The 116,099-nt window shown below is 42.4% G+C and overlaps 2 protein-coding genes and 1 long non-coding RNA gene across 6 annotated transcripts; 2 read left to right on the forward strand and 1 right to left on the reverse strand.

The window, feature by feature from the left end:
- Positions 1–1,074: 1,074 nt before the first annotated feature.
- On the forward strand, positions 1,075–44,760 carry SLK (STE20 like kinase). Of its 3 annotated transcripts, XM_036438937.2 has the most exons (19): positions 1,075–1,232; positions 9,589–9,753; positions 11,726–11,774; positions 12,104–12,253; positions 14,860–14,932; positions 15,093–15,287; positions 16,870–16,951; positions 18,433–18,561; positions 18,894–20,255; positions 22,472–22,602; positions 23,042–23,165; positions 24,940–25,119; positions 27,658–27,750; positions 34,438–34,567; positions 35,181–35,305; positions 35,832–36,020; positions 36,571–36,696; positions 37,803–37,916; positions 41,258–44,760. In XM_036438937.2, the coding sequence occupies exons 1-19, from the start codon at positions 1,083–1,085 to the stop codon at positions 41,402–41,404; spliced, it is 3,714 nt and encodes a 1,237-aa protein (XP_036294830.1). In that variant the 5' UTR covers positions 1,075–1,082; the 3' UTR covers positions 41,405–44,760. The 3 variants fall into 3 exon arrangements, with proteins under 3 accessions (XP_036294830.1, XP_036294831.1, XP_045438025.1); XM_036438938.2 differs by lacking the exon at positions 27,658–27,750 and having other exon boundaries at positions 1,083–1,232; XM_045582069.1 differs by lacking the exons at positions 24,940–25,119; positions 27,658–27,750 and having other exon boundaries at positions 1,083–1,232.
- On the reverse strand, positions 38,049–92,971 carry COL17A1 (collagen type XVII alpha 1 chain). 2 transcript variants are annotated; one of them, XM_036438936.2, is made up of 54 exons: positions 92,830–92,971; positions 87,595–87,657; positions 87,053–87,097; positions 85,929–86,033; positions 84,616–84,747; positions 81,558–81,605; positions 80,553–80,588; positions 79,414–79,461; positions 77,881–78,018; positions 76,459–76,617; positions 75,532–75,603; positions 74,225–74,296; positions 73,389–73,457; positions 72,259–72,420; positions 71,833–71,910; positions 70,204–70,242; positions 68,961–69,191; positions 68,011–68,229; positions 67,697–67,726; positions 67,317–67,343; positions 65,934–65,960; positions 65,789–65,851; positions 64,953–65,057; positions 64,181–64,240; positions 63,489–63,524; positions 62,857–62,910; positions 62,572–62,607; positions 62,065–62,100; positions 61,130–61,192; positions 59,772–59,807; positions 59,447–59,518; positions 58,710–58,736; positions 58,059–58,094; positions 57,484–57,519; positions 57,157–57,237; positions 55,962–55,997; positions 55,437–55,514; positions 54,435–54,488; positions 53,675–53,698; positions 53,512–53,577; positions 53,171–53,203; positions 52,545–52,670; positions 51,839–51,976; positions 51,273–51,344; positions 50,818–50,937; positions 50,096–50,185; positions 49,892–50,002; positions 49,263–49,409; positions 48,726–49,025; positions 48,140–48,277; positions 47,846–47,908; positions 47,620–47,700; positions 47,226–47,281; positions 38,049–38,072 (listed from the first exon to the last, which is right to left on the reverse strand). In XM_036438936.2, exons 2-53 carry the CDS (start codon positions 87,644–87,646, stop codon positions 47,229–47,231), a joined length of 4,260 nt encoding a protein of 1,419 aa, XP_036294829.1. In that variant the 5' UTR covers positions 87,647–87,657; positions 92,830–92,971; the 3' UTR covers positions 38,049–38,072; positions 47,226–47,228. The 2 variants fall into 2 exon arrangements, with proteins under 2 accessions (XP_036294829.1, XP_036294828.1); XM_036438935.2 differs by lacking the exon at positions 38,049–38,072 and having other exon boundaries at positions 46,314–47,281.
- A 132-nt stretch (positions 92,972–93,103) lies between these two features.
- On the forward strand, positions 93,104–96,259 carry LOC118719455. Its single transcript, XR_004988147.1, has 2 exons — positions 93,104–93,215; positions 95,940–96,259. It is a non-coding gene; the product is annotated as an uncharacterized LOC118719455 (long non-coding RNA).
- The last annotated feature ends 19,840 nt before the right edge of the window (positions 96,260–116,099 follow it).

Consider the following 116,099-nt stretch of genomic DNA (forward strand, 5'->3'; position numbering starts at 1 on the left):
GGCTCTAAAGCTCCCAGCCATCACACATGCTCCTCTCACTGTACTATTGGCCCCATTTGAAAGCGAGAAAAATCCTTTCGAGTGGGGGGAGCCCATCGGTACAGCTCAGCATTCAGTGTTTACAAAATTTCTCAGCTCCAGCATGGAGGCCACATCCGCTAGCAACATCCACAGGGTCTTGCCCGCGGGGCAACTCTATCAAAATCCTGAGCTTATAGGATTTTAGGGTCTTAGAAGGTCAGTGGGGCACAATGCGTCAGGAGCGAGGGACGCCCAAGTCCACGTCGCACCCCGGGCGGGATGCCTGCAAGCCCCTCCAGGCCGCCGGCAAGTCGCGCTCAACGCGCGTGCGCGGGGCCAGAGGGCACGCCCCCACGCGAGCGCGCGGCGAGCGGGGCGCGCGGCCTGCGGAGCGCGGCGCGCGCTGCGGCAGTGGCGTCGGCGTCGGCGTCGGCGCGCGCTCCAGAGCGAGGCTGTGTGGGCTGGGAAGGGAGCGAGGAGGAGGCGGCGGCGGCGGCGGCAGAGGGGAGCCTAGGGGACGCGCGGGCCTCGCGCCGCGGGAGCGGACAGCTGCGGAGGGGACGCCGGGCTCGCGGCCCGAGGCGGGAGAGCTCGGCCTCGGGGACTTGCCGGCCCCAGAGGTCGCCGGCCGCGTCCCTTGCCCGGTGTGGGCGCCGCCCCTGGAGACTCGCCGTGACACGGGCCTAAGCCGCGGCGACCGACCGACCGCGGGCGTCGGGACCGCTCGGACCCCTCGGGCCGGGCTGGACTGGGACCGAGTCCGGGCAGGTGCCGCCCCCGCGAGGGCCGACAGGGGGCAAAGGCACCCACCGCGCTGCCCGCGGGCCCCGGGCTCGGCCGAGGGACCGCCCGCGCAGCCCCCCCCTCCCCGTGGGTCGGAGTCCGAGTCGCGCCCCGCCTTCCCCGGGACGCCCAGCCGGAGCGGCGGGAGCCCGGAGAGCCCGCGCCCGCCGCCGCCGCCGCCGCCGCCGCCCGCCGGGCTCGCGCGGGAGAAGAGGGAGGAGAAACTTTGCCTTTTATTGTTAAGTCCTTAAGTGCCAGGAACTCTGTTGGGAGGAAACATGTCCTTCTTCAATTTCCGTAAGATCTTCAAGTTGGGGAGCGAGAAGAAGAAGAAGCAGTACGAGCACGTGAAGAGGGACCTGAACCCGGAGGAGTTTTGGGAAATCATAGGAGAATTGGGTGACGGAGCCTTTGGGAAAGTGTACAAGGTAAGAGGGAGAAAAACGGGAAGTTGCGCTTTGTAAGATAAAACAGCCATTGTCCTGGAGTGGCACGAGGATTTCTTTCACACACCCCCCCCCCCCCCCCCCAAGCTCCCCTTGTCCCTTTCCTGTCTCTTGCCCATCTTTTGACTTCGGAAACGGACATCCAGGCTGTCATCCAAGGAGCAATCAGGACAGGAGGGTCTAAGGTTGGACGTTGAAGAGGGATTGCTAAAGGGAGGTGAGGGTCTTACACTGGTTACTCTGTCAAACTTGAAAGGAAGTGGGGAAAGCTCTTTAATTGAAAGCAGGGGTCAGGTGGTGTGGCCTGCAAGTACTTTAAAAACCATACTCACTACAGAAACTCATTACGCTTTTCAGTGGCCTTATGTTTGCAATCATGTGTATGATTGTACTAAACCAACTTCTTTTTTTTAAGAGTCAGGGCATATATTGTACATAGGTAACACATAACCTATGTCTTGGGATGAGAGCCCAGCGATTGCTATTTGCCCACCATTCTTGAATTGGTTGCTTCACAACGTCCTATATAAAATGGAGTGGAATTTCTGATAGAAAATTTCCAGAAGAAAACCTGCGTTTAGTACTAGTTTCCAGAGGAAGCATTGACTAGAAGTCAATACCAGTGCTTAAGAAATTAAAAAAAAACCTCACACACTTTATTTATCTATTTATTTATATTTCAGTAGAAAGAGTCTTGAGGATTCAATCTGAAGGCATTAGTGTTAGCTGTTTATTATCCCATAAGGGCATCTGAATGATGTCATTAGAATATTTTCATCCTGAAGGGTGAGGTTTTTATGAGACACAGGTTTAGGGGAAAGATCCACGTGAAAACAAAGAACTGATGTTTATACAGGCCTAAAGCACTTTCACATAATTTGACCCCATGAGAGTCCTGTGAGGGAGAGAGGTCGGTGGTATCTACATTTCACAGATGACACAGAGTCAGAAATTGTTCAAAGTCACACACAGTTTAGATTTGAACTCAGGTCTTCTGGCCCCATATTTACTGTTGTTTTTCACTCGAATGTCCATTGTAAAAATGATAGAATTCCCCCCCTCCTTTCTAAGCACCAGCACACTTCTGCCTTTGCTCTGCCTCAGGTGCACCTCTCAGCCCCTTGCCTTGCTCATTCTTTACTCAGGCTGAAATATACACTCCGTGTGCTTTCAGAACACATTCTTCACATGTCTGCTATGGCACTGTTACATGTTATAGTTAACATGTTTATGTTTTTATGATAAAACCAGAGGCCAAATGTAAATTCTGATAAACATTTGGGTTCATCAGTTGCCTTAGCACATAGTGTATCTCTCTGTGTTTGTTGAAATGAAAGAATGTATGTTACCTACATGTGAGTGCTATTGAAGTTATGGTATGCTGTGAAAGTTGGCAAAATAAACTTCAGTGCTTGTGTGGAGCATAGAGAATGGGTTCCAAAGGGAGTTTACAGTTTTGATGTATGGTAGGAAGGAAGGGCTTTTAGTACGGTGGGAGGATCACTCTGGGAATTGAGCTGTAGTGTTGGCTGTCACAAACCAGCTCAGGGGTCTTGGACAGGACACTTCTCTGGACCTCCATTTTCTTAGCTGGAGAATCATAGGTTTCTCCAAACGTTTGTTTTGATTTCTTCACCTAGTAGAATTCTGAGTATGCAGTTAATCTGGGAAAGGCAAAAATAAGTTACTCAAGACACCTGCAATCCGGTGGTTAGAAGGTGGTAGGTAATTATAGGCAGTTTTCATGGTATAAGTGTTTTATTGAATAGAACATTGTAGTATTAAAACACTGGCCCTGGAATTGTACTATATCTTGTCTACCTCAATAGTCTGTGAATTGGACAAATTACTTAATTGTTCCATGTCTCACTTTTCCTGATCAGTAAGATTTGTTTTAAATGTGTGAAAATTAAAGGAGATAGTTAATATAAGGCACATAAAAAGGGCTCAGTAATGCCGAGACCGGTTTGGCTCAGTGGATAGAGCGTCGGCTTATGGACTGAAGGGTCCCGGGTTCGATTCCGGTCAAGGGCATGTACCTTGGTTGCGGGCACATCCCCAAGTGGGGGGTGTGCAAGAGGCAGCTGATCGATGATTCTCTCTCATTGATGTTTCTAACTCTCTATCCCTCTCTCTTCCTCTCTGTAAAAAATCAATCAAAAAAAAAAAAAAAAAAGGGGCTCAGTAAGTGGTAGAAATTACTGTTATTATATTTAGAATTCAGAAGCAAACTATAGGATGGGACAGGGATGTGCTCTCCCAGCCTGATATTTCTTTAGAAGAAAGTTTAAACTTACGGTATCTGACTGAAAGTTTCTGTTTTCCAAGATATGCTAGAAATTTTAAATTTCTAAACTTTCTGTGTGTGGGGAAAAGCTACTAAATTTCAGTATTGTATGGTGTAGAAAACTTTCTAAAATTGATTGTAACCATCATTTACCAATGGAAATTAGTAACTTATGAAGATTAAATTATAAACAGGCAATCATCTTAAGTATTTAATTTATTTGAAACATTTTTCCATCATATACTTGTATTCTTTCCATTCAGTTCAGCACTACACAAATCTGTCTTCCCTATTTTTAATCTATTTTCTCTTTTTTAAGTCTCTGACTTATCTTTATTTTTAATTTTCTCTTTAATGTTGTATTATTTGACATATAAAGGAAAACATATATATCTCTCAAACTTTTTATTTATGTATTCATTTTTTATTTATTATGGAGGATATTTTTCCATTGATTTTCTAGAGAGAATGGGAGAGGGAAAGACCGAGAAATATCGATGTGAGAGAAAATACATCAATTGGTTGCCTCCTGCATGAGCCCTGACCAGGGCCCTGGCTGGGGAGAAGCCTTGCAACCTAGGTATGTGCCCTTGACTGGAATTGGACCCAAGACCCTTTGGTCCATAAGCCCACATTCTATCCACTGAGCCAAACTGGCAAAGGCTTATTTTTTATTATTTATTTTTTTTAAATAAAATTTTTATTGTTTATAAGTATTATTAATACATATGTCTCCTTTTCCCCCATTGATCTCTCCCTGGCTATTCCCACACTCCATCACATACCCTCACCCCCCTACTGTCTGTGTCCTTGGGTTATGCTTATATGCATGCATACAAGTCCTTTGGTTGATCTCTTAACCCCCTCCTAACCTCTCTACCCTCTGAGGTTGGACCATCTGTTCAATGCTTCTATGTCTCTGGATCTATTTTTGTTCACCAGTTTATGTTCATTATATTCCACAAATGAGTGAGATTATGGTGATATTTATCTTTTACCAACTGGCTTATTTTGGTTAGCAAAATGCTCTACAGATCCATCCAAGCTGTTGCAAATGGTAAGAGTTCCTTTTTTTTTTTTTTTTTTTTTTTTTTTTTTTTTTTTTTTTTTTTTTTTTTTTTTTTTACAGCAGTGTAGTATTCCATTGTGTAGATGTACCACAGGTTTTTAATCCACTCATTAGCTGATGGGCACTTACGCAGTTTCCAAATCTTAGCTATTGTAAATTGTGCTGCTGTGAACATGGAGGGGGTGGTATATATCCTTTTTGATTGGTGTTTCTGTAATATTGCTGGATTATAGGGTAGTGTATCTTTAATTTTACTAGATGATGCCAAAGTATACCAAGTTACACTCTTACCAGCTAGCATATGAGAATTTCCTTGCTCTGCATCCTTGACAACAATTTTGATATTGTCAAAATTTTTCAGTTTTGACAATCTAATGTTGTTATTTATATATATATATATATATATATATATATATATATATATACACACATATATATATTTGTGGTTTTAATTCATCTTTCTCTGACTACTAATTACTAATAAGTTATTCTTTTGATAGCTTTATTGGTAGATTGAATTTCTTCTTTCGGGTTCAGTTCTCTTGTTCATGTTCCTATTACATGTCTTTCTCTTGTTTATTTGTGTATTATAGATTTTAACCATTTTATAAATCACTTTTCTACTTTGCTAGCTGCTCATTTGTAGTTTTAACAATTATGGAGCACTAGAGGAAGGCTGTAAGGAGATGGATGAAGAAAGGACTTTTACCTTTTTCCTTTTCTGTGGGCTTCCTGTTTGCTTTCCTGTTACTATACCATCATCCTAGTGGAAATTCCTCATCCAGCGGCAGGAGTTAAATCCAGTTTGTAGTTTTTGCAACACTCAGAGCTAGCCTCATCATAACCTTTCATAACACCAGCTCCAGTTGGCTGGCCCCCTCTTCCTCAAAAATTCCATAAGACCCCCTCTTCCAAGTTCAGAGAGGCCAGCAGCAGAGCAGATCTCTCCCCAGGGATCTGAGTTTCAGCTCTGCAGAATCTTTCCTCCAAGCTTCTGAGTTTTAATAATTCCAATCACTTGGCTCCCCTGGTCCTAGGGTACTACTAGTCTTTTCCTGCAGTTGTTACTTCCACCTCCCAGACTCTCTTAATCTTGTTTATTTTTTAATTACCTATTAACAACAGAATCAATAATTATTTATATCAAATTCTCTTTTAAAATGATCAGTATGATTTCTTTCTCCTGGCTGGACCCTGATTGGTTAAATAAGCTAATAAATAAGCTATAGTTGAAACAAGAGTAATGTAAGATGATGTAATTTTTACACTACTTTGTTTAGATTTAGAACATGAAAACAGTACAGGAAACTTAATAATCATTATGTTTCCCTGTTTATGTAAAGTGGCCAAGCTCTATTCATGATTTATAAAAATTAAGGCAGTAAGTTTTATGAAAACATTTTATCAACGTCAAGTACTATCTTGGTGTGTGTTATTCTATTGTTTTTATTAATATTTGTTTAGTTATTTCATTCTTTATGTGAAAATGAGATTGTTTCTTTTGAAACATTTTTAAATAGTCCGTTTTTCTATTATTATTATTATTATTATTATTATTATTATTTAATCCTTGCCTAAGGATATTTTCCATTGATTTTTTTAAAGAGAGTGGAAGAGAGAGGAAAAGACAGTGAGAAATACTGATGTGAGAGAAACACAGATTGGTTGCCTCCTGCACGAGCCCAGACAGGGAGGAGCCTTCAATCAAGGTACGTGCCCCTGACTGGAATCGAACCCGAGGCCTTTCCGTCCACAGGCCATCGCTCTATCTGCTGAGCCAAACCGGCTATGGCGAGCTTGTTTCTTTTTAACACTTATATCCATTATATTTGTTTAAAATGTAGTATTACATGCTTATCAATGTTTATTTCAGTTTTGAGTTTCAGAGTTCTTTAGAACCAAATCTTGATGAATAATTGTTATTTTCAAGCATTAATGTAGGAGGCACTATACTTTCTAATGTAACTTTTATTCATTATATTAAACAAAAAGGTTCCATTGTTGGTTTAATCAGAACTTTAGAGATTATCTAGTGTTACTTTCCTCCTCTTCATACTATTCCATTCAAAAGTAAAAGACATTTTAAAAATCTCTAAGGACATTAGTAGAAGCATGCAGAAGTAGAATGACTTTTAACTTCACTCACAATATCCTTAGTCTATTACCCGAGTTTATATTTTATAGTATGCCTCTTCAAAGACAGTTCCTCTTGTCTCTTTCTTCCCAGAGTATAATATTAAAACTAGAGGCCTGGTGCATGAAATTCATGCATGGGGAGCAGGGGGTGTACTTTAGCCTGGCCTACACCCTCTCAAAATCCAGGACCCCTAGGGGATGTTCAACTGCCAGTTTAGGCTCGATCCCCCTAAACTAGCAGTTAGATATCCCTCTCACAATCCGGAACTGCTGACTCCTAACCACTCTCCTGTCTGCCTCCTGATTGTCCCTAACCACTCTGTCTGCCTGATTGTCCCAGTCACTCTGCCTGTCTGCCTGATTTTCCTAACCCCTCTGCCTGCCTGTCTGATCACCCTTAACTGCCTTTGCCTGTCTGCCTGATTGCCTCTAACCACCTTTGCCTGCTTGTCTGATTGCCCCTAACCACTCGCCTTCCTGCCTGATTGCCCCTAACTGTCTCTGCCTTGGCCCCCACAGTCATGGCTTCATCCAGAATGATGTCCAGAAGGTAGGTCAGTTTTCTGGTCTAATTAGCATATTACGCTATTATTATTAAAGATGATGAGAGAAGGGGTTATGTTTCATTGGCTTATTTCTTTTGACTTAGGCGGACGGTGAGTTCTAATTATTTATTTTAAAAAATATGTATTTTATTGATTTTTTTACAGAGAGGAAGAGAGAGGGATAGATAGTTGGAAACATCGATGATAGAGAAACATCGATGATAGAGAAACATCGATCAGCCGCCTCTTGCACACCCCCCACTGGTGATGTGCCCGCAACCAAGGTACATGCCCTTGACCGGAATCGAACCTGGGACCTTTCAGTCCGCAGGCCGATGCTCTATCCACTGAGCCAAACTGGTTTCGGCGAGTTCTAATTATTATTGGTTCAATAATATCTTTCTTAGAGATACAACATAATGTTGTATTTTCATCAGTTATGACAGATTTCTTAATTTTTAACATCTCTGAAATTGGAATATGTCCTTTATTGATTGATGCTTTAGTATTATTGTTGGCCAGGTAAAGGTCATGTTTTATCTGTCATTGAATTTAGTTGTGTCATACAGTTGCAATCTCTTGCTGTTTAAATTAATAAACTATTTAAGGACCTTTTGAAGAAAAAATCCTGGTTTATCTAACCGCAGGTGCTAAAAACCTTTTAGCACCTGTGGTTAGATAAACAAAGTAGTATCATTATAATTGCAAAATGGGAGACAGTGACTTTAAATAAATTTTGGAAATAGGAGTTAATTTAATGGCCAGAGAATGATATTGTGTGAACATTAGATAACTCAGTGAATAAGTGATTAAAACTTCAATATATGAAGTATTTAATTATATATGAACCAGGGAAGCTGTCACTTATAGTTTGGGTTCCTTGTTCCTTTGCAAAGTTTTTTATTCTAAACCTCAGAGCGAGAGCTCCTGGACTGCCAGAGGGTGCAGGCTGGGCTGAAGACAGCCCCCCTCTGGTGCACAAATTTCATGCACCAGGCCTCTAGGATAAAAAAAAATTGAGACAAGCCACTAATGGGAGAAAATGTTTGCAAAAGATATCTGATAAACTACTATTCAAATATATAAAGAACTCTTAAAACTTAACTATTAGAAAACCAACAATCTGATTAAAAATGGACAAAAGATCTGAGCAGACATCTCACCAAAGATTTATAGATGGTCAGTGAGTACATTAAAAGATGCTCAACACTATATGTCATTAAAACAAGTAGATATCACTATACAACCATTTTAGAATGGTGAAAATCCAAAACATTGACAACACCAAATGCTAACAAGAATGTGTCACAGTAGGAACTCTCATTCATTGCTGGTGGAAGTGAAAAATGGAAGACAGTTTGGCAGTTTCCTACAAAACTAAATATATTCTTACCATATGATCCAGTAATTGTGCTCCTTGGTATTTACCCAAAGGAGTTGAAACTTATGCTTACACAAAAACATGCACATGTATGTTTGTAGCAGCTTTATTTATAATTACTGAAAGTTGGAAACAACCAAGATGCCTTCAGTAGGTGAATGCATAAATAAATTCTCACGTCTATATAATGAACTATTATTTAGTGCTAAAAAAATTTGTCAAACCATGAAAAGACATGGAGAAACCTTAAATGTATATTACTAAGTGAAAGAAGCCAATCTGAAAGGCTATATACTATGTGATTTCTGGAAAAGCAAAACTATGGAGTAAAAGATCAATGGCTGCCAGGGGTTATGAAGGAGGAAGGGATGAATGAGTATGGCATAGAGGATTTTTAGGGCAGTGAAACTATTTTGTATAATATAGTGGTGGACACATTTCCTACATTTGTCAAAATGGATTGACTAGCCGAAACTGGTTTGGCTCAGTGGTAGAGCGTCGGTCTGTGTACTGAAGCATCCCAGGTCAAGGGCATGTACCGGTCAAGGGCATGTACGTTGGTTGCGGACACATCCCCGGTAGGGGGTGTTTAAGAGGCAGCTGGTCAATGTTTCTCTCATCGACGTTTCTAGCTCTCTATCCCTCTCCCTTCCTCTCTGTAAAAAATCAATAAAATATATTTTTAAAAAATGGATTGACGGTACACCAAATACAAACAGTGGTCCGAGAATGATAAAGATGTGTCAAGAGGGCATTGATAGTGCGGGAGGGTATGTGTAGAAGCAGGGGGTATATGGAAACTTTGTACTTTCTGCTCAACTTTTCTGTGAACCTAAAACTATTCTAAAAAATGAAGTTTATTAAAAATAAAATTAAAAAACTAAGTATGCAATGGGATATTTTTTTATCTTAATTTTTAGGCCCAGAATAAAGAGACCAATGTTTTAGCTGCTGCAAAGGTGATTGACACCAAAACTGAAGAAGAACTTGAAGATTACATGGTTGAAATTGATATTTTAGCGTCTTGTGATCACCCAAATATAGTAAAACTTTTAGATGCCTTCTATTATGAGAACAATCTTTGGGTAAGTATTTTCTGTTGACCTATAGGAGTAAAAATGAATTAATTGTCCTAAAGAAGTTTATAAATTTTGAAAGCCTATTTTGTATATAACCTCTTTTGTTTAGTTACTTGTGTTGAGAGTTATCTGCGGTTGAGAGGGTCATTGACAACATAATTACCCTTAGCTTCAACAGATACAGGGGTGGGCAAAAGCAGGTTTACATTTATTCATATGGAAAAAGACATGCAAGTTATGATTATTACAATAGCTTTATTAATTCTGTGTTTTGCTACTCACAACTGTAAATCTGTTTGCCCACCTATATATTCAGATGTGTATTTCAGATTGTACCATATTTCATGATTGTTTGACATTGGACCCAAATGGAGAAACTTGGTTAGAATATTAAATTTCCTAAACTATGATATTAAATAGCCTTTTCTTATTTTTTTAAATCTTAGCATTTACTTGAAAATTTTTAAAAAATTCTTTTGCTTATAATTTTATTCTAATTTTTTCCTAATTAATGTAATAAATTATAAAATGCTTTCTAGAAATGTTATGTATTTATCTTATGTAATCAGGCCTTGCTTTAGTAGATGATATAAGTAGTTCGAGGGCTATATGTATAAATTATGTTCATTTTTAGAAAATACTAGACACAAGTAGATATAAAAATTAATGTTTATTATAGTAATGAGTCTCTTGCCCTGCACCAACACTAATTTAACCAAGAGGGCTTTTTGAAATGCAGTTTTTGTTTTTCTCCTTGAAGGAAGAAGCAAAGTGTTATGACAGAAGAGTAGGTAGAGCAAATAATACCTGACTAGGAATCAAAGGCCTATGTTTTTTGATCCTGGTGGTGCTAGGAGCTTAAATAAATCAATTAACTTTTATGAGTCTGTGTACTCATAGGATGAGCCAATGACCTACCTCCCAAATTATTTTTTAAATGATATAATGCATTTAAAAACAATTTGTAATTGGCAAGCATCTGTGAAAAATAAATTGTTATATAGAGGGAAAACAAAACAGGAAGGTATGTATTTTGTTAATATTTGTAATTTTAAAAAGTTACAGTTATTATTACTGTGATATCTTTTAATGTAACTGATCAGGTCTCTTAAAAAATGTTTCCAGAGATTATGATAAAAATGAACTCCTAGATGATTTTATAAAGAGAGAAGATATTTATTTAAGACTAGTATAACATAAAAAGTTGGACAACTGTGAAGGGACAGGTTAGTGGGAGAGGTAGACATTAATTAACCAAAGCATCATAGTCAAAATTACAATTGTGATAAGGGTTAAGAAGGAAAGGTACATGCTGGTATGTACAGGAAGGTCTGGGAAGGCATTCATCAGGAAGTGATAATTGAGCTAGGATCTAAAGGTTTTTTTTTTTTTAACTCGAACTCTCTATATTTTCCGGATTTATTTCTATTAGTAAAGCTAAAAATACTACATTTGATCACTTAAATCACAATAGTTACCTTAAAAATGAAAGTAATAAAATAATTTAGTAGTGATGAAATGGATATATAGTATTTCCTGGCCCTGGCTGGGTTGCTCAGTTAGAGTGTTGTTCCTACACACTGAGTGTGTTTGATCCCCAGTCAAGGCACACACAAAAGACAACCAATGAATGCATAATCGGTGGAACAGTGGGTCCATGTTTCTTTCTCTCAAATCAATAAATTAAAAAAAAATACTGTCCTGAGGAAAAATTTTATGCCTGGTTATTTTAGAGAAGCAGGCACGCTAAAAATGGTGATTAACAAAAAAAGCACATTCTTCCAGAATGTGTTCTCTTTGTGCTTTCTCAAATGATTGTCATTAAGACTTCTAACACTTTTAACACTTGTATGGTTAGCATAATATTATTTCCTTAGTCCAGTTAAGTTGACAGCTATTTTTTTTATCCTTTTTGCTAAATTGAAGAAAAAATACGCAAGCTCAATGTTAAATGCATGCTTTTTTTATATGCCTGCAGATCCTCATTGAATTTTGTGCAGGTGGAGCAGTGGATGCTGTGATGCTTGGTAAATACCTTTTTTCCTTTATGTTCATATCTTAAATTACATTTAATAAAAATTGATGGATTTCAAACATTTATGCATATATCTTATTGGTAGGTGAAGTTCAATCAGTTAAGAAATCAGCTTAATTATATTTTTATATTCTTAGACAATTGTAATAAAATTCTAAAATTAAATGATGAATATAATATACGAGGAAGTAATCTTATAGATATTCAGTTCTTCTAAAATAAATTCACTATATAAATCATTGACAATGATGGTAAAAGTAAGAGGCTGCTGACATGTTTTCATTGTGTAAAAATCTAGGTTTGTTTACTTTTTCCTTACAGAACTTGAGCGACCATTAACTGAGTCCCAAATACAAGTAGTTTGTAAACAGACCTTAGAGGCATTGAACTACTTACATGATAATAAAATCATCCACAGAGATCTAAAGGCTGGCAACATTCTTTTTACCCTAGATGGAGATATTAAATTAGGTAAGTTTATTTCTTTAAATAAGGCATTTGAATTTGTGCTTTTTATCTTCATTTTTTTATTATGGTGAAATATACTTAACAAAATTTACCATTTAAACATTTTTAAGTGTACAGTTTTGTACCATTAAGTTCATTCACATTGTTGTACAACTATTAGCACTATTCAAAACTTTTCATCTTCTCCAGCTGAAACTCTTTAAACACTGGCTCCTCATTGCTCTGTCTCCCACAACTTCTGGCAACAACTGTTAACTTTCTCTTTCTATGAATTTGACAACTCCAGGTACCTCATATAAATGGAATCAAATAATATTTGTCCTTTTGTGTCTGGCTTATTTTACTTAACATGTCTTCAAGGTTCATCCATTATGTAGCATGTGTCAATTTCCTTCCTTTTAAAAGCTGAGTAGTATTTGCATATATGCCACATTTGGTTTATCCTTTCATCCATTGATGGGCACTTTGGTTGCTTCTACCTTTGGCTCTTGTGAATAATGCTGCTATGGACATGGGTGTACAAATATCTGTTTGAGTCCTTGATTTCAATTCTTTTGGGTATTCCAAAAGTGGAATTGCTGGATCATATGATGATTCTGTGCTAATTTTTTTGAGGAACTACCATATAATTTTCCATAGTAGTTGCACTATTTTACGTTCTTATCAGCAATGCATAAAGATTCCAATTTCTCCTCATCCTTGCTAATATTGTTACAGGTGTGGAGAGGTAATGGGTATGAATTTGTTTATCTGATATTGCATTCCTCTTAATTTAGTCTTTTTTTCTAAATGATTTTTTATTTCTAATTTTCTCAAGTTCTGCCACCTCATTTCTGAGTTTTTGTAATTCTGACTTAATGTTACTCTTTTATGTCTTACCTCACCTAAGGATATATTGTATTGATTTTTTTTTTTTTTAATCGAAAGAGGGGAAGTGAAGGGAAGAGAGAGAGAACCATATAATAAACACAAATAGTTAGATTACAAAGTAGGACTTAATGAGTTTTAAGAGTTCTACCAATGAAATATCCCAAAAGTTAGAATTATAGTTATGGTTAATAATAGTAGCTACCATTTACTGTCCCAGGCCTTGGGACATAAGTACTAAATGCTGGATTTTGGTATTTAATTTTGAGAATTGTGGCATGTCAAACATGAAACCTTGAAAGATAGATGTATGACATGAGGTAATTTAGGCAGCTATAGGAGTTTTGTGTTGCTATTAATGGTTGTCTCTGCTGTAAACTTAAAAGATGGTGTTTAATAACGGCTTTATATTGTTGCTGTTCTCTAAAATTTATTTATTTTTGAGTGGCTTAAAACAACACAGATTTATTCTCTTACAATTCTGAAGGTCAGAAGTCCTAACGTTAAAGTGTTGGCAGGGCTGCATTCCTTTTAGAGACTCCAAGGGATAATCCATTTCTTTAGCAGAAGCTTCTAGAGGCTGCCTGCATTCTTTGGCTCATGGATCCATTCTCCATCGTCAATACTAGCATCTTCTCTGTCTCTGATTCGGAGCCTCCTTTCCTTCTTATAAGGAACCGTGGGATTCCAGTGACACACTTGGATAATTCAGGATAATTGCCCTGTTTGACTTAATCACATCTGCAATGTGAAGTGTTGTGATGTACTTAGTTCAGAGGATTAAGATTTGGACATCTTTGGGGACTATTATTTTGCCTACCACAAGGGAGGGGGCAAGCAATTTGGCAATATCTGACAAAATTACAGATACAGCTCTGGCCGGTGTGGCTCAGTTGGTTATGCGTGTCCTGAAGGGTTGCTGGTTAGAATCCTGGTCAGGGCACATGCCTGGGTTGTTGGCTTGACCCCTGCAGGGAGTGTGTAGTAGGCAGCTGATTGATGTTACACTTTCCTTTCGATGTTTTTCTCTCTCTCTCCCTTCCTCTCTCTCCGTCTCTATGCAGTCTCCACTTTCTGTCCTTGGTTATCAGGATTCTCTCCAGCTAGTTTTTAGTTGCTTATTCAGGTTTTTTTTTTTTTTTTTTTTTTTTTTTTTTGTATTTTAGTTGTAATTCCAGTTTGGTTCTGGGAATGTGTCTGTGTAGTAGTATCCACTTACTCTACCACCATTTTTAATTTCCTTTGTGCTCTATAACTTAAATAAGAAAACATGGTTCCTAATTTTTTTCTTTGTAATGTAATTTTCTGAGGAAGTTAGCAAGCCATATGCTATCATAAGGCTGCTTTGGTATAATTTGTTTTTCCCACTATAGAAAAATGTTTATATCTATTGATTTAATTATAATGTAGCACTAGTTGACATTGTTTTGAAGTGGATAGCCTGGTCTGTTTTAAAATTACAATCTTGTTCTTCAATTCTGGAGAATTTGTGATCTGAAGATGTATAAAGATGGTGGTATTAAGTGTGTTAATGATGGAATCTTTTCTGCATCATTTTTGGTGAGTAGGTGTGATAGAAAGAGGGTGGTCAAAATTAGGATGGTTAGAGAAGTTTATTTTCCTTACCCTTTAATAAGAATGGCCTTATGAAGGACTTGATATGTTTTCCCAAACTTCATTGACTGCAGGGAACTTTGCTTAAACACTATCATTAACACTTTTGTATAATTATTTATTTTAAGCGGATTTTGGAGTATCAGCTAAAAACACAAGGACAATCCAAAGAAGAGATTCCTTTATTGGCACACCATATTGGTATGTATTAATTTTTATGGATTTGCAGGTTAGTTATGTCAGCAGTTATTATACTCATTAATTTTTTCTCATAATTGGTGATACTGTCTATCTTTTATGAAGGTTGCAATAACTAGTCTTAAGTTAAACATCTTAATTTTTCACTTTTCTGTTTTCATAGGATGGCTCCTGAGGTAGTCATGTGTGAAACATCAAAGGACAGACCCTATGACTACAAAGCTGATGTTTGGTCCCTGGGTATCACTTTAATAGAAATGGCTGAGATAGAACCACCACATCATGAATTAAACCCAATGCGAGTGCTGCTAAAAATAGCAAAATCTGAGCCTCCTACATTAGCACAACCATCAAAATGGTAAAATATTCTAAACAAAGCTTTTAAGAAGCAAAACTTGATGCTTTATTCTTACAACTTTCCAAGAATACTTAAATTTATGGTACAAAGACTATATAAAGTAGAAAACTGATTTTGGTATAGTTTCAAGACTTAAGGACCATTTAAACTCTTAAAACTAATTTTTCCTATAATTTTTTCTTTTAAATCCTCACCCAAGGATATTTTTCCATTGATTTTTTTTAGAGAGAGGGAAAGAAAGAAATATCAGTGTCAGAGAAATACATCGAATGGTTGTCTCCTGCACATGTCCTGAACAAGGCTGGGTGGACGGGCGCCTGCAACTGAGGTATGAGTCCTTGACCAGAATTGAACCCGGGACCCTTTGGCTCTATTCACTGAGCCAAACCGGCTAGGGCCTCAATTTTAGAGAGAGAGGGAAGGTGAGAAAGAGGGAGAGAGAAAGAAAGAAACATTGATGTGAGAGAGACACATCGACAGTGGATCAAATCCACAACTTAGGTATGTGCTGTGACCAGGAATCAAATCTAACCTTCAGTTACCAGGACTACTCTCCAACCAGATGAACCACACTGGCCAGGGGTTTTCCTATAAACTTGAAGATACCAGTGACTTGAGTTCTACACACAAAAAAAGCATTTTCTGTTCTATGAGAAAGTGAGGCATATATCTGATCTATATTTGTGGAATTTATTTACTTATTATTATTTTTTTAAAAATATATTTTATTGATTTTTTACTGAGAGAAAGGGAGAGGAAGTTACTGAGAGAAAGGGAGAGAAAGGGAGAGAGAGTTAGAAACATCAATGAGAGAGAGTCATCGATCAGCTGCCTCTTGCACACTCCCTACTGGGGATATGCCCACAACCAAGGTACATGCCCCAGACCGGAATCGAACCCGGGACCAACGCTCTACCACTGAACCAAACCGGTTTTGGCTGGAATTTAATATAGAAGAATTTTTGTGACTTGGCATACTTGTGAATATATGGTTATATCTCATTGGTTAAAACTTTGAACCTACTTACTTATATGTGTAAATTGTATTTATAAATAAACTGGAGGCCCAATGCACAAAATGTGTGCATGGGTGTGTGTGTGTGTTTGTGTGTGTGTCCCTCACCCTGGCTTGCACCCTCTCGAAATCCGGACCACTGTCTCCTAACTGCTTACCTGCTTGCCTGCCTGTCTCATTGCCCCTAACCACTCTGCCTGCCTGCCTGATCTCCCCTAACCCTTTGGTCTGCCTGCTTGATCGTCCCTAACCACCTCTGCCTGCCTGCCTGGTCGCCCCTAAACACTTGCCTTCTTTACTGATTGCCCGTAACTATCTCTGGCTCTGCCTCTGCCGTCATGGCTTTGTCCGGAATGACATCTGGAAAGTCATTCGGCTGTCCGGTCTAATTAACATATTATGCTATTATTATTATAGATAACTAATAAAATCTTAATATTCTCATTAACTAGTTTTTTATGTTGAATAATACTTTTTATACATAATGAATCTTAATTTATTAGTTTTGTTTGATTTTAATAACACGAAAGTAAAATGGGATGTCATTGCTAAAATTTTATTTTGAAGGTCTTCGAATTTTAAGGACTTTCTTAAGAAATGCTTGGAAAAAAATGTGGATTCCAGGTGGACAACATCTCAGCTACTACAGGTAAGATAAGATTCATTCATTGTGCTTTTTGTGGAAACTCAAAATACATTATAATAGTAGTTAATATTTATTTTATCAGCATATAGTAGGTGCTGCCATTGCTAAAAGGTATTTAACTTTTAAGTCATTCCTTCTGTGCTTTTTTGATTGAGTTTGTGTTCTTTTATTTTTTTAGTTATTTCCTCTTTGTTAGTTGCTTCCATTTTGTTTCTCATTTCACTTGAGGATAAACGTTGCTGATTTTAACAAATAGTGTTAAAGTGATTGGATAATTTTGATTTATAGCAGGACCTGTTTATAATATTTGAAATAAAACGTCAGATAGTTAATATTATAGGTGAACAAAAAGAATGACAAATATTGAGGCACTTACTGTTAGGTTGAGTTACTGTATAACTCCTACATTATCGTGTTTTCAAAAACACGATAATGTAGGAGTTATAGGAAAAGTTAGTTGTATGTATTTATATTGGAGGGGGTTGGTGAAAGCAGGAAAAATTGCCTTATTCTGTGCAGTAAGAATTCCCTGGAACACACTTTTATTATTTTACTACCTCCACATCTGAAAGCCTTAGTCTGTGACAGACACTGTTAAGTGCCAAGTACACAGAGATAATAAGTGTCTTCTTACTCTTAAGAATATTAGAGCCATGAGCATAACCAATAGACACAGACAGTAGGGGGGTCAGGGCATATGTTGGGAGGTGGGAGCGGCTGGGGAGAGGTCAATAGGGAAAAAAGGATACTTTTGTAATACTTTAAACAATAAAGAATTTAAATTAAAAAAAAGAAAAAAGAATATTTGAACCATGTTAAAAAAGCAGGTGTTTGTAGACACTTTTAACTTTAAAATTTTTTGTTATTTTATTTAGGCTTTAAACTGGATTTATATGTATTGCTATTTTTTAAAAAATGTATTTTATTGATTTTTCACAGAGAGGAAGAGAGAGGGATAGAGAGTTAGAAACATCGATGAGAGAGAATCATCGATCAGCTGCCTCTTGCACACCCCCCACTGGAGATGTGCCCGCAACCAAGCTACATGCCCTTGCCCGGAATCGAACCCGGGACCTTTCAGTCCACAGGCTGACGCTCTATCCACTGAGCCAAACCGGTTTCGGCTGTATTGCTATTTTTTAAGAACTGGTATTATACAGTTAACTGGAAACATACTTTAAATTTAAATTTCATATTACAAAATTTTCAAACATACACAAAAATGTGTACTTACAGATATAATGTCATTATTTTTGACATATTTCCTTCAGATTCTTTAAAAAGGTACAAGTAAGGGTTATAGGCCTCTGTTCAATCCCCTTTACCTTCTTCCTTTCCTAGATGAAATGTTACTTGATGGTGTTTGTATTTTTCCTACCTATGTATTCATATTTTTACCACATAATAATGTGTTTTATGTTTTGAAACTTTATGAACAAGCATTTCAGGTGTTATTGAGCATGCTCTTTTTAATGATCTGACAGCATCCTTTTGTTACTGTGGATACCAACAAACCAATCCGAGAATTGATTGCAGAGGCAAAGGCTGAAGTAACAGAAGAAGTTGAAGATGGTAAAGAGGAGGAGGAGGATGAAGAAACAGAAAATTCTCTGGTCAGTATAATAGAAAGGAAATTTTATTTAGGTAATGTTTAGAGTTGGGTTTTGAGGTATGATTATACCTGTATTTAAGGATTAGTTGGTGGGTAGCAGTACAAACTAATTTTAGAGATGAAGTTTACTCTTGCTATCCATTTTTATCATATTTATTATGTGATGATCTATCAGTTCTTTAAACTACTTTTATAACTTCATCAGATTTACCAAATAAATATATTAGATCATTATATATGAGGTAGATAACTTTAAAATATAAATAAATAAATAAAGTAAAATGTTGGTCACCATCTTGTTTTAACACTAAAAATATATAAAACCTTTTTCAGCCAATACCTGCAAGTAAGCGTGCCTCCTCTGACCTCAGTATTGCCAGCTCTGAAGAAGATAAACTTTCACAAAATGCTTGTATTTTGGAATCTGTCTCAGAAAAAACAGAACGTAATACTCCTGAAGATAAATTTAACAGCAGAGTTCTTAATGAAAAACCCACTATTGAAGAGCCTGAAAAACGTGTGGAGGGTATTGATGAAACTTTAGGACCTATGGTTGAACTCCACACTAGAACAATAATAATCGAGGAAAATGGGAGAGAAGAGAAGAGACCCAAGCTTGAAAATCTGCTTGACACAGAAGACCAAGAAAGAGTAGACGTGAAGTCAATCAACGAAGGAAGAGAGAATAATATAACTGAAGAAACAAATATTGAACAGAGTCTGAAACCTAAGGAAGGAAAGGATCAGGAAAAGCAACAAATATTTGAAAATAAGGTTATAAAATCTGAAGAAGAAATTAAAGATACTACTATAGAAACAATTGATTTAGTTTCTCAAGAGACTGGAGAAAAAGAGATAGATATTCAAACAACTGACAATGAAGTTGAGCTTACAAAGGAAGATACCCAAAAGAATTTGGAAAAAGATGAGAAAATGAAAAAAGATGTAATCAGTGATACAACTAATGCAGTAGGAACAAGTGAGGCCATAGATGTTGCTCAGAAGGCAGTTGAAAACAATGCTAAGGACGCTCGGAGTAATGATGGGAAAGAAATGGTTGAAGCAGGTCAGGAATTACCAAGTAAACCCAAGGAGGGTCCTGAGGTTGGTGGTACTGAGGATGTTTCTCTTAGAGAAATAGTTGAAACTAATGAGATAGATCAAAAATCTATAGAAGGTAAAGGTGAGAGACAGTTGATCAGCAGTTCCGAGAATATAGTGGAGACCACTGAGGAACCCAGGACAAACGAAGTTGGAATTAATGAGTCAAGTAGCACTGAAGAAATAGAGGTCAGAAGTGCAGTGATTCAGACTGACGAAGAGGCTTCAGAAAGTGAAACACGGGATGCTCACGAAGCCACTACTCAGACAGATACAGAGCAAAAAGAGATTCCATGCGAAGTGCCAATTAAAACAGAACCTGACGTTACTGTTACTGCCACTTCACAGCCCAGTGACCCTCAGCCTGTTCCAATACCTAGTATCAATATCAACTCTGATGGTGCAGAAAATAAAGGGGAAATAGGTGCTTTATCAAAAATTGAAACCATGTTGCTACCAGAATCTGAGACTCAAAAGGAAAATGATACTGATTCAGGCACTGGTTCTACTACTGATAATAGCAGCATTGACTTGAATTTATCCATCTCTAGCTTCCTAAGCAAAACTAAAGACAGTGGATCAATATCTTTACAAGTAAGTGTACTTGAGTTCTTATTCGGGTTTTCCTTTGTCATTTTGGAAATTTAGAGTTTATGTGAAACTAATGTCTTGAAAATGGGGCAGCACTAAATCAGTGTAGTATTTGCTACCCCTATAAAATTCTTAAGGCCTACAAAGGCAATCAATGAACAGAACCAAGGAGAGAGGTTGTGGATGTGACCTTTAAACTTTTTGGTAGTACCTGCTTATTTTTGCCAACTTGGTATAACCAGTATATATTATTGCTTAGTGTGATTTGAGTTCTCTTTATTATGTATAGGTGATACTATTTTAGCAAGAATCAATAGTATATGAGAGAATCTTGAAAGAATGATCTTCTATAAAACACGTTTAGGGTATAAACAGTCCTTGATTTACCACTGGCCCACACAGATCACCACTGTTGCTTCTTCCTCAGTCGTAGCCATTACTACTGCCATGAGAACCATTGTGGGAAAACAAACAAAACTAAAACCCAGAACACTTGCACTTCCTAAATATTAGTGTGTTTAAGACTTAGCAGGGGGGAGCTACACAGGAATATGGAGTGGGGCCCAAGAATCAGTATTTGTAACAAAAGATCCCATGGAATTTGGATTCAGGTGAACCATGGACAGAGAGTTTGGGTTGACAGGTAGCAGAAGATAAGACTGTGAAAAGCAGAAACAACTTAGGAAAACAGACCTTGGGGATAAGACTAGGGCATGACTAATCAGCCTGCCTATCTGCCTCAGATTATTATGTCTTGCCTAGATTGTCTTCATTTTATTTTTGTTTCACTGACTGAAATTCTATTAATCTGAAGTCCATTCACTGACTTATTGAGTAATGCAACTATGTATGGTAACTTTTAAGCTACACTATAAAAATATACTAATTTTTTAAAAATGTAAATACTATGAGAATTAAGGTCATGTTAATTATGGATATTTTAGTAGGAACTGAAGAAATGGAAAGTTTGGAGGTTATGGGGATGTAGATCTATTTTGGGGGCAAGCCCACTTTAGATTTTAGAGGAAGCCTGGTTAGGGTGCTTAAGGGGAGGAGAGGAAACTGGAAGCCTGGAGAATAGAACAATGAGGTTGCAAAAAGGTAACTGGAAAGTGACAGTTTAAAATTCTAATGCATTTTGAGTTTAGTATTTTCATATTCTACTTTTGCTCCCTCTGCTTTCTAAGCTTTCCTCCACATCAAAACCTAGTAATTATCTGTTCTCAATACTTTTATTTTTACCATATTTATGTATTTGCAGGAGTGTTATATTTTTATTATTTGTTTACATTTAAAAAATACTTGGATATCAGTTGAGGAATCAAGAGTTTGGTCTTAATAAAGAGTGATAGGCAGCTCTCCCTCTCGGGTTTCTCTCCAGGTGTGTTACCTTTCTCTTTCCCTCTCCTAAGCTCCAAGGGCCCTTTTTCTGCATCTGTAACTTGTTTTCCTGAGTTTAGCAGCCCAACTGGCTCACTTCTATCTTTGTAACTTTCTAAATAAAATTTCTCTTTTAGTTTGGAAAAAAAAGAAGAAAAAAAGAATAGCAGACAGTAGCTAGCGGGCAAATATGGTTCTTTTGAGGTGCAGTAGAAGTGCTATCTTGCTAATAACTCTAAAATCACACATTCATCTCCAGCCCTGAAATGGAGAGCAGAGCTGTTGATATTGTTCTGATGAAATAGCTTTTGACTCCTAATCCTGGCATTGTTTAAAAATTACCTGGGAGCCTTTTCAAAATATAAATTCCCAACTACCTTTAACCCTATTAATTCAGAGTCTTTAAGGGCTGAACCCCAGGAATTCAATTTTGTTTTGTCAGTGGTCCTAAACTGAAAGCAGAGGTATCTGAGAACCTACAAGGTGAAAAGAGGAGGAAAAACTAATGGTTAACATGTAAAAGTTATAATTAGTCACTTACGTGAATTGATCCTTACCACTGTAAGGGTCCTTATCTGATTATGATAGAATATCATAAAAATTATACAGGCACATCATGAAAAGTCATACTTTGACTTGAAAAATTTAGATTTCATCTGTAAAGTCATGTGAAAGTCAAGTAAGATGACATAACTTGTTCTACATGTGAGTTTTACTGCTTTATAGTCTTTATATGTGTAGACTTAATGGTGGTTCAATTTTTTTTTTTTAAAGAAGAAAATGCTTTCTATCTTTAGTATTGCTCATATAAAGCCTAACTAAAATAAAATCTCACTCAGGAAACAAGAAGACAAAAGAAAACATTGAAGAAAACACGCAAATTTATTGTTGATGGTGTAGAAGTGAGTGTAACAACGTCAAAGATAGTTACGGATAGTGATTCCAAAACTGAAGAATTGAGGTTTCTTAGGTGAGTAGAGAACAACATAATTACAACTGGTGCCCTAGCAGGTTTGGCTCAGTGGATAAAGCATCCGCCTGCGGACTGAAGGGTCCCAGGTTCGATTCTGGCCAAGGGCCCATGCCTGGATTGCTGCTCGATTCTCAGTGGGTGGTGTGCAGGAGGCAGCCAATCAATGATTCTCTCTCATCATTGAAGTTCCTCTCCCTCCCTCTCTCTTCCTCTCTGAAATCAACAAAACAAAACTGGTTTTGTGACTTCTTTTTAGATTCTGCAAAGTCAGAAGACTAGAGAAAGGAATAAAGACTTGGCTAATTTTGGACCATTCTTTTATTACTTTTACGTTTGCAAAAAATTATTTTTAAAGTTTTTTTTTTTTTTAAGCATTATACTTCGAAGGTATAACTTTTGTTTTCTGCCTCTGTCATGTCTATTACATTTTATCTAGACGCCAGGAACTTCGGGAATTAAGATTTCTTCAAAAAGAAGAGCAAAGAGCCCAACAGCAGCTCAATAGCAAATTGCAGCAGCAGCGAGAGCAAATCTTCCGGCGCTTTGAGCAAGAAATGATGGTAAAATCTTAAATACTTGTACCATTTTGTTAATTATGAAATTTGATGCTTTAAGAAAAAACCCACTAGTGGTTTTAGATCTTGTTCTCTGATGACTAGATTTTTCTGGCTTTATGATGTGTTTTTGCCCAAAAGGGGGTCCATCCTCATCTTCCTATCACAGACTTATAGTGTGATCAGTGTCATCATTTTTCTTTGAATAAAATTCATCATGAAAACCTGGAATCATGAAGATGTTTACAAAGTTCTTTGGTGTGCTTATTGTTGGATCATTTTTCAATGTCACAGTTTGACCTCTCAGATTTGGAATCCAAGATTTTAAGCCAGTCTAGAACAATTATCTTTAAACCTTGCTGAGTATTAGAACTTCTTGGGGGCTTTTTTAAGACAATTCACAGATGCTAGATAAATTAGTGCTGATTAGTCAAGGGTAATTGTAACTGAGTCTTTTGGTTTTTACCTAGTACCCAAAGTTAAAGGTATTAGTAATGTGGTAAAACATTTTGATAACTTATGTTGAACATCTAGCTTAAGTAGGTTAGAAAAAGATAATTTGAAATGTTACAGTATATTTATACTTTAAATATAGTTCTTTTGCTGTTCTTGTAAGTGCTAAGAATTGTTTTGTGTGAAGTACGGTATTATTGATTACATTTGTTGGATTATAACTGAGAATTCCTAAAAAAATAATGGACTTTTTTTCTTACTGAGTATTTTTATAATACATATATTCTATTTTCTAGAACCTTATAAAAGCTGGGTTTCTTCCTGTCCCTCTCCCCCGGATATTTTTTTAGAATGTTTTGCTTTTTAATTTGTTAAAGAAAACGACCTTTACAAATATTTAGCTCTCTCTTATCCAAAATTGCAATGTTACTCGAGTTTTATATGAGCAGCAATCTTTTGTTGAAAAGTGTAGATTTATAATTCCAAAAGATTTATTTCAATGATATAAGATGTTTATTTTAAGAAATTAATGAAGAAGGATAAATCTTAAAATGACAATGGTACATAATTAAAATAGACTTCAGATAAGACCTTTGATTTATCAAACATGTTGTATAAATGTAGAGGTTTTTTTGCTTTAATATTTCATAGCAATTGGATATTCTCCTAGATTCTTTAAAAATTTGCAACGTTCTACCGCTTGTATAATGGGAAAATGTACAGTTGACACTTGAACAGTGCAGGATTTTAGGGGCATGAACCTGTAGCCCTGCCCCTTCCCTTGTGCAATAGAAAATCCACGCTTAACTTGTAACTCCTTAAAGACCTAACTACAGTTGTCCCTGGGTATCGCGGAGGATTGGTTTCAGGACCCTCCACAAACACCAGAATCTGCAGATGTAGAACAATGCATACAATAGGCCCTCTGCATCCCCAGATTCCCAACCATGGGTCGAAAATACTGTTTTCAATTTGTGATTGGTTGAATGTGCAGATGTGAAATCCAGAGATACAGAGGACCAACTGTATATTTATTGAAAAAAAAATCTGTATATTAGTGGACCTATACAATTCAAACCTGTTCAGGGGTCAACTGTATGTATTTTCCATGTTAGAAGAAAAGAAATGCATGACTTTTAAAAAAATTATATGTTTTATTTCATTTATATATAACCTTTGTAGTACTTGTTCAGTACTACAAAGGTTATATATATTCATTACATCTAAATTAAAATGCTAGTTATGTCCTCTTAGTAAACATCTTCATTATAATAGTTAATATGAGTGATAGAAAAATAAAATGATCTTGAGCTACATTGTTTTACAGAGCAAAAAGCGACAATATGACCAAGAAATTGAGAATCTAGAAAAACAGCAGAAACAGACTATTGAACGTCTAGAACAAGAACACACAAATCGCTTGCGAGATGAAGCTAAACGCATTAAAGGAGAACAAGAGAGAGAATTGTCCAAATTTCAGAATATATTGAAGAACCGAAAAAAGGAGGTAAGTGTAACTACTGTTTTTAATTATTAAAGCTACCTTTACTAGTTAAATAGGACTCTCTCTATATTTTTTGTTACCTTCCCAACAGTCATGTAGGTTAGTAGTAAGGTCAGATGTTAACCCATTTTACTGCTCAGGGGCTGGAGTAGAAGAGGTTTTAATGGCCTGTTCAAGTTCACAATCTGTCAGTAAATATCCAACTACACGTTGAGCCAAATCTTCATTTTTCTTCCATATTATCATTTCTTTTTTTTATTAATACAGCATTTAAGGCATACTACAGATGTATTTTTTCAAGAAAACAGTGTTTGTAGGAGGCAATAATATATTTAATTCATACTTAAAATTCTCTTTTTATTAACTTGATTGCCTATCTTTGACATTGTACCAAAACAAAAGCTAAATAATCTGAAATTCAAAATTGTATCTATAAATTCATCAAATTGTAAGATACTTTGAAGAATCAAAGATAGAAAACACCTGTAAAGTGATTTGAATAGGATGAATTTTTTCATTTTTTCTGAAACTGTTCCATATTGTGGTAGAATTTTGTTTGTGGTATGAAAGATTATCATTGATTGAGAAAGAAGATTTATATATTGGATTAGTATGTCTTTTTTTCCCAAACTGAGAGAACTTAATATATTAGCAGCTTTCAGAGATAATTTTATCATTTATTTTGTACCTTTAGTGTAGGAGGAGGAGATACATTTTCATGATTCTAAAGGACCCAGGAACAATAATTATATTATTTGTATTAGATTGGAACCAAAACAACTCAACTAAACTAGTGAATGCATTTTCACTTTGTATGTTTCAAATACCCAGCTCCATTGACTTTAACATTTAAATTATGCAGAAAATTGAACTTCATATTGCTGAACTTGAGGATCTACTTTAAAAAGGATAGAATCAAACATTAATAAATATAGTGTGTTCAATGATTTCTTTAGGTAAAGATGAATGAAATGGTATATAATTTGAAGTGGCTATCATTTCTTAAAATTACTGTTTTGTCATATTTTACATAAAATGGCTTTGTATATCATGGTGTATGACTTTTACTGAGGCTACATGTTAATTCTCTTAAAACCATGGGTAGTTTTCATTGAGAAGTTATTTAAAAAAAAATATATATATATTTTCATTTCAGAGAGGAAGGGAGAGGGAGAGAGAGATAGAATCATCAGTAATGAGTGAGAATCATTGATCAGCTGCCTCCTGCCTACTGGGGATCAAGCCCACAACCTGGGCATGTATCCTGGCCAGGAATTGAACTGTGACCTCCTGGTTCATAGGTAGATGCTCAACCTCTGAGCCATACCAGCTAGGTGAGAGGTTATTTTTAATATCAAATTAAATAAATAAAATTTTACAGATAAATATGTGATTTAATCCTAGATACATAAGAGCCTCTAGTTATTATTACTGTTTTGGGTAAGGGAATTTTAGCCAGTGAATATGTTTGAGATCATGATAATGCATATTTTAAATAATTATATTATGTATTTTTTTCCTTATCACTGAACTTCTTGCATTTGGGGAGTCTCTTCTTTTTCATGGTGATTTGGTTTCATGAGGAATTACTGATGGGAAATTTTAAGTACACTGTTAAATCAAAATCATTCTTTTTCACAAACCATCAATAGCATGTGGTGATTTGGAATCTGGTTGCTTTTGGTGCTTCTACTTGTGTGAATACATGATCATTTTTCATAGTTGGATTACAGGTCTGTTTTTAGGTGGAATACATATCCAGAATTTTGAAATGATTTAAAAGAAAGAACTCTAAAATATATTTTATTTTATGTTATGTTTTATTGGTTATAATAAGTCAAAGCAAATTAAACTTATTTTATGAGTGCTCATATTACTGATTTTTAAACTTGACAATTAAGTTTGGCTTAAATTATCAGCAAAGGAGAATGTCATTTTAATTTAACTCAAAAGTGTCAGATATATTCATTTTTATCACACCGTGTATAAAATGGTGTGTTTTCTGAAAAAAGAAAATGTATATCCATTTATTTCTCCTTTGTGTGTTCTAAGGCTTACTTACCCCATTGTTCTTTTGATCTCATTGAGTGGATTTTACTTAAAATTATCAAGCTAATTATGAAATGTTTCCCTTCTATAAGGGGCATTAGCTTTCCTTATGCCCAATATTTCAAACAGTGTCAAGAGATATGCTTATAATTTTATGATCTTTCAAGAAGGTCAGTTGAATTTATTATCTTAGTTCAGCATCAGTACTATAAGTAATCCTTTATTGATTATCTTTGGGTCTTTAGAGGGAATGATATATAGGGATAATTAAGCAACTACTAAGCAACTTCTACATAGCATAATGTCCCTTTTCTGCACTGAGATTAAGCATGTTCTGTCCTTTCATTCTTTTCCATCAAACTAACACCTATGCTAATGCATGCTCAACTTTTTAACAGCTTCAGTATTTGGCTTGTAGCTTGTCTGCTCACACAAATACTTGCCGTGGAGAAAGTATCGTTTCCCCACCTCCTGCATGCTTATACACTGTAGGTTATAAATGAAGTGGAGAGTGCACCCAAAGAGCTGAGAAAAGAGCTCATGAAACGCAGGAAAGAGGAGCTTGCACAAACCCAGCATGCTCAGGTAACAGCAGCAGCTTGATGCTACTAAAAACAGAAAGCAGCATTATCCTAACAGCTCAATAAATCATGGTTGGAAGGGTAATTTCTAAGTGTATGTGTTATTAACTTTGTATGTCATACAAAGGTTCCCAGGGCATTCTTAAGGCAGTTTCTAAAGGCACTCTAATGGTGACATTTTAGTTGCTAATATGCTCCATGCTGGAGATCAAGCCCTCAACCCCGGGGGGCATGTGCCCTGACTGGGAATTGAATCGCGACCTACCTGGTTCATGACCTACCTATGCTCAACTACTGAGCCACACTGGCTGAGCCCAATTTTAAATATAAGTCTATTGTTTTTTCTTTTTGACTCAGAATCTAGCAGTTAAAAAAATAGACTATTTTACCCTTATAAATTTGATTCTAGGTTATAAGGCTGAGCCAATTAATATGAGTGAATTCTTTATTAAATTAGATGAATTAGTATTTACAATATATATATATATTTTAAATATATATTTTATTGATTTTTTACAGAGAGGAAGGGAGAGGGATAGAGAGTTACAAACATCGATGAGAGAGAAACATCGGTCAGCTGCCTCCATGTGCCGCAACCAAGGTACATGCCCTTGACCGAAATCGAACCTGGGGCCCTTGAGTCCCCTGACTGGCGCTCTATCCACTGAGCAAAACCATCCAGGGCTTCAATATATACTTATATAAATTATTTCATGTGACTCTACAAGGTTTTTCATATTAGGAATCATCTTTCTTTTAATTAAGTTTTCACTCAACTTGGAGGCAAAGAAAAGTGAGTTCAATTTATGGTTACATATGTCAATGAAAGGAAGAACATACATGAATTATATATTATTAATAATTGTTGCTTATATTATCTTTTTAATACGGTTTTATATAATTTCAGAAGTGGTTCCCAGACTTTTAAACTTTATAGACCCTTGAAAAGAAACATATGATATAACCAAGAAAACATTGGGGGCCATGACAAATGGATTGCCATTACAATTTTTTAAAATTTTTTGCCAAGTAAGGATATTTTAAAACTGCCATTTCCTTGTCACCATCATTTCAAAGGAGAGACTATTTTAATACCATAAAGAAGAATAAACATCTCAGAATTAAAAAATTTAATAGTGAAAAGTTTTCTCTTGACTGATATGGAGATCACTAAATAGCAAACATAGCATTTACTATGTATCAAGCACTGTTCTAAATGCTTTATCTGTACAAACTCATTTAACCTCACAACATATGAGGTAGTTTCCCTAATTATCTCCATTCTACAGCAAGGAAATTAAAAGCTCAGGAAAGTTGAGTGACTTTTCTAAGATCACACATCTGGTTAATGGTAAAACCAGAGTACTTGTCTAGCCAAGTTTGGTTCCACATTGAACCACGATAACATACTGTCTCTCATATTCAAACTACCCTTTCTGTGCCCAATCTAAACTCTTACCAGCTTAGCTTAGTGATTGTTAGCCATTTATTGTTATTAGATAAAAGGGAAGTCCTTGCTGGTTAAATGTATGTTTTTGGGTAATTTGATTTTAAATCAGATAATAATAAAATTTTTGCCTTGTAAAGGAATGTAGACTTTTTAAATTCCAAAGGGTAATATATCAGACTATAGAGCTGAAATTGAGAATTTAGCATTGAATGAATTAGGTCATCCTATACTTTAATAAAATTTTGTTGGTGATTATTCATATAATTTTGGGTGTTAGCCTATATTTTCCAGTGAAAGCTGAAGGTAATAATTGTTTTTGTAAACTTAATGAAGAATTTAGTATAACAAACTTCAAGTATTTCTCTTTAGCTACTGCTTTTAATGAAGGTGCTAAAACTTAATTACAGAATCTATTTTAAACTTTTTTTTGAGTATTTATAAATAATAGCCATATATTCATGGAGCTAGAATGTATTTGATCATCTGGTCCAGTGGTTTTCAAATTGTGCTTCCAGTAGCTCTTGAGTTTAGAAAGAAGTACCTTGAGAATCTTTCAGAAAGTAAGATCTTGGCCCCTGCTTCCACTTCAACTCAAGCAGTACCACTGTTTATCTATTTTATAAATTTTATGTATTTTTGGTGAGTTTTTTAAAAGAGGGTTTGACTGATTTTAAAAAAATGCCAGCAAACTTAGAGTTTGGAAACCATTGATCTAGTTCAAATCCTTCATTTTACAGAGGAGAAAGAGGCCCTTCTGTTCCATGCCTCAAGAAATTCAACATTTAAATAATTATTTTTTTCCATTTATAAAAAGTCATTCAGCTGTATTCTCACCTGGGAGGTGCATTGTATTCTGATCCACAGGGTCTTGCTCAGGTCATGATTCAGTCTTTTCAATTGTCATCTTGTGCAGTCTTCAACGCCCAAATACAGGATGTAAGTCCCATGTGCCTGTAGGAGGATGCCTTCTCCTGTTTTACCTGCTTTTTCTTTGGCTCACATGTGCCTTTCATTATTAGCTTTATTTGTTACAATCTTAGAAGATTGATAGATGATAATGTCAATAATGACAATAACAGTAATAATTTGACATGACCTTTCTAGTACAGTATTCTTCAGAGTTTTCACATTTGATTCCACTGCCACTACCCTAATGTAGGGATGGAGTGTATTCATTTTACAGATGAAGAAATCAAGGCATAGAAGTCTAAGTGATCTGCCTAAAGTCTCAAAGAGATTAGAACTAGAACACTTCTAATACAGTGTTCTTTTTCTATCTTCACCACCACAATTTTTAATTTGAGATTTTTATATTTTTTAAGAATTATCTTCCCAAAAGTATTTTATGAACTTTGCACATGTGAGAAATTGAATGCTGTGGTTAGATTTTTATCTTGGTGTGAAGTGACATTTTGATTGCATATATGTTTATGTAGCTGTTTTAATTATGGATATGGTCAGAAAAGCCATATTAAAAGTGGTGATTTTAGTTACATTTAACTGTAATTTTCACTATTCAAATTGTCCATAATGAATAGTGAGTTGCTATTCTTCTTGTAGTTTTAAATTAAGTCTGGAATTCCAGGCTGTATTCTTTCTCACAATTTCTATAGGAAGTGACTAGTTCATTTAACACTATAATTTTGTTTGACATATACAACTGGAATAGATAGAATACAGCTTGATTTCAACCCCCTATTTCCCCTCTCCTGAAATTAGATTAATTTTTTTATTGGTAGCTGTTGGACTCTATAGTCTTCTAAAAGAGTAAGCAAAACATTAATTTTTTTAACGAGAGGGAGAAATTATGAATTACGATCACTTTTCTGATCATTACCATTTTTTAGATTTTCTTTTGAGTTAAAATTATCAAATTCTGTACAAATAGCCCAATATATTATAACCCTTTCTTACAGTTTTCTAAAACACAAAGTTGTATTTTTCATGCTCATAGATATCTGATTAATATGATAAAATTACTTATCAAAATTCAAACTTGTACATTTAATGGGCACTTATATTACAATTTATGTGTCCTTTTAAAAAATACTTTTTACTTCCAGTGATGAGATTCATCTCTTAATTTTTTTTATTGGATAAATGTAATTTGTACAGTCTTTTTGGAATGTAACATCACTTTTCATTTAGAGCCTAAGAGTAATTTCTAATTAAAAAATTTAATTGTGAATGTATTGTACTTGGCTTGTGGAGTTAGGAAATTTAATGAATGCTCAATAATATTAAAATTTCATTTCTTTTGAGGTATTAAAATATATTAATTAGTATGTAAAAGTCCTTTCAGGTAATTTTTAGCTTTAATATAAACAGTTATCTATGCATTATCCTTGACTGTGTAATCATTCAGACTCTGCTTAATTATTCAAGTCCATAGCTCTGTGAAGCAGCTTGTGTTTTTGCTAACTAGTTGTTAGGAAGCTCTGCCATGTATTGCTACCTTGACTCTTTCCTGTTGACTCATGTTTTAACTTCTGGACCAGAGCAATGCTAGTTCTGCCTGCTTCCATAGGCAGTTTTAGCTCTTCTTTTTCCTCCTTTACTATTAGCTGCTGCATAGCATGCTTCTGTAGCTCCTCCTTCAGCCATTCATTGTGTATCATGATTTCTGGTGGTGATGTTTTTGTTGTTGTTAATCCTCACCCGAGGATATTTTTCCATTGATTTTTAGCATGAAAGGGAGGGGAGAGACACACAGAGAAACATTGATGTGAGAGAGACACATCAATTGGTTGCTACCTGCATGATTCCTGATTGGGGCCAGGGATCAAGCCTGCAACCCAGGTACATGCCCTTAATTGGAATCGAACCTGAGACCCTTCAGTTTGAGGGCCGACACTCTATCCACTGAGACAAACTGACTAGGGCTACTGTTGAACTTTTGAAAGTGTAATACTAAGAGAAGGGGTCCACTGCATACTTAAAGGTTTTCTTTTTATGGAATTCTTATATTGTTTATCTAGACATATTAATACAGTAATATTACAGAATGTGACCAAAATTGGCATTGACAAGAAATTGCATTTGAGTGGCACCAATTTGCATATATCTTTTTAATTTTCAATATAAATATGTACAAATAAATTTGCCCCATCTTCTATTTTTGCACTTTATTTTTTTTTTGAGTCTAAATGTAATATTTATATTTTTGCTGGTTAATTTGGATCCAGTGTTTCTGCATAAATATTATTATTATTATTTATTTTTAATATATTTTATTGAGTTTTTACAGAGAGGAAGAGAGAGGGACAGAGAGTTAGAAACATCGATGAGAGAGAATCATAGATCAAATGCCTCTTGCACACCCCATACTGGGGATGTGCCCGCAACCAAGGTACATGGCCTTGACCGGAATTGAACCTAGAACCTTTCAGTCCGCAGGCCGACGCTCTATCCACTAAGCCAAACCAGTTTCGGCACAAATATATGTATTTTTTATTCTCACCTGAAGATATATCTTTTTGTTGATTTTTTAGAGAGGAAGGAAGAGAGAGCGCGCGAAGGAAGGAAGGAAGGGAGGAAGGGAGGGAGGGAGGTTGGTTGCCCCTGGTATAGGACATTGCTCCAACCAACCGAGCACCTGGCCAGGACCACACACATTTTTTTAGGTTATTTGCCAACCAGTGACAAAAAATATTGAACAATAGAAAACCATTTGATATGTCTGCCAGCTAATGTAAGTTTATTTAATAAGTTTGCATATAGAAATTTTATAATGAAATTAGAGAAACAATTTAATTTTTATTACAATTGATATTTGCTGTAGGACAAAGAGAAGCTTGAACAACTTTCTTTGTTGTAACTGCATAAAAGACAGGCATGACAATTTTGCATTTCTTTAAACAAAACTCAAAAGACCTTATTCTATGTAGTTGAATTTAAATATTTATTTGGTTTTACTTTATTTTTTGCTGTGATAAAGTTATATAGGTATCCGTAGTTAAGTTGACAATTTTATTTTATAGAGGCAATTCTTTAGTCTTTTGCTACTGTGTATTTGTGCTAAAATACAAATTATGCTGCAGATGAAGCAGCAGCTATTGTGACTCTGAATTACAGGATGTCCTGAATGGTAAGACTCGATCTTCACCTCCAGGGACAGTAGTAATGCAGGGACTTGAGGAACACTGCTAGACTTGTTCTTTGTTTATTGAAGGCCAGGCTGGTTGTGATTTAGATCTATGAGACTCTGTTTGAGGCCCAAAAATTAGTTCCAAAAGGATGTTAGGGTTTTATCTTCTCTAGGATGTGCAAGAGGAGGAATTATAGGAGAAATGGTGCTTCAACACTAAATTTTTAAATCTATACACAAATTGATAATGAATATCCCTTGAGCTGATCACAAACTGCTCTGCCAAGAGGGATAGAGATCCAAACATTTCCTTGGCAAAATTTACATGTCTTCAATTTCGATATTGTTCCTTTTCTTCTGTAAATCTTCTAGCATAAAGATCATAAGTCACTTTATCCTTTCTTACAAAGTAACCAAAGGATATTTTTAAAGCATAACTTTGGTATTTAGGTATATGGTATGTACTCAGTGAGTGAATGAGTGAGTGAATCCCAAACATTTTAGAAGAGTTCTCTGATTATAAGGAATTTTGTTTATAGATTTGTAAATGTAGCTCACTTTCCTATTCCTAGTTCACATTTCTCTAGCAATGTACTATTTCTTATTAAGTCCTCACACTATTGTTCTTTCTAAGCACAGGCTGTTGATACAGAAACTATCTTTCTCTATTAGCATAGGCATGGTATTTCTTTCTAACTCTTTTATTTGTCAGAAAAATAGCGTTTAAAATTCTGACATCTGTTTTACTTATTTGCTGTTTATTGCCTTTCTTCCTAAAAGTCATTTCTTGTTCTTGTTTTATCCACACCATACTGAACTAGTTAGCTTTAGAAGATGTAAATTTATTTTCCCAAAGATGTCAGTATAACAGGGCATTTTAATTATGAGTTGATGATAGACTTTTGTATGTGTAGTCTTATTGATGAATTTAGAATAATATGTATTTTATTATTCTAATACTTTTTTTCTAGGCTTGAATTGGGTGATTGATAAAATTATATATATACTATATAATCTTGTATTTAAAAAAATTTCACTTACTTTAAAAACTTGGTTTAGAAATCTTGATAACCTTTAATGTATACAATCATACAGATAAATGGATGTTTTTCTCAGTAAATATTTATTAACTGATAGTTAACTATGTCTAATAGGAACAAGAGTTTGTTCAGAAGCAACAACAAGAATTAGATGGCTCTCTGAAAAAGATCATCCAGCAGCAGAAGGCAGAGTTAGCCAATATTGAGAGAGAGTGCCTGAATAACAAGCAGCAACTCATGAGAGGTATATGAAATTTTGCAGCATATGTGTACATACAAAGTGATATCTCAGAAACATTGCGGAACTGTACCTTAAAAGTTATTTTAATGCTTTCCTTTGCTAGATTGGTAGAGAGAAAGATAAAGTTGAGGTAAATAATAGGAAAAATGATAAAATACTGTGAGTTATAGTATTCCTTTATGACAGTAGAAGTGAAAATATATTCCTTAAAACATCTTTTTGTCCAGATGATGCTAGAAATATACCTGAATAATTTTACATCTCATTATAATTGTTGGTATACTTAATGGCTACATGATAGAATGGGATTTTAACCACTTATTTCCCCTAAAATAAATAGCTTAGATTTTTTTTTTTTAAATTTCTCATGAAGATGATTAAATAGAATTTTGGGATAAGGGGTATGGCATTCTCTGTTATAGGACATTAGAACAGAACTGAAGGTAGTAATAGATGTTATCTTTACATTGGTAATATTTTATTTATAGCTCATAATGTCAGCTTGTATGTAAGTGTATATAGATCTCTTTTATGTAAATTTGTGTAAAAAAAATGAAATCCAAAGTACATTAGTAAAAAGATCAAAGTGACATTTTTGAAAATTACTTTCTTCTAGCTCGAGAAGCTGCAATTTGGGAGCTTGAAGAACGACACTTACAAGAAAAACACCAGCTGCTCAAACAGCAACTTAAAGATCAGTATTTCATGCAAAGACATCAGTTACTGAAGCGCCATGAGAAGGTTAATGAAAGGAAAATTTATTTACTTTTTTGTTCATTTTAAAGTTTGCAGAGTGAGGATTTCAGTTTTGAAACTTATACTTCTTAGAGAATGCATTTCAGATTTCTTTATTTTATCCTTAAAATGTCTTTGATGAAGTTTGGAGTAATTAATTGTATGTTGATCCTGATTGCAAACTTCTTTTCTATATATTCCATGGAAGGTAACTAATTATAATGCCTAATGGCCTTGATAATCTTCATCTTGGTCTCTCAAAAGTAACTATTATGGCACCACTTATGGTTCATGTATCTTAAAAATGTGGACTCCCTATACTTAGTAGAAGAGAGTGTCAACATAAGACTCTTATTACAAATAGCTCATCTTTCCTAGAAGTTATTTTTTGGCTAATGTTTTGCTGATTTTTATGCAGTAAGGGAGAGAGTAATTTTGGGAAACGACAACAACAAAATGGCTTGTTTGAACATATGCAGGGGTACTGAGTGTTATATCTACATCAACTGGATTCTGTTTAAAACTTTCTTAGGAAACAGAACAAATGCAGCGTTACAATCAACGGCTTATTGAGGAATTGAAAAATAGACAGACTCAAGAAAGAGCAAGACTGCCTAAGATTCAGCGTAGTGAAGCCAAGACTCGAATGGCCATGTTTAAGAAAAGTTTGAGAATTAACTCAACGGCCACACCAGATCAGGACCGTGAAAAAATTAAACAGGTAAATAAGCAAATTACTGTATTTTGGTTAAGAATATTTGAGTGACTTTTAGAAGGGTCACATGATAGTGTTGTAAACATTTAGAGGCAGCTTACACTTATTGATGTTCACTTATGGCTCTGTGGGTTGGGGCTAGATATGTGGTATGTACCAATTTAGTCTTTCTTCCTAGGGTGATGGCCACAGAGGGCAGAGCCCTCCCTCCCATGCCCCACACCGGGTCCTGGGTTCTACTGGTCCTAAAACTAGCCCTGGGAATGAGAGGTCTTGGACAGCTTTTAAAGTAAAAACATATGACCTCACTATATTTCAGAAGTCCCACACACAAATTAACTGAGGTCAGTCCCTAAGCTGATAGGAGGAACAAGGTTGTAATCAGAAGTCCTCCCCTCCCATAAAATAGACTCCAGCTTGAGTCACAATATATTATTACATGCAGCTTTAATTTATTGTATTATAAGCTTTGGTAAATTTCTTAATTATACCTTTGGAAGATACAGTAGTTACATAGCTTGTTAACCATATTTGCTTTTATTTTTCTTATTTATAGTTTGCTGCTCAAGAAGAAAAGAGGCAGAAAAATGAGAGGATGGCTCAGCATCAAAAGCATGAAAATCAAATGCGGGATCTTCAGTTGCAGTGTGAAGCCAATGTCCGAGAGCTGCATCAGCTGCAGGTTAGATGTGAAAGCTCTAAGACAAAGCTGGTCATAGATGGGCAGCACCGGGTGTGGGAAAATAATAGCTAACCAAAGTAAGCTTCACTTTACTCATGAAAATACTGAAATCTGTTTTCTGTTACAGTCAGAAAATAAGACCACTTTAGCATCATAGGAACTTGTTTGGATTTTTATATAACTGTAGTATAGCCTGAAACAAAATTATAACCTAAGAATTTGAGTCTTTTAAAAGTAGTATTGAGTATTTTTAGTATATTTTGCAAAGAAGATAAAGTTTTCAAAATGATGTAAGCAGTTTTGTTACCAGATTCTGAATTTGAAATTTCATTTAGGGAGAAATGAGCTTATTTTCTTCTAGGTTTATAAAAAAGGTGATAAACTAAATATATGAGAATTTTTCCCTAAGAAATTTAAAGATTACTTTAGAGAGGACTGTTTTTGAACCTTACCTAGAATATACAACCCATCTAGTAGGTAGCCTAATTTTATAGTGGCCAGCAAACCGTGGCTCGCCAGCCACATGCAGCTCTTTGGCCCCTTGAGTGTGGCTCTTCCATAAAACACCATGGCTTGGGCGAGTCTATTTTGAAGAAGTGGCATTAGAAGAAGTTTAAGTTTAAAAAATTTGTCTCTCAAAAGAAATTTCAATTGTTGTACTTGGCTCTGTTGACTAATGAGTTTGCTGACCACTGGCCTAAAATGTCTAGAATTTCAGAGTAGTATATGCATTTTGGATACTCTACATATTTGCTTACTTTACCAGAAGATTTCTGAAACCCATATTCTGGTACCAATGGGTAAAATGCATACAAGCTGCCTTCTGGAGTGTCAGTATTATGAGTCAACCTTAGAAAGGAAAAGCAGGATCAAACCAATGCTACCTATTTAAGTTCTTTTCATGTGGTGATAGACCTGGCTTCTCAACTTGCAAAGATGAAGCTGTGACCCATTTCCTAATTCTTGGCCTTTGGTTTTTAGAGGAGAATTTGAATCTCAGTAATAGCCTAGTGTTTGATGAATAATTTATAATTTTGGAAGATAATGTATTTGTGAAAAGTTACTTTGTTGATCTGAAGTTTTTTTAACCCAAACTTTATTTTCAGAATGAAAAATGCCATCTATTGGTTGAGCATGAGACTCAGAAACTAAAAGAGTTAGATGAGGAGCACAGCCAGGAATTAAAGGAATGGAGAGAGAAATTGAGACCTAGGAAAAAGGTAATTTTAAAAACTTTAATTAAAATGTTTGCATCTGTCCATCCACCCACCCACCCACCCACCCAGCCATCCACCCAGCTATTGGCTCTTTACCTAATGAGTATCAGATGCAGGAGATACAGGGGAGAGGAGACAAAATCTCTGTTCCCCAAAGGTTCAAAATCTGGTGACAAGCAATTACAGGTCCCTAGCATCATTAATCTACCGAAGGAGTTAAGTTCACGATACAGGGGAGAGGAGCACAGTGTGCAAGCCAAGGAGGAGGAGTGCTTAGGTCTTTAGGAGTGGGGGACTCAGGGAAGCTTCTGAGAGGAGATGCTTTGTAAGCCAAGAGGGGCTTGAAGGATGAGTAAGAGCTTCCTGAGTGGACAGACAGATTGGGGTGGGACAAGGCAATTGAGTCACAGAGAAGAAAATGACTGAAGGTAATGTGTACAGAAATTGTAAGTAGCTCCCTATAGGGGGAGTGTGTTCCTATGTGTAGGCATTAGAAAGGGGGAGAAGGAAGGAAGTAATGACAGCTTGGTCTAGACAGGTTAACGGAGCCAGAATGCAAGGCCATTGGGTGCTATGTAAATTGTCAATCTAATAAAATAGGAATGGCTTCCCTGTCTTTATCTACCCAGCTACCCATTTTCCTTATTTGCACTTGACTGTTTGATAGCCTGGTGCAGTTGGTCAACCATTCAGTTCTTATTATCACTATATGATCCTTTCCCTTTGTTAACTCTCAAACTTAAAGCTGTATTTCCTCTCAGGCTTCTTGCCTGCTATACATTTCAACCATTCCTTTCTTCTATTCATCCAATCAGTGAATTACAGAAATATGAATTTAGCACCTATTATTTGTTAACTTTTCTAGAGGAAGTGAAATGACCAAGTCAGTTGATAGTGTGGCTTTTAATTTAAATTTTATTTTTAAATTCTTGAATAGGTAATTTACATGGTTCAGAATTCAAAAGGCATGGAAGGGTAAACAGTGAGAAGAAGTCTCTTTCTCTAGTTTCTTTTAACTCTTTGCAGTCTAGCTTTCATTTCAGACTCCCAAATTGAACTTTAACAGGTCACAAAGTGAGTTGGTAATAACCAGGTCCTATGACATTATCTAATGGTTCTGACTATAAATCTTGTTTCTTAAAATTCTCTTCTCGCCTGACTTTTGTGATACACTCTTTTCTTTGTGCTCTTTATCACCTTTTGTCATCCAGGTACCTGAAGTGTAGACATTTTTCAGTTTTACATCCTTAGTTCTGTCCTTTATCTTGATGTTCTTATAGCTAGTCATGACTTAAACTGTTGCATATTTAAGGATAATCCCCAAACTTGTATAGTAGGAGTTGTATAGAGCACAAATTCTGAAGTCATACAGATCTGGATTCAAGTATCAGTGTTGACACTGATTAATTTTGTTATTTAACATTTCTAAGTCTAGTTCTCCTTATTTGAAAAATTTATCTTAGTGGGGTTAAGACAGTTAAAAGAAGTGCTGTGTGCACAGCAGTAGTCCCAGTACTTGAGCGTGGTCAGGGTTCAATGAATGGTTATTATTGCTACTATTGTTTATTGTTTTATTATTAACATTCTCAGAGCTCCAATTTTCCACCTTGACGTTCCATTCCTCATTTCATTCAGGCTTCTGTTCCAATATCATTTCATCAAAGGTTCTTTTTTGGATCGCTATATAGAAAATAGACTCCATGCCCACCTCAAACACACTCTATCCCCTCACCTTTCTTTGTTTTTCCTCATAGCATTCATCACCACCAGATACATTTGTTTATTGTTTGTTTTCTCTCACAAGAATGTAGGCTCCTTGAAAGCAAGGATATTATTGCTTTGGTCACTGGTACATCCCTAACTTTTAGAATAGTTCCTGCACATTATAATGATCATTACATACCTGTTGAATGTTGACTAAAGATTGTAAACTCTGTGGAGATAAAACAAAACTTAACATCCTTTTTTCTTCATCTATGCGTCACCCTTTTCCTCTCTCTCTATTCCCTTCACCAACAGATGTTCTTTCCGCATTCCTGTTCTCTTGCCATCTAGGCTAAAAATCTGAATTATTTTTCATTTCCATGATACCCTACATTCAATCATAATATTTCTCTTTTCATATTATCATGTTACTACTTGCTTAACATTGTTCAATAATATACTGATGGGCCTTCTGGTCTTTAGCTCCTTTTCTTTTTTCCTACTTGCCTACCATCACCAGAATATTTACCCTTAAGAACATTTCTGATACTTGCTATGACATGCACTTGCTATGACATGCACTGACCACCAGGGTGCAGACGTTCTGACCGATAGGTTAGCTTGCTGCTGGAGTCAGGTCAATCAGGATTGAGTGAAACAGGCTGGACATGCCCTGGAGCCCACCTGCAGTCCCTCTCTGGCTAGCTAACCTCTTGCTTCTCTCCCTAGCTCTGATTGTGCACTGGTGGGGGTCCCTCGGCCTGGCCTGTGCCCTCTCACAATCTAGTACCCCTTGGGGGATTGTGGTTGGAGAGCTGGTTTCGGCCTGGCCCCCACTGGTGTAACGAATTCATGCACCAGGCCTCTGATAGGGTATAATTACTATTACTCAAATCATTTTTGCAGTTTCCTGCCTCTGTCTTGTTTCATCTCCCTTTGTCTGGCATGCCTTCCCCATCTGTCTATTAATTTCTTATCTTGACTTCAAGACTAAATTCATGTTTCATTTTTTCTGAGAAACCTTGTGTCCTTCCATCTTCTTCTATACTTTGATCGTACCTCTGTAGCAATCATTGAATCACTTTTCTGCAAAGTCAATGATATCTCAGATATTTGTCAAGCACTTATATTTGCTATGTATTATGGAGATATAATGTTGAATCTGATTTAGGTTTTAACTTTAAACATTTTATAGTCCAGTGTTGTAGAAAAAACATGCACATCAATAATCAAAATAAAAAATAGAAAATGGTAAGTCCACATGGAGTCACAGATAATAGTAGGTGCCATCTATTGAGTACCAAGTATGTGTTAAGTACATCATCATCACATTTAATCCTCACACAGCAACCCAGTGAGGTGTAGGTGGTGTTTTCCCTATTTATAGCAGAAGAATGAAATGATTCTGTAAGATGGAGAAGATAAGTAATTGACCCAAGTTGGCCATTAGTATGGCTGAGCCAAGACTTGATTTGAACCTAGGGCTGTGCACAGCCTTTGACCCTAACTATTGAGCATCCTGTCCTTCCATAGGATAATATACAGAGAATGTGTTTGGGGCAAATAGTTTTATCTTGGCCACCAGAGTAAATTCTGTTTGAAATACCAGTACATAATTTCCTTTTCCTTTCCTTTTTAAGACACTGGAAGAAGAATTTGCCAGGAAATTGCAGGAACAGGAAGTGTTCTTTAAAATGACTGGGGAGTCTGAATGCCTTAACCCATCAACACAGAGCCGAATTTCCAAGTTCTATCCTATCCCTAGCTTGCATTCCACTGGATCATAACAATGAGAAGTATTCTGTGGTTTAGTTTGGCTTTTGAAATATGTCATTTTTTCTCTTCATCTTCTGCCACAGTCTACATAGAGAGTGCACGAAGACAATCACCTGCCTCACCTTCTACAAGTTTTTTGTTTGTTTGTTTATCTTGTTTATTTAGCAAAGATGAAGGGAAAGGAACTAAGACAGATGTTGGGCCATGTTGGCATAGAAGCATTTTGCAGTAATTCCCTAAGGTGATTTTTTATACTAGTATTAATCTTAAACATTGTGTTCTTTAGATGCTGTTACCTAAAAAACTTTTAGAGGTATAATGTTTAAAATTATTTTAAAAAACTTGTTATGTCACTGAGTATTAGTAAATATCTTTGGAACTCTGCTGTAGAGAGTTGGAGTAATTTTCTCTGGGTGAATCAGCTCTCATGAAAAAGCTATGAGTTGCTCAAAATATAATACTGATTCATTAAATCAATTTTATCTTTAAATATCAATACACTCTTTTAAAAGAGAAAAATTATTTCAGTAATCTAATATAATTATCTGTTTAGGCCTGAGCTAGTATTCAAGGGTGCTGGTTTTATTAAAATAGTGCCTAAAACACTAAATTTCAATTGAGTCTAAAATAGGATTTTCTTTTTTTATTCCACAGGGACAAAACATCCTTAGCATTAAGCGTTATTGTTTTTTAAATCTTGGTTCTGTTACCATTTGATAAAAATGTTCATCCTAAATGTGTTGTTCAAGGTTAGAAACAGGAAAGAAAAAAACAAAACAAAAAACTTTTAGATGTCCAAATTGGATATGTATTACTCACTAAATTAAAAAAAATATATAGATTTAGCTCTCCCAGCTTATTTTTAAAAATAATACATGAGCTAAATGATTTCTCTCATCTCAGTAAATTCTGTTCATTGAAAACTGTCAGAGGCCTTGTGGCTCCGAGTTACATATTTTCTGAAATTGATTTTAAAAGGCATTTAATCAGAATAGTTTAAAAAAAATAAAATATTTAGGCAAATGTTGGAAATGACTTAGTTGTTTTGAAATAGTCATTTATATTTTGGTTTTATTTTGTTCCATGCTTAAATTATTTTATTTGAGTGGGAAAAGCCTGAAACCTATATCCATGTGGTTACTGATATGTATAATTATTAATGAAATGCTCACTCTTAGTCCCTCTTGAGGCTTAGAATTTTAAGCACGTGTCAGGTCAAACAGTATTGTGAACTGTACTGTGCTGTGTGACACAGTAAGTGATGCTGCCTGCCATTTGCAACCTTTTTTCTTTTAAGAGCACCAGGTACCAAATTGTACAAGTTTCAGTTTTTGTTACATTACATTTGATGCTGATGAAAATTTAAATGTAACTGTGGGAACACTTATTAAGGAAATGTAAATATCTGTAGCACTTTCTTGCAGTTAATTTGAAAACTTTGAATGCTGAACCTTATTTTGTCAGTGGTTTAGATGATTTAAATGCATGTATGATTTTCATTTTATAATTGTTTTGACAAGCATAATTTACTTGGACAACTTTGTGGGTAGCCTTAAGTTCTGGCCAAGTTTGTTTTTTATATATAAATATATAAATATATATACACATATATATTATGTATGGTTGTAAATTCATACATTTATCATATGAATGTGTTACTGTATACAAAACTCCTTTAATGCTTTATTCTCAAATGCTGGGTTCAAAAATGTTTTGAAAGCCTTTTAAAATATATATCTTTATAAAGTAATATTCAGGATGATGGAAATTGTTTATATTATGATAAAAATTACAGTATAAAGTTACTCAGTGTATTTAATGATTTATTTTAAGAGGGAAAGAGGAGGAAGGCTCTCTTTGGAATTTTCAGTGGACATTTTTTTGGTATCATGTAAATTATATTCTGTATGCTAAATAGTTTATGGCACATAATTCATTTGGTCTGAATATTTGATTCTTTTTATTCCTTTTAACTCGATATTGAGAAAAGGAAAGAGGCTCAGAGTAGAACGGTTGACACTCTGGTAAGTTTATTTGCAACTGTTTGTATCTCCCTTAAAACTGCCCTTTGGATTCAGTATTAATGCTTGTCTTCTTTCAAATATGACCATATCATGTGTCCGAAGGCCTACAGAGTGATACATATATAGAGGTGAAACGTTGATTTTAATATTTAAGTGTTTTGTTATAGAATATGCTGTTTGTACCCATCCTTGCCCATTTCTTCTTAGGCCCTGTATTCAAATAGATAATAGTGATCTTTCTTTCTTGCATGTAGTGTAGATGGGCAGTGGGGGAGGGGCACAGACTTCTTTGAAATCGAAGAATGCAGTCAAATCCGCTCCTGATTTGGATGTTGTTGTGGCAGAATGTGCTGTGAAATGCATAAAAGAAATTCTTCATCTGTGTACCCTAATTGCTCATCCTCCCCTCTTCTCCCTGTGTGCTGCGGACACACCAGACCGCCACCTTTCTGCAGGTCTAGCTCTTAGAGCTCGTTGCACCAGGCTGCCTTTCCTAGTCCTGTCAACCCATTGTTAGTGTGAATCGCTGAATTAGCTGCTATATTATGTGGAGTCACAATTAAGCTTTTTCTTACTCTTTTCTATGGGGAAGCTATAGGGTGGGTCAGGAGGAAATTGAATGCTTATACTTTGCTGAAAATATTAGAACTTTCCTCTAACAGGATACAGCAAATTGTAGTTAAATATAAACCAGAACCAGAGCTACCTCTAAGTAGTGTTTCCTCAAGCACAAAGCTCTCAGGCATATGAGACCCACTTTAATGGAGGGTCTCTAATTTCTCAAGCATTAGCGAGTTTCAGAAGCAACTGTCTTTTGTATTCTTCCAAGTTCCCTTGTAACTACACACTTTTTCCCATTCCTCACTGTGCTTAAATGACAGTCTCTTCTGAGAAGCCAAATTCTGTCAAATGATTAGCTAGAGATAGTGTTGATTAAAGGAAACCTAGAACTGAGGTGAAAGGGGAGAGTTAGTTCTAGTGCTAATAGTCCTCTGATTAAATAAACCAATTCTTTTCTGGGAAATGTTCTTTTATGGGAAATGGGATATTTTAAATGCTAAGTTTAAGGCGCAACAGTTAATGCCTCTGTTGTTACCTTTCTGTGGCTGACATGGTTTTGCTATAGCTTTACGCTTTCTGCTACTAAGCTTCGGGTAGAATGTTATACCAGTTTTAAATGTTGGCTGCAGCTTTTTGTGATCCTTCTTTGATTTGCAGTGTAATAACTTCACAAACTAAGTTTTCAGAATTTTGTTTCGGATTATGCCTCTTGTCTACTTGGGAGCAATTTGTCTTTTCAATCATGAGATTAACAAATGAAAAATAAAGTTGTTTCTTAATCTGTGTTGAGAAAGCAGCTTTTATTGAGAACCATTGAAACAGGATTGTCATACATGAGAACAGCATGCAGCTTTTTTGGGGTCTACATTTTTAACACTTGCAGTCCTCTAGGTCTTCTGGCCTTTCAGACTTATTAGAGGTGCTTAAAATATTTCCATCACCATATGTATATGTACATATTTTTTTCTTTCCCCTTTTCCCCTTGAGATGGATTCTTTTTCTCACCAAACATTTCACAAGCCATATGACCTCACTTTTGCTAAAAATAACCTCTTTTTGTCATTGATATGTTCATGCAAGATTCAGTAGACACCAAGCAGTATCATTTGGAAAGAGTTCAGCTTGGCTGGAGGGAGGCAAAGCATGTCATTTTCTAATCCAGGAGCATCATACATTACTGAGCTCATTCTTAACTTTTGTGTGTTTTTAAAATAGAAACCAAAGAGGCTCAGAGTCATTGCCTTCCCCTGAGGACATATCTGTCTGTTTTTTTCTGGGTCCTAATCAGAGAAGGTAAGCAGGTTTGGACTTTCACTTAATTCACATGGTCTTAGGACTCTGAGCTCAGCCTGAGGATAGAGTGTCAGCCTGTGGACTGAAGGGTCCCAGATTCGATTCTGGCCAACGGCACATGCCTGGGGTTTCCGGGCTCGATCCCCAGTAGGTGGTGGGCAGGCAGCAGCCAATCAATGATTCTCTCCTGTCATTGATGTTTCTATCTCTCCTTCTTCCTTCCTCTCTGAAATCAATAAAGAAATGTATTTAAATAAAAAACACTAAATGGACTCAGACTTTAGGTAAGACTTTAGATAAAACTAAAATATTAAAAAGGTAAAATGTAGTCATTTATTTTTTTTAAATTTTTTTATTTTTAAAATATATTTTATTGATTTTTTACAGAGAGGAAGGGAGAGGGATAGAGAGCTAGAAACATTGATGAGAGAGAAACATTGACCAGCTGCCTCTTGCACACCCCCTACTGGGGATGTGCCCACAACCAATGTACATGCCCCTGACCAGAATCGAACCCGGGACCTTTCAGTCTGCAGACCAACGCTCTACCACTGAGCCAAACCGGTTTCGGCCAATGTAGTCATTTATTATACAATAAGTTTTCATTAGGAAGTAAAAAGCTTGAAATTCTGGAGGCCTTATGAACTCATTAAAAAAACAAACAAAAAAAAAAACCACGCAGACCAGTGGTAGCCTTGTCTGAATTTGCATTTCTGTGGGGCATTTGATGTTTGTTTTTCCTTAATAGGCAGTTTGATATTCCATATTACTTGTTTTGCCATTACAATTCCTTTGTCCCAGGATAAATCACTACATTAGCTGAAACTAATCTTGTTACTCTTCTGTTGCATATATGTTTAGTTCAAGTAATTTATGCTTAGGGAAACTCTTCAAATACTAGTTTCTAATTGCCCAAGTTGAATTATTAATTCCAGATGAAGGTCTGCCTTTAATGATCTCAAAGATTAAACAAAATACCAGAAACTGTGTCCCAGAATATTTTTTCGTAATAGTGTTAGAATCAAACCCAAAATATTTTTCCCTTAATGTTGGATGGATCACATTACACATATTAAAAAAGGAAAAAATCCTTTAATCGGAAATTTTACTTTTGAAATGACTTTTCATCTAATAGACCACATTAACATTTTTAGACACTGAAAAGCGCTTAAAACCAACTGCACCCAGTACCCAATGCCATTTGCTTAAGTGCAGAACAGGTGACACCTGGCCCAGCAGTGGCTATTCTATTTTCCCTCTCTCTCTTCTTGCCCCTTGCCCTTCTATTTGCTGATCTATAAACTCTAGCACAGACCTATGGATATAGATTACAGCTACCATCAAACTTTCTAAGTAAGTGGGACTATATGTAGTGAGAAATAACAGTTAGAAACCCCGTAGCCACCTTCATGAGAAATGAATTTCTTAACTTTTTCAGTTGCAAGAGTGGCTCCTTAGCCAGCTGTTTTCTGTGACTAGAGAATGCGGAGTGAACGGGAGGAAGGAGCTGACAGCTTTACAGCATTAATCAGAATGCACTCCCATTAAGTGTAACCCACAGGAAGGCAGCCCCCACCATCCCCTTCTTCCATTTTCTGGGCTTATTTACAGGCAAAACTCAAGGACAGCTGAGCCAACTCGTAGGGAACTGGCTTTCCTAGGTTAGGGCTTGGACTAACGTTAGAGGCCAAGGAGCTCACATCTAGTTAGCAGAGAAGTGTGTCTGCTGCCACACACTGCAGCTACTCAAGTCTACCCAACGAAGCTGTTGCAGATGGCGTGTCTTTGAATTATTTGTATATGCGTATATTGTGTCAGACTAAAATAAGTGTGTAGTTGACTGTTTGACTGTTTGGCATTGAGACTCCAGCTTTCATCCTTTGGAGAGATTTTGACCTAAGCACCATAAGCCATTGCAAGAACTGGTCTGGGGGATGTGATACCAAGGGTAGGCAGCTCATGGCTTAGTGGCGATGCTTCTCCTCCTCCGCCCAGCATAGATTTGGTCACCTGAAAGTTAGAAGATGAGTAGTACGTTAAAAAATACCTTGTGGCCTGTGGGGGCTTTAACGTGGGCAATTATGGCAACTGTGACTACTTGCAAAACTGGCTTGAAAGATGCACTCTTTCGTAAGACTATCAACTTATTTAGACTGTTTACCCTCTTTCAGTACCAGATTGGTTCTCCTTTTCCTCCCTGCACTGGCACTCTCTTTCCTTTCTCCCCTGCTGGCTGTTTGTTTGTTGTGCAGATTACATTGTTGGCAGGATCTGCCTTTAGTAATTCACATTTGCCTTAATTCTCCAGGCTTGCTAGGGAACAAATCTCTGTGGCAGTGGAGGCTTACCTCTGTCTCCTTTTTCTCCCTTGATCCCTTGAGGGCCGGGTGGCCCAGGCCAGCCAGGTGGCCCAGCAGGGCCCCTCTCACCTAGGAGGAGAGATGGGTGCTAAGTAAAGCAGGAGTGTGGGGCCTGGAGGACCGGCAGAGTCCAGCAAGGCATTGGCAAGGGAGCTGCTCTTCAGCATGAGGTTGTTACACGGGATTCTGGTGGCCATTTCCTGCCACTATTTACCTCTGGGTCCTGCGATGCCAACCTCTCCCTTTTGCCCAGGGGGTCCTGGAATGGCTCCATAAGCTGCAAGGAGAAAAAACTGGCCTTAGACTAGCAGTCGCCAAGAAGCTGGGGAGATAAAGGGATTTGTTCACACACACACACAGACAGTGGCAAAGTTTGAGCTTGTAAGAGGAAAACAAAGTTTAGAATTTGTAAGAGTTTTAGCATCTCAGTGTTAATAATGGGGTTTTCCAGGAGACTGGTTTCTGGGAGCAAGGTACAGGTTGGGAAAACAAGCGGGGAGGCGCTTACTTCGGAAGAAGTCCATGAGGTCCTCGGTCACATTGCTGTAAGCAGAGAAGACCTTGCTGATGCCTGGGGGGCCCTGGGGCCCCGGCCGGCCTGGTGGGCCTTGCATGGTGTGGGCCAGCCCTTGCAGCAGGCCCTGACCTGTAAAGCATGAAAGTGTGGGCGCACTCTTCACAGTGGGAGTACAGCACCCGACTGTGTAGCTCCCAACGCAACCAGAGGAGGTTAAGTGACAGGAGGGAAAAGCCTGCGGCTTCCTTGTCTTCCCTGTGCTGGGGCCTTACATCAGAAGCCTGTTAGCCAACAACCTCCCCTCAGCCCAGCAGACACAGTCATCATCACAAAGACTTCTGAGACCAAAGCTCAGATTCTCCCCTGCAGCAGGTGTTGTCTGGGGCCCCTTGAACTAAGCTGACAGAATTAGGTTGGGGCTTCCCGTCTTCAGTCCCCGTCCTTCTGACTCCAGAATTGCTGGCCTCCCAACCTGGGTGCTTCAAAACCAGAGGGTCAGCTTCTGGAGCCCAGATGGGGAAAGGCTACCATGCTCCCGCGCCCTCCACAGCACTGAGGCCTACGCGCCCCAACTTACGCTGCAAGCTCTCAGACACCCGGACAGCCAGCTCGTTGTAATCCAGACCTCCAGCAAAGCCAGCCCCGAACTGTCCACTGTCACTGCCATACAAGCCCCCTTCCGGGCCAAAGGCTCCCCCTTCACCCAGGGAGCCGCCGCTGGTTCCTCCTACGCCCATGGAGGAGCTGTAGGAGGTGCTCCTGCTGGCCGACGAGCTGCTGTAGGAGCCATCCAGCGACCCCAGGCGGCCGTCTCCAGGTGGGCCCTGGGGCCCAGGAGGGCCTGGGGGACCCACAATGAAGCTGCGCACATCGGGACCTGTGGGGAGGAAGCGGCGTGAGTGGAGCTCAGGTCCGGGTGGAGGGAGAGTGGGAGTTAAGGGGGTTGGTCTCTCAGAGCCTCAACTCTCCTGAGCAGGATATGAACTCCAAGGCACTGGCATTCTCTGACTAGTGCCTGTCATGGATGTGGCCTCCCAGGGTCCTTCACCTGCTCCCCTGACGGAGAGGCAAGGCCTGGGAAGGAGCAGAGAGGACAGCAGCAGCAGGCACTTACTTGTCAGGTAGCTAATCAGTTCACTCCGGAAGCTGTCGCTGTTTTCAGCTGCGTAGGTTGCCAGTGCTCCCGAGACACCCGGAGGCCCTCGAGGGCCCGGGGGACCCGGAGGGCCTGGAGGGCCTGGGATGGAGGACAAGCCAGCAGCTGAGCAGGAGGCAAGAGAAAGAAAGGTCAGAGGTCGCCCTGTGAGAATGCTGAATTCCCAGCTCAGGGACCCCTCTTGAGAAGGAGAGGATGAGGAAGGAACAACTGACACCCAGGGCACCACCAGGGAATTGACTGCCCTTGACTGGCCCTCCCTCTTCCAATCCTGAGTTGTATTCAACCCAGATCCTATCCCCATCCCTCAGCCTTCCTGCCCCCGAGGGTTGAACTCTGCCTGGCTCCTGCTCATGGAGGACACACTGGCTCATGAGCTGCCTGAGGGCAGTGCTGCACCTGGGAGCACTGTCCCTCCCACTTTGCCCGCTGATGGGACAGACTGAGCACCTCCAAGCTCCTATGTCCCTCTGTAGGGCCCAGCCCTGTACATGCTGCAGGAGGACTTGGTAACTGTAAGTGGATTTAACTCCTTATAAAAGCCATGCAGCCCTCTGCCCTCCTCACCCCTGCTCCCCACGCCTTACTGTGCAAGTAAGATGAGAGGTCCTCCACGCTGATGCTGGACCACCCGTTGCCTGGGATCCCTGGTGGCCCAGGGGGACCTGGTGGCCCGACGATGCCTCTGAATTCAGATCCTGAGATGCCAAGGAAAAGCAAAGAGTTGGTCATGGCCGGGGCCAGGGAGCTTTGCCAAACCACTTGGACAGATGTCCCCTGCTCAGCCTTACCTTGCAACAAGGAGCGGAGCTCCTCAAAGGATGTTCCCGGCAAGCCAGGGGGCCCTGGGGGGCCAGGAGGTCCCAAGCTAATTCCAGAACCTGAGGAACAAAATCTCAAGTTGTGATGGATTCAGATGAGATAGCGAAGGCAGTTAGAAACACCTGTGAGAGGAAGCCAGCTAAACAATGTAATCAGAAGTGGGAGCAAGACAGGGAAGAGGCAGGAGGAAGGGACAGGCAGAGGAACGCAGAGATACAATCCGGGGTAATGACGCCAAGGAGGAGGGGCCCCAGTCCTGGGAAGAGCATAGGTCATACAGGGCTCATATCCATCCTGCCAGTGTGTGTATGTGTATAGAAAGGTGTGTGTATGGAGGTGTATGTATATGTATGCAGACGTGTGTGCGCAGAGAAGTGTGTGTGTGATTTGTACGTATAGATGTGTGTGTATGAAAGTGTCCATGTGAGGTGTGTTTGTTTAGAGAAGTGTGTAGGGGTGTATTTGTGTGTCTAGAGAAGTGTGGGAGTCCTGTGCAAATTCTATGAAGGACGGTGCCCAAGACTCATTTAGGCTTCCCTCACCAGGCTCTTTGACCTGTTCTGCAGCCTCGGTTTGAATAGCTCCGAATGCCATTCACTCCCTCTGGGTCTGTGCAGCCGGGTCATGGGCCATTTCAAGGAAGGTCAGCCTGAACCCCTGACCACCTGGCCTGCAAAGGACAGATACTCACTCGAGATGTAGCTGAGAATGCGGCTGCTCAGCTCTGCATAGTCCAAAGACTGGAGGGACCAATCTCCACCGGCTCCTGGGCCCGTCAGGTACTGACGTAGATACTGACGCACTTCATCCCCTGAAAGGGAAGGGTGTGGTGGCATCGCCTGGGCCATGGGACAGTGTGGTCTCCCCGCACAGACTGGCTGCTAAGTGAGAGCCCTGGTTCTTGGGCCCACGGTGGTGGGGGTGGGGTGGGAATCTGCAAGCTCCCAGGTATCTGAGGAGCAGCTGCCAGATTTGCTGCCTCCTTCCTGTCAGTGGCTGGGAGCAATGAGGGAATGGCTCCTTGTCCTAAAGTACCACCTCCCCTATGCAGCCCCCACAAGGCTCAAGAGGGACAAGATGCGCCTGACAAGGGAGGTCAGGAGAAGGCAAAGGGGTTCCCACACCCACCCCCTGCAAGAGACTTACGCTGCAATGCAGCCAGGATGTCTTCAGAAGTGATGGAGGCAGCTGACAACGAGCTGATGCTGTACCCGGAAGCTGTTGGGAAGGGGAGCTGGGGTTACCTGCTTACCTGTACTAAAGCAGTACCCCCCTTACTCCAGAATCATAGACGGTCAACGGGCTGTTCCCACTCTGGGGAGATGAACCAAGGGGGCGGGGGGGGGGGGGGGGGCATTAGGAGGTTGTTTTAAAAGCATGGAAAGGTGGTGGAAGGTTGTTGGGTAAATGCAGTTTGCTATGGAGGTGCTTTAGCCTAAGGCCTACGAGATCCCACCAGCCCGTAGGATCCCATTTCACATATTTAGGACACAGCCCTCAGCCGTAAGAAGGCTCACTGAACACGGCTGTGCAGCATTTCGTCATCTGAGCAAAGCCTTTTGAAGCCAGCACCAGGGGGCCTGATTAACCTGGGGCCCGATTTGAATGCCATGTTCAGAAGAAAGGCAAAGCTGCACAAATTAGGAGACAAGGTTCAGGGAACAACAGTGAGCCCTGGGAGAAGGGTCATTCCAGGGGTGGGAGAGGCTTACTGCGTAAGTAGCTCACGACGTAAGAAGCCAGCTCTGAGTAGTCGAAAGTCTCTCCATTGATGGTGGTGACAGGCCCGGGGGGACCAGGTGGGCCTGGGGGACCCTGAACTCCAGATAGGTAAGACCTAACACTGTCACCTGCCAACAAACAAAGCAAAGTCAGGCCTGTCCCCAGGCGGGTATGTGCTTCCCATGGAGGTGACCGAAGCACCAGATGAAATGCCTACCACACCCCACACACGGCCCAAGGCAGAGCAAGCAGGGAGCCTCGGTGTCCCTTACAGATAAAGAAACTGAGGCAGTGGCCTCGGCGGGCCAGGGGGTGCTCGGCGGCTGTGGACCAATAAGACTTTTCAGCCACTCATTTAGCAAAGGTCTGTTGCTCACATTTGTGGAAAATACATCCATGGTTAGTACAGGGATGGGGTCGGGAATTAACACATGTGAAAGTGAGTGTGTAGCTGTGTATGCATGTGGACAAGCGTGTGGGTGTGCGAGTGTCTACTTGGGTGAGGCTGAAGTCATGTGTGTGGACAGCTAGCAGGCAGGAGCTCATGGACCTGCTGTCTTGCATGCAGGGGTGGAAGACCTGGGCCTGGCCATACAGACTGCTGACCTCCAACACAGATGTGCATGCACCTGCGCACAACCCCGCACACATGCACACGTGTGCACACACACACTGCCCGACTGGCCTGGCACTCACTCTGCATGTACTCAGAGATGTACTGCTGAATCTCCTGGCCAGAGCTGCTGAGGGAGCCTGGGGGCCCAGGCGGTCCAGGGGGGCCTGGGGGGCCCGGCATGAACATGGTGCCAGATGATGATCCCCCTGGAAGAGAGAAAGCCTGAGCTGACTTCTCCACCTTAGGGGCAGACAAAGGGGCCAGGCACTGCCCCCACCAGCTGGAGGGAGGGTCTTTCCCGGAAGAAAGGACAGTGGCGAAGAGAAGGCTCCCCAGAAGGAGAGGGGTGCCTGCAGCAGCCACTGTCTGCAAGGGGCACGGAGATGGGAGCTCTCCAGACCAAACCCTCTGTCCTCGCTGGGCAGCCTGCTCACCACCCCACAGCAACCCTCATCTCTGAACACCCCCGGCTCCCAGGGCTTGCTCTAGCGCCATCTCTTGTCATGGGCATTGCTAGTCACCTTTACACACAGGGTCCTTCCCTCCTGCCCCACTAACATGTAACCTTAAGGCAGCTCAGAGATCCTAGCATGCGGAGAAAGTGCCTATTCAACACTGAATCATGACTGAACGAATGAATCATGTCCTCACTGGCAATGATCAGCCTTCAAGAAGGAAAGAAACTTCGGTCACCTTTGGTCCTTACCTTGATATGAACCACCAGGAATCCCAGGATCACCTGGAATCCAAAACAAGAAGCCCTTTTTACATCACCTCCTCCAGGAAGCCTTCCTTGGTTAAGCCCAACCACACCTATCAGCATGTGGCTCAACAGTTGTCTCATGCCTCTGTTTCCTCAATGACACCACAAGCTCCCTTTGGGCAGAGACTGTGTGTCCTTACATCCTCCTCCCTTCCTCCCTTCAGCTTCTCCTTTCTTCCCCTCAAGGCTTTAGCACCAATAAATATCTGCTGGTCACTCTTTGGGCTCTGGGAGCCAGCCTTACTCCTGCTCCTCACTGCCTTCTTGGCTGCTCCCTTACTGACCTTTGTCACCTTTGGGTCCCGGTGGGCCTGGTGGTCCCTGCAGGTTGAATCCCAGAGAACTGGAATCTGGAAGCCAACACCATACACAGTGCAGTCAGCCAGGGCTGGGAGTGGCTCTAGCCAGAGCCTGCATTGGGGCTGGGGGTGAGGCCTGAGCACTTACCTGAGGCTGAGAACCCTGGGAGGCCTTGCTCGCCTGAGGAACACAGTGAGAATGGACAGTCAGTACCTAGAGTAGTACACACACACACACACACACACACACACACACAAAGCGCGCGTGCACACATGGGTTCTCGGTCACTCATAGATACACATGCTAATCTCTGGCCAAAGGCTCTTGGAACACCAGCTTTTGCCAACCCCAACCCCAGGTTTTGCTTGATGCCAGCTCTGCTCTACCTTGGTGTCCTCAGGGGCCTGGAGGGCCGGAGGGAAGGAGGCTCAGAGTTGGAGATACATATGAGCCAGACAATGTGAATTCAAGGGGCCCATGGGGAGGGGATGGGCTCCAGGGCTGGGAAAGAGATGGCTTGGGCTCCTCCTGCCTCTCCTCCCACCAGGCCAATGCAGAGGCAGAAATCCTGTGTAAAGCTTCTGGCCATCATGCCTCCCCCACCCCAGGCTCCAGGGATATGGCAAGAGAGTGAAGAAATGCCCCAGCTCATCAAGCCTCATCTAAACTCTGCTGGACATGCTGGGCACATACAGGCTCCTGTACTCCCTACGACACGGCTCTCACCTTTGGGGCCTCGGGGGCCTGGAATGGAAGGTCCTGCAGGAGAGAGAGGGGAAAAGGCAATGCTGAACTTACAGAGCCGATCCTGCCTGCCCCGAGGAGCAGGGCCTGTGTCCTCTCTTAAGTGCCTAGCTTCCCTGTGCCCCACGATCCCCCACCTCCAAAAGATCCCCGAGATGCTCACCCGGTGGCCCAGGTGGTCCAGGTGGGCCTGGGGGACCTCGTAAATCAACACCCTCTGTAGGGAGAAGAAAACGGGAATGAGTACAAGCTGACACAGGGGTGCTTTCCACCAGCTTCTCCCCTCACCAGGATCGTCAGTGCCAGGCACCCTGGGATGCATGCATACCCCCACACCAGACGCCCTCTGCTGTGGTGCCCTTGCTCAGAGGCAGGGCGGGGCTACAGTCAAACTCCCTGATAGCTCATATGGGTACAGCAAGTGCTAGGCAAGAACATGGCTTCAGTGTCGAGAGCCTGAGTTCAAATCTCTGCTCCACCACTTCCAGCTGGTGACCCGGGGCGAGTTCTCAATATTTCCCAGGAACAGCTTCCTCCTCTGTAAACCAGAGGCACGTGGCCTATAGCACAGGGCCCCGTGAGGACAGATGCCACAGCACAGGGGCCCCGGGAGGACTCAGTGGGAAGCCACGGCACCATGTCTGGTACACATGACAGCGGGCCAGGGATGGCTGTCACCTTGGCGGTTCAGCTGTCTAGACGCTCAGGTGCTGAGGTGGAGGCCCAGCAGCCTCTCCACCTGGGCTCCTTAACGGACTTTGGGAACAGGAGGACCAGGAGTTCACCCTCCCAGGCCAGGCCTGAGGCTGAGAACCCAGGTCACTGCTCCCGTGACAGGGGCTGCAGTACTGCTGCCAGCAACACTAGCCGTGCCTGGATCACTTGGAGGCCCTGCGTGACCCTGGAATCTGAGAACCTTTCTGACAGCTGCCCCATCCCCATGAATCACGCCCCCTTGGACCCCTAACGCTGACAAAGCCCCTGCTGTCCTCGGCTGGCACTGTGTTCCAGAGGACTGTCATGCTCACCTGCACGGGTGTGTGTGTGTGTGTGTCTGTGTGTGGCTCCGATGACTCACTGGTGCAGTTGCCACAGGCCCCGTTGTCCTGACCTCGCTGCCACCCCCCTTACACCCCACCCCCTGCATCTGCCCGGGGACACTCACGGGCAGAGAGGACTTCAGAGATGGAGCCGGTGCTGCTAATGAACGATTCCCCAGCAAGTCCTTGCTCCCCGCGCGGGCCTGTGGGAGAGAGTGAGTCAGGGTGGATGCCTCCAGCAGAAATCCCTCCGGGGACCTGCAGCCCAGCTGCCTGGGTCAGGGCAGGCCAGAGCATCGACTGCAAACGGGAGGAAGTGGACTGGCTTTCCCCCAGCCTGACTTGTGTGTTTTGGTATCTGGAGAAGTCCCTGGTCACCACAATCAGGGTCTGGTCACAAGAGGCCCGAGGCCAGTGAAAACAGCTGGCTTGACCAGGTGGCCACAGAGCCTCAAGGCCTCAAGTTCGACTGACCCCTGCCTTGCAGCGGAGGCTTCGCAAAGCTCTTGGTGAAGAACCATCCCCCCCCCCCCCCACCTCTTTCCCCAAAAGCAGGTCTCGCTTTCTTTACAGACCGGGGTCCAAGTCCAGCCCTGGAAGGAAGCCCTCCCGGCTGAGACCACCGGTGTGTGCTCTCAGGCGTGGCATACCTTGCTGTCCTGGGAGACCAGCTGGGCCAACAGGACCTGGAAATGAAGAGAAGGCTTTGTCACACCTCTAGGGTCCCCGTGCGAGAAAGAGCTGAAGACCAGGTGGGTCCTGGGTACACGCCTAGCATCCTCACAAGGTGTGGACAGTAACCCAGAGAGGCCAGCTTGCACTGGGCCCCTGGATGGGCAGGACCGCCCCTCAGACTCTGCTCTTTAACAACCAGGGACTTCTACGTGCCCCAGCGCCCCCGCCCTCACTGGAGTTGATCAGGAGGGAAGGCTGGTCCATACCTGCCTTGGTCATGTTAAATCATGCATGTCATTTAGAGGTGAATAGTTTTAGGTAATGGAAAAATAGAGTTGACCCTTGAACAGCGTGGGGGTTAGGGGCGCTGGCTCTCTGTGCAGTTGAAAATTCACATATAACGTTTGATTTCCCCAAAACTGTGACTACAAATTGCACACTGTGGACTGGAAGCCTTACCAATAAGTCAATTAACACTATTTTATATGTTACGTGTATTATATGCTATAGTCTTTCAATAAAGTGAGCCAGAGATAAGAAAATGTCATTAAGAAAGTCATAAAGTTTGTTAGCAATTTTTTTTCACAAATCTCCAAAAGAATGTTTGTGTATAAGTGAACCTGCACAGTTCAAACCCATCTAATTAATATAAAAATAACAGGCCTTTTGGAAAAAAAAATAGAAAATATATTTTTTTGGCATCTTGTAAAAATATTATTGCAACCACAGAGCAGATTTATCAAGCATTCTGCTGTTCACAATAATACTATTATCCCCTAATAACTAGCTTTTATGTATTAAAATTTTTATAGCAATTTCATTATGGTTGAACAATTTGGGGAAAATTTCTCCAGATGGATTCCTAGCATCTTTGTTGCCCTTGATGTGTATTATCACGCCGTTTTCTAAGCGGCAACTGCTTAGCTGCGCGACCTTAAGAAAGCCGTCTACCCGGTGCTGTGGGGCCTGGGGAGGCAAGGCCTGTGCAGAGCGTGGGACGCTGGCTGGTGTGTGATGAGGGCTCGCTAGCCTGTCTGGGGGGTTTTCCCAGCTCCTCCCCACGCTCCTCTCTCGGTTCCTTTCCTGGATTTCAGTAATGAAACGCGGGTTCTGTCAAATGCAACTTGGGCCTGCTGCTGATTTGGGAGCAAAGCCAGGAAACAGACTGACCTGGGGCACCTGGAGGTCCTGGGGGTCCCATGGCTCCAGGAGGTCCTGGTGGGCCTGGCACAGTGAGAGTCGACGACCCCTCTGAAAACAGAAGACATAGGCAACACTGAGCCACTGTCCTGGCTCAGAGGTGCCGGAACCCAGGCCAGGCTGTGGGCCAGGCTGGGCCTTCAACTCTTGTTCTCGTTACTTCTAAACCCCGCCAACTGCCTCAGTGCTGACTGAAGAGCCCAGCACTGCATCCTGCCCAAGCACCTCGGTCTGGTGCTTCTTGGGCGGTATTAGGGCAGAGCCCGGGCAGATGCCCGGTACATGGGAATTGCCTACCTGATGTTGTGATCCTTCCCGGAGCTCCTGGTTCACCTGGGAGGGGAGGAAAAGGAGAGTGGTTGGTCCCAGGATCAATCAGGGACCCAGTCAATCATTTGCAAGGCCTCTGATTGCATCTGAGATCCATTCCTGGGCCTCTAATCTGCAGGCTAACGGGTTCATTTTAATGAACTGAGGGGAGTGTGCAGGATGCAGTAAGCACCAGTCTCTGCACGGACACCCTGGAGGCCGGAGCCTTAGCTGTTGGAAGACGCTGGGACCCCCCAAAGGGAGGCCGAAGTGAGGCTGACTTGAGAGTCATTCCCACTCCCACTCTCTCCTCCCACAGGGGTGTGTCAGGGTCTCACTGGGAACGGGCTTGGGCAGGAAAAGTACCGAGAGGTCAAAGGACAGAGGCTTCAGGATTCAGGGGCTTGTTGAGCAGAGCAGATCCCTGGCTCCCAGCCTCACAGCCACTAGATGCCACTGTTGATCCAGGCTTCACTCCTGCCAACACCCCCCTCCCCCCCTTCTCCCCTCCCACAAAAATGACGAGTGAAAATAAAGAAAATCTAGTTCGGAAAGTCACTTACCTCTAGCACCTGGTCGGCCGGCGGTTCCAGGAAGTCCTGATGGGATTGAAAACAAGTCCGTCAGGATAATGAAGGCCCAGCAATTTCCGACACCCTCTGCTGTGGCCAGCGCGGTCACTCAGCATGGCCACACCCGGGACCTCCCTGGCTTTGCCATGTGCTCTTGCCTAGCCTTTGTCTCCTGAACTCCACCGGGGAGCGTCTGCAGGGCATCCCCGTGTGCTCAGCTTTTGGGGGGCCCTGCTGCTTGATTTCTTTTTACATCTTTGCTTCATTCCCTTTAGGGGTTGGGGCTGGGTGTGAGGTGCCAGCGCACATGGGCTAGACTATAGGATGGAGTTGGACGCAGAGGCGGTCTCTGAGAAAGTGGGGCCCTCCCACTCCTCCAGGCCAGGGGGCCAGCCAACTCCTGGGCCTGAGCCGGAGGGGAGCAGGGCACAGGCAGGCAGAACGGGCACAATCTAGATCAGGATGCCGATCTAGGTTGCCCGGCGCATGCCTTTCCTTCCTAAGGTGCTTCTCAGAACGCACACCACAAGTCTGAGCCCATTTTCGCTGGGAGAGTGCGGGGAGGAGAGGAGAATCAAGGGCGCTGAGGAGAGGCATTGCTGGATGCTGGAAGGCTGGAATGGGAGTGGCCCCGTGACTCACCCTGAGGTCCTTGGGGTCCGGTGAGACCTACGGAAAAGAAAACACACGAGGGAGAGTTCAAGGGCTGAGGAGCCACACCCTCGAATGCAGGAGCCGGCGGGGGTTGGTGGGGCAGCCAGACTCAGCAGTGAAGTGACCCACTGCTCCCTCGGGCAGCGGTTCTCAGCCTGTTTGGGGTCACAGACGTCTGTCATGTGAGAGCTGTGAACTCAGAAAACACACACCCACTGGCCCCCTCATGCTGCCCCCAGCTCCCTCCTTGGTGCTCCCAACAAAGGAGCCAGGAGGCCTCCTGCTCGTCCCACCACGGATGAGCTTTCTCCGGGTTTTGATTTGTTTCTTCTCAGCCCCGAGCATCTTGCTTCTGCTGGGCCTTCGTGGAGATGGCCTCTCATCAGAGTGGTGGGCATTAGTGAGGGTCCAGGTACGGCCCGAGAGGAGGTGGGTCAGAGGGAAAGCTCTGAGGAGCAAGGTGCTGAGGTGGTGTTAAACTCTGCCCCTTGTTTTCAACCTTTCCACCTTTCTCTTCCCAGCTGCCAGACTGGGTGACTCAGAGGTGTCAGGACACAGCCACCGTGAAAAGCCAAGACAGCAGCTGTGTCAGTTAACTGCTGAGCTGCTGGAGGAAAATTGGACGAGACAGACAGGCACACGCACATGCGCACGCACACACACACACACACACACTCTCTCACACACATACTTAGCAGGGTGTGGCTCCCTCTTCCTGCAGTTACCTGGCTTCCCTGGGTCTCCAGAAGGTCCTGGTGGGCCTCGGAGTCCAGGCATCCCTCTGAGACCTTGTTCACCTGGAGGGAGGATGACCAACGTGCAAATGTTTTCCTCCTGGGAACGCTGACCTGGCCAGCACACCTGAGCAATGCCTTCTTAGGGTTTTACTGAGTGGCTTGCAGGCAGGTGGGGAGGAGAAAGCTTATAAAACCCGGCTTTGTGTGTTTCTGTGTGGCGCTTGCCTCGTAGCTATGATTAGAAGGCGTGAGCAGGGCAGGCAGTGGGGGCAGGGGAGGCAGTGACAGTAAGGAGAGCCCCTCAGTGACCAACCTCTTGGGCCTTGGTGTCCGTCGGGGCCAGCGGCTCCTAGGAAAGCAGAACCACAGCTCATCAGTGACTCAGGGAACTCCTTCTGTGGCTCCCTCCTATGCTGCCCATCAGGCTCACATCACGTTGTCTCCCAGGTGGGGAGCCCTTGGGCCCCTCCATGGCCGCCAAACAAGGAAAAGCCCAGACTCTGTCATGGCTTTCTCCCTGCCCTCTCCCCCACACCAGTAACTTCTATCTTCCCGTTAAAACTGCCTGGTGACTCCCATTGCATCTCCCGTGCCCTGGGCAGGACTCGGCACACACCAGGCATGTGTTTCTTGGGTCAGTGAAGGCCGGACTCATTTACTCGTAGAAGTTGAGCTCCTCTAAGCTTGTCTCCTCCGCTCCAGTGAGGTCAACCTCCCTGAGGTCCTTCTGGGACCATGTCTTGCTCCTCTTCCCCCAATCCCTGTCTTTCCTTACTATGTTATAGTTTCTGCATGGAATTTTCCAAATTGACCAAGATCAAAATCTCCTTGTATTTTTTAGGACAATCTGAAATGCTGCCTCCTTCACCTTTCTGAGTGCAAGCAATCCTCCTCACACTCTACCTCTCACGGCACTTGTACCTCGTTCAGGCTTTATCTCCCCTCGAGGGAGGGGAAGCATCTTATTTACCCAGCAAAGCATCCTGCGTAGAATTGCACTTCCTAACAATTTCATATATATATGTATTTCGGAGGGGAAGTGAGAGATAGAAACATCAATGATGAGAATCATTGATCTGCTGCCTCCTGCATCCCCCTGACTAGGGATTAAGCCCCCAACCTGGGCATGTGGCCTAATTGGGAATCGAACTGTGACCTCCTGATTTATAGATCAATGCTCAACCACTGAGCCATACCATCTGGGCAACAATTTCTTAAATGAATGAAAAGGTGAATAAATCACATCCCTCATTGGTGGGGCCTAATCCCTCCTGGGACTTGGGCTAAACACCTGGCCCTTGGTCAGCTCCATGCTCCTGGATCTGGTTGTGAGACCTGCCCTGGGATGTCAAGGCTACGTCTGGAATACAGAGGGATTCAGAGGACCCTGGCGTTGCCTATCCTCTCCAGGCACCCAAGTGGCTTGGGGACAAGGTATGGCCATGTATTGCCCAGTCCCCCTGCCAGAGCAGTGAGAAACCCCCAGAGACTGCTGCTCTCTGAGCCCCAGGAGGGATGTGCAGGCCCAGAAATGGCCTGCACACAGACCCTCTACCAGAGGGTGGGGGGTCAGAGAACAGGAGAGGTGGCTCTAGAAGGATCTCAACTCCAGAGCCATGATGACAACCAGAAGGAGACAGACTTGCTGCATTCACTCCTCCGGACACTCACCCATTGCTCCTTTAGCTCCAGGTTCCCCGGCAGCACCAGGCGGACCTCTGGAGCCCGGCTCGCCTGCGAAGGAAGAGGCCTAGCTGGTTGGAGGCTTTCAAGCTTTGCATCCTTGACCGTGCTAGAATGCTGTTTCCTCCCTGCCCATCTCTAAGCCTGCCACTTCCCCAACCAGATGAGCTTCGGGTACCAGAGAGGTTGGGGACACAGGGTCCACTTAGACTCTACAGTCAGGGCCACCCAGGCAGCAGGCATGAGCCTGGTCTGCCGCTGAGTGTGTCTGAAGGTCTTATTTCCTTGACAACAGAGAGCAGCTCCTTGTGGCTAAAGTATCATTATTATTAACTAGAGGCCTGGTGCATGAAATCCATGCACGGGAAGGGTCCCTAGGCCTGGCTGGCAATCAGGGCCAATTGGGACCTTCTGGCTGCCAGCTGGGGCCTTCTTTCATTCCGCCCTACCCCTAGTGGTCAGCGCATATCATAGCGAGCGATTGGTCTCCCAGTTGAACTGGGGGGAATAATTTCCATATTAGGCATATATATATATATATATATATATATATATATATATATATATATAATCTCCTTTTTAATCATGCAAGTTGGCAGGAGGTAAATGGATGAGGGGGGACAAGTGGTGTCAACTTTCTGCCACTTTGGGAAGAGCTTAATTTCCTCAACTGGATTCCCCAAAAGAACCAGTGACAATCCTAATTCCCTTTTCTGCCCCGATGTTTACTGTCTGGCAAGCCTGATGCTGGCTTGTCTCCAGCCAGCACTTCATGCCATTCGTCTGTGTTTTGTAGACTGCAAGTTCCCTGAAGTAGCCAGAGATTCTGTCTCATACCTCTGAATTTTTCCCCCACCTCCAGTGCCCCGTAGATTTATAAAATGTCTTTCAATGATCAAAGTGGATTCCCATATAGGACTGACCTGTGAGGCCTCGGGGTCCTTTCTCACCCTGGTCACCTAAAACAAACATGGGGTGGGGGACAGGAATCATGGGTCAGGAGCAAGGAAAGCATTCTCACCCCGTTAGAACCATTCTCACTGTGCCTGCAAGCTGCTGTCAGCAGAATCCGGGTGAGAACTCATCAATTATGAAGTCAAAGGGGCGCATTTGATTCCACCCACAAGCTGCCCCCGGCCCTGACTGTCATACGGTCACACAGTGTGGGCACAGGATAGCCAGAACAGGAGGACCTCAATACTGCATCCTTGCCGCCCCAAGGACTACCCACCCACAAGGCTGCAATGTGGGTGCTTTGTGACTCCTCTTAGTGCCTCAGTTTCCCTATCTGAGAGCCACATTCCTCCCAGCCCCAGGGTCTGGGAGCCAGAGTCATCTGTGTTTTTGGATGCTGGGGCATGAGTCCCATTTGGGCTCCCAGGAGTTGAGCCGACTCTAGTGATGTCTGAGCAGCAGCAGGAGCAACATACCTTTAGGTCCCGGTGGTCCCATAGAACCTTTGTCACCTGAAAGAGTAATGGCCAACCTGATATAGAAAGCCTTGGCAAGGAAGCCCAGGAAGGGCAGGGTCTTTGTCTGAAGACAGTATCCCGCCCACCATCCTGACTTCCCCTCCTTGTGTGCCTGTCGGCCTGCACAGGCTGTGGGTTATGTCCACCTGACGACCCTCTCTGTCCCCCCAACACCTTCTTCCCGAGTGACTGGCACCTACAGGGTGACACCTCCCCCTCCCTGGCTCCTTCCCACCAGCTTACCTTTGAGGCCAGGGAGTCCCACTTCACCTCGGGCCCCTTGGAGTCCTACAGGGCCTGTGAGCAGAGGAGACCATGCAGGTGGGCGAGTGCCCTAGTTTTGGAACGAATGGATGCGCACACAGACACACACATGCAGGACGCACACACCCAGGCTCTTGCACACACACTTTGGAGTGAAACTCAAGAGCTGCTCTCTGCAGAATCACCCCCACCTCCCTCCACATCATCCTGGTCCAGTTTCTCTGCCTCTTTGACTACCAGGCCCTGGTCATAGGGCACCCCATGGGACCCCGGCAGAGACACTGGCTTGCATTTCAATGTGGGCCGTAGCTCAAGATTCTCAAGACATTAGGACGAGCTCTGGCCAGTAGAAATGAAGTGGAGGCAGGCGCTTGCTCAGATGTGAGGGCAGGATGGGAGCTGCCTGCTGCTGAAGCTGCCAGAGGGCCCAGGCCCCAAGCCAGGCTCTCACAGGGCTCCCTGGTACCCTGGTACCCTGGGGACAGTGTGGAGCTGACTTTTGTACCTCCAGGCGCTCTTAAGTTTGCTTCTTTTGCTTAAATAATGTTTGCTTTTGGCATCCCTTTCTTTGCCCCAGAAATAACGTCATTTATAAGGAGAAGCGTACTGACCTGGGGGACCCTGTGGGCCTGGAGAACCACTGGCACCTGGGGAGGATGACAGAACAGCAATGATCAGGTCGGGGCAGTGACCCCACAGTGAAGGTCAGGTGGCGGGGCGGGGCTCACTTCCCAGTGAGGGCTGTGTGTGCATGCCACCCACACGGTCTGGGATCTTGCCAGGACCCCAGAGCCAGTGGGTCCAAGATGACACAAGTCCAGGGCAAAGTCATCCAGGGAGGAAGCTGAAACTGGTGGGATCAAGAGAGCCCTGCTCCTTCCCAGTCAGAGTACAACATTTGGGCTGGGGCAGAGGAGGGAGAAGAGATGAGCAGTGGGCATCAAAATATAGAAGGCCTGTTCTCCCGGGTGGTTCAGACGCATTGCATTTTGCATGTGTGTATCTGGGCCCAGACAGGTGAGGAGATGGTCTGACTCCTGATTTCCTGATCCATTTACCCACTGAGGGGCCACATCATGGGGCCATTGAAAACAGATGGAAATACAGCCCCAAATCCACCATGCAGCCCAAACTAGCCCTAACCATGACCCCTGACTCCTTTGTGGGGGATCCTCTGTGGGCCCATCGCCCCTGCACAGGCCTGGGGCAGAGGGTTAAGGCTGTCTGGGATCCTAGCACCTGGACCTCTGTTTTCTATCCAGGACATGGCACACTTGGGTACCATCCTGGGCACATGACTTACCTTTGGGACCCACAGAACCCGGGACGCCAGGTGGGCCAGGAACACCCGGTACACCAGCCCCTGGGGAGAAAGGAGCACTCTGAGAGAGTCCACCCAGCCCGGAGGTGTCAATGGGGGGTGGTCCCCACCCTCTGAACCATTGGGTGCCTCCCCAAGGCCATCAATCAGCAAAACACCTTTGGTTTCTACCCTCGGAGCCTTCATGCTCCATGAAGTCTGGCACCCTAGATACTTGATACACGTTTGTTGCTTATTGAGCAATATTTTTAAGAGAAAGGGAAGTTAAAAATTGTGCTTCTTGCTCAGCTCATGACCTGTTGGCATTGAGAAGATTTCTGGGGTCTATGCTTGGTTTTTCTTGAAAAAACAAACAAAAACAAAAACAAACTCATGGTTAAGAATCTAATTTTAAAATCTTTCCAGGCCTCTCCAGGGCTGGGCCTGTGTCTGGGGCTTTCCATGCCTTCTTCCCTGGCCAGTTCCAGCTGAGAGAGGCTTGAGGATCTGAACTGCACCCTGTTTTCCGCCAGGCCCTGCTCTAAACTCTTCACGTCAGCCCTGACTTCTCGCCACCCCACATGGGAAGCCCTTTCTCCCTGTGACCATGCTCTCTTTGCATTCTGAGCTTTGCATCCTGAGGCCTGGACCTGTGGCCTTGCCCACACCCTCTGGCTCAGAGCTTGGTTCAAGATGCCCAGCAAATGCTAGTGAGAAAATTGGAAGGAGAAGTATGAATATAACTAACCCTCCTGGTGAGGGAATCACCTCTTACCTCTGTCCCCTTTCTCTCCAAACCCAGGTGGTCCCGGTTCACCGCGAGGTCCCATGGGGCCTTCACGCCCTCTCTGGCCCACAGGGCCCTCCATGCCAGGCTCTCCTAAACACAGAAATGGCCATATGAGAGTAAGGACCCTGAGGGCTCCGCGGGCAGCATCTCGCTGGTAGGACACTTGCCTGGAGCCTCTGCACTGGTCCCTGGGCCTCCCCTCACCCCCTGTAGCCCAAGCTCAACCCAGAAGCCAGAGCGACCCTTGAGAATGCAAAAGGATCATGTCCCACCTCTGCCCCAAACCTCCAAACCTGAAGTGGCTATTGGCCTCGCTGGGAGGAAAAGTCTTCACAGGCCTCCGGGGCCCCACATGGTCAGCCTTGCTCCCTGCCCTACCTCTGGACTCTCGGCCTCCCTTCTGGGCTCTAGCTGAGGCCCCTATGATCTCCTCCTCCTTGCTCCCTGACCAGGGGGCACATCTGTGCTGGGGCCTGTGGCTGCTCCCTCTGCTTGGACTGTTGCTCTAAGTTCTCCTCATGCCAGGCTCCCTCATGCCCTCATGTCTCGGCTCATGTGGCACCTTCTCAGGGAGGCCTTTCCATGTCCCACCAGCCTCTGCCTTTCCCATTCCCAACCTCTTCCTCCTACTCTGCTATGAACTTCACATATTTATCTATTCTTCTTCTTCCCCACCCAAATGTAAGCAGGAGTTTCTCTGTTTTGTTCACCGATGTCTCCCCAACAGCTAAAATGGCCCGGCACACAGCGGGCAACTTAATAAATGTCTAGTGAGAGAGGGAGGGAGGAACGGAAGGAGCGGATGGAGAAGCAGTTCTTACCAATGCTGCCCTTTTGTCCCTTCGGTCCTTCTGGACCTGGCTGTCCCAAGAGCCCAGGGATCCCTGTAGGTAAATGAAAACACGCCTAGAGCCTGGGATGCAGGACCCAGCAGCCCACCCCCAGCCGTGCCATCTGATCACGCACCTGGAGTCCCGGGGAGGCCCCGATCTCCTGCGGGACAGAAATAGAAAGACAAGTCAGCTCAGAGACTTGGGCCACTACCTACAGGAGCCACCAGGTGGGATTCAGACAGGATTGCCAAATATAGCCGATAAAAATACAGGGTGCTCGGGTAAGTTTGAGTTGCAGATAAACAATGAATAAACTTTTAGTATAAATATGTTTCATGTAATATTTGGGATAAACTTAAAGTGAAAAATTATCAGTGCTTCGAATTCAACTGGGCAGGCTCAGGGGCTCCAGGACCTTCAGTCCACAGCCCCAGCAGGGTCAGGGGGTGTGACCTACACGCTGGAATCCTGGGGAGGGGAGCTGGGGCGGTGACCCAGGCGTGTGCATGGAGACAGGCACCCCTGAAGGGAAGAGCAGGAACCCCAACTCCTACAGAGGAATCTCGTGGGAGAAAGATGGAGTCCAGAGAGGTGACCCTGTCACCTTTGACAGTGATTCTCAGAAGAAACTGGGTGATCAGGATTGCAGACTCGGGCCCCACCCACCTGTACCACCAGGACTGCTGAGTCAGAGGCTCTGGAAGTGGGACCCAGAATCTCCTGTCCATGCTCATGCACTCTGAAGTGTGTGAACCCCACTCCAAGATCAAGGGGCGCTGCTGCGGTCCTGGGATTGGAAACCTCTTCCCCCCACTCATGGGCCCACCCCATGGACCATCAAACCACTTCTTTGAGGAAATACATCAATTTCTTACAGCACTAAGTGTGTGCCACACGAGGCAGCATGCGGTTGTCCCCAACTGACTAGCACTGTGGGCACCTGCTCCTGTGACTGCGCCCCCCACACACCCCTGGAGGCAGGTGCTGGCACTCCTGCTGGATCCCCCACAGGAGGCTCAGTTGCCAATGGCTGTGTTTTATCCCCGGCCTCCCTCGGCTAATTCCCTGAGAGCAGGTGGCTCACTTGGAATGGTGGTTCCTGACTTGATCTATCAGAATTAAAACCCGGGTGGAGGGTAGGTCTAGCCTCAGAGCATTTGCTCCAGGAACACCTGATCCTCAGCAGGGCCCAGGAACCTGGATTGATAGGAACCTCCAGGGGGTGGGGAAGCTGAGTGGTAGCAGGCCTTCAGACTGTCCTTTGGAGCTGGGGGCAGATGTAAGCCCTTGACACAGGCTGCCCGAGGGCCTGGGAGTCCCCGGAGCCCTGAGAGGGGGGAAGCCCTGCTCTGTCACAAAGCCCCGGCCCCAGCAAAGCCCAAGGCCTTCAGGCTGCTCTGCAATCCACGGTCCCACCGCAGAAGGGCGATGGCCAAGAGCATGTGAGGTGGGTTCTCTGGTGCTCGCCGACTGCTTTAAACCATCAACCCTTACTAATAATTGAGGTAAAAATTACCTTTTTGGCCTGGACTTCCCATGTCACCTAAAATAAGAAAGGTGAAATGATTGTGAATGGTCGAGAACCCGAGGGCCTCTCTCTCAGAGTTGGTAAGACCCACTGGCAGCGGGGGAACCGCATTTCAAGTGAGCTGGCGTGGGGCATGGCTTTCTCCCAGCCCCTGGCTGTGTCCCTTGGCACATCACCGGCCTCTCAGAGGATGCCCTAGGTCCCGTCCCGTCCTGAGATATTCTGACCGTACAGCCAATCCCCAACGCTCCCAACAGGTGCTGTAAGATCTGTCTACTGCTCATCCCTTCAGTTTGGAAAACAGCTTTCTAATCCACCCAGAAAAGAGGGCTCCAAGTTCAGGAAACGAGAGGGAAAGGGCTCAGTACCTTTAGGGCCAGGGTTTCCTCGGAGATTGCCTACAAGAGAAAGCAAACCCCGAGTTAGTTACACGTCGTGTGAGGCACAGGCACGAAAGGAATCTGTGTGGCGTAGTGGGGAGAAACCGAGGGTAGGACTAGCAACCAGATTCTAAAATGTGCTACTTGTGTGATACTGGGCAATTCTTTCCAGGCCTCAGTCTTCCCAACAGTAAAAATGGGTTCACAGTACTGGCCCTGAGAGTGAAGGAAGTGTGGGAGTCCCCTGAGCAGGTGCTGCTACTCCACACACAGGCCGGCCCTTTGCCCTGCGATGTGCTCACCGTTTTCTTGCTCCTTCATCAGCCTGTTCCTCATGAACAGCCAGAGCGCCTCCTGATCGGAAGCATCCAGCCCATACTTTTCCATGCCTGTGCCGTCGCCGGGCGCCAGCCCCTGCAGCCGGTCCTTTCTGGCTTTCTCTATCTGTTCCTGCAGCAGCACGCCGCTCCGCATCCGCTCCAGCTCGTCCACGCGCGCTTTCAGCTTCCGCACCTCCTCCGCTGAAATGGCAGGCGCGCAGCTCAGCCGAGGGTCAGCCCACTCCCTCCCCCGGGGGGCCTGAACTGGGGACTCTGGGGGCTGGGGAGCTTCTTCTTGCCATTGGGGAGATGTTAAATATACATACATATTTACTGATTTCAGAGAGGAGGGGAAAGGGTGAGAGAGAATTATTGATTGGCCACCTCCTGCCTGTCCCCCACTGGTTATCCAGCCTGCAACCTGGGCATGTGCCCTGCCCTGGAATCGAGCTGTGGCTTCCTACTCCATTAAGTCAATGCCCATCCACTGAGCCACACAGGGAACATTTTGATAGAATGCTTATGGCTAGCAGCCAGATTAGCTACTCAAAATGGTCATCGACCCTTAAAGAAACCTGGTCTGGGTGGGTGGGCTCAGTCTTCTCATTTGAGAGAGTGATAGTGCTGGCCCTTACCCTCCCTGGGAGCTGTGAGAGGCCAACAGAACTTACGGGCAAAACTGCTATGAGAAGGTCCGGCCTGACTACTGGGGCAGCTGGAAGCCGAGAGCCCTGCTGCAGGGATGGGGGCCTGGGCAAGGGAGCTGCACCAGAATCCAGCTCCGCCACTAGGTGGCGCCCTCCAAGAGCCTATTTCCCCATCTGCAGCAGAGCTCTGCAGGGATGCCGGGCACTTGGGACCCAGCAAATTCCTGCCCTTTGAATGGGCAGCTGGGCACTGGGATCTACCGCCCTGCCACTATTGCCACGTACCCAGAGCAATGAGGCCGAAGAGCAGCCCCAGGAGCAGCAGCCAGGTGAGCAGCAGGCCCAGCAGCCACTTCCACCAGCTGCAGCAGGAGCTGCAGGGGCACCATTTGGGCGCTGCTCCCCATGGGCCCCCGCCAGCTCCGCCGCCTGCGCCACCAACACCACCGCCGCCGCCACTTTTACTGCCACCGACACCGTTGTGATGATCGTAGCCGTAGCATTGGATATCTGTGGGAGAGAGAAGGGGAAGGTGAAGGCAGGGGGCTTTGGCTCTCTTCCCTCTAAATTCTCTGGCTTTGGGTGACTTCCTGTGGGCCCGAGCGAACTAAGTGAGTCTTTCAGGTTCCTGGGCTCCGTGAAGGATAAGGCTGGTGAAGAGTAGAAGTCTGACAGCCCTGGGCTTGGGCTGTGTGACCCTGAGATGGTCACTTAACTACTCTGTTTCCTTTTTTTTTTTTTTTCCTTCTTCTCCTTCTTTTAACTACAATGAGCTTAAAAGATTCCTTACTCCATAGGACAGTTACTGAGTGAAATGAGATCATGGAAGGCAGTTAGCAGGGGATGTAGCACAGAGGGCTTGGTTTAAAACTCTCAATGAAGAACTTGGACCTGCCACAACCTCCTATATTTTATTAGGCCCAAACCCAAGGTGTTCTCATCTCCAAGGTGCAGTGTTTACAACTTTGTGTGTAATCCCCAAGTGCCTAGAATGACACTCAGCATTTAAAGTATGCCCAGGCATTTTATTTATTTATTTATTATTTTTGTAAAAAGGTTAGTATTTAAAACGGGGTGCTAGTCCTTGCTCTGCCTCTCTCACAAGGCTTGAGGAGGGAGAGAGAAAAGTGTAAAGGGTTGGAGATGTGCATGAATTAGTGCCACCCTAAAGCCTGTATGTGTGTTATGTGTCTGGGGGGTGGACAACAGCTATAGGGGGAGCCTCTATAGGGGACATGAGGGCAGGTAGCAGTGTGTGTGTGTGTGTGTGTGTGTGTGTGTGTGTGTGAGGGGGGAGCTGTGAATAAAATGCCCCTGAACCAAGCTGCTTCTGTGAACCACTCTAGCCCCGGTCTGCCCCCTCTACTGCCCCCCACCCTGCTCCCTTGAGCCTTCAGAGACTCTCTTTAGAGTTGGGTGGCTCAGGTGTGCACTGGCTCTCGGCTAGGGGGCCTTATTCGTTCCATTCACCATCACCAGTCCCATGGGTTCCGTCACTGCAGGACTCGCCGGGCTCACCTACCTGCGCAGGCCGCCTTGCTCTTTGTGGACACAGTCTTCACGTCTCCTGAAAGACAAGCACCGAGAACAGGTTTTGACCTGAGATTTTATTTATTTTTATTTAAAAAAATATATCTTTAGCCAAAACCGGTTTGACTCAGTGGTAGGTCCCAGGTTCGATTCCGGTCAAGGGCATGTACATTGGTTGCGGGCACATCCCCGGTAGGGGGTGTGCAAGAGGCAGCTGGTTGATGTTTCTCTCTCATCAATGTTTCTAGCTCTCTATCTCTCTCCCTTCCTCTCTGTAAAAAATCAATAAAATATATTTTAAAATATATATATATATATATCTTTATTGATTTCAGAGAGAAAGGGAGAGGGAGAGAGAGATAGAAACATCAATGATGAAAGAGAATCAGACCCTCCTTGGGGGTCAGGCCTGCAACCTGAGCATGTGCCCTTAATTGGAATCAAACCCAGGACCCTTCAATCCACAGGCCGAAGGTTCTACCCACTGAGCCAAACTGTCTAGGGCTTGACTTGAGCTCTTAAATGTGAGGAGGCCACAGCCAGCCTCTGTGTAGATTTGGGGCAGGGCTTTAGGTGGATGTACCCCCAGGCACCTTGAGTAATTGCATTGATGCAGATATGACTTGGAAAACAATGAATGGTGGGAAAAAGCTGTGTCATAACCCTCTTGTGACCGGAAACCTGTAAAGCCCTAGACATTTTCAGGAGTGACCTTTGCCCTCAAACAATAGATGTGCTTTGTGAGAAATGCCTTGATTCTTTTGGTGAAGGGACCTTTATTTTTAATTTATCTTTATTGTTGAAAGTATTACAGATGTCCCCCCCCCCCATTAACCTCCCCCTCCCCCAAGGCCTTCTTGTGAAGGGACATTGAATGCAAGTTCCTGGCCTGGGGTGGAGGGAACCTGGCAGCAAGCATGGGCTGGGAGGAGGGCTGTTCATGAGCTCCTGATGCTCTCGGACCATGGAAGGTTTGTGGGCATGTGCACAGTTTTCTGGGAAAGTTGTTCATAGCTTCCATCTGATTCTGAAAGGGTCTTTGGCTTCACTGCCCCATGTCTACCCTGACAACATAAGGAACTGCTAACTTAGGCATTGTCAGGGCTGGGACTGATTTCTTTTGCATTTACCTAAAAATGTTCTATGATGCACTTTTCCCCTCCTTTACTGATCCCGCCCTTCCTTCCCCCCGTGAAACCAGTGATTTGCAGAGAGGGTCTGGGACTCACAGCAGTGAAACAATGTGTTTATCTATGAGAGGATCCAGGTATTTGAGAAGAAAAAATAAAGCTAGCAAGTGCTTTGCAAAGCATTTTCTATTAATTCTGAAAATTAAGGAAGGATGAGTAAGGTGAGAAAAAATACCATTGCAGGCTTTACACATGTCATGGGAAAGCTTTTGTTTCCATATTGTGCGCACACGAGTTAACTGGAAGCCTGTTAGAACACAGCCTCTGGCTCAGCAGGGCTGGGCTAGGGCCTGGGCGTTTGTAACAGGCTCCCAGGTGCTGCCACTGCTGCTGGTCCAGGGACCACCTGTGGAGTAGCGAGGTCTCAGGAGACAAATACGTAAATGAGACGAGGATGGGCTGAAGGCAAGGTAGACGGAGATCAGATGTGGTCTTACCATTAGTATCCAAGATCAGCTTAGTGTCAGTGTAGGCAGCTTGCTTTTCCTTTTTCAGGGTGTCCTCTGAAAAAGAAGCTGTGCACACAACTCATGACAATCTAGGACGTTCCCTCCCCGCTCTCCAACCCCACTCCACTTCCTGTCCACAAGGGGAGGAAGAGTACCCAGCTTTCCTGGGGTTAATCCCCGCCTCTGTGTTTGTGCTTGGGAGTCTTGTTGAGGTTTCCCTTTTCCAGAATTTTCCAGGTTTGTCTGCATTCTAGGCAGACCCCCAGGAGCACCCTGTATAGCAGGCAGTGTTTCATTTGAGTGGATGACTGTGCTTTCACTATTAAGACATCTCAAACCACCTTGCTAAAACACTGGGTCTCCTACTCTGTCTGCCTTTCTTCTGACACCGGAGTCCCTTGGGCTCCCACATACTTGCGGTGATGCTGGCAGGGGAGGCAGTAAAGACCTTCCCGCTGTCCTTGTTCATGATCAGCAGCTCCATCTCCTTCTTGGCAGGCACGTTATCTTTCTCCAGGATCAGGAACTTACAGTCCTTGTGTAACAGCTCATCATTCTGGACACTCGTGGTACAGGCTAGAGAGGAAGAGGTGAGGAGGAAGGAAAAGGTACCAGGAAGAGGTGGAGGGAGGAAATGATTAGAAGAGGAAGGAGAAGGAAAGGGGGATGGGGGAGAAAGAGAGAGATTAGTGAGTGTGTCCAAGGGTCTCTGGTCTGACAGTGGCTGCTAAGAAGCATCTTAAGGACCAAAGATAACCTCCCCTGCTTCACAGGGCCTGGTCGTGAGGAGGTTGGGTCCATGTCAGAAGGACTGGGGGGCTGGCTGATGGGCAGCCTCCCACCTGGATGCTATAGGATCTCTATTGAGTGGACAAAAGTCCCTTCTCAGACAGGCCCTTCTTTAACCCAGTGGTCCATTTCTATCCTTTGGGTCTCAGGTGTCAGCGTCCTGGGGTTCTTCCTGACCACCCTGTCTAATACACATTCCTTTACTACTCTTTCACCTATTTCTTTCCTTCAAGTTATCTTGCCTACTTGTTTATCTGTCTCCCCTCAATTGTCAGGCTGGTGGGCAGGAACCTAGCCTGCCTTGTTCATTGTGTGGTCCAGGCACTTGAACAGAAAACATACAGGATCAGAGCAATGGCGGAGAAGGCTGACCCTGTGGGGTGAGCCCAAGTTGATAACGAGTCTGCAGAAAGTAGGGAGGCGGTGGCAGCTTTGACCTGCTCCTTGGTTCTTGCCATGGGTGACATGTAACAGGAGCAGGCCAGGGGCTTCCAGTCGAAGGTGGGAACTGGGGTGTAAGTGTCCGACCCTAGGCAGGGGTGGAGGGTGAAGCGTCCTGCCTCCCTTGGACAGAAAGGTCAAGGTGGGGTCAGGGAGCTGCTGATCTCTGCTCATTTCTGGAAGTAACCGAGAGCCCCATTTGGGACCTTAGACCACCAATGGGTTATGTCCGCTCCTCCCATACACTAAGTGTCACCAAGGAGCAATTCTCCCAGTACTGCAGCCTGCCCCTGGCAGCTGGGGGCAGCACTCACCGGCAGAGGTGGACACGCCAGTGCTCACCACGGCAGGGCTCTGGGGTATGTTTTTCTTCATCCCATATGCTGCAAGAGAGAACCACTGAGTGAGTGGGACCAGAGTGGGAGGGCAGCTCCACACAACTCAGCAGCAGCCTGGCCAGCCCTGGCAGACAGGCAGCCTCCCACATGAGAGGAAGATAATAATAATGAATAATAATAATGAATGAATAATGAACACGAAGAATAAGGAATAATGCAATCAGTTCTCTAGCCACAGGGGCAGCAATGAGAGCTTAGATGGAATTTTCTTTGGTATAATTCTCATCCTTCTAGAACAGTTCTAAAGGTCACCTCCTCCACGAAGTCCTCCCAGATCCTCCCACATCACCTTTCCTGAATTCCTACAACCCTAAGACCTGCTCTGCACCATTTGATTTGTTATCTTATAGAATCCCCCAATAGTTTCATGTTTATTACACTTTTTACTCCAACTAAACAGTAAGCAAATTGAGGGCCAGAGCTGAGGCTCATGCCTCTTCTGTCCACCCTCCCTCAGGTGTGCACAAGGAGCAAACCACAAAATCAGCCAGATGATTTGTCAGGGACAGCAATGAATCTCAGGGCCACACAGGTGACACCCCACAGGAATACTCCCCCGGGTTTTCACATGTCTGATCCAGCAAATGATCGAGGTTGGCATCTCTAGGTTGGGAGCGGGGGCTGTTTCTTTGGTGGGAAAGGTGGACTGATTTTTAGGGACATCTCAGTCCCTCCGATGCAGTTGTTGAAAGGGATATTGTGAGTTATAGCATTACTTCCGAGGCCCGAAGCTCCAAGCCTCAGCTACTGACCTGTGGAGGTGGTGGCCATGCCGTGGGACAGGGCGGAGGAGCTGGGGGCCAGGTTGTTCTGCATGCCAAACACTGAAAGGAATTGAAGACAGGTGAGCGGGGATGCAGTGAGGAGAGTCCTCAAGCTTAAGGCAGCACCACCCCCGGCACCCCAACACCACTTTCATGATACATAAATGCCTCTGCATATGACAGGGATTCCCAAACTTTCTCAGTGCTCACATTCTAAGTGACACAGCAATATTTTTATGCCCCACCTCCCCATCTTGGGCTAAATGTTACAAATAGTTCCATTTATTGAATACTCAGGTCTACACAGCTTACAGTGGTAGTTTCACACAGGGTCTGACATTTCACTGTACTCAAAAATACCCTTGGAATAAAAAAACACCTCTGGGTTCCCTGTTCCCTACAGCACCCTTGGGTGCCTTGGTGCACAGTGTGGGAACTGTGGGCATAGGATACAGACACAAGGGGCCGAAGGCATAGACTTGGCAGAGATCTTCCTTCTGCCTCATACACATCAAGCTCCCCTCACCCCTGGTCTGATTTCAAAGCCGAAGCTCACTCCTCCCTAGTTAACACTTTCTCTTGTCCCATCCTGTGTAGTGTTTGGGGTACAAGGTTGTGGATTTAATGTCTTCAGTCAGGACTTGGCTAAACAGAATAGCAAAGGCAGAAGAAATGAAGCCGGAACCAGGTATCTCTGGGTTTGGTGGGATGCTAGTCAAGTGGAGGTGTTGAAATCAGAGATATGCCGTCAAGTAAATGAGTAGGCCCACATCATTATGTTAATTAGTCATGGTGCCACGAGGAGAAGGCATATTCCTTTTAAAAAAAGAGGTGGCTGGGAACCTACATTCAGGCTGTTGCAATGTATGTGGAAACAGAGTGAATAAATTTGAACTCCCAATGACCTGCCATATTTATAAAAAGACCTAAAGTAAGAGCTTTCTAACTGTACAATGTTGTGATTTTCTTTTTTGTTTGTTTTATCTAAAATGTCCTAAGCCAGGCCTCACTTAGCTTCTTTCCTCCCATTTCTCCACCTCTCAGAGGAGACATGTAAATGAAATCTCTGGCCCCTCTGCCCTTAGACCTCTCCCTTGGGGATTGAGCCGTCTCTGACCTTGGGCAGCCCCCGGGCCACTGCCTCTGTGTTGGTGTATACGCAGGAATGTCCTCATGCTCCTGGGCAAAGAGGACATCTTCTCTAGAAACCATAGATTTTCCTCACTAGGAAGGAGCATGTATATAATTAAAGCAAAACCACCTGGGAAAGGCGGTGGAAGCTGGCGAGCACTCACCTGAGGAGCAGGTGCTGATTCCAGGGTGCAGAGTAGGGGAGCAGGATGCCATGTTGTTTGGAACTCCAAAGACTGCAGGGGACAGGGAGGGCTGGTGAGAGGGACGTCTAGCGCAGAACAGGGGCTGCCCCAAAAGCTCCAGAATGAACAGGTTGCATTTTTATATTTTGTTAAACTTGTTTTTCAGGAAATCGTAGGCACTTGCCTTGCAGCACAGAACCACACATTCGTGTCTGGTTTGCACCTTAGAATATAGCCAAGGGGTGGTCAGAGGTTGGTCGGGCCTCAGGTGGACATTGGGTCTGGACAATGCTCACATGTTAGTGGCCATTTTACAGAAAAGGAACTTGGCCTGGCCAGTTTTGCTCAGTGGTTGAGGGTTGACCCAGGAACCAAGAGGTCACCGGTTTGATTCCCTGGTCAGGGCACATGCCTGGTTTTGGGCTCGATCCCCAATAGGGGGCCTGCAGGAGGCAGCTGATGAATGATGTTTCTCTCATCCACATTTCTATTTCTCTATCCCCCTCCCTTCCTCTCTCTCTTAAAATAAATAAAAAGATTAAAAAGAAAAGAAAAGAAAGGAACTTGAAACCCAGAGACGGTAAATAACTAGCTCAAGGTCACACAGTTAATGCACATGAAGTGAAGCCAGGTTCCCTGCATCTGCTTTCGTGTTTTTTCCCACTGCATTTTTTTTCTGACGCACTGTGAAATATAGTTCTTTTTATAGAGAACCCCCCCCCCCCCCCAACAAACACCTCGGAGACTGAAAGGAAATGAAATTCCAGTGGAAAAACCTTGGGATGTTTGCCCACAGAAAGCCCGCTAGCAAGTCTTGGGGATGGTGGACACCAGCAGGGTCTCTCAGCTCCAGGTAAGGTGAGGAGGGCTCAAGGGTGGGAGGGCAGTGCACTGCGCATCACATACCTGATCCTGAAGAGTAGGCATTGGTGTTGAGGAGGGATGAGCTGTGGGTGGTCATGTTGTTGTGATAGGTCCCCATGGAGGACCCCGCCGGCAAGGTGGAGGACCACATGTGGGAGGGAAGGTTAGCATCCAGAATGGTTGCGTCATAGGTGCCGGACACTGGAAACAGACAGCAGACAGACACCCCAATGAGAGACAACCTAGAACTTTGTGCTGGGGTGATCCAGTTGGCTCCGTTTGCTGGGACTTTCCTGGTTTAGCCCTGAAGGTCCCACATCCCAGCAACCTCTAGGTCCAGGGCAAACTAGGGCCATTGGTCATCCCAGTTCTGTCTGAAGCCTTGGAGTTGGTGCAACCTTATCCCTTAGGTTAGATAATCTTGCTGGCTCTTGATGAAATTTGAAGTAGGTAAATTTTGCTTTGGGGTTGCCCATTTCTCTTTCTAAGCATCCCCCCACCTCCTCTGAGCAGTCCCCACCAATGTTCTCATTCTCTATTTGTTCCTGTCTCCACCTTTAACTATATTAGGTGAGCAGCTAGTGAGGCCCCATAGCGAATGCCCACAGAATTCCAGGCACACAGCAGGCACAGGCAGGGAGCCCGCACTTCCGAGGCCACCCGCACGGATGACAGCCTTTTCTGGTTAAACTCTCCTTGCCAAGGAGACCCAATGGCACTTTGCCCCCAAGAAGGGGTTTTGGTGCTTCTTCAAATCTGAAGCCTATTTCTCTATTCCTTCTATGAGAGGGAGCTAGCCCGACAGGTCATAATGTGCTCTGAGGTTTCGGTTTTATTAAAAAATAAAAGGAAGATCACAATCTCAAGGTTTCTCCCCCAGTAGCAAATGACAGGAAATCTCCATTCATATCCTGGCAAAACTGGGTTCTTTCCTCATCTCCCTCCAAGGATCTCCTCATTTCTCTTTCTGCCTCCCACAGCACCCACCTTATATGTGGTAGGCATGTGACATATGAGTGCTGAGCAATCCTCATCCCATCTGACTACCATCTCTTCGTTATCTGACTCCTCCCAGAGGCCCTCACCTCCACGAAAGCAATGGCTGTGTCTGTCTTGTTCATTGCCTTTCCTCAGTGCCTGGTGCTTGGCATGGAGGAGGCAAATAATAAACATCCACTGAATGAACGCATCAATAAAAGAAAACACGACAATATTCTTCATTTGGGGAACCTGGCCAACACATTCCCAGGAGATGTCAAGAACCTCCTGGAGAAAATCTGTAGGATGGAGAGCCTGACTCAGCAGGCCCCTGGAATGGGTGACCAGCCCACATTCATGCTGCATAAAGGGCAGTGCTTTGCTGTAGTCTGGAGGGCCTGCCAGAGTATGACTGAATTCCTGGGCCAGGACTCATATACCACCTTGTTCCCTTCCCTCCATGCAGCCCCGGGCTGTAGGGCTCACCTGACTGGGAGCTCACGGTTTTGGTCTCCACAGTGCCTTTCTTGGGGATGGGGAGTGTGTTGGAGGAATTCCGGGTGGGGCTCGCGCTTGCTGATCGGCTTCCCTTGACCAAACGTTTAACTTCATCCAATTCCGTCCCTGCAGAAAAACCCCCACATTCTCCATTAGGCCCAGGATTATTTCCCAAGTCCGGCTGCAGTGAGAGTTACATTTATGGCGCTCTGAACACCAGGGAGGATGGCAGCTACTTTGCATGATGGGACATTTTTGGTTAGCCTTGTAATTTTTGCTTTTTGTCAATTTATAGCACTTATTAACCTGGCACTTTGCAATATTAATGGCCTCATAAATATAGTACCTCTACAAGGAGGTCAAAGTCGTCGGTAGATATTTCCTAATTATGCCTCATCAGACACCACAGGGATGACTCTGTAGCTAAAAGACAATGTCATCCTGGGTCAAGGGAAATTTATACTCAGGGCAGTTAGAGAACCAGACCCCTTGAAACAAATGGTTCCGTCGTGATTTCAACCCCTGCTCAGGACACCTCAGGTGTCGGGTCCCTGACCTTGTATGCTCTGCAGTGTCAAAGGGATTTGTGGCCCATAACTCTTAAGCATTATGCTGTTTTTGTGTGAGTTGATTTCAAGCCCATCTGGTTAGTATTATTTGTAGCAAGGAAATCTAGGGTATCAGGCTCCCAGTGCTTCCCACATGGCAAACAGAAGAGGAGGGAGAAGGGGGAGGCATGGTGCAAGGGCAATGTATAAAAGGAGACAGATTTGCAGACAACACCTGCTGGAGGACCACCCAGGACCCCCTCCCCTGACATCCCCAGCACACCTATGCCTAGAAGGGCTCAGGTGTGATAGCATCAGGCCTAGAGGCAGATTCCTGGACCCCAGGCCTTGAGCTCTTTGGGCAAGTACCCATCTCTGACTCCTGAGCCACCCACTCAGCTCTTTCTCCTCCTACTCTACTCGGCTCCGGTCCTAATAGTTGGGCTCATTTCAAAATGTCAAATAACCTCTAACAAGAACAAAAGAAGTCTAACACAATCAGCAGACAGAGATGGGGAATTCCTAACATTTGGGATCAAGTTCAAACTCTCACACTCTATTCCAGACCTTCTCTAACTATCCCATGAGGGCCCCTCCTGCTGCCTTTCCTTCAGCCTCACTGAAGCTTTTTCCAAAGTCTCATCATATGGTCCTTACATGTCTGTGCCAGCTCATGCCATGGAGCCTAACTGTGATCCAACCTTCAGTCTCTCTTCAAGTGACACTAACCAGGAAGGCTTCCCAGGTCCCCTGCTCCCTCCACTTCCTGAGCTGTCCTGGTTGGTTGCTGACTGTCTCCCCATTAGTCTTTGAAAAACGAACAGCAGGGACTGTGACTTACTCAGCTCCTTCTCCCCTTGCCCCTGCACCTAGCACAGGATCTCTCTCTCAGAGACATTTAATGATTGAGTGACCACACACACAGCCCTGGATTCCTGGGCCCTTTCTTTTCAGCAAGACAGTGCCCACTTACATCGGGTAGATGGGGACGCACTCTGCAGTCGCACTCGGATTTCACTCTCTGTAGGAGGAAAGGGAAGGAGACGGCTGTGAGTGAAGGAACTTGGTCACAGTGTCTGACACTGAGCTCTGAGCAGCGGATACATCTTTGGGCTGCTTTGATATCTGTGTCCTGGGATCAGGACACCCAGGTATACCCAGGATGAGTGCTGCTCAAGAAGAAATGTCCTTTCCCAACACCCCAGCTTGCCCACCGCACACCTCCAGCCGCCTGGAGATGTTCTGATGAAACCCCAGGCTGAAGAGGCGGCTCCATCACAGTCATCAATGACCCACCCCTTTCCAGTCACCCGTTTCCCAGTTGCCAGAACCACGCTGCTCCCTTCCTCTAGTCTAGGGTCTCTCAGGCAGTACAAAGAGGATTCTAAAACCTATGATGTTTACTTAGCCATTTGGTCTCTTCAGAAATGAAGAGGGCAGAAAGTGGGTAGTTTAACATCATTAGTTTCAGGTGGAAGACTGGCATCTTTCCACTATCAGCCTCAAGTTGTGGTTGGTTGGTGTGTTCCTAACTTTTCAAGTCTAGGCTGGTCATTGAGAACTCCCAAAGCCTCCGAAGAACTATGCCTTCTGCGTAGCTCTGACACCTGCTCCCCACAAGGTTCAATAAGGGCAGCTTGCCGGGGACCATGTTTCCCGCTTACAGCCTTATCTATGGGCAGATGTGGGGAGTGCACCACTGTCACAGAGTCTTTTGTCCCCGGGGGTAATTGGGAAAAGAAGGGCTTTTGCTCAGTTTTGATGCATAAAGGCATTCACGGCACCTCTTGTTAAAGTCAACCAGGAGGCTAGAAATGAAGATGTAGGGCCATCATCTTCAGACAATCCACAGCAGAACCAGCTACTGCCCAGGTGGTTGCCATACATTTTCATTCCTATCTCCATGTACTGTTAGATTATCGTCAAATCTACCCTTCCCATCCTGGTCGAGCCAGCAAAAGATTCCCCGGATGCTGTAGGCCCCTTGTAGGTAGAACCAGGCCTCATTTATTCTTCTGCACTCCTCCCATTTCCTGGCTCAAGGCTGGACACGTTAAATGCACAGAGAATACTTGTTTATGGAATTGAATTGAACCCAGAGACAGAGCTCACCTCGTGTTTGGCTGCGTCCTCTGGTTGCAGAAGATGCTGAGAAACAAACAAACAAAAAGTTATCTTAGATAAGAGATGGTATGCTAACTATTTTTGATGTGGGGGTAAGACCTATTTGAGTCTGGGAGGAGCTGGTTTTCACAGTATGTGTTTTCCAGGTAGGTATCCTTATGGATAGTGGGTGTTTAATAAATGATGACCATGTAGCCAAAAGGCAGAGAGAGTTTTGCAAGGCCCCAGTGCCTTTAATGTGTTAAGGTAGCTAAATGAATGTTAAGTTAGCTCACACTTAAGAGTTTCTAGTTAGCTGTTAAGTTAGCTGAGGTAATCCATTAGAGTGTTAAGTTAGCTGAGGTAATCCATTTAGGGCCATGATCCATTTGGACTAGCTCACTATACACTGATCAAATGTATCAAAAGGCTGCCAGATCTTTTCTTTATTTTGTTTGTTTTGTTAGAGATTGCTTTGGTTTTCTCATTGAAAGCAAACAAATAAAATTATAACCACTATATAATCAATGACCATATCAATCCATAAGCACAGTGAGAACTGAGAACATGGATGGAAGACTTAAGGCCAGAAGATACTTGGGGTTCACTGGTCCTACCACATGCCTCTCAGGCCTGCTATGGCGGAAGTGCTGGGATGTTTGGCATGTGTGTGTCCTGACCCCCACTCCTCTTTGCTGGGAGGTCTCTGTGGAAGGAAATAAATCCTACAATTGTTGCTTGGCCTTAGTGCTTATCTGTCTACGCCTGAGCTTTGTATGAATAGCTTGCTATTTAGGTAGCATCATGAGCAAAGGCTGCAAACCCCTCAAAATGTTTTAGTATGAAAATCAAGAAAAAAACAAAAAAACACAGGCCAACAGAGGTTAAACTCTTTTAGGAGAATCCATTTAACTCAGGATGTTCTTTCCCCCTATACCCCCCACTCCCCCGCCCCCCTGCCCCTTTCCAGTGCCTCAGTTGACCATTTCTTCAGGAAATAAGGAAGGGACATACCGAATTCCTTCCGAGGGTACTCCGGAGAAGAGTTGCCACTGGAGCTTCCTGGAGAGAGGACAAACCACTCAGTACAGACACACCTTGCTTTACTGTGCTTCACAGGTGTTGGCGTTTTCTACAAATTGGAGGCAAGACTCTCCACCAGCAAAAGGATTATGACTTGCTTCATTGCAATAATTGTTTTATTGAGGCGGCCTAGTCTGAAACCAAACTCGCAATCTCTCTGAGGTCTGCCTGTGCCAATGACCACGTGAACCCAAACAGCTTCTGAGAAGGTGCTGCTGGGTGCCCCTTTATGAACCTTGCGCCCTGCCTGTTCAGGACAACAGGTGCTCTTGAGCGAATTCCTGACTTACATCCGCTTTGCCTATCAGACATGGCTGTGGCCCTTCAATCTGGCCCCTGGGCTACCTCAGTGGGGCAAGGATTGAACAAAGGAAGGTAGGAGCCTTTTTTTGTTTTCACTTTCTCAACTGTTTGCCCCATTACAGTGCTGGTGAAGGTGGCCTGGCCCTGGTCAGGTAGATATGCTGTTATCTAGAGTGTCTCTGACCTTGCGAAGGTCACCCCGAGTGTGGACCCTGTAAAAATGAAGGTACTAGCCCCTGCATAGGCCCAACACCAGAAAGCACTGTGGTGACACTATCCTGAGCCTGGATTCGGGGCTCCCCAAGACTCCTGGCAGTTCTGGGTCTTAAAAAAAAAAAAATTTATATATATATATATATATATATATATATACACACACACACACACACACACACACACACACACACACATATATATATATATATATATATATATATATATATATATATATTTCAGAGAGAAGGGCAAGAGAGAGATAGGAACATCAATGATGAGAGAGAATCATTGATCGGCTGCCTCCTGCAAGCCCCCTACTAGGGATCAGGCCCACAACCCAGGCATGTGCCCAGGACCAGAATAGAACCTGGGACCTTTCAGTTCGCAGGCCGATGCTCTATCCACTGAGCCAAACCGGCTAGGGCCAGTTCTGGGTCTTAAGTCAGTTACTGGGGGTACCCAACCCTAATCCTGCTTTTCCAGTCACTATTAGACCCATTTTCTGCTTGGCCTGTCTGTTTTCCACTAAACCTGCTTCTGCAGATCACCGGACTCCAGTAACCGCCTTCTGCTGTCTCCTTCTCGACCCTGAGCACTTTCTTGTATTGACTTCAGTGATGCCGCCTGTACCTGGTCTCCTGCTTCCCTCAAAGTGTCTTCTTCCTCTGTATCCCCGGCTCTTTTTCTTTCCCAGAGCTTACCTTTCTTTGCTCTCTTCTATTTTTCATACTCTCCTCCTCAGCCAGCTCCTTCAGTTTTCCACCTTCTACTAACATCTTTTGGTGAATGGCTCCAAATGGCATGTCTGGTTCTGACTTCTCCCATGAGCAGAAGTTCTATGAATCCCTCTACTGGCTGGGTACCCACACCTGAAAGCCCTGCCGTAGCTCTATTTAAAGACCGAATAACTGAACTCATCTGCGTGAGCTCCCTGCTGTAATTGTTGGCAACAGCATGAACCCAATCACATGTGCATCCAATTTCAGCAGAATCATTAACTTCTTTTTCTTAAAATAAAAAAACAAAGGGAGACCAGCCTTAAAAATCTCCTCAACAGACAAAACTAGATGAATCATTCAAGCAAAGTGTAGTTTAGCTTTGAAAGATGAACTAAGTCGCCTCTTGCTCTTGCCTCTGAAAATCACAAGCAAAACGAAAACTGTTTCCCAAGGTTAAAATCAGGTAGCTTTTGACCAATTCCCTATCACTTAAGGGAATTCTAACAGTATAATCAGTCACCACGAAATATAAACTGCATAAGCTGCTTTGTAACAATACAAGCTGGAGCCTCATTCCATGTTTGGTTTGAGTGCTCTCAACATGCAAACTGTTTTTTTGGTGTGCACACAATACACTTTTACTAACTAGTATTTTAGCGATTCATTGGTTTTACTTCTGTAATTTCTGACCTTTTGACACTCCCCCTTTCCCAATATTTAATCAAATGTCAAACTGGTCAATTTCCCTTCTGCAATGCGTCTCCCCTCCAGCTCCTCCTCTCCTCTCCCCTGCCACCGCCCTCGTTCCAGCCAGGCTTTCCCTTCCCTGGACTATTGAGCACAGTCTAACTTATTTAATAAGTTAGGCATCCTCAAACTTTTTAAAGTGGGGGCCAGATCACGGTCCCTCAGAGAGCTGGAGGGCCGGACTATATGAACTACTAATTCCTACTGTAACACCTCGGCTGCGCTCACTGCCCAAAAAACCTGGCGGGCCGGATCAGACTCCTCTGCGGGCCGCATGTGGCCCGCGGGCCGTAGTTTGAAGACCCCTGGCACATTACCATGTTCAACATATTTCCTTCCTATTTTTCCTGCATGTGGCTTTCAAAACACTAGTCCTGGACCTCAAATATGTTCGACTCTTTTGCTCAAAAGTCTCTGTGGCTTCTCACTATGTACAGAATAAAGTCCAAACATCTTAGCCTGGCACTGACACTGAGTCCCTCAAGCCCTCCCTCTTACCTAAGCACCACGGGCCTGACTCTACTGCCTGGCCTTACTGTGCTGCTGCTCCCTCAGCCTGGAGCACCCATCTCTCCACCTCCGGGCATCAAACTCTTACACATCACGAAGGCCCAGCTCACAGGCCCCTTCCCTACAGACACTTTCCTGGAGACTCAGCTTGAAATGATAACTGCCTTGTACTTTGTATTACGGTTTTTACCTGTCGTCTTGTCTATTAGACTACAGATTCCTTGAAGACAAGATCCATTTAAGCGTCTGATTCATTTAAGTGCCCCTCAAAGCATTCTGCATGGTGTCAAACACATGGTAGATATGTGATAAAATACTACACGAGAAAGTGACTAAATGAATGAATGAACGAAGGGGTAACATCAGTCCTTAAAGAAATGAAGGAAGGGTGGAGAGAAAGGTGAGGAGGCAGGGCAAGTCCAGGTGAATACAGGTGCCAGTTCTTCGAAGGATGAGTGAGGTTACTGGGAGGAGAGTGGTTCTCTCTCTCATACCTTCGTATGTTCCATGGCGGGTGATGTGAGTTTTCCTTTCAAAGGTTGAGCCTGGTGAGTTGGGCAGAGTGGAGGCAGGTGAATGAGCCCTCCTATAACTGGAGGTGGAGGCATTGCCCCGGGTGCTTCCACCTGCAAACCAGAAAGAGTGTCAGTCCTCGTGGCACCTCAGCAGATTGGCAGCCGGTTATCTTAACTACACACAGCAGGCTGCTACCAGGCTGCTCTTAATGAAAGAGGCTCCACGGAGCAGCCAGAGGACAATAGCACTGAAAGGCTCCACCCCACATTCCCTCAGAAATGGGGGCAGCGTCCTTGTTCCTGCCCTTCCTCCCCAAGCTGGGGGTCCTTGACGCACATAGCTGCAGTGTATGGAAATGGAGGGGCTTCGGCAGCATTGTTCTTGAAGACCTGGCACTATTCTGAGCTCACGGCTGGAGAGACTAGACTAGAACATAATCCCATGTGGAAGGTTCCTCAACAGATGAGGGCAGGCGCTTATCTTGGCCAGCCTGACCATTTGCCTGACTTGGGTCTTTTAAAAAAATAATACATTTTTTTATTGATTTCAGAGAGGAAGGGAGAGGGAGATAGAAACATCAATGATGAGAGAGAATCATTGTTCAGCTGCCCCTGCAGACCAGCTACTGGTGATTGAGCACCCCAATCATGCCCCCTGACTGGGAATCAAACTTCGACCTCCTGGTTCATAGGTCGACGCCCAACTACTGAGCAACACCGGCCAGGCTTGGGCCTTCTTTTTTAGTGCCACTCCAAGATTTTAAAAATGAATTGGTGGGCTATGTGTGTGCTTGCTTTCCCCTTTGCCTTGTTCTGTTTTGCTTAGTTTGAAAGCTACCATGAAAGAGCGGTTCACGAGGAACAATGGGCCGATGGTGGGTGCTTGCCCAGTGGAAACTCGCAGGGTGTGGGACCAGATTCCCTGCGCACAGTGACCCAGTCCTTCAGTTTCTTTAGTGGTTGTTGTTAATTCAAATTGTGAACCTTCAGCTGCGCACACCCTTCTCTAAAGGAGATGGCTTAAAGAGAGATTGGGGGGAAGGAGCCACCTCCCCATGAAGCCTCCTTAATTAATCATTGTTCTTTATATTAGGGAAGTAATGAAGGTGGACCCCATTTTAGGTTGGCATCAAATGCAGATGATGTGAAAGTCTCACTTTTTCTGGGTTCGGTGTCATTTACATGCTCTCTGGGTCATTTGGATGGATGGCAGTTTGGCTCCCCTCCTTGCAGGACTCAGTCTCTCCCAGTCAGCTCTTCCCCCACCCTCACCCCCACCAGCAGGCACTTACTTGAGTTTATGTAGCCGCTGCTGCCATGGGTCAGGCTCTGTTTCTCCAGCCGGCTCCCTCCACCGAGGGAGCCCGTTTTAGCATAGCCATTGGTGGTGCCCCCTTCTGCAGGAACAAGGAGCAGGCGGTCATTTATGGGTGAAGTCACCCCAGAGGGTCCCTCATCCTTTGCCCCTTGGAAGCCTCCCCTAGCTTCTCAGCCATGACCCTCTTGGTTTGGGCTCCCTTTCCCATCTAGAGTGCAAGCTGCCGGGCTCTCATTCCATTTGTTCCTGATACAAATGTTAAAAGCAAATATTCCATCCGATTTCAAAGGAACGTCTTCTGGGTGGAGCATAGCAAGTCGTTTATTAGGAAAATTTAAATATTAGAAAAGGTAGCGAATGATGAAAAAGCTCCTGGAGGCCAAGATGTGGGCTGGGCTTGCTTTTTTCAAAGACCTGTTCAGTGCCGCAGGCATGCAGCCCCTAGAGTTGTTGGAGGGAGTGGTAACAGCTCTGTGTTGCTAGTTTCCCATCCGGCAGCCCATCATATTCCAAACTCCCATGTTGATGGGTGGATTTCCACACCCCTCCTCTGCCTCTGGGTGCCAGGCTTCCTGGGAGGGGCAGGACTAACTTGAGGGCTCAGACCTCCATTTCAGCATCCACTACACATAATGACCTCCAGAGGAAAATGTAGACTCAAACAGAAACCTCCCTGGTGGTTCCCTGCTCCCACCCCATGTTCAGGTGGGATAATAATAGTATTGTCAACATTTCAGTTTCCAGATCAGGCAATTCTATAGAGACTGAAAGCAGGTTTGTGGTTTTCAGGAACTGGACAGAGGATGGGGAGAGGCTACAAATTGCCATGAGGTTTCCTTTGGGCAGGATGGAAATGTTTTAAAATTTGATTGTTGAAATAGCTGCACAACTCTAAATATACTAACGACCATTGAATTATACACCCCAAACTGGTGAATTTTATGGATACGAATTGATGTCAATATAACTATAAAGGAAAAAGAGATTTCAGATATTTTGGATTTGCTCTACTGGAGTGTGAGGGCCGCTGGGAAAGGTCAGACGCAGAGCCCTTCACACATGGCTCACTGAGGAGAAGCTCTGGAGACAGTCACTTACTTGGTGGTAAGGATGTGAGTCTTGTAGTCACTGTTTCAGTGATAACTAGGAAAAGACAAGGAAAAGGTCAGCTCTTATGTAAGGCACTGAAATCCCTGTAGTCTAGCAAGGTCTCATCTGTCGTAGGCTTAGTGCATTAAATTCAGTTCCACAGATAGCAAATTTATTCAACAGAATGTTATGCAACCATTAAAAATGCTGATTATAAAAATTATTCATCAAAATGGCAGTTTTCATCTTTGAAGAAAAAGCAGAACACATTTTTTATTACAAGTATGTTAAAATAAAAATAAACTAAAGTAATTTCATGGGAAGGAATATATGTATATTTTAGAAACACCTTTAAAATGATAGTTTCTTTAAAAAGCAAAAAAAAACCCACTCCAAAACAAAAACAAACAAAAAAAGCCCACACCCTAAATACAAAAACAAAACAAAAAAGAAAAAAATGATATAGTAGTTAATGGTGGAACTAGGGATGAATTATTTACTCTTTCCATATTTTAATCACTTTGGTAATGGCATATATATCATGCTCTTACTTCTTTCAGTGACTTCGGTGCCATCTCGTTTGCTTTTCTTAGTCACATCCATACCATAGCCACCTGTGGAAAAAGCCAGAAACCAAGTATATTTTTATTGATTTCAAAGAGTTAGGACGAGAGAGATAGAAACATCAATGATGAGAGAAAATAATTGACCAGCTGCCTCCTGCACATCCCCTACTGAGGATCGACCCCCGAGACCCAGGCATGTGTCCTGACTGGATATTGAACCGTGATCTCCTGGTTCATAGGTCAATGCTCAACCATGGAGCCATGCCAGTCAGGCTTACTATCACTTTTTCTAATCATAGGTCCCTACTATTCAAGCTGAGAACTTAAAACTCCATTCCTGGAATTCAAAGCATAATTCTTTCACGTGCACATTTTTTATGAGGCATCCCTTGTCATTCTTGTATCATTTATAATAGCAATTATGTAATAGTTTCAATTTTGATTCTATTCCTTGTACTGAGATCTTATTTTTCAGAATCTAAATGAGCAGGCTGCCTGCCCCCTGCTGGGCATTAATACATAGATGATGTGCTGCCCGGACCTCTGACGGATATCTATCTGTCAAAGCACTTAGTACTTTCAGCTAACTCATTTTGATGTATCATATAATGTTCAATCTTCTATATGGAGTTCTGTGAATATAAGACATTTATGCCTTATTATTTAGAGTTCAGGTATGAGAATGATGTTTGATGGATTGAAATCAGGATAATAATCATGATAATGGTCATACTTGTATGGAACTACACTGTTAACAATTTGGAACTTTCTCTTTATAACAAATTAGCCCTACTGTGCTTTTTTTTTTACAGACATAACTAGAAAAATAATATGAAGAAAATGTGTAAAATCTATTGAAAGATATAAGAATATAAAATATTCATACATGCTAGCTATGCTCCCCCTTCATAATTACTCTGCTTCTGGAAAGGAAAATCATTGAGATCTTGTCCATTGTGTCCTAGAGTGTGGATGGGATAAGGTAGGGCTGACAACAAGGGGTGGGCTGGGGTGGGGCTCAGGCCTAAACATGCATGATTATATAGCCCAACTGAGCTCGTGTGGCTGTAGATCCCAGTTTCAGGCTCTGGAGAAACTTGAAATCTGGCTTTCCCTTTGGTCTTCTTCCCCTACACTCCCAACCTGTCCTTCCTCCCAGGTTATTTTTTGGATAAAGTTCAAATTGGATTCTAGAATTCTGAGGCAACCCACTTCTGCCCAGGACACCCCTTACTTGAAGATCTCTGCTTTCAAGCTTTTTTCCTTCCTGGTGATGTTAGTGCCTAATACCATCATACTTTTACATGCCCAAAAAACTATTTTAACTTCTTTTTAAAACCAGAAGGAAAAAAATGGACACACTCCAACCTGGATTACCTTATTCCAATGCAGTTATAAAATAAATACATTTTTTTTAATGATGTTTTACTTTTTTAATGGAGGAAGGGGTCCCAAAGGCAAAGTGTCTAGGACCCATGAAAGTCATCACTAACCCTGAGTGACTTCCCACCTTGAAAAGCAAGACTGCATGCAACCACCTGGTAGAGTTAACCAAGATCGTCACAGCTAGCTTCAGGGCTGGGTTGAATGTGCCAACTTCTTGCTCATCGAAGTTTTTTAAATGCAGCTGTAGGCAAGGAATGAAGCATCATGGAAAAACTCCTGGGTGGATCTGAGAAGCCACAGAAGGCCTCTCTGTAGGTATGTGCCCCAAAGCCTAGAGGAGGAGCCCATACACAATTTAACAAGGGAATTCAGCCTCTCTGAGAGGCCAGACCTGGCCTGTGACTCTGCATTCCAGCAACAACCTGCATGATTTTGTCATGCAAACCTACATATAACTGGAAATCCTCTTTGAAATCCTTTGTTTAAGCATTAATTGCTTTGGTTCCTCTGAAGCCCCTCTCCACTTAAAAAAAAAGGGGGGGGGGCATTAGCTATGAACCATTTTGAAGATTAAACATTCAAATGCATCTGGCTGCCGATGGGTGCGCCTAGGATGGCACCTGAATCCATAGGAAACATTATCCTGAAAGGAACTGTTTATTACACTCCATGGAAACTTTTACTTCCCACAAATGATTGCTTGTTTTGATCCTTTAATGAAAGTTGCTGCCAGCAACTATAACTTTGGCATGGGATGGGTTTATTCCACTTGTGGCCATCAAGGCAGGCTGATGCCCTTAAAAAAAAAAACTTTAAAAAATATATTTTATTTATGTATTTATTTATTTTCAGAGAGGAAGGGAGAGGGATAGAGAGTTAGAAACATCGACCAGTTGCCTCCTGCACACGCCCTACTGAGGATGTGCCCACAACCAAGGTACATGCCCTTGACTCGAATCTGAGGCCGGTGGCTCAGGGGATTCTATCCACTGAGCCAAACTGGCCAGGGCAGGCTGATGACCTTTTGGTAAGAGTTGAAGTGTCTAAGTAGCAAAACAGGCAAGTGTTTTCTTGTTGTTTCTATACCCAGAAAAATAACAGACTTTCCCCGCCCCTCCGTCTTTTTCTTAAATCCTAATTAGGGAGCCCTGCGATCTGCAACAGAAAGTCAACAGTTTCCCAACTTCCAGAGACACCATGCTAAGAAATCAGATGCCCTTCTTCAGAGTCTGGGGTGGGAGGGCACATACTACCTACAAAGAGCCCTTCTGTGGATTCTCAGATCCACCTGGGACTTTTTCCATGGTGCTTCATTCCTTGCCTAGAGCTGGGATAGAATGTGGCCTGGGTGGGTGCAGGATGGGCCCTTGCCTCTCTCTCAGCCTGAAGCCCTTCCAATGGGCGTCCCATGGCCAAACAGAATGATTTCTTGGGCCTGAAATGTACAAGATGGAACTTGTTGACTTTGCCAAAATTTTCCCAGACTGGTAGTCTCTAAGTGGCAGGAATGTGTTGGGAGATGGATTCCTTTAAACTAAATGTGACAGGAAACTTGCTGTAAGTGGGTTATCAAATGGAAAATGAGGGGTTGAGGCACCAACCTAGACTGGGATCATCCTGTGAGATCTAAGTATTTCCACAAGACTTCCTTTTTAAACATTTTAAGTGCCGATGGATTTAAAAAGCATAACTAACAGTAGGGAAAGGAAATTACATGCCCAGGCACAAGCCCAATCCTGTCTTTCTGAGCAACGTGCTCTCCTCCAAAAACACTACTTAATGGAAGCACAGTAGAGTAGAATAATTTCTAACTTCTTGGATGTTTGGGCCGCTTCACCAGGACTAAGGGATGAGCAGTCACTCAAGTTCTTAATTTCTAAAGTGTGCTAATTTCCATCTATAGTTCTAAGGGGGCTGCTTTGTGTTTTTTTTCATAGTTAATGCTCTGTTGGACTGATCCCAGGCCATTTTCTGATGAAAAAAAAAAAAATGCAATTACAAAATCATTTTTCTACTTCTTTGAGTTTTTTCTTTTCACTTCATTTAAATGATGTCACATCCACCTAAAACTAGTCCAATGATGATGAGGTGTAACACACAACCACAAGCAAGGACAGTAATAGAAAACCACGGCATAGACCTCATCTTATTCTAATGGCTCATTAAACACCTTGGTCTTTGATACAAAGAAAGGAATAGAGAAGCGAAATGTTTTTCTCTCTATTTTCTATTTTAATAATAAATGTCCCTATACTCTGCTAAGGTATCACAAGCTTGTTTTCTCTTTATAGCTATTACTCCAATCTCTGTACCACTTTAATATAAAACAACAACAAAATTTATTTTTAAAACCAAAAGGAAAAATGGCCAAAGTGTAAGAAAACCACCCTCTAGCTATTGATCGGTAGACACAGAGGGCCAAGCAGTTTGACAGCAAAGAAAACCAGCGCCCTGGGGTTGATTGCCTCCAAGCTTTTGTCTCTAGGCTAGCAATGGGTTGGTCCACTTGCAATATTTGGCATCTTAGGATTCTCAGAGCTTGGGAGTGGGGAAGCTTGGGCACTAGCTTTGTGATTATGGTGCTCGTTTACAGCCATGTTTGGTTAAACCAATAACAACCAATGAGCCAAACCAGGCAAACACAGGTTTCTTTGGGTCAGGCATCACTAAAGAATGTGGTCAGTTCTTAGGTGGGATTGGTTTCACTAAAATAAGGAGTTTCTATCGAAGCTTAAATCAGAACTGTCCATGTTAGCTTTCCCCATGTAAACTCTGCTCAGATTGTTGGGGTGTTTTGAAGGGGCTGAGAGTAGAGCAGGCCCCTCTGATCCTCTGAAGGGGCTGGCCGCCTGCGTTAGTTCAGTTGTGACTTAGCTCTGTGCCTTAGCTCTAAGAGGCGGGAAGGAACTATTCTGCTTTTCAAATGAAACTCTTTATGAAATTTCACTACATTTTTATGGACAGAACAAATCCAACCAGTAGGCTACTGATGAACCGCTTCTCAAAAGAAGTGGTGTGCCAGAGTCTTTGCTTATACTTCAGAAAATGAAGTAGTAATTTGTCAGTTAGTAGTTGATGTGGTCCAGTGGGACTCCTCAGCCGGTAATTCTCGCCCCCAAAATGATTTTGGCGGCCCAAATTGGCCAGTTAAAGTATGAACACACACAATTTTTTGTTTGTTTGCTTTTTGTTCTACATTTGACACTAGGAAATTCCTGGATTAATTATATCATTGCAGATATTTCACGTTGCTTTAGATTAGGCAAGTAGTAATTTTAGAATGTGATAAACAACAATGTTCGCCAGTGCCTTCAGCTTAACCAGAACCTGGCAGCACAGAGGCCTGGGCAGCACATCAGCTCTTAGTGCTCAGGGACTGCTTCCTGAAGGCTCCCCTTACCCCACTTCACCTCTACTGTCACGGGAGAGATGGAGAGGGAGTGGGGAGAATGAGGGAGAACGAGAGAGAGGTTGAGAGACAAGAAATCATAAACTCTAATATTCTAAATAAAACAACTTAACACAAGCCATTTTATAACACTGAAAATAACACAAAAAGTTCTTGCAATAGAGCCCAGTGTGTCTCAATTAGCCTTTTTCTTCTGTTTACCACTGATGAATCTTTCTTGTTGATCCTTTAAAAGACTTATATCCTAAGCATTATGCATAAATCAAAGTCATCACTTATGATCAATTGATCACTTCCATGAGAGCACTTGAAATTCAACAACTTTATCTTATTTTCTCCCACAAACATTTAAGTTCTACATGGCAAGTCTCAAATCAAAGTCTCAGGCAAAGGGAGAAAAAAATCAAAGTCTTCCTGTTACTTACCTTGTTTGAGATTTCGAAGGAATGGGGAACAACTTTGAATAAATCCCCCCTCTCTCTTCCCCTGATGTTGTCTTCTAGATGTTTGCAGTTCCCACTTTTTTTTATCCAGGCCCAGCCAAGGTGTGTTAAAGCTGAGTGATCCTTCAGAAATGTTCACTTCTTCTCCCCCCTTGTTTCTTTCAGTCCTTTGCTCCCAGACAAGTCCTGACAAAGGTGTGTCGTGGTTTACAGCGTTACTCCACCCTCCCAATTATCTGACACTAGCGGGATTTAAAAAAAAAAAAATCTGCCTCCAGGAATCAAACTTTATAGGCGGCAGAGATTTTCTCCTACCTGTTTAGGAGGATTAACCATTTCTGGGCCCAATGTGGGGAAATGGAACTAAGGTCAGTGTAAAGGAAATTCCCTTGTTTTACTTCTTACCTTTTTAAGCCAGAGAACTGCCACAACTTGGTATTCCCCTTCCTCACTGCCATGGCATATGCAAAATCCCAATATGCATGATCCGTGGTGTAACTGGGCATGTAGTGGCCTGTGGTCAAGTTGTCTAAGCCCCAGAAGAGCTGTGAAGTTGGCAGGATTGATGTTCGAGACCTTTGACCTCTTTCCTCCCATTCTGACCCAAGCCAGGTCAAGTCCACCTGGAAGAAATAGTAGGTGAACTAAGTTAGAATAAGATATTAGTGACAGAAAATGTGAAGCAATTGGTGGAATGGGGATTCATATTTTTAAAATAAGGCAACCTGAAGTAGTGATGCTGACTCCAGAGAATGACATGTTAGTCACAGGATTTAGGCATGTAGCCACCTAAATAATGGAGAGGGATACTGTTGGGGAGGGTTAAGGATCTTCTTGTTCCTCAAATCAGCAACTGCATAGTCTCCATACACCTGGGTGGACTCCCAGGGGCCCTGCCACTTTGGGTTCATTCCGTGGAACCCTTGGCTTCCCTCGAGGGCCGGTTTGCACCAATCTGGATAATTTTTATGGTTATCTGAAGAGCTTCTGGCTTTCCAGGACCCCTAAAGACTAGATGAGACTCTTGGTGTAGTAACATGGGAAGTCTGAACTTAGAACTCACTCAGGCTTCTTTGGAGCCGTAGCATCTTCTTGGAATCCAATGTCAGTTTTGGATTCCCAATTCTGAGGCATCATTCTAAGATCCTGGAGGAGAGCCATGGAATTCCTTTAGCAGAACACCAATGTATGTCTGCACCCTGCTATGTGCATTCATGCATTGACTGGTTTTAGCACTACTTGTGGGGTTCTCTCTCCAATGCTCCCAATATTCCAATGTCCCAGAATGTGACACTATTGGGTTCTTGCTTTTTGGGATGTTCCTGCCTTCCCCAAATAAATACTTACTCAACATGTCTGCTGTCAGTTTCAGAGGAGAAGAGCACTGGAAAATCTGGAAGACAGACAGCATGAAATTGACACAACCCTGCATCATTCATTCACTTATTTATTAATTCATAAATTGAACAAAAATATGTTCGCTCATGCTTGGAACCAGATATTGAACTATATGCTGAGAGTTCAGTGGTGAAGCATAGACATGTCCTGTCATTAGGGAGTTCACGGCCTAGTGGAGTAAGATAGGCCTTAAACAATGGGATACTCTATAAGACTGCCATAACATAAATTCTGGTGGATTAAACAACAGGAATAATTTTTTCTCTTAGTTCTGGAGGTGGGAAGTCCAAGATTAAAATGTCAGCGGGTTTGGTTTCTCCTGAGGCCTCTCTCCTTGGCTTGCCAATCGCTATCTTCTTGCTGGGTCCTCACACGACCGTGTGTGTGTGTGTGTGTGTGTGTGTGTGTGTGTGTGTGTGTGTGTGTCTTTATATATTCACTGGTGTTTCTCTTTATATATCCTAATCTCCTCTTCTTATAAGGACACCAGTCAAATTGGTTAAGACCCATCTTAACAGCCTCATTTTAACCTAATTACTTTTTTAAGGGCCATGTCCCTAAACACTATCACATTCTAAGGTACTGACGGTTGGCCTTTAATATTTGAATCTGGGGGGACATAATTTACAACAAATTATGTACACAACACATATTATGTACCAATATACATTCAAAATATGATAGTTACTATGAAGAAAGAATTATGAATACTATGAGAGAGCAAAAGAGGAGACATAATCTTGAGGAGGGATGTAAGAAAAAGCCCTGCTAAGAAAGTGACATGACTAGTAAACAGATAGATGAAGGTTGAATAGAGATTACACAGGTGAAAGGAGGGATTCTAGAACTTAAATAGGGAAAATAGTGTTTGAGAAGATTCTGAAGTGGAAGAAGCCTGGTCAGTTTAGGAACAGTGATGACAATACATTTGGAAGAGAAGCTGGAGAGAGGCAGGAGCTAGATCACACATAGTCTCAAAAACCATGGTAGGAAGGTGGTTTTGGTATTTAGTATAAGAATATTTGGCAAATATTCTTAAAAAACATTTTTTTAAAATATATTTTATTGATTTTACACAGAGAGAAATTGAGAAGGACAGAGAGTTAGAAACATCGATGAGAGAGAAATTGAGAAGGACAGAGAGTTAGAAACATCGATGAGAGAGAAACATTGACCAGCCACCTTTTGCACACCCTCCACAGCGGAGGTACATGCCCTTGACCGGAATCGAACCCGGGACCTTTCAGTCCGCAGACCAACGCTCTATCCACTGAGCCAAACTGGCAAATATTCTTAAATTGGCATTTTGGAACAACTCTATATAGGCACTGTATCAATTTTTGGATGGTTAAGAAAGAAGAGAGCCTGATGAATGTGGCTCAGTGGTTGAGCATCAACCTATGAACCATGAAGTCATAATTCCATTTCCCATCAGGGCACATGCCCTGGTTGCAGGCTTGATCCCCAGTGGGGGGCATACAGGAGGCAGCCAATCAAAGATTCTTTCTCATCATTGATGTTTCTACCTCTCTCCCTTCCTCTCTTAAATCAATAAAAACATATTAAAAACAAAAAAAAAGAGAGATTGGAACTAATGTTTTCTAAAGTCTATTATGTGTCAGACATTTTACATATATTATCTTATTTAATCCCTACAGCAACCCTAAGAGGTATGTATTATCTTTATTTTATAGGTGAGAAAAGTGGAATTCAGAGAAACTGAGTAACTGGGCCAAAGATCTTACATCTAATAAATGGCTCCAGAGAGGGAAGATGGACTGGAAAAGGAGCTAAAGATTGATCATGCTTACATGATGAAGCCGCCATTAAAATGCCAACAGTGTGGGGTTCAGAGAGCTCCCAGGTTGGTGAACATGTTGATAGACTGGGAGGGTGAAACACCCCAACTCCATGAGGCTTGAAGCTCCTGTGCTCAGCACCCTCCAAGATCTCACCCTATGTACCTCTTCATCTGTATCCTTTATTTTATCCTCTAATAAACTGGTAAATGTAAGTCAGCGTTCCCCTGAGTTCTGTGAACTGTTTAAGCAAATAGTTGAATCCAAGGGGGAGCGGGTTATGGGAACTTCCAATGTATGGCCCAATAAGACAGAAGTTGTGGGTAACCTGGGGTCCTACCACTTGTGATTGGCATCTAAAGTACCATGGGACTGAGCTTTTAACCAGAGGGATCTGACACTATTACCAGGTAGATAGTGTCTGAAAAGTTAAATGTAGTACACCTAGCTAGTGTCATGAAGAATTACTTGGTGTCACATTGTGGGAACCCATCATGTCTGGTGTCAGAAGTATTGTGAGTATGGTATTAGTGTGAGAGTAAAGAAAGACACAGGAGGAGGACTAGAAGATGTTTTCTATACAGTGCAGAGCCTATATTCCACTTAACCTTTGAACCCTCATTTCTCACTGTCTGTGTATTATTAAGATTTAAGTTTGCCCTCAGCTTGAACTGAAAGGAGACAGGCAATATCAAAACAGAACTAGATGAGGGAAAATGATAACTTAACTAAGAACTAAAACCATCTGAACAATGGAGATATTTTCAATCCACAGCATTATGGTGTTGGTATACTTTACAGATGATTTTAGATAAAAATCTGTATTAGATGCTGGCAACCATAACCCGATCAATTATTCAATTCATATAACTACTACATACAACCAACCATTGGAATTAGCATAGCTGTTTTTCTCCTCCTGTTGGATTCCTGTAATAACTAATATTCTAGTATATACTATATGTACTGGTTATATTCAATACATATTATATTCTAGTTACTCAAGTTTCATAGTTTATTGTACTTGGCAAAATTATTTCCAATAAGACATGGTACATGTGGTGAAAGAAACCTTATGTTCATTTAACATTCATATGTTAAGTTTCTACCATATGCTGGTACTAGGGAATTGTCTTTTATGTTTCAAATTAGCCAGAAAGCAACAAAATTCTTATTAAAATTAAGAACAGAGTCAGATTTAGGAGAAAGCAATGACTAAGACACCGGAAAGGTGTTTCTTGTTCCATTTGGACTTGTTTAATGAGTCACATTTAATCAATTTTTAATGAAGCAGAAAGAAAATTTCCATAAGAGGCAACCAGGAAAATATTCATCCTCCCAAAATTATCTATTGACTTTTAAGTTGGAGAGAAAAGATGTCTATTTACGTGTAGCCCAGACTGACACCTGGTACCAGACGCTCATTGCTTGCTGAGCACATGAGTACAGGTATACCCCATTTTCTGTGGCTGATGAGTTTCTGAAAAACTGGATGTGTAAATCTGGTTTTTGGTGACTAGGATGGATGTTTTTGTCAAATGATTATTCATTACCTCATTAACCTTTGTGAACACAGATTTTTCTATATATGTTTGGTTTAAAGGAATAAACCCTGTAGATGGATTTCTCCCTATTCCGTGACCTTCTACTATTAGATTATTATTATAGCGATATGTTTTTATCTAATGTTCATCAAGGGATCCTTGATGAGCTTTGAGACACATTTGCCTTGTATTCCTAAGAGACAATAAGAAGTGAAGTTCATTAAAGGAGAAAATAGTGCTTGCTTTGCCAGCACATACACTAAAATTGGAATAATACAATTTTAAATACAAAAGATAATCATGGCCCCTGCACAAGGAGAACATTCAAATTCATAAGCATTTCATTTAAAAAAGGAGGAAATGATTTTATAATTAATGAAATAATTCCATTACCTACAATAGTTAATTCAGCTTTTTTGTTGGGGGAAAAAAAAATCACTGACTTTTAAAAAAAAAGTTGAATTCCTATATATTAAAATAAAGAGAATATGATTATTTGTTGCAGATTGCTACAACATTTCTAAGACTAGAAGCCCCTATTTCCTCCTAGCTTTCTCTTTGGTTAGCATGTGCTCCTGGATAATAAGCAATTATAACAATAATATATGTCACAGTTATGGAGCATTTGGCTTTTGGAAGGCTGCAGCTGAGAAATAGTACCAAATCCTGCCCTTCATACATGGGTATAAGGTATTCATCAACTTTTCTTGTTTATAATGGTTCTTAAATTGTTTCTGCTGCCTTTATGATAATAACAATGCACTCTGGTTTCCTTTCTTCCATTTCCAATTTCAAATCTATTCATTTATTTATCCATTCAAAATTCATAGATATTTGTTGAATGAATAAACAAATATCCATTGACTGTCTACCATGAACATGACACTGCGTGTATAGATACAATTGAGGATGAAATGTACAACCTGCCTTCAAGGAATTAACAATGTAAAAAAAAAAAAAGACAGATGAGTGTATTTACCACATATACAAAAAAAAAAAAAAATACAATATAAGAAAGAATGTAATCCATTAGAGATTTAGGAACCACGTAAAGCCACTTCCAGCTGTGGATATCAGCCAATGCTTCATGAAAGAGGTGTCATGTGAGTTGGGCTTTAAAAGATGGATAGTAGTAAGAAGCTGAAGATGGAGCTGGAATTTCAAGGAGGGAGTCCAGCATGAAGGCACAGGTACAGGAGAAAGTAAGGCCCAAGTGGAGGATGATGAAACAGTGAAAAAAGAGTAGATGGGGAGAAGCTGGAAGTGTAGAATGTACCAGTTGGATGTGGGAAATCTGAAATGCCAGCCTGAGAAGTGTCTATATCATTGTGTGGGTGAAGGGGAATTCTGGGAAGACAAAAAAATAAATGATGAGAGTTGGGTTGGACAAAGATTAATTTGGTGACAATGTAGAGAGTGGACCAGAAAAGAGACAAAGAGACTGATCAGGACAACAGTTTTGGTAAAAGATAATACAGGCCTAAAGTTCAGGAAGATAAGAATGAAAAAGAAAGGAACCGAGGTGGGCAATATCAATGAGGTTGAACAGAGACAAGGCATTCAGTGATTGCTGTTAGGATGAGAGCAAGGATATGGCCTAGGATGACGCTGAAAAAAATTTTTTTTTCTTTTGCACCATTTTGGCTGTTTATTTCAAGTTTATAGAGAAGCTTAAACATCTGTGGAAAAACACCAAAGGCTTATTTTCCCCCCCTCATGTCTTTTTAAGCAATAAATACACAGTATTTAACTTTGTACACCTGATAAAAGGAAAAATGCATTGTAGAAAGGATCAGGAATGAAACAGAAACATCGGGCAGTAAATCAATCACAGAATAGAAAAGTCAGCAGTCCCACAAAACTCAGCCCGTATCACTGGAGGGAAGATGGGGACCTACAACCTTGGAACCTTCCCTAGCACCTTAGAAATAAGTTGGAGGTCATGGTTCTTTCCCTTGAAATTTTCCAAGCTAACATCTGACCACATTTCCCTCTTCTTCCCTGCCAAGTTAACTTCCTCAAAGGTCCACCTGTTAAAACTTACATTTCAGTGGAGGATTGAAAAAATCCCCATCCGGCTGGTGTGCTCAGTGGTTGGGTGTCAACCCATGACCAAGAGATCACCATTTGGATTCCTAGTCCAGGCACATGCTCGAGTTGCTGGCTTGATCCCCAGTGGGGTGCATGCAGGAGACAGCTTATTAATGTTCTTCTCTTATCAATGTTTCTAGCTCTCTATTTCTCTCCCTTTCTCTTTCTAAAAATCAATAAAAATGTATTTTTAAAATTCCCCTTGGTTTGGTCTCTTCCCTCTAGTAGGCAGTTAGACAGGCATGAACAAAGCAAGACAATAGGTCAGGCATGAATGCCACCAGAGAAGAAAATCCCAGGTACCTAGCAATGGGTAGCCAGGGAGAGCAAATATTGAAAATATGTTTGATAAGTTAGCACCTTCTTTCCCTAGCTAGTCATGCAGGTCAGACCCTTTCCTGACCTTTTCTCCACTGGCATGTAGCTAGTCATGTAGGTAGAGCACCTTAGAGAAGAAACAAGGGGCTGAAGAAAAGCCCCACATGATTTCCATACAAGGACAGGTGACAGTGGGACAAGCCCATGGGTCAAATTAAAGAAGGAAGCAGTTAGATTTCCTCCCCTCTCCCCCGCCCAAGGAGCCCTTGTCAATACCCCAGGGCCACTCTTTGGCTAAAATCTTCTTTCAAGTGTAACTTTTGCTTTGCTTACTGAATAAACTTTGTTTTATAGTTTGAGTCTTGGATCTGAATTCTTTCTTAGCCAGAACTCAAGCACCAAGGTTGCTGAACAGAGATGCAGTCTGACTCTACTGGTCTAACTCCTGCTGCTGCTTCGCCGCCAACATTCCCCAGTCCCATTTTGTCCTGTGTTCATTACCTGATGTATTACAAATGTGAGGTTTAAAAAAATGGTTTATGCTATGTCTTGAAAAATTTGGATATGAAAACAAAGGATATTAGAATATGTTATCTGTAGGTGATACATTTATTGGTTTAAAACCGCTGTGTGTTTTTTAACATGCCCTACTAAATTATCTATAATTTGTTTCTAGCAATTTAACATTTATAGTTTAGTTCTGTCATAATACAGCAAGGAGCAAAGAAAAATATGTGAAGTGTTAGTCTTACTAGTTGTTACTCTTTTGTAATCAGAGAAAAGAAATAATAGTTCTGAGGTAAATCACCCTATCTTGTATGTGCATCTTTCCTAGAGGACAAATCTCAAATATTGCAACAAGTAAAACATGTAATGATTTCTTAATATTCAGTAAAGATGCTGCTGAAGAAAAACAGATCTGCATACTGAACTAGTCTCAAATGAGTTGACAGAGATTACTACTAATATTATCACCATCAATAATTTCTACCACAGGGGTGGTAATAAAAAGGAGTCAGAATAGTTAGAACAAACAAACAAACAAACAAACAAAAAACACACAACTGTCACACGAGGGCATGCAAAACTCACTGCACTTGCTATCAATAAAAAAGTGGGTATTCCAGCCCGGCTGGTGTTGCTCAGTGGTTGAACATCAAGCTATGAACCAGGAGTCATGGTTCCATTTCTGATCAGGGCACATGCCCAGGTTGCAGGTTTGACCCCCAATGAAAGGTGGCAGGAGGCAGCTGATCCATGATTCTCTCTCATCATTGATGTTACTATCCATCTCTCCCTCTTCCTTCCTCTCTGAAATCAATAAAAACATATTAAAAATCTTTTAAAAGTGAGTATTCCAGAACAGTGGGGTCAAAAAAGAAGAAATATATCTAGCAGAGGGATGAAACACATATGAGGCAAACCCCCTCCCTCAAAGAATACAAGTCACAATAATGTGGTTAGTGATAATGGACCTTGATCTTATAGAAAGGAATTGACCAAGGATTTCCAGAAGTGGGCAGTACATGTTGTTATTGCTGTGGCTCTGTGCACAGCATTCTGTGTAGACTAAGGATGTATTATGTGTGATAGTGGTCATGGTGGTTGCCTTCCAATTCTTCCCTTGGATTCCAAAAGATTCTCTATAGCCGCAGCGTTGGTGGTATAGTGGTGAGCATAGCTGCCTTCCAAAAGATTCTCTATTGATAAAAAAATGAAAATCCTTCTGTCTAGCTGGGAAGTAATTTCTAGCCTTATGTTTGGCAGTGTTAACCTGCCCACCCAGGCAGTGTTAAGCCTCTCTAAGAACTGGGGCAAACCAAGCTATTTGCCCTTTATTTGCTCAGAAATGACATGGGAAGGATGTCAGAAGCATCAAGAGATGAAAAACTTAATACTGCTCATAGAAAAAGATGTGCTCTCAAAAGTGAACTATTTAATATAAATAGACAAGTTGTTTAAAATATGTGTAAAGCTTGATCCCTACTCAGGAGCAAGAAAAAAACTATTCAACTAAACAGCAGAAGCCACATGACAGATGGGATTATTACTAGATTTTAATGGTATTTAGCCTGAAGATCTAAAAAGTCTGTCAGGTGATGAGCATTCTCTTGACTATAGGCCATGATTCAGAAGACAGGTCTGATTCTCACAAGACATGTCAACACAAGGACTGTCTTTATTAAGATAAAGACCACACCCTATTATCTGATTTATGGTTACCACTATTATCCTCATGGGTATATCGCTAATACATACACTCATGCTGAAAATCCGGTCTTGTGGCCTGACATGTTCATTGACTCAGTGTTCCACTAATAATAACTCATCCAAGCATTTCTGAACTGTGCTATTCCAGTGATTCCCAGCTTATGTTTTGGGGAACCTGGTGTTTTAGCCATTTGCCAGAATCACATGTAAATCAAATAACTTAAATTCAGTAAAATTTGCCCTTTTTAGCATCCTATAAGTTTTGACAAATGCATTTAGTCAAGTCACCACTACTTTCAAGACCTAGAATAGTTTCATCACATCCCCAAATTCCTTTGCCTACCCCCATCTCCAGCCCCTGGCTGTTTTTTATCCCTATAGTTTTGTCTTATTCTGAATGTCATATAATGGAATTATACAGTAGATAGTCTTTTGAATTTGACTTCTTTGACTTAGCATTTGAGATTCATCCATATTATTGAGAAATTACAAAAAATTTGCAGACCAAATCTATGCCACTAAAATTCTGAGCACATTTTAGCCATTTTCAGTGAAACACGATGGTGATGATGAACTTAAACAGAATTGCTCTACTCTTGATGATTTCTACCATCCACTCATTTCTCTTAGGAATAAGAAGTAGGCTCAGCCATTCTATTAATACATACCTACAAGGTGATTGAAAGGACAGGATGGTTAGTGTGGCATAATATCAAATGTTTTATAAAGTAATTTTTTGCCACATACATATATTTTATATTATCAGATTGGGCTCATTTCATATATATTGGGCTCATTTCATATATAGGACAGCCATAACAGGGAGAGTACCTGAAATGAGACACTGAAATTTAAAAAAAAATTATCATTTCCAGTGACCTCAAATCCTCACCTCTTTGGCCTATAGCTAGAGACTTAATTAAATTTTTAATGGGCAAAAAATTAGAATTAATAAGCAGTCCTTCCTGTTTCCCAAAATGAACAAGAAGCAGTTTTATCTTCAATGTAAGTTTTTTATAATAACCCCGTGTAACTTGCAAGAGTATCATAAATAAGTTTCAAGGAGTGATGAATTAATAATATACTACCATAATCTAAATAACACTTTAATAGGTAATTTTGGAAGAAAGTCAACAATTTGAATTGAAATTAACCCAGACATTACTGAGAAAAAAATATCCAAGTTGATGGCAGCCATATTGATTTACTATATATAGAAGCCCACACCAATGTTCAAGGCTTCCTGTTTTCTTAGCGATAACTTGTGGCTAGACAGCAATGTTCTTGGCTCAGGAAAAGCACAAAGGGAGACTTTTCCTTTAAAGGGATTAAAATATAGCAGGTATGTGACCTTCGGGTTTCCATTTTTGGTTTGTCTGGGTTAACTCCGGTATCTCCGAAAAGACAGGGAGAGTTAAGTTATGTATGTAACCTTATTTATTTAATCAGGCTACGAAGGTTTTTTTTTTGTTTGTTTGTTTGTTTTAGATTAGGAGAGACAGACTCTATGGGTGACTGATGGAAGAGTAGAGAGTTTTTTCTGTTGGTCTAACTAATGGGGTTGGGATAGGTTAGGGATAGAGTGGAAAGGAATTGCCTTTAGTTCTAAGATCTAATAAGTTGATAGTCAAAGAGGATTTCATCACAAAAGCTGGGAAGGGTTTCTGAAATAGAAAGCTAGTTTAGTCAGATATCACAGAACAGAGATTTATTTACCTGTGTTGCCAGGAAGTTCTTGCAGCCCTTCAGGCTGGCAGCTTTATTAAAGCCTGCATATTCATCCCAGAATGCCCTCGGGCTTGTTCTAGGTCCCAGGAAGTGCATGGGAAGGAATGAGAGAGATCACTGACGATATTTTGCAAATTCACCATCGTGTTAAGACTGACAATAAAGCTAAAAGGTTCAGGCTTCTTATAACAACTTGGGAAGGAGCCCTTCCAGGTAGTCATGGATTTCCCCTCTCTATATAGAGATGAAGACTATTCTGGTTCTGGGAGATCAGCATCCAGTTAGTGAAAGAAGGATTCAAATCAGAAAAGCTTACATCCCATGGGTGAGACTGGCTGAAACAATTTGGTATCAATAGAGCTTCAACAGCCAACCCCAAATTCAATGCCTACGGAGATCACATTGGCTGATCCACTTAATGAAACTGAGGTGCTCACGTCACCCCTTCCCCCTATCTGGGGTACATCTGACCGGTTGTTCTTTGTATCTCTTCAGCACATGCCCATTCTTTCACCTCTGCACCTTTAAAACTTGAGCACACTTGTTTGTTTTCTTAAAGCCCTTGGAGAAATGGGCTGGGTTTTTACCTTTTCATCATATGCCAACACCACAGTGCCTATAGTACAGCAGGCATTTAGTGAAACTTCCTCTCTCCCAAGCTCCTGGTTCACGTTCCCAACTATCACTGTTTACCTCCATTGGCGTCCCACTGGCACTTTAAACTCAACATGTTCAAAAATAGACTTGTTTCTCTTCCCCCTGTCTCCTCCCCTCAGCCATGCCTCTGGTACCGTATTTATCTGTGTGTCTGCAGGGCCTGGGCTGTATCAGACTCACGATTCACTCTAAGTATTCAGAAAATATTCAAAGTGGGATGAGAGGAGAAATGAGGAAAAAGAGAACAGAAAAGAAGCATGAGAAAAAAATAATAAAATGAAGAAGGGAATTATGAAGGCCACAAAGAGAAAGGAGGGAAGAGGAGGGTGAGAAAGATATTTTAAACTCCCCATTCCCCCTCCACCCCCCACCTCCCCCCAAAAAATCAGGAGGCATGGAATTCACCAAGTGCCCTTGAAAGAAGAGCTAGATCACGTTCCCATCTTCTCCACTTCCCTTCAGTGTTGTCTTCACTGCTTCCAGTTTGGTTGGACTTTCGGTATTTATGTGATGAGAGAAGGGACTTGGAGGCATGTCTCCACCTTTGCAGCCATTCCCACACATGCAGCTGGGCTATTTTCCACTATGAAGCATGTTTCTATAGGACAGTTGGCAAAAATTAGGATTAGACTCCTAATTTCTAAACCTTATAGTTCTGGAGATGAGGTTCTGAAATGCAAATGTAGAGTTGAGGTTCATTTGTTTTTCCCATGGGGAGTGATTCTCAATTTTGCCTTAGGTAGGTAAGGGGACAAGATCTTGCTTGCTCTCCCGATGCTGGAGTTTTTACAGTCTTGTAACGTATTGGTTTTCTTTTGGGGTTCTGTTGCTAGATTATTTTATGTCAGATGCTCTAATCTCTTTGAGCGACGACATGTCATAACTGTAACCCCAAGACATTTTCAAGTAAAGACAAGATACAGGCACACCTTGATTTTATTTGTGGGAGGTACATGATAGCCCGCAGGGAAATGTGTAATGAATATTCCGTCATTTTAAGGGACTTGCTAAAATCATGCTGCCATCTGGTAGTTTTCAAGGGTGCTTAGATCTATGAAAAGGGTCTTTTCCAGAGAAATTATTTTTTTCAACACTTGTTCTAAAAAAGAGACTAAAAGGACTCCTGTGATTTTTGTTTTAAATCCGTGAAAGTACCTGCTATTCCTGAGGCAGCTGTCCTCACATGCTGAGTACATAAAACCTATGCACCCCAGATGTCTGGCATCCCTGGGAGAGGGTTTTCTATTGGAATGGAAATTTTTATTGAAGTATAAATAGGCGAGAGTCTATGAATTAACTCCTTTAGTCAGCACAGGAGGCAGGTAGTGAAAACCAATAACAGGAGGTCCCTTCCTGCTCAAACCCCTGGCCTAGAGACCTGAAGCATATTCTTTTTTGCAGTCTAGGTTTCTAATATAAATGATTATTGAAAACATAAGGCAGCTTGACTTCAGGCATGGTACTCACAAGGAAATTAGGCAACAGGATGGGACTCAGTATAACCCTCCTACAACTCAAAGGATTGTCCTAAAAAATGGGAGTTCACAGGCAAGAGTAATTTTCACGAAAGAACAACAACACATTCGTTCCTAATAAAGCAAATGACATCCACCACATAGCAAATGAAATGAGCACATAGCTCATTTTCAGATAAGTCCCAATTTTCCATAAATTACTAGCACCATGGATGAACTCTACTACCAGTGTTTATATTTATGCAGGTGTATTTATCTAAACACACCTGAGAACATTGCACTTCAAAAAGCAGTTAATGACATTCGTCAGAAGACAGACTTGGTCTTGGAATGGGGAAGCCTATTGGTATCTTAGAGACCTAAAGGTCACCATGCTTCAGTAATAAGAATGTGATAAGAAAAAAAGAATGTCTATATATTTGCTAATTTTAAACAAGATTTATGATCTGGTGGGTGAAAATCTCTAAATAAGAATAAAGATGGGTGATAGAGAAAGAAAATATAATTCAGGCTAGTTTGAGAACTCCCATGATCTGAGGAGAAAACATGAATTAATGAATGTAATGAATTCGCTTCTCATGTTATAGTAACTCAGTCAGGTAACATACTACTTTACTGTAGCTGTTGAAGGCACTGTTTTATTGAGTAAGTAATTACTGTGATGATTACAGGTGTTAAAGTTTTAACAATAGGTTTATTTTCTTAGAGCTCTAAATAATTCCCCTCAATATTATTAATATTTTCCAATGAAGAGAAAGTTCATTAAGCCTAGGGTCATTAGATGTCAATTTAATCCTTCTGTTTTGACTTAGTAAAATTAGTTTTATAATGAGGATATTTCCCCATTGATTTTTAGAAAGAGTGGAAGGGTCGTATTTACATGACAGTTTTTTTTGGTTGTTTCTAAACACATTTAAGTGTATCTGCTTTTTCTTCTTCTAATATATAATCATCACTCCCAGTATGTTGTTCTTTCCAATGACTAAAAAGTGGCTTTATCTTTAATTCAGTGCTCATAATTACAAATCCAACAAAGTTCATTCTAAGGCTAAAATGCAGTCATTAGGTTTCCCGTTAGTCCTGAGTGCTTACTAGAAGCCATCACTATCTGCTTCTTCTTTGTGAACTAAGGCAGGTGAGAATAGTTATCTTCCTACCCAGTCATAATATTAGTCATTTCTGAGGGGCTGGACTGAGAAATGCAGAAGGAGGAGCAGAGAAGAATTCTGCTGTCCAGACCCTCTCCATGTAAAGTGTGGTCCGTATTCACTTTTTAAACTGTACTGAGCCTTTTAAAGATGACTGTGCCAAGAGGAAGAATTTGGGCATCCTGTCCTGAATCATGTGTTGATTCAGAGCGTGACTCAGTGATCCTCAGTGTTGAGGATGAGGGCGAATGGCCCATGGCAAGTTCTTTCTGAAACACTATAATAGAGTCTTTTATCAGAATGTTGACACATCTAACTACCAATGACAAGTGAAAGGCAGGCTAACTCTGAAACTTCAGGCCTGGGAATCCAATTATTTTGCCCAAAAACTTGGCCTTAAATCATTAACTTGATGATATTTAACAAACCATTGGCTAGTGGTACAAAAAAGAAATTTACATCCTCTCTGGGAAATATCTGCAGTTATAAAGAAGACAAAATCAATCAGCAATGGGAAATAATCATCTTTATGGAAACTGAACTTAAACTAAAAATGAATTTAAGAATCCCATTCAACCTTAATGGTGTATACATGTCTTTATGCATTTCTCAGGACTCATAAAATATACATTACAAAGAATGAACCTTAAAGTAAACTACAGACTTCAGTTAATAATAATGTATCAATATTGGCTCACCAATTTTAACACATGAACCACATTAATGATGCAAAATACTAGTAATATAGGAAACTATGGTTTGTGGGGAGAAGGTGAGAGGGTATATGGGAACTCTTTGTACTTTCTGCTCAAATTTTCTGTGCCCTAAAAAATAAAGTCTATTAATAAAATATTTTTAAAAATTCAATAATGTAGCTAATCAACAATGTTGCCTCAAAACTCCTGAATTAAAAAAGAAGCATGCCCAGCCAGTGTGGCTCAGTGATTTACAGTGACCTAGCATCAGCCTGTGAACCAAGAGGTCACTGGTTGGGTTCCATGATCTAGTTGTGGGCTCAATCCCCAGTGGGGACTTGTAGGAGGCAGCCAACTGATGTTTCTATGCCTCTATCCCTCTCCCTCTCTCGAAAAGCAATAAAAAGATAATTTTTTTTAAAAAATGGAGAAAAACTTAAAACATGGAAGAGAAAGTTCTTCATAATTGCTGCTTAACTTTCGTTTTTATTGCTTTGTTAGTTAAAAAATATACATACAGAAAGGTAGACAGATAATAAACATACAGCTTAATAAATGATCACAAAGTGAATATGCCCACATAACCAACATCTAGGGCAAGAAATAGAACATCACCAGCCCCTCAGAAATAGTACTCTGCAGGAACTTTTAGTAGCATAAATTAATTTTTTGTTTTTGAAATAAAAAAAATGGAATTGTCAAGTAATCTGTTGTATCTGGCTTCTTTTGCTCAACATTATGTTTATGATATTCAATCTTACTGTTGTGTGTAATTCATTTTTATTGCTGTACAGTTTTCCATTGTGTGAATATATTGTATGTTTTTTATATATCGTCTGTTGATGGCATGTCAATGTTTTCAGACGTTGACTATTATGAAAAATGCTGCTACAAACATTCTTGTATGTGTCGTTTGTTGAACATGTGCAGAAAGTTCCTTTTGGATCTATACCTAGGAATGTACTTTCTGGATTAACAGGTATATACATGTTTAGTAACTAATGCCAGATATTCCACAGGAGTTGCACCAATCTACATTCCCATTAGCAGTGTATAAGAATTTCAGTTGATCTATTGATATATCCACATGAACATTTGGTATAGTCAGTCTTTTTCACTTTTACTGATTTGGTAGTTCCATATTGGTATCTCATTGCAGCTTGAATTTGAATCTCCCTTATCTAATGAGGTTTCTTACCTTTTCAAATATTAACTAGAGGTCCAGTGCAAAAAAAATCATGTGTGAGTAGGGTCCCTAGCCTGCAATCAGGGCCATCTTTGTCGCTGTTGTCGTTGGTCGTGTGTACACCACCCCCCCAACCGACATCCAACCCAGTTCCCTGTTTGCCATCTGGTGATCTATCAGAGCCTGCGGGGGGAGGGGGGGAGTTCAAAGGTCTGCCTTCCATCTGCTCGCCAATCCCCAGTCCCACCCTGCGGCCACCCACCTTGGTTCCCCATGGTTCCCCCCTTTTTTTTCCTTATTACATCTTGTAATAAGAATTATATCATCAGTCCGTACAATAATGATTAGAAGTGTTAATAGCAAGCATACATTTTAAAGATGTTTTCAACATTTCACCATTGTATTTATCATAGTTTTTAAAATTAAATTAATAAACTTTTATATTTTTAAGAATAAATTTTAAAATCTAATAATTTTAAACCTTGTTTTTTTTCTGCCCTGGGAATTGAGAAGCAAACTTGTTTATATGTAAACTTGCCCTTAGGCCAGGCGTCCTCAAACTTTTTAAAGTGGGGGCCAGATCACGGTCCCTCAGAGAGCTGGAGGGCCGGACTATATGAACTACTAATTCCTACTGTAACACCTCGGCTGCGCTCACTGCCCAGAAAACCTGCCGGGCCGGATCAGACTCCTCTGTGGGCCGCACGTGGCCCTCGGGCTGTAGTTTGAAGACGCCTGCCTTAGGCTATCAAAAGGCGTAGTCATTCAAATGTAAATGAACACATTGTTTAAAGATAGCTGCTGGCTGGAATTGGATTGCCTGTTCTGGGTGGGGAGGGCTTGTCCTCCCCTTTCTCCATTGAAATTAAGGTGTTAGCTTTAAAACCTCTTTTTGGCAAGAGACCTTAAACTTTCAGAACTTTAAATTTTTCAGGTAGTAAATCAATTACTTAGTATTTTCTCAAATCAATAATAGCTCCACATGCCTAAGGATACACTTCACACAAATGACACTTCCAAATAGATCAACCAACCTCATCCAGACCCCACACAAGGCACTCACAGATCAACACCCCAGCACTATAATAACTCAACTCATCCTGATCTAAGCCTTCATCACTTGATTCAGCAGACCATCAATTAAAATTAAATTCTCTATTAGATAAAGAAGTTCCTTTTAATTACTAATTTGCTTTTTTATCATAAGTTAATGTTGAATTTTATCAAATGCTTTTATCAGTATAGAGAAGAGTTTATTGATGTAAGGATTTGTTTAGGTATATTTAGCAAATATCAGGGCTGACATAGCTATAATAAGAAAGAGTTTCCCAGGAAATTTGCCCCAGAGGGTTGTAAATTCTCCTTTTTAAAACAAAAGCTAACCATCAAGCTTTCCTTTTAAAGTCAACTGTGGTTGGATACAGAATCCTTAGGAAGAAAGAGTGCTACTCCTAATTTTTAAAAATGTATTTTTTATTCCTCACCCAAAGATATTTCTCCATTGATGTTTAGAGAGAGTGGAAGAGAGAGGGAAAAACAGAAATATCGATGTGAGAGAAACACATAGATTGGTTGCCTCTTGCACGTGCCCTGGTCAGGGCCTGGGGCAAGGAGGAGCCTGCAACCAAGGTATGTGCCTTTGACCAGAATCATACCCTGAACCCTTCAGTCCACAGGCCGATGTTCTATTCACTGAGCCTAACCGGTTAGGGCACTTCTCCTATTTTTGTTTATATGTCAGATTCACTTCACAGCAATAAAGCCAACACTTGAGATAAGCAATTAACAAAAATACAAATAATCACATTTATGATTATGACAGGTCTTTGAATGTGGAACTATATTTGCAAAAATCACACTTGACACATACAGAAGTGTTCATCCAGCCCTCAACAATAGGGACTACCTGGAAAAAGTTGGACTTAAATCTTCATATTCATGCTATGTTCTTTGAACCAGTTTATTTGTATCTAGATAATGAGATTTCCAGATCCTTTTCTCCCAGGCCTCTGACTAAACATAGAAGACTTACTAGAATAAACATGGATGAAGTAACACTGAGCCACAACATGAGAGGAGGGCTGTCTAAGGCTATTCAGCAGGTTAGCTTCTTGCAATCCTCAGGAATCAGTCATGCCAGTCAACACCTAGAAATATGCTAGACTCAGCTACTTATCAAGAACAAGCAATAGACAAGTTGTTCTGAGCCTGTGAGGATTTCTGAGAAGAAGAATCATGATTTAATCATTTATGTTTTCCAAAATTGAGCAGCTGCTTTGTTAAATTCTTAGCTATGAACAGCATAGTTTTCTTTTCTTGAGGATGACTGGTATTGAGCATGAGCTAAAGCAGGACATATTTCCTCTACATTTTCTATTTATTCTAACTCCCACTCTTAGGGATATTCCATAGAAAGTAACTCTAGGTATGGATGCACTCACTTATTCAGAGTATATAACATATATAACAAGTGTGTAGCAACAAAAAGCTTTAAAAAATTTTTTTATTCTGTATTTGTAAGGCAGTCCTCTTCTGCTATAAAAGTAGGTTAGGAGATTAAGAGTTGGGCATTATAGTAAAGCCTTAAGGGTGCCATAGTAACTAGGACTCTGATGCTTCAGACAATGGGATGCTGACAAAAACAGAACATGTGCTTCTGCAAGTAGTTGAGCATGGGTATGACCTGGTGCTTTTTACAGAACAGCATGAAATAAAGCAATATTTAATTCTGCCATATGAACTAGGAACAATAATATTAGCAAGAAGAGACCAAGCTACATGCTTACAGGTCTTTATAAAAGAAAATCCCTTTTAATAAAACAACTTTTGTTGAGTATTGATAAGTATTTAAAATAAATCAGTTTACTAATGTTTCCTTTTAATACTAATTTGCCACCTATTCATTATGTCATCCACTTACAGACACTAAACTTTTAAAAAGAGTATATAGAAAAAAATTTTAATAGGAAGCATTCTACCCCTTATTTTATTTTTCTCTATGAATTTAAAAATTGGTGATTGGCATGACTGACATCCCCGATTGGATCCCCTGAAAAGCCTTTTGTGCAATTGCTGGGAATACAAAGATAAAGATACAGTCCCCGCTCTCAAATAGCTCCTGGTGATACCTACAGGGTGCCGTGAAAAAGGACAGGCACCTAACTCCAGCTGGAAGACCTGGGAGAGAGAGAAAAAAAAAAGGAGTATAGGGACTACTAGGTGAGGGAGTGGGAATTTTGACTCTTGATTCTAGTCTGAAGATGGCAGTAGGAATTAGGCAGATGGAGAAGGAGTGTGTGTGTTGCACACACACTTGTGTTATCTGTGCATGTGCAGAAGAAAAGGACAAGATGATAAGAAGAAGAGGAACCTGAATGATGGGAACTGCAAGTACATAATTTGAGAAGGCTTGTATGCAGGGTGTGGGCTGGGAAATGGCACAAGATGAAGTTGGAAAGGTATGTATGAGTGATTTGGTAAAGAATTTGGATTTTATCTTTTAAGTATTGGGTGTCACTGAACAATCTTAAGATCTTTAGAAAAATCATCCTGGCAGCCATGTGGAGAACAGATGGGCGGGGCAATGAGATGGCATAGGAGTGCAAGTCTAGAAGCTAGGAGACCAGTCAGGAGGCTCTTGCAGGCAGGCATCCAGCCAGACCTGAGTTCAGGCAGCAGCAGTGATGTTGATGTGAGAGACAAGACTTAATTTAGGCAAATAAAATGAATAAATGGGGCAAAATAAAACACTAATCTTAGCTTTTCAGATAAATAAAACGTATTTATATTTTCATATTCCCTGAAATGATTCAAGTTTCTCTACCTTTCCCAGAGGTTGTACTAATGGTTTATAGCACAGTTAGCAGAATTAACAGAATTAGTGTTCTTTTCATGAAGCCCAACATATGTTTACTTCTTGAGGCACCCATCTGACTTGTTTTCCTGAAGCTGAAGTTAGAGGTTGGTTTCCATGAACCTGCCTTATTTTTATTCCATTCCTTGGCTACACAGACTACAAATTATGCTGTCTCTCACAAGAGGATTGGCTAAGGGGTAGAAAAGATAAACCTGTTAAAACCCATCCCATTGTAAACAAAGCAACTCAAAAGGCACTGCTTCCAAGAGAGCTGGTCTTTAGTGAATATTTCTATGACTCTTTGATCCAATGACAGAAGCATCAATAAGATAAGACATGCAGCTCAAAGGTTTAGATTAGATTTGAGGAACAGCTTCTCCCTCAGAGAAGCTGTTCAGTATCGATATCAGTTACGCCAAAGAATATTCTTCACTAAAGGTTTTTTTTGGGGGGAATGGTGGTAAAATATATAAAAAATTGACCATCTTAACTACTTTAAGTACAATTCTGTAGTATTAAGTACATTCACACTGTTGTACAACCATCACCATACCACCATTCAACTCCAAAACCTTTTCATCATCCCAAACTGAAACTCTGTACCCATTAAGCAAAAACTCTCGTCTTCTATCTCTACCTGATAATCACTATTCTACTTTCTATTTTTATGAATTTAACTACACTAAGAGAATTCAGACAATATTTTCCCTTTTGTGCCTAGCTTATTTCACTAACTATGATGTTGTCAAGGTTCACCCATATGGCAAAATGTATCAGAATTTATACCTTTTTAAGTCTGAATAACATTCCATTTTATTTATACTAGTGACCCAGTGCACAGATTTGTGCACATTGAAAGGAAATTAATTAGAAGGTGGCTATTGGGGTGGGACTGGGTGAGGCACATCCTGGAGCCAACCTCCCACAGTCCCTCCCCAGCTTACCACACCTGAGGTGTCACTCAGCTTGAAGGGCATCTGTAGAGTGAGCAGGGTCCCTCTGGTCGATAGGGTCCTTTGGCCTGGCCTGCAGGGATTGGGCTGAAACTGGCTCTCCAACATCCCCCAAGGGGTCGTGAAGTGAGAGAGGGCACTCTGCAAAGTTGCTGTTGTACAGAGTATGGAACGCAAACGCAAGTTTGCAATAAGCCATATACAGGGCCGACAGTACCCCAGCAACAACAAACAACATAACCCACGGCCGAAGGTGGAATCACATGGCCCCACAAGGAATCAGGCTCCCCCCTCTCTGGTTTTGGGGTGAGTCACTGAGAACCTCCGCTGCCAAGTCACTGCAGCTTGGCAGCTCCTGCATTGACCGTCTGCTCCCTGTGGTCAGTGAGCATCATAGCTACCAGTCGGACGGACACTTAGCATATTAGCTATATATATATATATATATATATATATATATATATACACACACACACACACACACACACACACAAACACACACACACTATACATTTTGTTTATCCATGAATCTTTTGAGGGATAGTTGGGTTGTTTCCACATTTTGGTTATTGTGAATAATTTTGCTATGAGCATTGGTGTACAAATATCTGTTTGAGTCTCTGATTTCAATTCTTTTGGGTATATATTAAAAAGTGAAATTGCTGGATCATGTGTATTAGGAAAATTACTTTCACACTACTTCTGACACTTCTGTCATCAAATGTGTGGGTTTTTCCCCCCCTCCCACACCAAGCAATTCTTTATGACATCAGCTGGGTGGCCTGTAATTTAATTCAATTCTGATACTATCTACTTATGTGGCATCAGATCTCACAGGTTAAGGACTCAGTCCCATTTGACTCCCCCCCTCCCCCATTTTAGACACCAATCACAAGTAGCAGGCCCCCAGGTTACCCACAATTTTTATCCAATTTGGCTACAAATTGGAGGTCCCATGATCAGTCTCCCCCTTGCCTTTTATTATTTCCTAGAACAGGTCACAAAACTCAAGGAAACATGTTTGCCTGTTTATCAAAGGACATGGCAAAGGATAAAGATGAACAGCCAGATGAGGGGATACAGAGGGCATTCAGGTGAGTTACCCTCCTAGTTCGTACATGTGTTCACCAACCTGGAAGCTGTCCAATCCCATTCTATTGGGATTTTATGGAGGTTTCTTCAGGTAGGCATGATCAATTATTGACTGTATTTTTAGTCCCTCTCCAAAAAAGGGGTAGGAGAGGAACTAACATTCCAAGCTTCCAATCATGGCTTGGTCTTCCTGCTAACCAGCTAACATCCAGGAGCCAGAGGCACCTCATTAGAAGCAAAAACACTAATAAATATATAATTGATTTTTTTACAGAAAGGGAGAGGGATAGAGAGTTAGAAACATCAATGAAAGAGAATCATTGATCAGCTGCCTCTTGCACACCCGCTACTGGGGATGTGCCCACAACCAAGGTATATGCCCTTGACCGGAATCAAACCTGGGACCTTTCAGTCCGTAGGCCGACGCTCTATCACTGAGCCAAACTGGTTTCAGCCAAAGACACTCTTATCACCCAGAAAATTACAAGGAATTTAGGAGCTGTGTCAGAAACTGAAGTCAAAGACCAAAATTTGAAATAAGGATGGTCCAAGTGGACTTATTACCTAGGATTTTACAAGGATTTTAGGAGCACTGTACCAGGAACTGCCCTGGAGTAGGGGGGAGGTAGAGAGGGATTATCCTCTATAATAAAAACCTAGTTTGCTAAATGTCCCACTGTTCAACCATTCAACCAGTTGCTATGATGAGCACTGACCACGAGGAGGCAGACCCTCTGACCAGTAGGTTAGCTTGCTGCTGGGGTCCGGCCGACCGGGAATGGGCAAGATGGGCCAGATACGCCCTAGAGCCCTCCTCAGCTCCAATCTGCAACAGTAGTGTCCCTTGGCCTGGCCTGCACCCTCTTGCAATCTGGGATCCTTTGGGGGATGTCAGAGAGCTGGTTTCAGCTTGATCCTTGCAGTCTAGGCTCAGGGACCCCACTGGTGCATGAATCCATGCATGGGGCCTCAATGCAGGAGCTGCCCCCTGGTGGTCATTGCACTCCCACAGGGGAGCACTGCTCAGCCAGAAGTCAGACTCACAGCTGGCCAATGCAGTGGAAGTGGCAGGAGCCTCTCCCGACTCTGTGGCAGAGCTAA

Source organism: Pipistrellus kuhlii, unplaced genomic scaffold (genome assembly GCF_014108245.1).
Source record: "Pipistrellus kuhlii isolate mPipKuh1 unplaced genomic scaffold, mPipKuh1.p scaffold_m20_p_15, whole genome shotgun sequence".
NCBI lineage: Eukaryota > Metazoa > Chordata > Mammalia > Chiroptera > Vespertilionidae > Pipistrellus > Pipistrellus kuhlii.

Excerpts from the sequence above, each read along its gene's own strand:
- SLK (XM_036438937.2), top strand. The coding sequence starts at position 1,083 with ATGTCCTTCTTCAATTTCCGTAAGATCTTCAAGTTGGGGAGCGAGAAG. Across the intron at positions 9,754-11,725 it reads ATTATGAGAACAATCTTTGG|ATCCTCATTGAATTTTGTGC; the intron begins GTAAGTATTTTC and ends ATATGCCTGCAG. Across the intron at positions 12,254-14,859 it reads AGATGGAGATATTAAATTAG|CGGATTTTGGAGTATCAGCT; the intron begins GTAAGTTTATTT and ends ATTTATTTTAAG.
- COL17A1 (XM_036438936.2), bottom strand. The coding sequence starts at position 87,646 with ATGGATGTGACTAAGAAAAGCAAACGAGATGGCACCGAAGTCACTGAA. Across the intron at positions 81,606-84,615 it reads CCGCCATGGAACATACGAAG|GAAGCTCCAGTGGCAACTCT; the intron begins GTATGAGAGAGA and ends TCCTCTCTCCAG. Across the intron at positions 72,421-73,388 it reads TGGCGTGTCCACCTCTGCCG|CCTGTACCACGAGTGTCCAG; the intron begins GTGAGTGCTGCC and ends CTTCCTCTCTAG.